This window comes from Molossus molossus, unplaced genomic scaffold (assembly GCF_014108415.1).
Source record: "Molossus molossus isolate mMolMol1 unplaced genomic scaffold, mMolMol1.p scaffold_m16_p_1, whole genome shotgun sequence".
NCBI classification, from domain to species: Eukaryota; Metazoa; Chordata; class Mammalia; order Chiroptera; family Molossidae; genus Molossus; species Molossus molossus.
In genome coordinates, this window is record NW_023425344.1 from 184,002,458 (window position 1) to 184,146,636 (window position 144,179).

Here is a 144,179-nt window from a genome sequence, read left to right on the forward strand (position 1 = left end):
GGCATGTGCCTGGTTGCAGTGTGTCCCCGGCCCTGGTTGGGTTGTGCGGGTGGCAACTACTCGATGTGTCCCTTTCATGTCGATGTTTCTCTCTCTCTCTCCCTCCCACTCTATCTGAACAAAATATCAAAAAAATGTCCTCGGGTGAGGATACAAAAAAAAAAAAAAATTTGAGTACTCTCTTTTCTTTTATTTTTTTAATCTTCACCCAAAGATATTTTTCTATTGATTTTTTTTTTAGATAGAGTAGGAAGGAGAAAAGAAACATCTATGTGAGAGAGACACATTGATTGGTTGCCTCCCACACGACCCCAGCTGGGGCCAGGGATCAAATCTGAAACCAAGGTACGTGCCCTTGACCGGAATTGATCCCAAGACTCTTTGGTCTGTGGGCTGATGCCCTAACTGCTGAGCCAAATCATCTAGGGCTTGAGAACTTTTTTTATTAAAAATGTTTAACGTTCCCCAACCGGTATGGCTCAGTGGTTGAGTGTCAATCCATGCACCAAGAGGTCGCTGATTCAATTCCCAGTCAGGGCACATGCCAGGTTGTGGGCCAAATCCCCAGTGGAGAGCATGCAGGAGGTGACCAATCGATGTTCTCTCTCATTGATGTTTCTCTCTCTCTCCCTCTCCCTCTGAAAGAAAAAAAAAATCAATAAATAAAAATAAAAATTTTTAACATTGTTACTACAGCAGATGCCCCTCATCCCCCCCCCCTTTACCCACATCCACCGGACCCTTCTTCCCCCTCCCTTGACCTTCACTACACTATTGTCCATGTCCACAGGGTATGCATTTTTAGCTAATCCTTTCATCTTCTTTATCCAGTTACTCTACCCCCTCCCCTCTGACACCTGCCAGTCTGTTCCATGTATCCATGTACTTTTTAAGATCAATCCACTCTTTTAAAAAACAAAAGCACTCCACTGTTTTCTAAGCCTAGGAAGTCCTGCAGCAGCAACCACAAGGAGGATAATAATGACTCTTTATATTCTTCTCAGACACATCCTGGTACTACATTCATTCACCACTTCCTCCTTCTCATGCCAGGCACATCTCTTATAATCCACTGAGGGACAAGAAGCCTTTGAAAATTTGACACTGGGTAATGGCAGGTGTACAGCCATGTTGTCTTGCTGGGCACATTCCAAAGTTATTCTGTGTGACTATTGGTGCAGAGCAAAGCTTGCCTAGATAAATATAAAGTAAACATCCCCGGGAGAAAAAGTTATTTGAACAAGTGTGACTTGTATAATGCATACTCTGGCTAAGGTTGGACAAAGTCCAAATGATCAGGGTACATTTCATTTTCCAAGAGATAGTTAGGAGCGATTTACACTTCCTTTATAACCCTGCTAAATGAGTTAACAATAATTTACCAAGTTGTCTGCAAGATAAAAAAACAAAAACAAAACACAAACACGCTGTTTTTTAACAATGTTGTAGAGATGTGGCTGCACTCCTAGAAACTTTGTAGCCTTTCAGAGCCTAAAACCTTTCAGTAGGCTTGCCAAATGGATTTCAAGTACAGTCTTTGGAAGGCTAGGAAATCTTAATAGAAATCAGCCGCAAACATATTACATTAACTTTGATCGATTTTTGTATTTCATAAAAGGTCCTTTATCAAGGGCTTTATGAAAAAAGACAAAAGCAAAACAAAAAGCACATAGTTGATGAAAGTATTCATTATGTTTTGCAGAATTAAAAAGCCATATAGATTTTTTAAATTGTGCTTCCTGACAACTATGTTTCACACTCCCATAAAGTTTCTCTAGCATTTATATCTTCTATCTTCCCACGTATCTTTTTTTTTTTAATCCTCACTCGAAAATATTTTTCCATTGATTTTCTAGATAGAGTGGAAGGAATGGAGAGGAGAGAGAGAGAAACATCAGTGTGAGAGAGACATATCCATTGGTTGGCTCCCTCGACCCTGACAAAGGCTGGGAATTGAACCTGCAACCCAGATACATGCACTTGACCAGGAATCAAACCCTGTGACCCTTTGGTCTTCAGGTCGACTTTCTAACCATTGAGCAAAACTGGCAAGGGCTTTCCACATATCTTATGCTCTAATTGCATATAAACAGTTTACTACATTGTTTTATCTTTCACTGTTCTCAAACTGATTAATGTATCTGTGTCATTTCCCTCTAATTAGAAGGTAAGGCCTTGCCCCCCGGGGTCATGCATACCTTAGATTTGCTTTCCTCTCCCTCAGTACTTAGTTTTTAGTATGTGGTATAAAGCAGAAATATCCAGACAAATAAATGAAATCAATACTGCTAATGCTACTACTATCTACAACCATTATATCCCCAATGTACTTTTGTAATGTAATTAGCAAACTGGATCCATACAACTATAATGAGTTACAGTTTTGTCCATTAAAATACTTCACATGTAAACTTTTACCTTCATATTTAATTGTGTTAGGTAGATAACAAACTTCTTAATATCTTCATTTTACAGAGGCTTCGAAATTTGTGGAATTTTGCACAAGGTCAGACAGCTGATTAACTGACACTAGTTATCAAGCTTTATCAAATACCTAATTCAATCCCATACTCCTGATTTCAGCTTGGTTCACGTCCCACAATCCCATGAAATTACAAAGTTATAAATCAAGTGACAAAAAAACTCAAAATAATGGCTGAGAGTTCTGAGATCACATGGTATAAATGTCAATAATTTTATTTTATGTTTACCAAGTGTCTGTAAGACAAAGCAAAACACTGTTTTTAATAATGTTGTAGAGATGTGGCTACATTCCTAGAAACTATGTAGTCTTTCAGAACCTAAAATCCTCACCTAGTGATATTTTTTCCATTGAATTTTAGACAGAATGGAAGTGAGGGAGAGGGGAAAAGAGAGAGAGAGAGAGAAAGAGAGATGTGTGTGTGAGAGAGAGAGAGAGAGATGTGAGAGAGAGACATCGATAACTTGCCTCCCAAACACGCCCCCAGGTATGTGCCCTTGACCTATAATCAAACCTACAACCTGTCAGTGCACAGGCTGACTCTCTAACCATTGAGATCACTGTCCAGGGCAAAAAGTCAATAATTTTAAAGACAAGTAGAAGGATAAACTATTGCCTGAAACTGAAATTTAATTTTTCCTAATAAAAATGGTTAGGGGATGGGACATCTTTCCAAGAAAAGACTTTAAAAAGATCATGCCTTTTAAAACATGTGGATGACATTTAAATTAATCTGTTCATCAAATTTCAAATATCAGCCCTGGCTGATGTGGCTCAGTTGGTTGCGTGTTGTCCCATGGACCAAAAGGTTGCCTGTTCAATTCCCAGTCAGTGCAGGAGGCAGTCAATCGATGTTTTGTGTTCTCTCTCTCTCTCTCTCTTTCTCTCTCTCTCTCTGTGTGTGTGTGTGTGTGTGTGTGTCATGTTCTCCCCTTCATTCTGTCTAAAAATAAATACAAACAGTTTCAACTATCAGAACCAAAGGTAGTTTCAGAACAATAAGAAGTTATTACTTTTTCTATTACTCTGTCTTTAGGACTAACTCAAGAGTCATTTTCTTCTTGAAGGCTTCCCAACTACTCAGCATCTGGTCATTGCTTTTCCTTAGCTCTTCTGGCCCTTCAGTTCAACTGCTTTGCCAGTTGGTTGGCATAAGATACTTAGTATTAGTCTTTGTTTCTATGTGAACACAGTATCTCTTCAAACACTAAGTTATTTTCTGCTCATACCCCCGGAGCCCTGGTACAATGTAGGCAACATTTCTAATGATGATGACAATGATATAAAATAACTTACTTTCTCAATCCACATTACAAATACAAATATAAATATTCAGGAAGAATTTACGTACATTAAAAATATATTTGTAACCCACTACTAATGAAGTTTAGGCTGTGTCCACAATGTTGATGGCACTCCCCCAGATATGGGACTCTTATGCAGTATACAACCTGAACACCAAACTACAGAGGCCCTGGCCATAGAATATTACAGACGAAGAACACTGGGAGTTGTTAAAAAGGGAGATATTACTTGTTACAGGGAAATCCTGTAAGGCTTTGAGGAAGATGCCACCAGAGCTAGGAGATAGTAAGAGGGGGGTAGGTTTAAACTGCAGACAAGGGGGTGCTGGAAGAAGGGTGGAAGAGACCTAGGTGGGAGCAAAGGCATGAGGCTTGTTTGGGGGATAGTGAGTAGTCTGGTTTGGCAGCTTATATGGTTATCTTTAAAAGGCTGCTGAAACTCAGGGTGGAACATTACAGATGAGAGAGACCCAACAGAAATGCACACCTGCTGACCTGCCATACTAACATATCTCTAAGACATGTGAGTGAAACGGGGAACCCTGGAAAGGCAGACAAGAGCCACATTGTGAAGGATCTTGAATACCATAAGGACTTTATCCTAAGCAAAGAAGTAGAAAATACAGGAGTGATGCGTAAGAGCAGGATGAGTAACATGATTGAATTTTGTTTTTTGTTTTTTTAAAAAAAACCACTCTGATAGAAGCTGGACGGTGGTTTGGAGAGAAGAGCAAATGAGAAAGACCAGTTAGGAGTTAACTGCAGTAGTCCAGGCAGTGGATGACAGTCTGACCTAAGGCAGAGGGATGGAGGCAAGATTTGTTTTGACAAAAGGCTTGTTGGATCTTGGACGATGTGACTGAAATAGAAATCAAAGATGATTCTTTGGTGTTTTCGCTTGAGTAAATAGGAATGCCAAAAACTGAAAGGAAAAAAATGAAGGGTCCAGTTTAGCAGAGTGACTGGCGGTTGAATTCAAGATCTGCCACGTTTGAGGTCCTGTGGCAACATCCAGTAAGGAGTTGAACATGTTGATCAGGACAGAGTTCAGGAGAGAAATTTGGACCAGAGTGGAGGTAGGATCTGAAGCTGTGAGGACATCTCAGAGAAGAGGGCCAAAAGGGAAATGCTGTTCAACCCCAACACTACAGACAGTGAAGGAAGATGTGAGGAATAGTTAAAGAACTAACATCCCCAGAAAGGAGTCTCTCAGAACCCAAAGGAGGGCGTCATCATTTGTGTAAATGATGTATTTGGGTAAATAGTGTTAAATACTGCAGAGATGCCCATTAAGAGGATTCAAAATCAACCCTGGATTTGGGGCCCTGGAATAAGTGAAAGCAGTTAGAGAGAAGGGTGGGAGCAGAAGCCAGACAGCAGGTGAGTGACCCCACTTCAGACATGTGGACACCCTTGCTTTACCTTCACCTCCGCAGTGAATGGTGGAACACAGGCGTTTTCTGCTCTGCCCACTATCACTTCCTCTAAGGGGTCCCATTCGTTGTAAGAGGAGACCGGGCAGTCCTTGGGCAGAGGATCAGTGGCCTTGTCGTCAGCTGCACAGGAATTCCGGGAGGAAGCTGTAGCTGCCTGGGTGCTCTGGAAAGTTCGCTGCACCCATCCTGTTAAGGTTCTTCCAAGCTTCCAGAACAAAGAAAAGATTATTGTGTAGTCCTGTACAGTACTTGGGGGGAGGGGAAGTAGAGGTGGAATGAAAACCCAGGATAACAGAGAGAGACATTTAAAATCCTTTTGGAAAGTGTAAACCAAGATCGTTTACACGTGGGTGTGGTTACAGGTGAGTTTTACCTTCCTACTTATTTATACATCATCTTCTTATCTGTTATGTTAATTGGCATAACTTTTTAAAACCCCTCAGAAGATTTTGTCCCTAGTGACCCCATTGATATCTCAGAATGGTTTTCTGCAAGCAAGCTTTAATCAAACTAAGCAACTCCTCTGCAGATGATGGGTCACCCTTTTCCCAGAAAATCGCAGAAAGCTGCTTGGTCTCCCTGCCAAGACAGCTGGGGGAGGGAGCCTCCTTTCCTCTTCAGTATCAAAGTTACAATATTAGACTATCTTTTCCTCAAGTGAAAATATGCAAAGGTCCTTCAAAACAATCCGCTTCAAACTAAAATTGTTTCATTGCTGACACACATTTCACATTCTTTGGCACTTCAATTCTAAGAATGATCAAATACCATCTACTCTATTTTACAGATGGTCCACGTCCCCTAGCCAAGATAAGGATTCACCCAGGCACAAACTTAAACAACTAGAGAGGAGATCTAAGAACTTCAAAAAAAGCCTTTTAAAAATGCAGGGCCTATAAAAATCAAGAGCAGGGAGAGTCCCTCATCCACAGGGCAAATCTCAAGTCACCAAATCTCTATTCTACTCTGTTAAAGCCTTAGTTAGGAAGGAGGCAGGGGTGGGGACCAAAGCAAGGAGAGTGACAGCTGTTCTAGAACCAGTTGCTGGGGTGCCGGGGTGGCCAAACTGCCTCGATATTCCGGTTTTAGGAGCTAGGGAAGGTCTGCAGGCGCGCGCTCACACACCGGGGAAGCGGAGGGCGCGGGCCCGGCAGAAACTCTTGGGTACAGACCGAACTCGCTCCAACTTCTCATCGCGACTCAGGACTTGGAGTGGGCCTGCTCGCCCCCTCTCCGTCTCAATCCCCACTTCGCCTCTTCTCCCACACGCATGCCCAGCTCTATGCACACGGAAGACAATGAACCCCAATAACATCCTTTTACTAAGAGGCGTTACTTGTCGCCCTCATCCCTTCACTTCGGGCCGCAAGCTCTGTGGAGCCCAAGAGAGATGGCTGAGGAGGGCGGCGTCCCCTGCACTGCCGCGACCGCGGCTGGAGACGCGCAGAGACCCACTGTATCCACGGGGGTCGCCCCGATGACTGCCCCCTTTTCCCGGGGACATCGCTGAGCTCCCGGCAGCTACAAAGGCTCTTGAAACCGCACTTCCAAGGGGGACCAGAAGGGACCAGGTCGCGCAGTGCTGTCTGGGGAAAAGCGAGGGAACGAGGCAGGCGGCTCACGTACCTGAGACCCGATGTAGTGCACCGCCTCGGCGCCGCGGCTCCCGCCGCGCAGACACCGCACCCGCAGCATCGCGCCTCGCCCGCCTGGTCCACGAGCCGAAAGGTCCGCGCGCGTCCGCAGTCCCGGCCGGAGAGCGCCCGCAGCGGGGTGTCTGGGTGCGCGCCCGCCTCCTTTTGTAGCCTCGCCCCGCCCCGGCCGCCCCTCTCGCACCCATTGGCTGCCGGGAACAGGTGGCGGGGTCGCCTCGAATTAGGAATGGTAAGGAACTGGGGCAGACGCAGAGTCAAGTGCTTCGGCCTGCCCTTTTTCAGCCAGTGGATGCACCCTGAGAAGCCCAGCCTGGGTCCTTTGAAGGAGGCTCACGGGGGTTTTAAGGAAGAGGAACAGAACGCGAGCTTCTGACCAAGTAAACTTAATAGTATATACATCTAATGTTTTAAATTTACATCTATGGATTTAAGTATGCAAAGCGTGGGTACAACACATGTTTAAATTCATCTGTGCACTGACCCAGTGCCCTCATATTACTGTGAACAAAACCATCTAAAGTTTCGATGGGTGTTTAGGGGAACACCGGAAAGAGACGGGAGTGGACTCAGGCTGGAATTCAGGTCATTCTGCTCCCCCGAGTGCTGCGCTTTCCACCCACTAGACTGTTAGGTGTTCTTTGGAATATTTGCCTTTCCAAATGGTTTTTGGCCATCTGCCCTTGGCTTGAGAAATTCAATCATGAAAATAGAGACAAATGTAAACCAGAAGTAAGGGGGGACTACAGACAGTTTCTTCCCTTCCATTTCATGTATTTAATTTTTTTTTTTTTAATCCTCACCCGAGGACACTTTCCCATTTTTTTGTTCAGGTAGAGTGGGAGGGAGAGAGAGGAACAGAGAGAGAGAGAAAAAAACATCGACGTGAAAGGAACACATCGAGTGGCTGCCACCTGCACGACCGACCGACCGGGGCCGGCGACAAACTGCAACCGAGGTACGGGCCCTCACCGGGAACCGAACCCAGGTCTCTCAGGACCGCAGGCCGACGCTCTAACCGCTGAGCAAAACCGGCCAGGGCCATGTATTTAAATTTTTGTTTGAATTTGATTAGGATACGTTTGTTAGGAAAGTAGCTCCCTACCAGTGAAGTCTTAATTGCTGTGGATTTGTGCAAAAGTAAAGAACTCAGTTTAACGTTAAATTCCTAGCAGGAGAGGAGGCAGAGAGATTTGAGTGTTTCATTTTTCTACCTACAAAACATGTAATTATTTTTAATGAGCTGTCTTTTTAATTATAGTGTTTCAAACTTGTTTTCCACAGTTCATTGATGGAAGCACCAACCAGGATAGCATGGTGGAAAAATCCATGCAGAGGGAACTGGGAAAACTGAGTTCTAACCTTGACTACTATGTGTCTTCTTGAGTTGCAATCTTCTTATCCTGGAAGGGAGAACAATTGCATTTACTGTTCCTAGCACACAGTGTTGTTGAGGGGCCAAAAGGAGAGGCTGTACGTGCAGAACTTGGTGTGGCCCTAGATATGTGAATATGAGGTAATATTTTACCAGCTCTAACAATAAGGAGGCCTCCAAATGTGATAATAGGCTGAAAGGAGTCAGTAAGTCTAGGTTCATATATTAGCTCTACTACTAACTTGCTGTCTGACCTGGAACCAGTTTCCTTAATCTTCTAGTGAAGGCTTTGGGAACTTCTTAACATTTCTTAAAATTTACAAAATGTGTTCTCCCAACAAATAAACACAGCCACTTCTAAGGTCTAATTCTCTCCGAGTACTTTGGGTGGCCAGAGATGTGCTCCTCAATAAAGGAATTTCAGAGTACACTAAATACACATAACAAATGGTATTGACATTGCTTTATACCATTTTGTCTGAGCTCTGCACACTCCTAATGGCATGCATTAAAGACATATTTTTAATTTTGCAGATGTAATAATTGGGAGTGCTTAGATACCATGAGTCTAGGGTGTCATTAAGTTTTACAAAAGGAAAAATTTGTATTATAGCCATAGAACATACACTTACCTCCTAGAATCCAGGAAAAATTATGTGGCTAGAGCCACCCAGCCAGTTCTACTATTATAAAATCAAATCAAAGCACTTTCCTCACTCCCTCTTCCTTCCATCCTTCTTTCCTTTCTTCATTTCTTTCTTTTTAAAAAATATATTTTTATTGATTTTTAGAGAGAGAGAGGAAGGGAAAGGGAGATAGAAACATCGATAAGAGAGATACATCAATTGGCTACCTCTTGCACACCCCCCACAGGGGACTGAGCCCACAACCTGGGCATGTGCCCTGAGTGGGAATCAAACCCGTGACCTCTTGGTCTATGGGTGGATGCTCAACCACTGAACCACACCAGCTGGGTCATTTCTTTCTTTCTTATTTACATTTTGCTCTTGAAAAAATTCTGTAATAATTTTTTTAAAAAATCTTAACCCAATGACATTTTTTCCATTTTTTGTTCAGATAGAGTGAGAGGGAGAGAGAAAGAGAGAAAGAAACATCCATGTGAAAGGGACACATCGAGTGGCTGCCACCCGCACAACCAACCAGGGCAGGAGACAAACTGCAACCTAGGTACGTGCTCTCAGCGGGAAGCGAACCCGGGTCTCTCTGGACTGCAGGCTGATGCTCTAACCGCTGTCTGTAATAATTTTTAGATTGACCTCATCAATTGGAAGCAAAATGATTCCATGCTAGCCCTGGCCAGTTTGGCCCAGCGGTTAGAGCATTGGCCCTTGGACCAAAGAGTCTCAGGTTCCATTCTGGCCAAGGGCACATACCTCAGTTGCGGTTTGTCCCTGGCCCTGGTAGGGGTCCTGCGGGAGGCAACGAGTTGATGTGGCCCTATCACATCAATGTTTTTCTCTGTTTCTCTCTGTCGCTCTCTGTCTCTCTCTCTCTCCCCCCCCCCTTCTTTCCACTCTATCTGAAGATAAATAGAAAACATATCCTTGGGTGAGGATTAAAAAAAAAAAGTATTCCATGCTGGCTTGTTTGTCTGATACTGGACCAACTCTGTAATATCAATGGTGATACCTGGGAAGTCCCTGGTCTTTTTTTTTTTTTTTTTTTTATTCTCACCCGAGGACATTTTTTTCTTTTGCATTTATCTTCAGATAGAGTCGAAGGGAGAGAGAGGGAAGAGAGAATAACATCAATGCGAGAGAGAGACAGATCAACTGGTTGCTACCCACACAACCCCAACTGGGGCCAAGGACAGACTGCAACCAAAGTACAAGCCCTTAGCAGAAACCAAACCCGGAACTCTCTGGTCCACAGGCCAACACTCCAACCGCTCTGTCAAACTGGCCAGGGCATAGTCCCTGGTCATTAATTGCTGCTTTTGTTAGCCCACAGATGAAGTGGCATAGACTGTGAACTCTTGCATTCTTCTCCCTCTTTGGCAATAGATTTTGTGTGGGTGTATGTTTTCATTTCTCATTGATATATACCTAGGACTGGAATTGCTGCATCATATGGTAACTCCATGTTTAACATTCTGAGGAATTGGCAAGCTGTTTTCCTAAGTAGCTGCACCAGTTTTACATGCCCACAAGCAATGAGTGAGGATTCCAATTTTTTTTTTTTTTCCTCACCTGAGGACAGTTTTGCATTTATCTTTAGATAGAGCAGGAGGGAGAGGGAGGAAGAGAGAGAGAAGCATCGATGTGAGAGAGACACATTGAGTGGTTGCCACCCACACAACCCCAACTGGGCTGGGGACAAACTGCAACTGAGGTACGTGCCCTTAGCAGGAACCAAACCCGGGACTCTGGTCCGTGGGCCCACGCTCCAACCACTGAGTCAAACTGGCCAGGGCATAATCCCTGGTCTTTAATTGCTGCTTTTGTTCCCCCGCTGATGAAGTGGCATAGTTTGTGAACTCTTGCATTCTTCTCTCTCTTTGGCGATAGGTTAGATTTTGTGTGGGTGTATGTTTTCATGTCTCATTGATATATACCTAGGACTGGAATTGCTGCATTATATGGTAACTTCATGTTTAACATCCTGAGGAATTGGCAAGCTGTTTTCCTAAGTAGCTGCACCAGTTTTACATGCCCACAAGCAACGAGCAAGGATTCCAGTTTTTCCACATCCTCACCAACTTGCACATTCATCTTTTTTATTATATCCATCCTAGTGGAGGGGACATGGTATAACATTGTGGTTTTAATTTGATTTCTCTAATGACTAATGATGCTGATAATCTGTTCATATGCTTATTGGCCAATTATACATCTTCTTTGGGTCACCTCAGTCTTAGGAGAGGTACAAATTGAAATACCTTTATTTAGGAAGGAACTGATGCCCATTTACAGGAACTAACATCCTTCTTTCATGCAAGAAGAAATTAATAGTTGTTTAAAAATACAAAGTGAGAATACTTCTTTTTTTTTTCTTTTTAATCCTCGCCCGAGGACATTTTTCCATTTTTTTTTGTTGTTGTTCAGGTAGAGTGTGAAGGAGAGGCGGGGGGGGGGGGGGGACATCGACATGAAAGGGACACATCGAGTGGCTGCCACCCGCATGACCAACCAGGGCCAGGGCCAAACCACAACCAAAGTACGTGCCCTTAGTGGGAACCGAACCCAGGACTCTCCGGTCCAAGGGCCAATGCTCTAACAGCTGAGCCAAACCAGCCAGGGCAAATTTTCCTAGTGAGTATTTCTTAACTAAATGAATAAATTTAGGATTTACAATAATTTCATCGAAGGATAAAACATGCAGCCACTACTAAAAATGTTTACAAAAAGTTTTAATAACCTAGGACAATTCTTATGCTGTTAAGAACAGAATATGAAATTGTACATATATGGTAGTCTCTCAACCATGTTGAATATATATATGCATATAAAATCCTGTAAAGAAAATCACTAAAAATTTAATAGTGACTGCTTGGATAAAGATAGAATGGGTATTCTTTATATTCTTCTTTCTGCTTTTATGCAACTTGTATAGTTTTCTCTATGAGCCATTATTACAATTACAATCAGAAAAAGAAACATAAATGTCATTTTTTTAAAAAAGAAGCAAAGGGTTCTGTGTGTACCTACAAAGAACTCTCTTATTGTCACAGATGTTTTCCCTCGCATCTTTGCCCCAAGAAAACTGCAGACACTGTTCTGGGAGAAAACCTCCTAAAGCCACCTGGCTCCTCTCATGTCTACGCACGCAGGGATCTGGCAGGATGGAGAGATTAGTGTGGGAACGCACTTCTGTCTACCCTGCACTCTGCCCGGTTCTCTCAGGTGTGTTTCCCTTCTGCCTATCCCACTTGTTGCTGCTGAGCAAGTTTCCAGAATTATCACTCTCAGCAAAAGGCCCTTCTCTAGTTGGGCCCTGGGAAAAGGAGAAGTAACATCTGCCAGTTTTCCGTACCCCTCTCCAGTATTCCTTCTTCACTTGGGCAACATCCCAGGGGAAAACACTAACCACCCCCCACCCCAAGATCATTTAAGCAGCACCCTGCCGCCACCACCAGTCATGTTCTCCTCACTGAAGAAAGGTCTGCCCGAATAGAATTATTTAGAATTTGCAAGCTTAGGATCAAAGGTGGAGTCGATTTTGAACTTTTGCTTAGGAATCCTAAATTTCTATTTCTACCATGCTGTTCAGAATTTAAAAGCAAAACTACATACTAAGATGAGATTGCGAGATCTAAGCCACAAATATTGTGTCGTAAGATGGAAATGGGATGACTGGAGAGGCATGAGTATTTTTGTGAAGGCTTGATTTAGAAAGGACAGAATATAACAGCCAACACACCGCCTTTTCTAGCATGTTGTTCATGAGGCAACAATTAAATCACCTCAGGAGACAGATTTTATGCATATTTACATTCCCAAAGAGTGAATCTGCAACATGAGACACCTGTGCTTTTCTGGCCCAGCTCCGTAGCAACCTTGTTTCTGCCTCAGCAGCTAATTCATAGATGGGAAAAGCCAGTAATCCCAGAGTTTCAAATATAGCCAGTTGTAATAAATATTTGACTATAGGGTTGACTTCTCACTGACTCTATTTAGATCAAATAGTCATATTTCAAGGTCATAGGTCCAAAGCCTTCCCTGGCCTCCACAGGCAGAGGGAAGCAATTCCTCCCTGTGCACCAGCGCACCTTGTAAACACCTCTTTTATGGCACTTGCCACCTGCCTGTAACAGCTTGTATACAGAGGTCTCTTTCACCAGACTAAGCCTCTGGAGGGCAAGCACTTGTACCTAACAAAGTGATGGCTGCTTAATAAATGTTTGTGGAATTTATAAAAATAAAATGTTATAAAAAAATAATAAAAATGTTAATATTTTCTCAGAATTGATACAACATTTTAAAACAATGTTTAAAATATCTGAGAAAGGAATATTTATAGAATTTTAGGACTGGGAGGGATCTCATTTTGTAGATGGGATAACTGTGACTCAGAAAGGCCAAACACCCCATCGAAAATTCATCACACATTGCTGAGATCGCTTCTCAGTGAAATTCTGTTTTCAAGAGTTCAGTGCATTTTAGAAAAGTGGACTTGTCTCTGGGAATTCAAATCTGTAAACCTTTAACCTCCAGGTTTAGCAAAATGGTGCTCTGGGCCCCAAGAAGAGACGTAAGTGTGGATATGCTAGGTAGGCATTTCACACAAATCTGTCCTCTAAACTTGTGAAATCTGTGTGTCAAGAGAATCTTTAATATGTTAAAACTACTTACATGAGTTTGCGGGAAGTTTTATTTTATTTTCCATTGTGGGTTTTAGATTTATAGGAAAGTTACAAAGACAGTACAGAGTTCCTGTACATCTGTCACCCAATTTCAGTGTCCTGCAATGTTGTCATCCTACATTACCATGGTACATTTGTCCAAACTAAGGAACCAACAGTGTGCATTACTACTATTAACTAAACATATTATCAGACTTTATTCAGATTTCACCAGTTTTTCCACTAATGTTCTTCTATTCCAGGATCCCATGGTGCATCTAGTTGTCATGTCTTCTCTGGTCTCCCCTGGTTGGTGACAGTTTCTTAGTCTTTGTTTTTAATGATCATAACAGTTGTGAGGAGTACTGGTCAGGTATTTTGTAGGTTGTCCCTCGAAATGGGTTTGCCTTATGTTTTCCTTGTGATTAGACTGGGGTTATGGGTGTAATGGGAAGAGTACCACAGATACCAAGTGCCCTCCTCATTATATGATAGCGGGAGGTAAGTGACATCCCCAAATATCACTGGTGGTGTCAGTTTAACCCCGATCATTTGGTCAGCTGGTATTTGTCAGGCTTCTCCACTGTCAGGTTTGTATTTTTCCTTTCCATTCTCTGTTTTTTGGAAGTGAGTCACTCAGACCAGTCTGGAAGGGGAGAGAGTTTATCTTTATATATTATTTAGAATTCTTATGTAAGGGGGATTTAACTCTTCTCTTCCTTTTATTTATAAAAATTTTAGTTTAATAGATAAAAGCAGTTGCTTGAAGTTATGGGAAGTTAAACTAAAAGTATAACTGTTTTAAGACAGTGAGTTTGGGTAGATATAAGTAGCATATAGTGTTAGAATATGGTTTTAAAAGATAAACACTTCTTTGGGGACACCACCATGGCTGAAACATTTCATATTAATAAACTTTCCAGATAAATTTGAAGTTTATTCCTTTAATCACTAAATGTTTTTTAATATATAAATTTATCCCATTCTTATGGTTGCCTTTCTAAGATATACCTATGCTTTTACCTGCTTGAACAGAATGTGCTGAACATAATTTAACCTTTTTACAAAAATTGATCATTATACTGAAATTCACAGCAATGATGATAGTTGAGCTTGATGACCTCTAAAGTTTCTTCTGATCCAAATTCAATTACTATCAGGCAAAATTAGTGAAACTATGTCCCCAAATAACCAAAGCCTTCTTGTTGTCAGTCTATGGTTTTTACCTTGGGGCTAGGGGTACAGTCGTCTCAGCCGTACTCTGGACCAGAGGGAAGCAATAGGTGTCCACACAAAAGCATCCAGGACAGCACATACAGATCACGTGGGGAGGTTGTTACCAGGCAGATTCTGAATCACGCCCAGTATTCTGAATTTCTAACTATTTCCCAGGTGATGCCAGTGCTGCTGATCCATACATCACACCCTTTGAGTAGCAAGGACCTAGGGAATCCCACACACCAAACTTTATGTAGTCTGGTTGTTTACAGGGCTTTCTGAGGCAAGGATGTTCCTGGGACAGGGCAGAGCTTTTCTCTCATGCTGCAAAGAGCTTTAAATAGATATGGATGATTCACAAAATACAGCCAAAGTTTAGAGAAAGGAGCTAGGTGGGAAAAAAAATAGCTCATTCTTCTAATATAAGGCAAAGGAAGGAAAGAGAACTACTTTTGGTTCCTTTGAAGTTGAAAAGAAGTAACCAGACCACATCAAAAAGACAATAAGCTAGTTTTATGTAAAGATCAGTTTTGTGGAGAGAAGATCCACTTCTAGAACTTGAGGCTTCTTATCCTAAAAGTACACTTGAGAATTTTAGGACTGCAATAAAATACATTTTATTGCTTCTACTGCTATTTTCTTTTTCTTTTCTTTTTTAAAAAAATCTTTATTGTTGAATGTATTACAGATGTTCCTTATTTTTCCCCCATTGACCCCCTCCTCCCCACTCTTGGCCCCCTCCCGCCTTTTCCCACACTATTGTCTGTGTCCATTGGTTATGCATATAAGTTCTTTGGTTCATTTCTCCCCCCCCCCCCAACCCCTTTCCCTTTGAGGTTTGTCAGTCTAGCAATGAATTTGTACTTCTTAATCCCTTCATCTTTTTCACCCATTCCCCCAAACCCCTTCCCATCTGGCAACCAACAAAATGTTCTCTGTATCTATGAGAATGTTTCTGTTCTGCCTGTTCATTTTGTTTATAGATCCCATTGTCGATAGATATGTATTCATTGCCATTTTGTTTGTTCATATATTTCATCTTTTTCTTCAAAAAGATCCTTCATCATTTCATATAATAAGGGTTTGGTAGTGATGAACTCCTTTAACTTTTTCTTGTCTGGGAAACTCTTTATATGGCCATCGATTCTAAATGACAGCTTTGCAGGATAGAGTAATCTTGGTTGTAGGCTCTTGCTTTTCATCACTCTGAATATTTCTTGCCACTCCCTTGTGGCCTGCAAAGTTTCTTTTGAGAAATCAGCTGACAGCCTTATGGGAACTCCCTTGTAGGTAACTAACTGCTTTTCTCTTGCTGCTTTTAAGATTCTCTCTTTGTCTTGAACCTTTTGCATTTTGATGATGATGTGTCTTGGTGTGGGCCTCTTGGGGTTCATCTTGTTTGGGACTCTCTGTGCTTCCTGGACTTTCATGTCTGTTTCCTTCACCAAGTTAGGAAAGTTTTCTGCCATTGTTTCAAACAGGTTTTCAATTTCTTGTTCTCTCTCTTCTCCTTCTGGCACCCCCAAGATGCGAATGTTGGCATGCTTGAAGTTGTCCCAGAGGCTCCTTACACTATCCTCATTTTTTTTGGATTCTTTTTTCTTTTTGCTGTTCTGATTGGGCATTTTTTTGCTTCCTTATATTCCAAATCAATGGTTTGCTTCTTGGATTTATCTACTCTATTATTGAATCTGTGTAAATTATTCTTTATTTCAGTTAATGCCTCCTTCATTTCTGACTGTGCATCCATCATTTCTGACTGGTCCTTTTTTATGCTCTTGAGGCCCTCACTAAGTTCACTGAGGTTCTCACTAAGTTCATTGAGCATCCTTATAAGCAGTATTTTGAACTCAGCATCTGTTAGGTTGCTTATCTCCATTTCACTTAGTTCTTTTCTTGGGGTTTTGTTCTGTTCTTTCATTTGAGACCTGTTTCTTTGTCTCCTCATTTTGGCTGCCTCCCTGTGTTTGTTTCTGTGTATTACTTAATGAGAAGTGTGGGGCTAGCTGAGACCAGATGCTGCTTGTTTGAAAGAATTTAGGAAAACCTGAAGCAGGATCCAAGACAGGCCAATCCTATGGTTAAGCAAGTGGCAACAGCTTGAGTGGGCCTGAAAGTTGGGTGGGGCGGGGCTACCGGTATGAGCCAGGTTGCTGGAATCCCAGGTATGGGGACTGTCTGCCACCCCAGGGAAGGGCTCACCAAAGGAACAAAGGCCTCTGACAGCACGTTTGTCACAGAGAAAGCCCCCTCTCCATCTCTTGCTCCAGTGCGAAACAGCTCAGTTCTTCCCTGTATGTCTCTGGTGCCCCTCGAGCTGCCTCCCCTCCAAGTTTAGAGGGAGAGAGTCCAATAAGTCCGTGTGCGGGCCCTTTAAGGAGCTGCCTGGGCCTCCAGCTGTGTCAGCCTCCCTGAGCCTCAGTTCCTGCTGTTTTTTCCAGCCAGAAGTTATGGGGATTCTCTTCCTGGCACTGGAACCCTGAGCAGGGCGTCTGGTGTGGGACGGGGATCCCTCAGTCCTCAGGGAGGGCCTTCCCAGCTGGGGTGTCCCTCCTGATTTTTATCTGCCACACGTGGGTGTGGGACCAGCCCCTCCGCCTCCACCCTCCTACCAGTCTTGATGTGGCTGCTTCTTTAATTCCGTAGTTGTAGGACTTCCATTCAGCTGGATTTCAGGTGGTTTTGAATGATGGTTGTTCTGTAGTTTAGTTGTAACTTTGATATGGTTGTGGGAGGACACGATACCACGTTTACCTACACCGCCATCTTGACTGGAAGTCCTACTGCTATTTTCTTAAAAACAGAATGTGGGCCTATCTGTCCTTCAAGTAAGCCACAGCAACCAAACTCTTAGCTGCATTCTAATTAAGCTAATAAGATATATGTAATCTACTTATTTAAATATACAATGAAATTATGATTCCTGAATGAAATATAGTCTTTTTTTTTATTTTTTATCCTCACCCAAGGACCTTTTTTTTTTTGATATTTTGTTCAGATAAGAGTGGGAGGGAGACGGGGAAACATCGATGTGAAAGGGACACATCGAGTGGTTGCCACCCACATGACCCAACCAGGACCAGGGACAAACTGCAACCAAGGTATGTGCCCTTAGCGGGAACCGAACTCGAGTCTCTCCAGACCGCAGGTCAATGCTCTAACTGCTGGGCCAGGGCTGAAATATAGTCTTTATTAGGGCAACTAATTAAGATTTTCTTGCCCTGGACAGTTTTCTCAGTGGTTAGAGCACTAGCCTGTGGACCAAAGAGACACGCGTTCTATTCCTGGTCAAGGGCATGTATCTGGATTGCTGGCCCCAGTTGGGGTTGTGTGGGGGGCAACCAATCAATGTGGTCTTTCTCACATCAATGTTTCTCTCTTTCTCTCTCCCTCCCACTCTATCTAAAAATCAATGGAAAAATATCCTTGGGTGAGGATTAACAACAGACTTTTTTAAAAAACGTTTCTTGACTGTGAGAAGTCTTTCACATCATTGTATGAACCTCAGATAGTTCTGGTCAGAAGTGCTGAAGAAAGAAAACTATGCATGCTGGCCGGGAGTCTAGTCCCTGCTTGATCAGTAGTAACCATTTGGATAACATTAATTACTTGAACAAGTCACTTAACCTCTCTAGGCCTAACTGTACAAACTAGTTCATGCCAAACTTTCTTCAAGTCCTAGTTTTTCACCACCCCATTCTGATAACTTAGAAAGATATGTTGTGTACATTTCAAAATGTTGCTTACCCCCATTTATAATGCCACTAAGAAAGCTGATGCTGCCAACTTTTTGCCTAACCCTTGAGCAAGTAGCAGCTTGAATGTCATTTCATATCCAGTATTTATCAGGAAAAACAGCTGGGATTTGACCTCATTTCTTGCATCGATTTGCTTGTGGCTGTAAGCTAGCAGAATTATTGCTATATTCTCCTTTTCCCCAGATAATGAATACAAACCAAAGTTTATAACACAAATTATTAACATTTGGTAAGATTCTAAATTTATCATAACAAATTATTATATTAGAGTTGACTTTAAAAGGCAAAAAGAAAAAATGCTGCCTGCTGCTTGGAAAATTTTAACTTGGTAAACGTGTTTATAGGACAGTGGCAGGCACTGGGCGGAGTGAGCTGAGCAGCATCGCGGTGGAGCGTGGGCTGTAGCTGCACTCCCAGGCTGGGAGCCTGACTTCCTCATTCACTAGCTGTGTGACCTTGTGGAGTTATTTCACCCTTCTGTAGCTCAGCTTTCTTGAATGGAATAGGGGTAATACTAGTAGATAACGCATAGAGCTATGATGATTAAATGAATAAAGCACATAAAACAACACTCACTACAAATTAGCTCTTACTACTACAACTAGGAACTGAAATGGGGAGAAGGGGAACTAGTCAAGACAGGAAGGCAAGCTTGGTCACATTAAGAAATAAGAAAATGCTGAGAACAAGTTCAGAACTGGGGAAAATAGTACTTCCTACATTAAGTGTTCTCTTTCCTACGTGACTACAACATTCCTGTATGAAAACTCTTCACTCTGTGTGTGTTTGTTTAGTATTTCAAAGGGACTTCAGATATAGCATCTTGTTTGATTATCAGCAATCTAGGGAAGTAAAAAAACAATCTCTTATGCAACCCAGTAAATACTGCTGACTCTCACAGAATCAGGAAAGGCAAGCATAGTAGGATGAATCCTGACAGCAATAAAGCACAGCACAGCAGGGTACAGCAGCCATCATATCTGTCTGGACTCTAAGAAGTGTTGATGGGTTTTTTATATGTCATCAAAGAAGTCATGTAGGAGAAGTCATGTGGGGCTATTTCATTTCCCAAGATGACCTCATCACACATTTCCTGAAATCATTGTATTTGATCTTCATATTTTCACATTCACCAAGCATACATCAGGTTTCTTGGTAGTAAGCATATTTTACATGCCTTAGCTATGTATTGGAAAGTAGCCATTTAAGGCATTTTCTCTGTTTAGCCCTGAGAGATACTTGTATTGCAAGGCAACATCCTATAGAACACTACCACCACTACCACCAAATGTTTCAAATAGAATTAGGGGACCAGTAGAAAATGGCTATATGCTAATGATAAAACAATCTCTAGCCAAGTAATAGAAAATATGTATCAAAGAAATTATTGGCTTATTATTATCAATTAAAATAATAATGATCATTGATCACTTACTATGTGCCTGGCAGTATACCAAGTGTTTTATGTGAATTTAATCATTATGGTATTGGAGTATAGCAAACATTAGGAGTTCAATAAATATCTGTTGAGTAAATGAATCTATGAAGTAGATTTCTGTCCTTTTTACAAAAGATGAAAATTAGATTTAGAATCTTATATTTTGCTCAAGATCACATCATTATGAAGTAACTAGTGAACATAGTTTGAAAACCCAGATTTGATTATAGCACAGCATATAGTGCAGTGGTTCAGAGTGGGAACTTTGCAGCCAGCCAGACCAGCTAGTTTTGAATCCTAGCTCTGCCACTTACTAGCTGTGTGACCTTGGGGGAGGTTAGTTAACCTTTCTGTGGCCTAATTCCTTCATCTGTAAATTAGAAATAATAATTTAAACCTCCCAAATTTTGGCAGATTAAATGAGATGATACATGTAAAGCACTTGGAACTGTGCCTGACATAGTATAGCTATCACTGTTTAGTAGAGCCTTATATTACATATCAATAGATCATCCTACTCTTCAAAAGAAATGTCCATAAATTATCTCATGATATCCTTGTAAGGCAGGCAATAATAATTACAATTAATATAATAGTATGTCACTTAATCCTCACAACGATCCATTTTATAGATTATAAGAATCAGGCTTAGAAAGGTTAAATGAATTGCTCAAGATCACACAGCAAGTATGTAAATAGCCCCTGTTGGGAGAAGGTAGAATGAAAGACTACAGATGACTAACACACAGTGTCAACTCTTAAAATCAGGAGGGAGTAGAAGGAAGACAGGAAAACAACTAGCTCATTCAAGGCAGAATGAAGCCATATGCTAAAAGAGGTGGTTACATGGTGAGGAAAGCCAGAAGAAGAATCAATGAATTCTGTCTGGAGGTAGTATGTTTGCCTAGACTCCATTCCAGGGGCACCAAAGCAGGTCAGATGCTGTTTCATTGTTATGAAACATACTGAGTTTACTTGAAGTCAGAAAAATTTGAAGGTCTGGGAGTACTAGAGCAACATGGAAAAAAGTTGCCAAAAAAACACAAACACTAAAAAATGCCTAGGCATTCATGGCCACTCCCACACATTTTTGGATGTAGGAGGGAAACAGTGATGTTCATTTCAGTGGACAAATGAAGTATTCAGTACCAAGGATAATGTGAACAATGTGATTATTCTAAAGAAAGTTCTCTATCTACTTGAGAGAATTCAGAATGTGTCTTCCTTTATCTTTAGGTTTGCTACTTTGGAACCCAGTATATCAATTTCTCCTAAAGTCAGTCCTCCCATTTTGAGGCTAAAGGGTTATGAGACCTCTCTCTCTATCCTGTCTTAGAATTTGTACTCTTCCAGCAAGATCTTGCCAGTGAGATATAATGGTACCTCAAAGATATTTTCGTCTCCTCTTCCTGATCTTGGTGCCTTGGAAAACAGAAATTAAAGACTGCATTCCATTCTTGGAAGGGGTATAGCAAAGGACTAGAGGAAATTTTGATGAAGCAAGTACCAGTGAATTACTGTGAATAAACCATTTTCATATGGTGTCTTCCTCATTTCTGTAGACTGGCCTTGTTTCTGGCTTACTCCCCAAGACCTGATCTTATATAATATGAGGTTACTCCTAGGCGAGTTTGAGAGCGTGAAAGCTCTAGGATTTGTTATGATAGACTAGAATTCTCAGATCTAGTATATCTCAAATATAATATTCAAACCAGATTTTCTGAGAGGCAAGCTCATTCTCCTAAATTCAAACCAAATCTCTAGTAATGGAGAGAATAGACATATTTGATTATTAAGCACTTAGAATTTTGCTCAATGTTGGGGGTGGGGAGAAAAAATTATTAAATATTAAAAAAGAGTGTTACAAATTCCCAAATCACTTAAAAATCTCATCGGAGAGATAAGATGGTCACATTAAATAATTGCCCAACAACAGAAATAGAATGCAACTAGATGTATAAATGTATAAATCTATGCTGGACTTCTTACTGGCTCAGTTTCTAGATAACATCTTATATAATATTGTGTTCACTATTAGACAAGTATGAGAGCTTGAAAGATCTAGGATTTATTAAGATAGATACAACCAGTCAAAGTACAGCATTTTCCTGGATGGATTAATATAGTAGTGATGTGAGGAGACACTGGGGAGATGGAATTTAGTTAGGAGGCTGCTGTAGTAATTCAATAAAAGTGATAAGAATTTCTATTGATAGTAGGAACAGAAAAGGAAAGATGAATGTTTAGATAAGTCAACAGCACATGGGTTTACAATCGCATGTTACATTCAACCTTAAGATGCAGTATTTGAGTATCAGCAATGATTATGGCAACAATACTGAATTTTAACAGACTTTTATAATGACTGATTTAACTGAATGAAATTTTTAAATGTTGAAAGAGGGACAAATAACAAGAGGCAGGAAGGGTGGTCTCTGTCAGGAGCAGGGACCTCCTCTTCCTTGAAGATTACCCTTGAGATCTGAGTCTGCCCTGAAGAGCATTTGATGCGTCTGGATAGAACAAGATTTAACCCACACAGCATGGGACACCAGACTTTAATCCCTAATTTCAATCCAACAAGTATTTATTGAGCACAACTATAATCCAGCACACTACTAGACACACACACACACACACACACACATCCTCACCCAAGGATATTTTACCACTGATTTTTTTAGATAGAGTAGGAGGAAGGGAGGGGGAGAGAAAAACATCGATGAGAGAGAGAGACACATCAATTGGTTGCCTCCTGCACAACCCCGACTGGGGCCAGGAATTGAATCTGCAACCGAGCTACATGCCCTTGATTGGGAATCGAATCCACGACTCCTTGGTCTGAGGGCCGACACTCTAACCACTTAGCCAAACCAGCCAGGGCCATAGATACATATTTTTAAAGTTAGTTTCTATCCTTAAACAACTAACTTATCTATGCAGAGTAACAAAATATCCATCTTGTTTAAATATGTAAAACAATTAGGAAAAAGTAGATTGTAAACTCCAAAGAAATGGTAAAGATAAAACTGGCCTTCTTTTAATTTCTTAAATACAGCAACCATATTCCACTGTTTCCCTCTGACTGGTATTCTGCCCCCTCCTTCTCCCCACTCCAATTCTTCTGCTTGGCTCCCTCCACATCCTTCAGGTCTGAGTTTAAATGTCACTTCCTCAGAAGCTTTCCCTGCTTCCTTGTGTAAAGTGGCCCTTTTCTGTTCATAGCAATTTTTATCACCTTTAATTATCTGGTTTATTCACTTTTTGAGTCCTTTAATGTCTGACTTCCTCACTAGACTACATACCTCATGAAGGCAAGAATTACATTTTTTTTTTTAACCATCATATATTCAGCCTCTGGTACAGTAAATAGCACAAAGTAGGTGTTCAATAAATATTTTTAAAGAAATACGTGACTATTATTACTTTTACTAGTTGAACAATTTGAACCAATATCATGGGGGATAATTATTTTAAAGACTTCACTTTTGAAAATAGATGAAACAAGAAGTTTCCTAAAAATCTGTAAGAACAGACTGCCAAAATAGTGTTTTGTGAAATATAGTCTGCTGGTCACTATTATTCAGCAAAGACTTCTGATGGTGTTAATCACCCACCTTCCCCTGACTCTATCTTGTAAAGAATAATTCTAGCCTTGATATACGAGGAAAACAAAAACTAGAAAAATTTAAAGAATAATTTTAACAATGCCCTATTAGAGGTTTTTTTTCTTATTTTAAATTTACTTTAAAATAAGAAAATTTGTTTGGCATATTAGGTATCTGTGGCACTAAGTCACTCAATATGTCTGTATGGACATATTGAGATAAAGCATTTGTAAATCATTCCTTTTCAGATGTGGTTACCTCTATACTCACCTATTACAACTCAGTCATTGCCACTGTTCAAATGTATTAGGGTTGAGCATAACATGAAAATGAAAGCATAAGAAAGATTAGCATTCATGGACCTATAGATGTCTCATGCTATTTGGCTTAACCATTTTCCTTAGATTTCCCCCCACAATTATGGCATATTTCACATATTGGAATATAATATTTAATATGTAATATTGATGAAGGTACACAAATAATGTACAATCATTATTCTAAAAAGAAACAGGTTCCAACTATTTCTTTTGAATTTTAGACTTACTGATAATTAAGAATGTTTATAGTAAATCTAATATTAGACAGATTGTAACCTTGAATGTACTAACTGAACTCAAGAGAAACTGTTAAATGCATCTCTTTAGGAAAATCTCACAAAAGATTGTTTAGCAAGGCTATTTGAGACCATTAAAGGCTATAATTATTTCTAGGCTATAGCAAGATAAATTCAGTTTGTTTGGATATTGATCTACCACTACATTTTGGATTGGGGAGTCTCATTTTGATATTCAATATAGCAATTAAATTATAACTTTAAAAGTCAGTTCTGCATGGCCTGAGACCTGTAGAAATTAATATGAAAATAAGTAACTATATATTTTTAAAAAAAATTTTTTTTCAGAGCCGGCTCGGGACGCCCGCCCCGGGCAGCCTCCCAAGCTAGATGCTGCCCAGGCCGAGGCCACCACCGAGCCCCACGGTGCCGCTGCCTCTGCCACCACCACCATCTTCAGCCCCCTTCCCCTCCCGCTGTCACTAACAGACCTTCGCCCCCGCCGTCCCTCGCCCCGCCGCAAAATAGTAACTAAATAGACAACAGATTATCTCATGCACCCGGGTGTAAATCTTGGGAAAATCTAATAGAAACCACAGTTGAGAACACTTCAAACTAAAAAATCCTATAGCCTTGGGGCTGATATGGTTCTGGACTCCCTCTAGTGGTCTAACCTTTTGGTGCTTTAATCGGTACTCTTCAGGTCATAGAATCACCAAATTTTGGGTTATATTAAAAACAAATTTAAAAAAAAAAACACCACACAATTTCTATTGGAATGGCTTGTCACAAGGAGAAGACTAAGTTAGTGAATGGTATGATAGATATGGATATTAAGATAGTTGAAATAATAGTGTTGCAAATGGTCTGACCGAAAGGAACACAGCAGATTTCACTAACTGACCAGAAAAGCCAGTTATAGTTCTGCTGAGAGTGTACAAGTAAGAGCTGAAGGCCCTGGAACAGGATTCTTGGTTGCTCTAAGGTGAGAACTGGACATATCAAGTTTTTTTAGGGAAAGGGTGAAGTGACTATTTTTTGGGTATATGTGTCCTACAAGATCAGAGAATTATAGTTTGACCTTGTATAAAGTCAACCTTTCAGACCGACCCAAAGCACCATGTTGTTTCTTCTGTATCATATCCCTAATATCGCAGACTTTATATCTGTTTAAAACAAATGCAGAAAACAAATTTTGGTTTAACTTTATTTGCCTCCTTGTGTTGGCTTTGGTTATGCTTTTGGCTGTGTCTTATAAAATGTCTCCTCCCTCCTCCATATGACCAGACTAAAAATATGAGGACTTTTATGTTCATGCCATTAAATTTTCACTTCCTGGCCAGTTCTGCACTATAGATATACATAAATATACATAACAGTCCTGTACATATTTAAGACAGTTATGTCTGCATTAAGTCTTCTTACCCTTTTTTTTTTTTTTGGATCCTCAAAGCTTCTTGGAACCAGAATAAAAGAACCTCTGTGAGCTACAGGCATCATTACAGAACAAGTTGGTGGGCATTTTATTCACATCTTCAGGAATCAGTCATATAGGTTTTTTATTTCAGAAAATATAAAACTGTTCTTGAAAAGTCTGAGTTTGGAGTCTTCGTTCTCCAAAGAGAACAGAAGCCAATAAGGTTAAGAGAAAGAATAAAATAGGATGTAATAGGTGAATTAGCTATTTCAGGACCTCTTCTTGGTATGTTATTTTCTGATTCCTTTTAAGTTGTTCTAGCACTGGAGCTGGAAACATACATCAGAGATAAGATAAGTGACTGTGGAATCCAGAAGTCAGTCATAGTGTCTGTCCCGACGTTTGGGTAGAGTGAGGCCAGGAAGTGGAATTAGTCTTGAGATCCCAGATCTGACTTACTTTTCACTGAGAAGACATAGCTATAGAGTCTGCAGTTGATTACAGTTGACCCTTAAACAACACCAGTATGAATTGCCCAGGTCCACGTATATGGAGATTAAAAAAAAAATATATATATATATATATATATATATATATATATATACAATACTGTAAATGTATTTCATCTTCCTTATTATTTTAATAACATTCTTTCCTTTTTTTTAAAAAAGCTTACTTTATTGTAAGAAAATAGCATAATCAAGTGTGCATGTTATCATTAAAACTTTCAGCCAATAGTAGGCTATTAGCAGTTAAGTTTTGGGGGAGTAAAAGTTATACACTGATTTTTGACTGTGTGTGTGTGTGTGTGTGTGTGTGTGTGTGTGTTGGCACCCTTAACTCTAGTGTTGTTCAAGGGTCAACTATTTGCATAAAAAGGGAAAAAAAACCCTCTTCCCCCAGCGACTTAAGCACTCGATCTGCAATCTCAATTTTGAAATCTCATAAATTGGGGTTGCAGTGAAGGTGGGAAAAATAGACATAGAAGGATATGAGTAGGATAAAAACAAGGTATTTTTAAATTTTGAACATTTGTAGCTCTTTTTTATCCTCACCCGAGGACATTTTTCCATTTTTTGTTCAGATAGAGCGGAAGGGAAAGAGAGGAAGAGAGAAACATCGACGTGAAAGGGACACATGGAGTGGCTGCCACCCACACGACCCAACCAGGGCCGGGGACAAACTGCAACGGAGGTACATGCCCTTAGCGGGAAGGAACCCGGGTCTCTCAGGACCGCAGGCCGATGCCCTAACGGCTGAGCCAAACCGGCCAGACTCTGTAGCTTTTTGATGAGCAGAATTTAAAAAGACAGGAAATGTATCCTAGCTGATAAGAGTAATTCCCTGTGGCTAGAGGAGAGGAAAGGTGGAAAGAGAATAGCAAGCGGTTTAATGTAGACAGCCATCGCCTCTAATACAGGACTTAGTACTGCTGTGCCCCAAACAGACAATAATCACTCATCACGTGAACAGAAGAGGTTATGCTATGATTCAGCTGTTGTCAAAAAAACACTGAAAGGAGTAAAATCAGGAATCTGACCAGAATGTATTGGTGTGCCCTAAATACATCTGATGGTCTGGTTTTCCTTCTTTCCCCTCTTCGAGGGATTTAAAATGCTACATTGTGCTTCTCTTGGTATGCTGGCGCTTTTCTACACGCAGGGCATGCCTGAACCGTCCCAACAGGCTGGAACCCGGGTTACCGGAGGCGCCAAGGCTGTACGTCTCAGCTGCTGCAAGCCGTCTAAGACATTAGCACCAGAGCACTCCAAAACACTGTGCCCACGGGGCAGTGGGGGTTTCTTCACAAACACACTGGTCTCTAGTGTGATGCTCCGGGCCGAGAGCCAGGGAAAACGTGTGCTATACCGGCGACTCTCCAAACCACCAAGTCATTAGACCTTAGACCCAGTGCAGTTAGCTTCCGCTGCCTCCCAGACGCCCGTAACGAAGGCTCTGTCGGAAAAGTTCTGGAATCGGCCAGTGCTTCATAATACCGACACCGCGACAAACCTTACCACAGGGCCGAGGCATCGTCTAACTTTCCGATTGGCTGTTGTGGCCTCCACGCAGAGGCCAGTGACTCCTTCCTGCGCATGCGCATCACCTGCTTCCGGCCGGGAAGTTTAGTGTACCAGCCTTTCCGGCTCGGGGGGAATTCCTACCCCACTTTCCTCGGCCTAGGTTCCTCCGTGTGCAATGGCTCCGGACTCAGGCTCCCTTCCCGAAGGACCTATCTTAAAGCTCCTACCCTTAGACACTAAGGACCGGGGCACCCAGCGCTGTCGCCTGGGCCCGGCAGCCTTCCGTGCCTTGGGCGCGCACTTGGGCTCGGCGGTGAAGATCTCGCTGCCTGACGGCGGCTCCTGCCTTTGCACCGCCTGGCCGCGGCGGGACGGAGCGGATGGGTTTGTGCAACTGGATACGCAGTGCGCGAGTCCCGGGTCGGCAGTCGGGGCGCCGGGGTCCCGGGGAAGCCTCAGCTTGAGCCGCCTCCGCCTGGTGCCCTGCCCACCCCTTCGGCGCCTCACTGTGTGGCCGGAGTTGCGGGAGCGGGCGGGCGCCCCCGCTGCCCCGAGTCCAGCCGCGGTGCTGGAGGCCGCGCAGGAGATGCTGAGGAACCGGCCCGTCTCCCGGGGCCACGTGGTGGCCGCTCCGTCGGGCGTCCCCGGCCCGGTAGCTGCCCTGCACATCGTCAGCGGGGTGCCCAGCCCGGATCCGGCTGGGCTGGTCACCCCTCACACCCGCATCGGTCTCGGCGCGGTGCCTCCGTCGGAAGCGCAGCCGCAGCCCGAGGTGCCCCTGGGGGGCCTTTCGGAGGCGGCCGACTCGCTGCGAGAGCTCCTCCGCCTGCCGCTCCGCTACCCCCGCACCTTGGCCGCGCTGGGGCTAGCAGTGCCCCGCGGGGTGCTCCTGGCGGGTCCCCCGGGAGTGGGCAAGACCCAGCTAGTGCGGGCCGTGGTCCGGGAGGCGGGCGCGGAGCTGCTGGCAGTGAGCGCTCCCGCGCTGCAGGGCGCCCGGCCCGGGGAGACCGAGGAGAACGTGCGGCGGGTCTTCCAGCGTGCCCAGGAGCTGGCCAGCCGCAGGCCCACCCTCCTCTTCCTGGACGAGGTGGACGCCCTGTGCCCCCGGCGGGGCGGCGCCCACCAAGCCCCCGAGGGCCGCGTGGTGGCCCAGGTGTTGACGCTGCTGGACGGCATCAGTGGAGACCGCGAGGTGGTTGTGGTGGGATCCACCAACCGGCCGGACGCGCTGGACCCCGCGCTGCGCAGACCCGGGAGATTTGACCGAGAGGTAAATAGGCCAGGCCAGTTACCCCAGGCCCCCGGAATCTCGTCCTCTTCTGGCCCTGGTTGGCTTCCCCGAGGCGTTTACCACTTAGGTTTGGAGGTTGGTGAGGCTTGAGTGGGGCTCTTTGTAATGCAAAGACCCTGTTCGTTCTCTGTCGGTGTAGGATCTGCAAGCCAGGCCGTGTTTTTCTTCAGAGTCAAATTGTTCTGACAGGATACTTTTACCCAATCTAGATAGACCTTACCCAAGGTGTCCATTAGGGGTTAGTTATAGTGCAGGTCCTGAAGGAGAATACGGTAATCAGTAACGTTAATTTTTAGGGGATGTAGGTTGGCCACAAGCGCAGTAAACTCTAATGAGCGTGGAATGAAAATTTAAAGTAGGACATCCTCTAAATATAAATGTGTTAAAATATAAAAGGGTAAATCTCTGGCGGGTTTGCTGGGTGGTCAGAGCATCGGATTGGGGACCAATGAGTCGTGAGTTCAATTCAGGTGCCAGGGTTTCAGTTTTTCGCTGGCTCTGGTCAGGCTCTGGTCAAGCTCTCTGGCCAGGGACGTGCGGGAAACAGCCAGTTGGTGTGTCTCTCACATGGATGTTTCTCTCTCCCTCCCTCCCACTCTATCTGACGATAAGTGGAAAAATATCCTTGGGCGAGGATTAATAAATAAATAAGTAAATAATAGGGTGAAGGCAGGGAAGAACTAAATCAGAACTGATATAAACTGATCTTTGCTTGTGGGGATGCCAGCGTCCTATCTCACAGTTGCTCCCTCAGTTGCCAGGAAGGTTGAGTATTCAAAGCTGTCCTGTTTTATGAGCTTCAGTCTATTGATTTCTATTAAATAGTTTGAATAATGTTTAGTTTAAGTGATGTTTGAACTTTGTGGTATGATTCTAAAGAGACAGATGATAATTGCATACTTTTAGCTTAATCTGTTCTGAACTTGAGTGTATTTCTTTCTTGCACCATCTAGTACCTCTCCCAAATCTGCGCTATAAGGACTAGTGCCTAGACTATCTGGTTTACTTTTGTATCCCTGGCTCCTAGAATTTAGTGAAGTCTCAAAAATAACAAATAAAAACGTATTAAATGACATATGTAATATTTATTATGCAACTTTTTAGGCCGTGTTACTGTTCTGGAAAATTAGGATTTTCATATGTTCAGAATCTAAGGTATGCTTAAGAGTACATAGTAATAATTACTGATTTGCTCACTAAATCATTGTACATGTTTGTGAGGATAAAAAATATTTTAGACCCACAGGGTGACTCAGTTAGTTGAGCATCGTCCCATACACCACAAAGGTTGTAGGTTTGATTACCAGTCAGGGCACGAACCTAGGTTTCTGGGTCCATCACCACCGGTGGAATAGCACACGCAAGAGGTATCTGATGATCTGTTTCTCCGGCACATCGATGTTTCTCTCTCTCTCTCTCTACCCCCCTTCCTCTCTCTCTAAAATCAATAAAAATATCTTCGAGTGAAGATTTAAAAAATAATATTTTAAACTGTAAACTTTATTATTTTTTGCTTTGCATATAGATTGTCATTGGGACTCCCACACTTAAACAAAGAAAGGCGATTCTACAGGTGATTACCTCAAAGATGCCCATCTCTGGTCAAGTCGATTTGAGCCTCCTTGCAGAAATGACAGTTGGCTACGTTGGTGCAGACCTGACCGCACTCTGTAGGGAGGCTGCCCTGCATGCTTTACTTCACAGTGAAAAGGTATGTTAAATTTTTTTATTAAGTTAACAAATTAATTTGAGGGATTAAAAAAAGTGGTAAGTACATTTTCTTGGAACTTTTGATACATTCCATATATGGATAAGTCATCCTTTCTTACATATATTTTTACATCTGAAACATTTGAGAATATACTACAGCCATGATGCCCCTTTAGCCTTGAAAACTTAAGTGTATATTTCCTAAAAACAAGGACTTTAACTGAAGTACAATTATCAAGATGAGGAAATTAACACTGACAGGATACTTTTACCTAATCTATATAGACCTTACCCCGATCTCACTATTTGTCCCACTAATTTTCTTTAGAGTAAACATTTAAAAAGGAAAAATGAAAATATTATTTTTAATCCAGGATTACACACTGCATTTAGTTGTCATGGTTTCTTATTCTTTTAAAATCTAGAACCATTCTTCAGTCTTTCTTTTATGACTTTAACTTTTTAAGAGTACAGGTTAGTTATTCTGTGAAATATTCCTTAGTTTACTTTGACTAATGTTTCCTCATAATTTGATTTAGGTTTTGTGTTTTGGGCAGGAATATCACAGAAATGTACTGTGTTCTCATTGTATCCATTAGGTAGCAAATGGTATCTCTTTGTCCTATTAACTTTGATTTCTTGGATAAGATGGTATCTCAGATTTTTCCATTGTCATGATACTATTTCTCTTTGTTATTAATACATATCTTATAGGGAAAATAACTTTATCTAACTCAGGAAAAGATTGGGCACCTGTAATTTTATTTAAATTTGACTTTGACATTAAATCTTTAATTCATGACTACCTTTCTTAAAAATATTTAAAATATTAGCTTAAATATAATAGTTTTCAACAATATGGGTTGGAATATCTGTTCACTTTGTATGTAATAAGTAATCCCGAATTCTTAAACCCCTTTAGAAAAAAATTAATTTCAGCATGAGGAGTTTGGGACAATGTTTTTAATCTCTGTTGTAATATTAACATTGTCCTTTGCTCTTATAATTTTTAAAACCCAATTTTGAGTTTGTTTAAACTATAAAAGGATGACTTATCCTAAATTTTGATACCTTCTTTACCTAGATAATTTGTATTCTTCCTTATTTCCTTTTCATTTAATTTTACTCTAATACTGACAGTGGGGAAGGAGTTATATAAACTTAAGTCCTCATCTTCTGGGTTTAAAACCAAAACTGCTTGAAGATTTAATGAAAAATCCCATGTATAAAGGTGTGAGAATATGTACCTTTTGAGGGGATGAAGAGAGTACCAAGGGATGGGAAACGAGATTTACAATTAGGATTCCCTCTGCTTTGAAGTTCCAGGTTTGACCTTAAGCACCTTGGCTTAGGTGTACCAGCCAGCTGCTGTCATCCTAGGGTGGAGCCCAGTGCTACTTGAGGAGGGGCCTGCCCAGGCATAGTTACCACAGGTGATGGCTGAGTTCATAAACAACCAGGGGAAGTGGAAGAGGAAAGGCAAAAAGGAAGAAGGGACAGAGGCATCTGGAGAGGTACTGGCTCCATCTTTTTCTTCTTTCCTCCTCCAGGCAGCTGAGGGGCTGCTACGCCTCTGTCTGTGCCAGCGCAGACAAGGGACACGTTAAAGTTTGTTCAGCTTTTTGTGAAGTTCCTATTGAAGGATGAGAAATTTAGTTTAACACATATACATATACACACAGAGGGAAAAGAATTTTATCTGCCTGAGAGGATTATGAGAATCAAGGGAAATAATGCACACACAAGTGATCTTGAAATATAGGTGGGATGTTCAAATGTTAGTAGGTGTAACCTAAAAATTAATTGGTATTCAGGTACCTAGCATCTAATACTGCCAGCCATTAAACAAACAAACAAACAACATTAATCATTTAATAGTGTTCTTTATAAGAAATTAAACAAGATAAAAAATGATAAAGAAAGTAAAAATTGTATGAAATCTCTCCCCAGAGATCGTAATTATTAACATTTTTTAGGCACGCTGTTCAGAATTGTTCTATACATATATATTCAGTTATATATTTTTATGTAAATGGGATACAATTGTTTGTTATTGAAAATGGGAGTTTTTGGACAAGTAAATGTGCAGAATTTGATATAAGAGGCCAATCCAATAGAGATATTACAAATAGTTATATGAGATTTTGGTGGGTTTTTTTTTGTTTTTTTTTGGTACGTGCCCCTAGCGGGAACCAAACCCAGGACTCTCTGGTCCACAGGATGACGCTCCCAACCACTGAGTCAGACCGGCCAGGGCAGAATATGAGTTTTTTACTCTAACAAAAAATCTGCTTCACTAGAGTGATTAAGGAAATTGTTAGAAGTCTTCTCCAAAATATAATTTTAGCATAAAGATGGCCTTTCTTAGCATAACATAAAACCTAATAGCCAAACAGTAAATGATTTACTAATGTGACCATTGTGGAATGGCAAAGCAATACTATAAGCAAAGGTAAGACATGAGACAGATTGGGAGAACAGCTTTTAGCCCATGACAAAAAGACCAATTACCTGGGTATATAAAGAACTCTCATATTTCAATAAGAAAAGACAAACAATCCAAGAGAAAAATGGGTAATAAGGTGTGAACAGGGTTACAAACAGCCAATAAACATGAAAAATTCTCTTTAAAAGATTAGTCTCTTTCAGTTCTTAACTTTCTATTTTGAAATAAGTAAAACTTTAAGGACAGTTGTAAGACAGGGAACTCCTGCTAAATCCTTTATCCAGATCCACCAGTTTTTAGCATTTTGCCCAATTAGCTTTATCATTCTCTCTCTCTCTCTCTTTCTCTCCTCTCTGTATGTATGTATATGTGTACACATTTTTTCAGAATCATTTGAGGAGGATGGGTTGCATACATAGTAACCCCATTACCCCTTACTATTTTAATGTTTATTTCCTAACAACAAGGATATTCTCATACATGACCACAGTATAGTTAATCATTATATTCAGGAAATTTAATATTGATACAAAATGTTATCAAATCCACAGTCCATATGCTGATTTTGGTAATAGTTACAATATTTTTAGCATTTTTTTCCCCTTCAGTTATAGAATCTAGTTTAGAATAATATATTACACTTAGCTTTTACTTTTAATCTTGAACACACCCATAACCTTTTTTTTGGTGAGATATTTGACATTGAAATTTTTTAAGGATTTCATAGACTGCCTCTCAGTTTGGGTTTGCCTTATGTTTCTTTCATAGATTCAGGTCATGCATGCCTGTTGAGAATACTACCTAAGTGATAGTGTGTCTTTCCTAGGGTATCACATGTGGAGGCACAAGGTGTCCGCTGTCCCTCATTGATGATGTCCCTAAGTGGTGACTGATGTGATTATCCAGTCAAGGTTCTGTCCAGTTTCTCACTATGTAGTTGCTGTCTCTCCCTTTGTAACTAATAGATCTGTGAGGAGACCCTTTGAGATCATGCAGATATCCGGCTCCTCATCAGACTTTCCCTCCCTTGGATCAGACTCCAATAATGATTCTTGCTCAAAGAGGCCTTTACTCTGATGGTTTCAAAAAAGGTGATTTTCTAATTCCTTCACTCCCTTTATCTCACTCTTGATTAAAGACATTAAATTACCACAGTAGTGAGCCCCATTTGCTGTGTCACATTGGGAGAAATTTAAAAGTTTGGTAATGCCCAGTGTTGGAGAGGTGTGGGGAGAGCAGTAGCTTTGTAGTCATTGGTGCAGCTTAGAGGACAGTTTGGTAGTAACTGTCACAACTGTAAATGTAATTCTCTTAAATCCTGTAATTCTGCTTCAAGGAAATGATATAAAATACTTGACATGTACACAAGGACTTCCAGTTGTTTCAGCTGTGTTTTTAATAACAAACAACTAGAAACGAATGTTCAACAGAAGGATGTAGTTAAATTGTTACACACATACAGTAGTGTGTCAGGCAATGGCCAAAAAGGGAGGTAGAGCTATATTAGTTGACATGAAAAGATTTCTAAGATAAGTGGGAAAAAGTACAAATTAATATGCATGGTATGGTCCATTTATGTTATCTGTTTGAAAGGATATACACATGCTTATTATAGAGCATATGGGGAGAAACTGCCCACAGCTTTAGAGATGAATGTTGGACAGGTTTAATTATTTTGTATGTATAAATACGTATAAATATTTTAATAATGATAAGAAAATAGATTTATAAATTCAGAAGAGGATAAAAAAAGTAATTATGCAAAAATGTCTCACCTCATTTTTGGTTTAATTTTGCTTTTTTGGTAAATTTCTTCAGAACCAGGACAATCCAATGATTTATGAAACAGACTTCCTTGAAGCTTTTAAAAAGATTCAACCTTCATCATTTCGAAGTGTCATTGGACTGATGGATATCAAGCCTGTTGGCTGGGAGCAGATTGGTGGCCTTGAAGATGTAAAACTGAAGTTAAAACAGGTAAGATAGAGAATCTGCTTAAGCCAGCAGACTATTAACAGTTTAAGTGTCATGTATGTATGATGAAAACAAGCTACGCTGAAATGCCTCTTGCTGCCTTCACTAATTCTACCCTAACATTTAAATCCAGTGATCACTCTTCAGTCCTTATTCAACTGGACTTCTGTAGGCAGCAAATACTATTTTTCATGCTTTCCTACCTCATCCTCTGTTTGTTTGTGGTTTTTTGCTTTAAAGAGTTTATAATCTAGAACAGGGGTTGGCAGACTTTTTCTGTAAAGGGCCAGGTAGTAAATATTTTAGGCTTTGTGGGCCATACTGCCTCTGTTGCCACCACTCAGGAGCCGAAGCACAAGAGCAGCCACAGGCAGTGCACAGTGAGTACCTGTGTTCTGTTGAAACTTTTTTTATAGACACTGAAATCATGTAATTTTCACATCATAAAAGTCTTGATTTTATTCCGATGATTAAAACAGGTAAAAATTATTTAGTTCATGGGCTATACAAATACTTCGGTTGTGGGCCTTACTTTGCCCCAGGACTGGTAAAAGCACAGCATTATAATAAACAGTCAGTGTGGCCTGGATCTCACAGTGGATGCTGAGGGACACAACTCTCTAGATCCTCTTGCTTGAATTTTGCAGTTTCAGAAATTGATTTTGCCAGCTTACCTTCCAGACATTCTGCCAGAAGGAACTAGGTTTCTCTAACCACACACACAAAAAGACTGATTTGTAAGTATCAATTATCATTTATTCATCTTAACTAGGAACTATATCTGCAGTGAACTCTGGCACATTTATAATATGCCCTGATTTTTTACACACATTGTCACATTTAATCTTCACAAAATGTGAGATTAGCCACATCTTCCTGTTGAAAACTCTTTAGCTTTGAGATGTTAAGCTTTCCTGCCTTCCTGAACATTCCTCTTTGTACCTTGATTGTTAGTGCTCCAAGGTCCCGGGAGTCCTCTCTTTGCATTCTTTTTTTTTTTATCCTCACCCAAGGACATTTTTTTCCATTTTTTGTTCAGGTAGAGTGGGAGGGAGAGAGAGGAACAGAGAGAGAGAGAGAAACATCGATGTGAAAGGAACACATCGAGTGGCTGCCACCCGCACAACCGACCAGGGCCGGGGACAAACTGCAACCGAGGTATGCGCCCTTAGCGGGAACCGAACCCGGGTCTCTCAGGACCGCAGGCCAATGCTCTAACCGCTGAGCCAAACCGGCCAGGGCTCTCTTTGCATTCTGTGAGTGTGTCCAAGGCTTCAGTTGTCCCCCGACAGCTGTTAACTCATCAACCTTTATATCCCGCACAGATAGTTCTTTCGACTGTCAAAACTTAGCTGCCTGCCTCTACGGAATAACTTCCAGGGATCTCAAACTCAGCTTGTTCAAAGTTCATCTGCTTAACGCCACCTCCACACCTGGATTCCCTACCTCAGTGAAGACAGCAGCCCCCCCATCCCCAAGTCAGAAACTTGTCTCCTGAATGCATAGGGTCACATCGTGTATGCACTTTCCTCTGGGTTTAGAACTCAGTTCCTTGCATTTTATGTTTCAAATCCATCCCTTCCCCACCCATCTCCACTGCCTGTGACACATCCGTCCAGCCTCATTATTTTTGTAGTCTGAATCATTGCAGGAGAATTTGAACTGGTCTCCCTGCCTCTAGTTTCATTTCCTTCCAGTCCATTGTCCATACTACTTCCTCAATGTTGCCTGAAACTTCATGGTCCATTGTGATCTGACTCCTCCTTCCATTTCAGCTCTATTGCTCCTGGCTTCCCCCATCCTCCCCTTTGTGTCTGCTTACTGTTGGCGGGCTGAGTTAGTTGGTTTCGTGTCTCTGTATGTATTATTTATTCTGCATGGAATGCCCTTCTCTGGCCCAGTTGTTAGTTTACAAGCCTGTCTCCCTAATTAAAATATGAGTTGCCCAGGTCTGAAGGTCTTGTTATCACTTTTTTGTAGACAGGCAATACAGCGGAATCTTGGTTCTCAAACTTAATTCATTCCAGAACGCTCTTCAAAAATGGAACCGTTTTTTAACATTAGAAATACAGTGATACCTCGGTTCTCGAACATAATTCGTTCCAGGAGGACGGTCGAGAACCGAATTGTTCGAGAACCGAAGCAATGAAACCCAATAGGAAAGCGTGACTCCACAAAGCGTGACACTCTCTCTGCACTCACACTGATGATGCAAGCAAGGCGCGCTGGGCCGAATGAACGCCATTCGGCTCAACTCGGCTCATCTCGGAAGTTCGAGTTCCAAATATTTGTTCGGATTCCGAGACAAAAGTTTCTCGAATCTCCTGGTTGAATACCGATTTGGTCGAAAACCGAGGCGTTCGAGAACCGAGGTATCACTGTAATGTAAATTGAATTAATCCATTCCAGACCCCCAAATGATTTCCTGTTTTAACCTTTCTTATATACAGTACATGCCTAATGTGCTGCTTAGTTTATAAACACTTTAAAAACAAAAAGAACATGAAATGTAAATGAAAATTTAATAAAAATAAAATGAAATGTACAGTAAAAAAATGAAAATTTAATAATCAGCAACAAAAGCAAAAAAAAGAGAAATCACAAAAATATTCATAGCACCATATCCTGAGATATTAACAGTGGTTAATTGACTCGTTCTCTCCTTTGTTTATTGCCTGAGAGACATGGGACTGATCATACAGGTATCAGCATGAAAAGGATGTCAGGTTGAGAGTGAATTGTTTGAGATGGGAGAGTTTGACTGTGTATCAGTAGTTAAATGCTTGTGCTCTTGATCTGCACTGCCTGGGATCATTCTCAGTTTTGCTGCTCACCTGCAATAAGCCCTGGGCCAGTTACTTAACTTTTCTACACCTGAGTTTCAGCATCTGTAAAATTATCTACCTAAGGGGTAGTGAAGATTCATTTACTATCCAGTTAACACGTATTGAGTGCCTACTTTGTGAAGGTGTCCTTCTAGTTGCTGGGGATTTTAGAGGTGAAATTGGCTTACATTCTAGCATAAGTAGAATGACAGACCCAACATGGAAAAATAATAATTTCAGATAATGTATGAATAAATGGGCCAAAAGTAAAAGAGGGCAGTAGTGTAGAGTGACTAGGAGGAGAAGGGTCTGCTATAACTAGAGTGGACATGACCTTTGAGCTCAGACCTGAGTGATGAGGGATAGCCACACAAAGATCTTGAGGGAGTGTTCAGGCAGAGAATAGCAGGTGAAGGCCCTGGGATGGGAATGAACTGGGGTGTTTGGGCAATAGTCAGGCTATGTAAGGCCTTGTAAGCAGTGGTAAGGAAGGAGTTTGAATTTGGAATTTATCCATTAAAGGATTTTAAGAAGGAAGTGATTTGTCCTGACTTAGGTTATAATGTTAACAGCTGCTGTGTGAGAATGGACCGCGTTCTAGCTCATAACGGGCACCTGAGAATTGTGGAACGAACAAATGAATTTACTGAATTATTTGATGTTTTACTGTTATACTAGAATGACTGTCTCTTTTTGTGTACTTACAGAGCATTGAATGGCCTCTGAAATTCCCTCGCGAATTTGTCAGGATGGGCTTGACCCAACCAAAGGGAGTTCTCCTATATGGCCCTCCTGGATGTGCTAAAACCACCCTGGTGAGGGCTCTGGCCACAAGCTGTCATTGCTCCTTTGTTTCAGTGAGTGGGGCTGATCTCTTTTCACCTTTTGTTGGAGATTCAGAAAAACTCTTGTCTCAGGTTTGTTTGTGTATTTTCCTCTATGTAGTTAAGTTTACTTTTGAATTCTCATGCCTTAAGGATAAGCCTTATTTTAAAAATTGTAACTTCCTATACATACTTGTTTATAGAAAATTTAGAAAGTACAGAAAAAATGTAAATAAGAAATCCTTCATAATCCCTCTACCTACATTAACGTTAGTGAATTTCTTTTGCCTTTGTTTCCTTAGGCAGGAGATATATACTTTACTGTGATTTTTAAAAAACTTAACATTATCACTTTTTAAATTTCATAATATCAAAAATATTTTGCAAATGTTTAACCCCTACATAATACTCCATTGTTCCCAGTTCTATTTGTTTCCCAATTCTTAGACATTTAGGACCTTTCTCTTCTTTTTACATTGTAAAAATAGTTATGTAGAAAACATACATTCACATGAATAAGGCATAATAGGTAGCTTTTTAATATTTTTATTTTCCTAACAAAAGGTGTTTCAGCAAGCAAGAGCAAACACTCCAGCAATTGTGTTTTTGGATGAAATTGATTCAATCGTGGGCTCTCGATCAGTCAGCAAAGCAGGATGTAATGTTCAAGAGCGTGTTCTTTCTGTTCTCCTGAACGAATTAGATGGTGTTGGACTGAAAACTATCGAGAGAAGAGGAAGTAAATCAGATCAACAGGGTAAATACAAGGAGCTGAAAAAAAATGAAGAGGTATTTATTAGCCAGATTCCACCAAAAATCCAGGCCAACATTAAAGAGAATGCGTCCACACCAGCTTTCCCTGAGCTGGGTCATCCCATTGAAAGAACCATATAATTTCAGCTGGACTCTGTTAGGATATTTACAAAGCTGGTAAAATTGTGATTTAGTTGGAAAAGGTGTGGTAAATTTGATAATTTAGCTATATAAAAATGTGAATTTTATTCTAAGATTTAGAAATATAACTTTACATATTGCTAATGGAGAAAGGGATTTCTCTTTATATACTGAAAAACCAGTGTCCATCCCTTGCCAAACTTATTTTTTTGGGAAATGAAACAGATTACTATTTTCAATAATCTTAGTAATTGAAAACTTCCAGCTTCCCTGAGGAAGGGGTTCCTTGGTTATAATGAAGTTAAAATGACCTTTGGAAGTCCTCTTCCTCCCTTCTGAGTATTCTCCAGATAAAGTTTGGTATCCTTAAATAGTCCAATAACCGCTGAGAGATAATTTTTCTTTTCTTGTTATTACTTATTTTGCATTTTAAAAACTGTCCCATAGAAGGAGAGTCTTACAGCTCCTTAGGAACATGTGCCACTAGAATTTGAAAGGACCCATGAAGTTTTCTAATCAACTGTCCTCATAATGCAGGAATTATTCTATAGCATCTTACTGGTGTTTATCCAGCCTCAGTTAAAATACTTGCAGATACAGGGAACTCACTACTTTGAGAGGTCACGTTACTAGAGAGCTACTCTGATTATTCAGTTCAACACACAATTTTGCATGCTCAGTGTAAGGCTCTGCCCTGGCTGCTTTTAGATATTTCTTATCTGCATCCAGGGTTTATATACCTGCAACTTAGATTGTCCTATTTCTGCCTCTGGAAGGAAGAATAAAAAGTAAAGTACATCTTTCTCTTTAAGGACAAGAGTGAAGACTTTTCATTGCCATACATCTCCATGTGTTTGTCATATGCTTCCGTCTTTTCAAGTCATCCATTTAAGGGTAAACATTCTCTGAGGCTCAGGTACCCTCAGATACCACTTAGATGTTTTCTGCTTGAATAAGACTTTCCATGGAGAGATGTTCCCTCATGAGTGACCGACTGCTCCCTTCATTGTGTGCACAAGTAGCTCTTTGATTAATTATTTGTTTCTGGAGTATCTTGATATTGAGCAGGTAGTCTCGATAGGAGGTATAAGAAGCACCCCATTCCCAAGAAAAAGGTATCCCTGTTTAAAAACAAATGGAACTTCTGATTTGTAATTTGAAAAAAATAAATTTAATAATTAATAATTTATTGACATTATTTTGTGTTGTGTGTTTTTCCTCAGTTAGAGTGTCAAGAAGTTTTTAATCAAAATGTCATGATTGTTGCGGCAACAAATAGACCAGATGTGTTAGATGATGCCTTGCTACGGCCTGGAAGATTAGATAAGATCATTTATATTCCACCTCCAGATGAAAAGGTAATCACTGTACACATTTACTCTGTGTGAAAGTTCTTAACAACATACCAGTGTCTGAACTCTGGGGAACCTGGCAGAATTGACTTCCAAACGGGATGTGGGTTAACATGGTATGTGTTGTACACTGGGTTCTGCATTCTTCCTTGCCTGGTGGCCCTTGATAAATCATCATTTTGATCTGCTTTTTCTGGGTACTTGGTCCCTATTTTCAGAGCAGCATAAGCCTAAAAAAAGTAAGGTACTTATTTCAGTGAGTGAGTCTACTCGCCACTGTTTTGCAACTAGAATGGAGGAATCCTAGTGTTAAAGGGTTTGGGGTCTTGTGTGGGTCATATGTATCCATAGCCAAAGAACCAGTGGATTCTTTGCCCTTACCATCCAGGGCCACTGGCAGGGAGTTCTGAAAGACACAGAGAATGAATTTTTTTCCTTCCTTGGACTTTTATCAAGTTTTGAAGGGATGAGAAAAAAATTTTAAATGTCTGTTATATTTTTAAATTGTGTTTGATAGTTCATGTATTTACTTTTAAACATGTCCGATGGCACTGTTTGTAACTGAGAGAGAAATTCATCATATCTCTTAAAGAGATATATCTATGATTGGCTATTTTAAGAATCAACTATAAAAATATTAAAATTTTATCATGATGTCATTATTTTTACCATTGTCATATGAGCCACTGATGAGATAGTTAATTTTCTCACCTTTTCATATATATATATATATATATGTATTTATATACAAAACTATAACTTGAAAATTTTTTTTAATATAGCATCTGTCAAACATAAATGTTATAAGGTTAAAAATATTATTGTATTTTGTTCCAGGGCAGGCTTTCTATTTTGAAAGTCTGTACAAAAAACATGCCAGTGGGGCCTAATGTTTCTTTAGAAAACCTGGCAGCAGAAACCTGTTTTTTCTCTGGAGCTGATCTTGGAAACCTCTGCAAAGAAGTAAGTTAATTAGTGAAGTAATCTGTGGTTCAAAACATTTCTTCCTTTATTCAGATCTTCATTTACTCGGCAGTATTTACTGAAAGACCTCCATGTGGCAGGCACCAGGCAGGGCGAGACAGCCAGATGCAGCCCCTTCCCTCGTAGAGCCGATAGGCTGGGGGCAGTGTGCAGAGGCAAATCATAACACTGAATGGCAGCTGACACGATGTAGTGAGTTGCGGAAGTTTAGGGTGCTGTGGAAGCAGCTAGGAAGAACACCATCCCAGACTTGGGCATCATCGAAGGCTTTCTGGGACTGGGTGTGTGTCTGAACTTGGGAGGATGGAGAAGGAGTTAGCAGACTAAGGAGGGAAGGGGGTTGTTTGAGTTAGAGGGAATGAAATATGCAGGTGATTGGAGATGAGAAATGACATGACATTGTTGAAGTGGACAGTGGCCAGATCACTCAGGTCCTTGTAAGCCACTTTAAGGCCTTTTGATTTTATCTTGAAGGCAACAGAAGCCATTGTCCAGTTTTCCTTTTCCATAAACTTTGTTTTTTTTAGTTTAAGTAAATTTATTATTATTTTATTTTTCAATTACAGTTTACATTCAGTATTATTTTGTATTAGTTTCATGTGTGCAGCATAGTGGTTAGACAGTCATACTTTACAAAGTATATTTTCAGGGCACACCTGGCACCATACAAAGTTATTACAATATTATTGACTATATTCCTTGTGCTGTACTTTGAATCTTTGTGACTTATTTGTAACTACCAATTTGTACTTCACTCTTTTTACCCAGTCCCCCAGCCCCCCTCTTCTTGGGCAACCATTAGTCTGTCCTCTGTATCTGTGAGTCTGTTTCAGTTTTGTTTGTTCATTAATTTTCTTTAGATTTCACATATAAGTGAAATCATATGGTATTTGTCTTTCTCTGACTGACTTATTTCACTTAGTATAATACCCTCCCTCTAGGTCTACCCACACTGTCACAAATGGTAAAATTTCATTCTTTTTTATGGTTGAGTGATATTCCATTCTGTATATGCACCACAGCTTTTTTTTCTTTTTTTTTAACCACAGCTTTTTTATCTACTCTTTGTTGATGGGCACTTGGGTTGCTTCCATATTTTGGCTATTGTAAATAATGCTACAAGGGACATAGGGGTACATATATTCTTTCTATAAACTTCTATAAAATATAACATTCAGAAAGATGCACAGATCATAAGAATACAGTTCATTGAATTAACATAAAGTGAACACCATTCAGGTTAAGAAAGAACATTATCAGAACCTCAGAAGCGTCCTTTGGGCCTTTCCATTCTCTATCCCTAAGGAAACCACTCCTGAACATTCAGGTTACTATTATTTTGCTATTATGAACTATGCTGCTATGCATAATCTTGTATATGGCTATTGGTATACATGTGTGTCTGTTTCACGTATGTATGTATGTACGAAGAGAATCACTGGGTCGTAAAGTATGTGTTTGCTCTGTTTCTTCATGGTCAGTGCTATGTCCTGTTTAGAAACTCCTAGTCTGAGGTCAGCAAGATAGTCTCCCATCTTTAAACATGTATATGGTTCTCTCTCTCTCTCTCTCCCTGGGGGGAAAAAGCCTTGGCTGGTTTGGCTCATGGTTAGAGCGTCAGCCTGTGGACTAAAGAGTTGTGGGTTTGATTCTGGTCAAGGGCACGGTACCTCCATTGCAGTTCAATCCCTGGCCCTAGTTGGGGTTGTGTAGGAAGCAGCCAGTTGATGTGTAGCTCTCATGTCAATGTTTCTCTCCTTCTCAGAAAAAAAGAATATATATGGGCTCATAATATATATATTATTCTGCAACTTGCTTTTTCATTTTTGCCCATTTAAGGCCAGAGTTTAATGTAGAAGAAAGGTTCTATAAATAAGACTTTTCATCAGTAATTTTTTTGCTTAATGTTTTTATTGTCATGAATATTGGAATTCTGTGAAGTGAGACTGAGATTTTTTGCATTCAGACTTTATTATAAAACAAAAACCAAGCAAACTGTGTCTTATTGTCTCTCACAGGCTGCCTTGCTGGCTCTGCAAGAAGATGGCCTAGAAGCAACCGCAGTGAAACAGGAGCACTTTCTAAAATCACTTAAGACTGTGAAACCATCCTTAAGTCACAAGGATTTGACTTTGTATAAAAACTTGTTTCAGAAACAAGGATTCTCTAACGTAGAGGATGTTTAAGAATCACATACCTGCTCAAGGGTCCGTTGAAATGTGCACTTGCACTGTCGTTTGCAGCTTCACTTTTAGAGTCTGTGTATATGTTATTTCCTGTAAATAAAGAAAACCAAACATGTGGCTGATAAGCCAAGATTCATCTTGTTTCTAAAAGGAATAATTTAGGAAGAAAGTATATGTATGTGTGTTGATTTAGTAGTTGGGGGAGGTGGTTTTTGCTTGGTTTCGATTGCTTGTTTTTTTACCTTTATTTTGAAATAATTTCATACTTACAGAAAAGTTGCAAGAATAATACAAAGAACTAATATATTCTTAACCCATAGTCACCATTTTTTAACATTTGCTACACGCTGAACACACATCTCGTTTCACTGTGCCCCGCTTTATTGCGCTTCACAGATGTTGCCTTTTCACAAATTGAAGGTAAGACCCTCCACCAGCATAAAGATTACAACTCGTTTTGTTTTATTGTGATGCTCACTTTATTGCAATGGTCTGGAATCGAACCTGAAGTATCTCCAAGGTACGCCTGTATTTAAGAATAGATATTATTACCTCATGCCCCTTCATCCCCTTAAATACTTCAATGTATATTTTTTACAAATACAGTAAGGTTTTTATATGACCACAGTGCATTTATCAAATTCAGGAAGTTGAACATTGATACAGTATATTAATCTATCATCCCATGACTTTCATCCATTGTGCCAATAGTCATTTTTTTCCATTACAGGATCCAGACTAGGATCCTGTTCCATTTAGTTGTCCTTTCTCTTTACTCTTTAGCCTCTTTTAATCTGAAACAGTTCCTCAGTCTTGCTTGACCTTGACATTTTTGAAGAGTACAGACTATTTTATAGAACGATTCTTGATCTGATACCACACGATGACAGATTCAGGTTGGGCATTGCCAGTGGAGCAAGTGCTGTTGTGTCCACAAAGGTCACAGCTTGAAGTGCGTGATATCGCCCTGGCCGGTTTGGCTCAGTGGTTAGAGTGTCGGCCCGCGGACCAGAGAGCCCTGGGTTTGGTTTCCCCTAAGAGCATGTACCTCGGTTGCAGTTTGTCCCCGGCCCTGATTGGGGTCGTATGGGTGGCAACCAGTCGATGTGTCTCTCTCACATCAGTGTTTCTCTCTCTCTCTCTCTCTCTTCCTCTCTCTCTCCTGCTCTAGCTGAAGATAAATGCAAAATGTCCTCAGGTGAGGATAAAAAAAAAAGTGCATGATGTCTGTATAGGTCATGTTAATTTTGATCACTTGTTTATGGACTTGTCCAGTTTCTCCACTGTATAGCTACTATTTTTCATTTTGTAATTATAAGTATTTTTAAGGAGATAGATTATATGTAAGTTTTATTTTCCATTATTACAAAAGTAATTAGAATGCTAGAAAATACAGATAAACCCAAAGAAAACCCTTGGGTATTTGACCTTCAAGCCCCTTATGCATGTATAGATAAGACATAGTACTATGTAACTTTTCTCACCTAACAGTAATCGGGTAAGCATCTCACTGAGTCTTCACTCACAAGTATAAGTGAAGGAGACAAACCTGGCACTAACAGACCAGCTGGGAGCGCAGGGCTCAGACAAATGCAGGAATGACATACAACCAAAAGAGTTAAGGGTATGATCAGAGCATAGTGCATGAAATATACGAAGTCATAAATGTTAAGTTGCTGGAAGTTTTCTATTTCTGACGAGCCAGGACTCATTAAGCAAAACCTTACTATTTGGGGAATAATTAACTTATTCATAGGTATAACATGTAATTCATCTAACATTATTCTAACAAACTGACCCCTTACTTTTGAGAAGTAGGGAAAATACCTAGAAAACTTCTTAGACTTCTGACAGTTTTCATTCATTCTCTATCAGTTCATTGATTTTCTAGGACAGGGCAGCTGTTCAGCCTTTGCCATCCGTTGGCCAGAGGCACCCTGGCTGGAACCCCTTCACTCAGACTTCGGCTGTAGGCCCCTTGTTTTTTCCTAGAATAAGTTTCTAGTGGTCAGGCTGGAAATCTAGTACCCACACTTCAGTTAGAGGCTGAATTTCAATTTGAAAATGTCTTTTAAAATTGTAAATAACTTCTCATCAGAACTTTGGAAGCCCCCTGAAGACAAAAGCCATAAGTTTTCTCTCATTGAAATACTTAATAAACGACAAACTCAGACCAAGGATCTCTTTGACTCCATTTTCTTTTCATTAACTTTTTAATTAAGTTTATTGGGGTAACATTGGTTAGTAACATACACTTCAGGTGTACAACTTCATCTGTACTGTGTGCTCACCACCGAAGCCTAGTCTGTCACCAGATATTTTATCCCCTTTACCCTCTTCATCCTCTCGCTACCTCACTCCCCTTTTGGGACCACCAGTCTGTTGGCTTGGACTGCGTTTTAATGTGTTTGAGGATCGCTCTGGGCAACTTCCAAAAGCTGTTCTTAATCGGCGATAAGATGAAAACTCCAGTTTCTAAGCCCCTGGGAAGTATGACTAGCTTCCCTGTACACGGAGTGCACACTCCTCTCTGAGCCACATTTACAGCTTCCAGCAGTAGGGCAGGACACCCCCAGACCAGCCAGAACTGAGCGAATCCAGTATTTGCTAAACCTGGTAACTAGGTAGTCACTGAAGGATGGGCAGAAAGAATTTCAACAAAAAGTATTTAATAAAACCGTATTTTTCTTATAAAGCCTGAGCTGGGCTGACTAAAATCTAAATGTAAATTCCTGGTGTGGGAACCAAGCAGTCATGGCTTCATGTCCCTGAAAGCCAGGGTTGGAGCAGCTAGAGAAGGTTCTAGAAGTTTCTGGCAATAGGGGTGGGGAGGGGAAGCTCCCCCGCGCGATTATGAGCTTGGGGCAGCCACAGGTGGTGAAGTGTCTTGAGTGGGTGCCTTTGGGGTTTGAAAGGTGGAAGCTGTGCCTGCTAGTCATCCTGGGAAAGACCAAATTTCATACTGACCTGCACCTCCTTCAAGTCCAGTAATCGGCATTCACTGAAGGGAAATGTGGCCTTCTGGGTGTGATTCACATTGCAGCAACAGAAATGAGAAGATCTTAAAGGTTATATGAGCACATTATATCTAAGTATATATGTCCAATATGTTAATTTTTAGAACATTTCTGAACATTTTCAAATGTACATATAAGTAGAACAGAATAACAAATTCTCATATACTTAACATCTAATTGAATAATACTTTGCTAACTTTGCTTCATTTGTTGTTGTTTTTTTTATCCTCACCCGAGGATATTTTTGCATTTATCTTCAGATAGAGTGGGAGGGAGAGAGGGAGGAAGAGAGAAAAACATTGATGTGAGAGAGATACTCTGAGTGGTTGCCACCCACACAACCCCAACCGGGACCAGGGACAAACTGCAACCAAGGTACATGCCCTTAGTGGGAACTGAACCAGGGTCTCTCTGGTGAGCGGGCCGATGCTCTAACCGCTGAGCAAAACTGGCCAGGGCACTTCATATGTTTTTTAATTAATGTGTTTTAAAGTAAATCCTAGACATCACGATATTTCTTTTTTAACTATTTCCATATATATAGTCTTAAAAAAGGATTGTGTGTGTGTGTGTGTGTGTGTGTGTGTTTGCATAACCACAATACCATTATCACACCTAACAAAATTAATAAAACTCCTTTAATAGTATTTCATATCTGGTATTTAAAGTTCTCCTAGCCCTGGCCGGTTTGGCTCAGCGGTTAGAGCATCGGCCTGCGGTCCGGAGAGACCCGGGTTCGGTTCCCGCTAAGGGCATGTACTTCGGTTGCAGTTTGTCCCCGGCCCTGGTTGGTCGTGCGGTGGCAGCCACTCGATGTGTCCCTTCACGTCGACGTTTCTCTCTCTCTGTCTCTTCCTCTCTCTCCCTCCCACTCTATCTGTACAAAAAATGGAAAAATGTCCTCGGGTGAGGATTAAATAAATAAATAAATAAATAAATAAAGTTCTCCTAATAGCCCAAGTTCCCCTAATTGCCCCCCATCCCACCTCAAATGTTACAATTGGTTTGTCTATTTGTTCAAGTAAATACCCTCGCCTTTAGTTAAGTTTTCTCAGACCCCCTTAGTCAGAATTAATCATCGTTTTTGGCACCAGATAATGGCCTGGGGTTAGAATTATTTTTCTTTTCTTTTTTCTATGCTTACCCGAGGACATTTTTTTTTTTTTTTTAATCCTCACTGGAGGACATTTCTGCATAGAGCAAGAGGGAGAGAGAGAGGAAGAGAGAGAGAGACATCAATGTGAGAGAGACACATCAGCTGTGTCTCCCACACAACCCCAACTGGGGCTGGGGACAAACTGCAACCGAGATATGTGCCCTTAGTGGGAACTGAACCTGGGCCTCTCTGGACTGTGAGCCAATGCTCTAACCACTGAGCAAACCGCCAGGGCCCGAGGACTTTTTTTGCATTTATCTTCAGATAGAGCAGGAGGGAGAGAGTGAGGAAGAGAGAGAGAAACATTGATGTGAGAGAGACACATCAACTGGTTGCTGGTGGGCCCCGGGGACGAACTGCAACCAAGTAGCTGGAACAGAACCCAGGACTCTCTGGTCCGTGGGCCAACACTAACGGCTGAGCCAAACTGGCCAGGGCTGGGGTTAGAGTTATTTATGGGCACTAAATTGTAAGAGCCTTGAAGTAAGAGACTATGTCTTGCTAATCTTCTGAATGTACTGTACCCCCATTCTCAGAATAATGCCTACTTACACTACTACAAAACTGGACTGCATTTTGAAAAGAAATGATAACAGCAAAGCAGGGCTCTGAGTTTAAGGTCATTACTAAGCTAGGACTACACATTTTTTTTTTTTAATCCTCACCCGAGGACATTTTTCCATTCTTTGTTCAGGTAGAGTGGGAGGGAGAGAGAGGAACAGAGAGAGAGAGAGAGAAACATCGATGTGAAAGGAACACATCGAGTGGCTGCCACCCACACAACCGACCAGGGCCGGGGACAAACTGCAACCGAGGTACGTGCCCTTAGCGGGAACCGAACCCGGGTCTCTCAGGACCGCAGGCCGACGCTCTAACTGCTGAACCAAACCGGCCAGGGCAAGGACTACACATTTTAATGTTAATTTGCAGTCCATGATATATCCAAAGATTTCTTCCTTCCTCTCTTCCTTCTACCCTTCATTCTTGGAAAAAATTACCTTTAACAAAATGAAGCTTTTTAAAGAACCTTCTGACAAAAGTAGCTTTACAAATCCTGCAGAAGGAGCACCAAAAGGCTTCTCTAATTCTATTTAGTACACCCTAGGGAGAATTAATGCTGAATTTTCTTAACTATCTGATGTGAATCTAACCAACTGGCAAATGTCTTCAGTTACAGCTCTGGGGTTACACAGTAAGAACCCTTGTCAGAATAAGTGGGTGAGAAGCTACATTTATAATCTGTCTTATATAAAACAACTCTTTGCAAATAATAGTTACTATTTAATTGAATGTCTACTATAGTCAAGGCAGAATGCCACATGCTTTGCATATATTCCAACATTTTTTCCCCAACTTCCTCCTGAGCTACGTTTATCCCCAGTGTACAGATATACAAACTGAGACTCATAAAGGTTAGGTGGTTTCCTTGAAGTCAGTCAGCTAATAAAGTAAGGCAGGGGTGGGCTCTGAATTCAGGTCTATTTGAATGCAAAGCCCATGTCTAGAAGTAAAATGAGGTTGAAAGAGAGCTGTGTCTGGCCCTTTCCGGGAATATTAAGATGTTTCCGTTTTAACCTTAACTATTAGCTTGAACTTTAAAATAATCGTTTTTAAGTAGCTGAGCTTGTGCGCTGGGCTTCATTGCAGTAGTTAAAAGCGGGGTGCGGAAGGAACAGCGGGTCGAGAGCCAGACAGACCTGGGTTCTGAGGACAACTCTGCCACTCACTGGCTATGTAACTTGAGCATCTCTGAGCCTAAATAATATACTTTGCAAAAATGTCGAGAAAACTCTGGCACAGGGTCTGGCCCACAGCTCCTGTTTCAATGGAAGTGTTAACATTGTTGGCCTGGCATCGCAGCTGCCCGCACGCTCTGTGCAGCGCGGGCTGCCAGGCGGGTGAGTTAACAAGGGACCTGGAGATGAGGCCGCAGACCGGGTCGTCTCAGAGATGGACTTTATTCTAGAAACCTTTCAGCTGATTCTTTCTGGTTGTTCTCCTTCACCCTTGACGTTTTTACTGGGAAAACAAACAAACAAAAACTAAACCGGACATGGAAATTATTCTGAAAGGAACCTTACAACTTAATCTTAATTATCTCCCTATGTGCGCTCTGTCACATTTTGGAGCTTTTAGTATGATTGGATTAATTCTAATGTAGCTTCCTGGACGTGGGAACTTCCCCTCGAGGGACGCTGGCTCTTTTTCCGGACCCCCTAGCGCTCCGGTGTTCTCGGTTCCACCGGTGCCTGGGGTGGCCGGAGCCACCCGGAGCGCCAACGCCCAGCCTGGGCTCGCGCCGGACGGCGGGTAAAAACCGTGACGAACGCCAGGGGGCGCCGGCGCCCGCATTCGACGGCGCGGCGTCTGCGGGCACGACGCCTGCAGGGGGCGCCCTGGCGCCGGGCGTCGAGTGGGGAAAACGAGTCAGGTTCTTACGTGCCCCTCGCGACCCGTGACCAGAACGCCCGGCCCCGCCCTTCCGGAGCGGCGGTGGTCAGTACATAAGGAGCGGAGGCCCGGCCTCGTCTGGTCGCGGCCGTTGGCATCCTCCGCGCGGCGCCCCGCCCGCCCCAGGTGAGCCGCCCAGGCCGCCTCCCGCGTCGGCCGTTTGGGTGCCCACCAGGTGGGGTCCTCGTGGGGGAAGTTTTGATGAATATCTTGGCCTTTTTCCCTCTAGATTTGGCATTCTACACTGAGGTCGTCATGAACTTTTTCAAACTCCTGATGAAAAAGAAGGAAGTGAGTATTTACAGCAATTGAAAATCTTGTCTAAAATTCTTGATTTAGAGATGAACCAGGTGGTGGGCAGCTATTCCGTTATATTTCAAATAGTTCACATTGAAACATCGGAATACTTACTCGTCCCCTGTTCTCTGTAGCTTATTCCTTTGGTGATGTTCATGACAGTGGCAGCGGGTGGAGCGTCGTCTTTTGCTGTATATTCCCTTAAAAAAGCCGATGTGATGTAAGTAGACATGATTTATAGAAAGGTTTTCAGCAATGTTAGGATGACTTTCAGCTTGTGAAATGTGTGCTATCGATTCCTAGGTCCCTCCCAAGGAAAAGAAGGTCAGATTCTGAAGGTGGAGTCAGGGCTAGAATGTATCTGAAATCAGAAGACTTAAATGATGGTATTCATGAAGTCAGTTTGTTCCCTCATTCTGAATATTCTTTCATCCATTGGACCCCTCTTCTCCGGCAGCAACATTCGATTTTTTTTTTTTTTTAACATAAGTTTTGACATGTAAAATTCTTATATGGTCCTTTGAGAGATACATCATTAAACAGATCATCATTTTTAATGAAATTTAAATATTTCAGTTTACTAGAAAGATCTTTCCTAATGTGGTAGAGTTTGTAGATTTAGTTGTTTGCAATAACTCTAATCTCAGCTGTGAGTATAATAAGGTAAAATACCATGTGTCCTGGAATATGAGAAAGAGAGACTTGAAACTGAGCTTGGCCCAGCGCAGGGCTGGAAAGGGCAACTGTGGCAGAGGGGCCCAGGGCCCTGCCCTTCACCACCCACAGAGCTCAAGCCCAGCTCCTCTGTTGGTCTTAAGGCAAGAACATTTTGACTTCCTCTTAGCCTGGACTTCCACCCCTGTTGCTATTCACTTGATGAGAACATTCTCCAATTAGCCCAATAAATGGAATGCAGACCTCCTACCCTGCAGAGGGATTAATCCCTAAGGTTTAAGCCAAATCGTGAATGAAGCTCCTTTAAGGAATCTTCCACAACTGCAGTTAACTAACAGATGAAAGTCATAGCATGAGGTCTGGATCTGCCCCTAGCATGCTTGTAGACCCAACTCAGATTTGGTTTAAATTCACCTACTTAACATTTAATTGGTTTTCTTTTATTTTTAGCATTGATCGAAAAAGAAATCCAGAACCTTGGGAAAATGTGGATCCTAGCGTACCTGGAAAGGTATTGCTGAATTAAAAAATGATTTACATGTAGCCCAAGCCTTAGCATCGTGGTCAGCAAAATAGATGTAACATCTTTCACTTTCAGGGTGCCATTTGGTGTAGTGTTAGAGAGAGTACTGTAGACTTGTAGAGATCTAGTTAAAGCCGGGCTCCATTTTTCACAGGTGATTTTAGACAACTTGGCTTCTCTGAGGTTCCCAGAATCTATAAAATGGGCACGATAACAGGGTTAAGAGGATTAAAGAAGATAAGATACATAGAGTCCTTTAGCACCATGCCTGGCCCATAGTAAGCATTCAAATATTAACTTTTATTATTATTGTAATAACATTATCTCATTTTTCCATTATTTATCTAAAGTTAATATAAGGTCTTTTATGACCCATTACAGGAGTTCCTGAAAACAGAAGTTGCATTCACTTTAAGCAAAAGTAGCTAATATTCACTTATCTTTTTGAGACTATTGCAAAGACTTTTTACATTTTAAATATTTTGGAAGTAAGAAACATTTAGTCTGTTAGATTTAGGTTTGTCAGGAAAGCTTTTTTTTAATCCTCACCCGAGAATATTTTTTTTTCTATTTATCATCAGATAGAGGTGGAGGAAGGGAGAGGGAGGAAGAGAGAGAAACGTTGACTGGTTGCCTCCCACATGACCCAACCAGGGCTGGGGATGAACCACAAGTGGAATCGAACCCAGGACTCACTGATCTGAGGGCCGATGCTCACAGGAAAGCTATTTTTTTAACAAAACTTTCAAATAACACTGTTTGACTTGGTGAGGACATTTAAGATCTTTTATTATTATTTTTTTTTTATTTCTCACCCGAGGATATTTTTCTATTTATCATTAGATAGAGTGGGAGGGAGGGAGAGAGCCAGACAGACAGAAACATCGATGTGATAGAGCCATCAACTGGTTTCCTCCACATCACATAACCTGACCAGGGCCAGGGATGAACCCCAGCTGAGGTATGAGCCCTTGACCAGAATCAAACCTGCAATTCTTTGGTCCACAGGCTGATGCTTTAACTGCTGAGCAAAACCAGCCAGGGCAGAAAAGCTTCTTTTTTTTTTTTTTTTTTTTAAAACAAAACTTTCAAATAACAGAGTTTGACCTGGTGAGGACATTTAGGATCTTTTAAAACTACCTACATCTCCTAGGTCCTGGGGTAATAGAAAACCTGTGAAGGTAAATAATTTCTAAATGTGAGTACTTTCACTGAGTAATTATAATGAGGAAACGTGTACCCTGTGCTAGGAACAGTATATGTCCACGCACAGAGAGCAGACTCACTTTTCTAAACTTACAGTTCACATAAAACAATGGGAAATTTTAAAATCTAGGTCCTGTTAAGTGAAAGTGGGGTAGATATATAAGACCTTTCTCTTTGATCCTGTAACACTCGGGAATGCAAAGCCTTTTTGGAGGGACAGAGGGATAGAAACCAGCCCATACTACTGTTTTGTCCATGTTTTAAAGATGGGAAGAGGAGGTGGCTATTTGATTACAAATGCTATGGTGATGCTTTTTCTAAAGAGGAGTGTGGACAAATCCCTAAAGGGGATGAAAGGATGAAGAACAGATCCTAACGAAAGATTTTATTTTGCTTTTTTTATTTAAGCTTGTAACAATCAACCAACAGTGGAAGCCCATCGAAGAGTTGCAGAAGGTCCGAAAGGCAACCAGATAACCAGTCCTGGCCTCTTTCTTCCAAAGTGCTCTATGAGTCTAGTGGAAACACTTCTGCACAAACTGGATTATGGACACCAGTGTGCAGAAATGCTTCTGCTACTTTACTAGGGCTTGCCTACATGACTGGACTCCGAATAAGGAATTATAAAGTTATTGCAGCAATAACCAGAGTCTAAAAATGAGTTTCTTGCTGTAAATTTGAATGTTGCATATTGAAATTTTTATGTTTACAATTCCTGACTGTTCTAAAGTGTATAAAGATTTGTAAATTAGATGATCTATAATAAAGTACCATTTGTGCAAGATTTCTTAAAGATTAGATATATATTTAAATGGAGGAGAAAGTCTTATGGGAGAAAAACATTTTAAAGCAAAGAGATTCATCTTTTCATTAATATTCAGTGCAAATTTCTGTGTGAACTTTTCTTCCAAGTTTATTCATCCACCAGAAATTTACCATTAGCTTGGCTCTGTTTGGGTACAGGTGAGATAAAGCAATGAACAAAACCCAAGTTTTGGAGGGAGAGGAATAAAGAGATGGTGAGTACAATGACGGTCAGTGAAGAAGAGCTGGGGCATGAGACGTACGTGAGGATTGTGTGGAATCCTGGCTGCAAACAGGAATGTGTGGGCGCTGACCCTGGCCCTACGTGCTCCTGTCAGTGCTGTGGAAGGGAGGTTGGACAGCACCCTACAGAGTGTGGGGCCCCTCTTTATCTGACAAGGGTGATGTGGAGACCAAAGGCACAGTCAAACCCAGCATGCCCCTGGGTTCCCCTTTGTTCACTTTTTTTGTTGTTAACTTTTTGTTTTTGTTAATGATTTTTTGCATACAATTGAGATATAATTCACATACCATAGTATTCATCTATTTAAAGTGCACAATTCAGTGGCTTGTAGTGTATTCTCTAAGTTTTACCACCATCTCTACCATCTAAATCCAGAACAGTTTTACCACCCCCAAAAGAACCCTGTGCCCATTAGCAATCATTCCACATTCCTGACCCCTCTGCCCCCAGCTCCGGGCAAACACGAATAAACGTCCATGCATTTACCTATTCCGGGCATTTTATATAAATGAAATTATACATTATGTGGCCTTTGTGTCTGGCTTCTTTAACTTAGCATGTTTTCACCCATGTTGTGTCATATATCAGTACTGAATTCCCCCTCGTGACTAATATCCTTCTGTTTATCCACGACCTTTGTACTGTTTTTGCTTTCTGGCTGTGAGCAGCCATGTTTTCATGGAGCCATGTACTTCCCGTTCGCTTGGGTATATTAGATTATAATAAAATAGGTTCATTAACTCTTTAAATAGAAATGATAAATGCTTTTTGTCTTAATTTCCCTCTGAATATAATAGAAATGTCAGAAAAGGGCTAAATTCTTATCCCCTTCACAGCAGTAAAATTACCTGGCTCTTGCTAGAGACTTGGCAATTCTGAAAGGATTGAAGCAAGACCACTTCCCAGAACCTTCCTTGCTTCCTTATCACTGCACATCTTACCAGATGAAATCTCCAATAGTTGATCTCAAGGAATGACATATACCAATTAGGAAGCACACTTTTATTTGCTTAAGCTTCTCGAGTGTGATATGATCCCATGTAGGCAAACAGAAACGAACAGGTGTGATGGTCAACTAGGAGAGCCAATTTGTGAGGGACAATTGTGCCTTTCAAATTTCAAAAGATTTATGATTTATTCTGGGTTGTGTTCTTAGCATTTCCCCCTGAATGTTTTATTTTGAAAATTTTCAAAGATGCAGAGTTCAAAAATTAGTACAAAGAATACATGGTTTATCAATGAACATTTTGCCATATTTGCTCTCTCTGTATGTTATGCTCTTTTAAAAGGAATTCCTTGAAAATAAGTTCCAAAGCTTTGGAAATAAAGCTTTTCCTGCCTAAGAGAAAGGACACGCTAGCTGACTACAGTGCCATTATCACCCCTGAGAAGCTGAGCATTATTTCAATAATATCACCTAACATGTAGCCCACTTCCATTTTCTCTAACTGTAATGACCTTTGTAACTGTACTCTTTAAGTCCATAATTCAATCAGAGGTTCGGTTGTTGCATTTGGTGGTTAGGTTGTTGTGCTGACTATTTGACAAATATATGGCCACAAAAATGACTCCAAAGAGGCTTGTGTTGGGCTGCTATCTCTTCAGGGTTTCATGTGGACAAGATTCTCTTGGATGTGGACTTTGAACTTGAAACATTTGAAATATAACCTTTTCATGTAATTTAAATATTTAGGAAGTTGTACAGTTACTGGGCGTTCACTGTGTGGCAGGCATTGTGCTGGCCTTGGACCTGGCGTAGGAAAGGGAGACACCTACACACAAGTCAAAGCCACACGGTGACCACAGAGCGAGGCCAGCGGTGAGCACACGGCACAGAGCGAAGTCCTCCAAAAGAAGGGACACTTAGGACTAATCAGTCCAGGTTCTTGAAAAACCAATCATTAGAAGTCAGCAAGGCAGCTGAAGTGGAGCAGAGAGGGCTAAAATAGCATATATTCTGCAAACTTGAAGTCGTTTAATGGTGGGATTTAATTTGGAGGGTAAAGCAGGATAGGTGGGACGTGTAGGCCTTGCAGGCTATTACCCTGCAGGCAGGAAGGAAACAAGTTTTAAGTTGGAGAAGGAGAGCCCCACTGCTGTGGCTCAGTGGCTGAGCATCCACCCGTGCACCAGGAGGTCACCAGTTCGATTCCCAGTCAGGGCACACGCCCAGGTTGTGGGCCCGATCCCCAGTGAGGGGCATGAAGGAGGGAGCCAGTCGATGTTCTCTCTCGCTGATGTTTCTATCTCTCCCTTCCTCTCTCTCTAAAATCAATAAAGAAAAAACATTAAAAAAAAAAAGTTGGAAGAGAGAAAACAGTTAACTGAATGGAGTGTTAGCTACAGCACCTAGTGGTGGGGTGCACACTGGGAGGGACTTTGGAGGCCAGAGACCACCTGCTGCCAATGGTCCCGGGTTCGGGTGGTAAGTGCCATAACTAACCAAGATGCTGGCAGAGGAAGAAGAAGAAAGGAGGATGCATTTGAGAGCAATCGATGAGAAGACCTCAAGACTTACTGGGTGTAGCTGGGGGAAGTCCAAAATGACTCCAAGACTTCTCACCTGGTTAGCTAGGCAGGTGGCGGTGCCAAGATAAAGAATACAGAAGGGAGCCCTGGCCAGTTTGGCTCAGCAGTTAGAGCGTTGGCCCATGGTCCAGAGAGACCCGGGTTCGGTTCCCGCTAAGGTCACGTACCTCGGTTGCAGTTTGTCCCCGGCCCTGGTTGGGGTTGTTCAGGAGGCGGCCACTCGATGTGTCCCTTTCATGTCGATGTTTCTCTCTCTCCCTCTCTCTCCCGCCCATTCTATCTAAACAAAAATGGAAAAATTTCCTCGGGTGAGGATAATAAAAAAGAATACAGGAGGGAGAAAAAATGGAATGTTCAAGGGACAGGTGCATAAGGAAGAAAATGAGTTAGACTTTGGAACGGTTGCGTTGGAGAGCTCAGTGAGCTATGTTGTAAATCACTTCTGGAGAACTGCAGAGGTGTGGGCTGCAGACAGCTGAAGGGGCGGTGAAGCCAAGGGCGTAGATAAGATCACCTGGACAGAGAGGAGCATTATCATGAAGGAAGTTTAAGTTGTTTCAGATTTTATTGAAGTGGCACCATCTACTTTTAAATGATTTTTAATCAAGGTATAGTTTACATGCTATGATAAAATGAACAGATCTTAATTTTTTAGTTAGAAGAGTTTTGATAATTACTATATGTTCCTATTAAACCATCATGCAAAAGAAGCTACTGAGTTTTCTGTCGTTCTAGAAGGTCCTTTCATTGGCACCATTTACTTTTTGAATAAAAACCACTGAATTATGTACTTAAGGTGGGGAGTGAGTCTTATGGTATGTGAATCATACTGCAAAAAGAAAAGAGAAAGAATCTGCTCTGTGTTTACTTGCCATTTTACCTCAAGAAGTAACTTGCCCAGCTGGTGTGGCTCAGTGGTTGAGCGTCGACCCATGGGAGGTTGCCGGTTCGATTCCCGGTACACATGCCCAGGACACATGCCCAGGTTGTGGGCCAAATCCCCAGTGCGGGGCATGCAGGAGGTGGCCAATTAATGTTCTCTTTCATTGATGATGTTTCTATTTCTCTCTCCCTCTCCCTTCCTCTGTCTCTAAAGTCAATAAAGAATAAAAAATAAAATAAAAAAGAAGTAACAGGCTGGCATGATTTTTCTCCACCATGTGAAGTAACTCCCTATGCTATATTTTACATTTGATTATTTTTGAAAAATAGGAAATTGGAAGTTGCTGAAGATGGTAAGAAACACACCAAGAACTGGGCCAGGGCTGGCAGTTCAGTCTGTCCGTGGCGACACAAGTAGGTTTGTTGTGAAGAGAACAAAGTGCAGAGTCCAGACACTGGGTTTACCTAGGATCTAAGTGGTAAAACTGTTGTCACCCACAGAGGAAGGCAGAGTCCAGAGTTACCATAGCAACAGGATTATCCCTGCAATGAATCCTCTCCAGGCCCCGGGAAATGCCTCTCCTGGCCAGGCTGCCGGGCTGCCTGTTCAGTCACACCGACCGGCTCCCTCACCTGAGGAGCAGTGGCTGTATCAGGTAGGGGGGAGATCACATGCACTGCGACCTTCTTCATGTCTCTGCAGAGAAGACACTGTCTCCACCCAGGCCAGGAGGGATGGCGGTGGTTCTGCCAGTAACAATCACCTGTGACATTCATTCAGCTTCCCAGTTGACACAGTGGGTCGGGAGCAAGAGGCCAGGTCAGCACCTGACTCCAGTGGAGTGCTGGGGGACCCGGCAAGTCTCCTAACTTCTCAGACCTTGTTTTGCAAAGGAGGTGGGGGGGTCATCTCAGGGGTAAACCTGTGAGGTTAATATTTAGAAATATTTTCACAGAGAGAATTCATTCCTGCATTGTTTTCCTCAGTGCTCTTCTCTCCAGCTTTAAGCTGGGAGCAGCCCTGGCCGCGGATGAGGGCCGAGGGGCCTGCTCCCAGCACAGGTGGGCCGACTGGCAGCAGCAGCAGCACCTGGGAGTGATGCAAACTCTGGACCACACCCCAGGCCTACTGAATCTAAATCGGGGGAGGGGGGGCAGGATTTTTTGTTGTCGTTGTTATTGTTTTATAAAACATAACCTCTTCAGGTATTCTACATGGCTAAAGTTTGAGGGCGTCTAGAACAAAGAAGTTTCAGTGTCGAGGCTTCAGCTCCCCAGCCGAGACCACAGCCTGAAAGCCAGGTGCGTGTGTGTGTGCCTTGTGCTGGGAGAGAAAGGGCTTTTCCTTGGAGAACAGCTTGGGAAAGTGAACAGCTTGGGAAAGCTTAGGGCTGATGTTCTAAGCTGTGGAGCTGGGAAGAATCTGTGGTGATGCAGCAGGTAGCCATCTGTACACCCAAAAGGAGAAAGCATTTGCCCAATAGGAAGGAGAGAGGATGAGAAGGGATGACCTTAGGCCTAGGAGGACCTGCAGTGTGCTCAGCCCGCTTCTCAAAGACCCCACAGGGCCCCGCTTGGGTCGGTCACTCTCAGGAGCTTGAGGTGACAGGCAGGGTACAGTCAGAGGCACACACCTGAGAAGAGTCAGGACTGAGAGGCAGTCATGGGGCCACTGGCACCCCAAGTTACTAAGGGAGTAGAGATGGAAAGAACCCAGTTAGGAGAGAAGAGCGGAAGAAGCCGAGGCGAGGTGGCACATGTCCAGGGGCCAGAGGGTTTTTATGAGCTGACAGCCCTGAAGAGGGGTGAGGGCAGCTGAGAGGCACAGTCAGAGGGGCCAGGCAGCTTTGTGTGCCTGCCGCTTGGGCTGATCTGAGGGTCCCTCCTACAGGTGTGCCCTTGACCTTGCCCTGCACTGACCTGAGGGAAGGTTCTGTGGAGGGTTGTTCTCTGTGGACCTTTGACCACAGAGGAGCTGGCACGGAGGAGGGCATTCCCTCGGGCCCAGGTCAGGGAAGGAAGAGGCCTGTGTGGGGCCTGGGCTGCAGGGCCCTGCAGGGTTGGGCAATCTAGGTGTGTCCTCCCTGCAGTTCCTGGAGAGCTGCCTCATTCCCTCCCTCCCTGAAAACCAGTCAGACCCAGGGTGAGGTCAGTTTCAGTTTAAGCTGCTTTGCATAAAAAAACAAAACTTCTCTTTCCTATTGACTAGAAAACCTATACCTAAAAGTTTGTTGAGCTTGGCATTCAGGACGGGGCACTCAGGAGATGTGGGTTTTCTTCTTGCTCTGTAGGACCTTAAATTACTCAAGCAGCCCGGGTGCGCTGGGCTCCTTGCTGAGCAAACTCCGGAACGGGGTCCCTAAGGGACAGGTGGGTGGGTAGGTGGGTGGGTGGGCAAACGTCCCCTCCCCCCTCTGCGGCCTCACCCTCCTCTGAGCCTTGTTGCAGTGATTTCCTCTCCCACCAGCTGCAGCTCCTCGGCAGCTCTTCTCCTTGGATCGCTGGCAGCTGGGCTCTGCCTGGTCTGTGGTAGGCACTCATCATATATGTATTTGTCGAATTAATGAAAACCTAGAAACCGTGAGATTAAGTATGCCAGCAGCCAATTATGGCATGAGTCTTTGCAAAAGGACCCGTCACTAGGTTTAATCATTCAGCAAACATTTAAGGAGCATCTGCCACGTGCCATGTAGGTCATAAGGGGAAGGGCTCCGGCGAAGGTAAAGCAAACAGGGTCTCTGCCCTTGAAAATAAGTACAGGCTGGGCGCGAGCCCCACCCTCCGCGGGGCCAGCTCTGGAGTCTCGCCCCCTGGTTCCACCTGTAAAGGAAGCCGCTCCTCACATGGTCTCGGTGTGATGAGACCATGGGGCACATCCTAGTCCCCAAGAGGAACAGGCAAGGCCGCCCTCAGTGACGACGCGCGTGGGGAGATGTTTGTGAGCTGTCTGGTCTGAGGTCCCGAGGGGCAGGAAGCCGGCTCGGGAGAGATCTCGGAGATGGCCGTGCACGTGCGTGCACTGTGGACACCCCGCTCTGCTCCCGGGGGGCTGTGCTCTGGGGAAGCCCGTGCCCTCTGCATCTGAAAAGCCGGGGAGGGTTCAGTGAAATGATACACCTCTGCGAGGAGCAGGAAACGCAGGGCATCGGCGGAGGGCACAAGCCCACTGCAGGCCGACCTCCCTCCCACGGCCGGGCGCTCCTGAGAGGCTGCCCCCCCCCCCCCCCCCAGCGGGCCAGGGGCTGCGCTCACTGACTGCTTTCAGCACCGTCCCCGAGTCACTGAGTCACTGGCTGGGCCTAAGGGGAAACCCAGCCTTGCTGGCTGCAGCCACAGAGTGTGGCTCCCGGGGCTCGAGACTCTCTGTCCCTCGGAGCCTGCGAGCGCGTGGGGTCAGGGCAGCAGCCAGACGGTGAAGCCAGGAGCCCCCTCCCGCTCCGTGGCTCTGCCCCCGAGCCCGCCCACTGGGATCTGCGGGGGTGCGGTTTTTCCAGCCCCTCCGGCTCTCCTCAGGTCCGCAGCCCACAAGCTGCCCACCCAGGGTCCTCACATCAGCTGCTTCACTGTGACCCACAGGGCCTGGCTCCTTCATACTGAAAGCTGGGTGGCGTCCCGGAGAACCCACGCCCCCTTTTGGAACACCGTGGAATTTCCCCAGGAAGGTGTCTTTGGCAACTGCAAGGCCACAGGAAGGTCACAGCTGGAGAGAATTAGAGGAAATGCAGCCCCGCCCACACTGTCTGGAGCCCCTCCTGAGCGGACAGGAAAGCTCGGAGTCTCTACAAACAGGACGCCCCCAACCCCAGAGCGGCAGGTGGGTCCCAACTTACGCACTTGACACAGGACTGCCGGTTTCAAGCAGGGTTCTCAGCCCTGGCTGCACACTAGGACCCCTGGTGCTCAGGCTGCACCCAGGCCAATTGCACCAGAATCTTTGGGTGGGGCTAGGGTGGGCATCAGGGAGCGTTAAGCTCTCCAGGTGTTTGCAGACAATGTTGAGGGCCACTCATTAAGAAAATAAAATGCTTACACAGGCATACCTCGTATTGTGGGTTTGGTTCTAGACCACCACAATAAAGCGAGAATCACAATAAAGCAAACCCTAATCTTTTTGCTGGTGGAGGGTCTTCAGTTTGTAAAAAATTGTGAAACTCAGTAAAACAAGGTATGGGTGTAGCAGGTTTGGATGTGTGGGGCCAGGGGCAGCCTGGGCTCAGCCTGTAACAGATTGTTTCATTGCAAGTCTTCTTAAAGCATCAGTCTCCTTATCTGTAAAGTGGGACAATAATCAAAGTGGCTACTTTGTAGGGTCCAGGTAGGATTAAAGACAATGGTCTGCTTATAACAGCTGGCCACTCCTTCACGACTTGCATTCATCACGCCTTGTCTGTGCCTCAGAACACAGCCCCTTGGGCCTGCTCCAGCTCCGAGCCCCCGGATGGTGTACGCAGTGCCTGGCAGCAGCACTCAGTATCTGTTGAATACAAGAATTGGAAGGGATCCTTGTGTAATGTGAAGACTTGCTTCTAAGAACAAATCCAGAGTTCATCTATGGATTTCATTTACCAATTTGTTTCTCTTTAATTTTTTTTTTTTAATCCCCACCCGAGGACATTTTTCCATTTTTTGTTCAGACAGAGTGGGAGGGAGAGAGAGGAAGAGAGAGAGAAACATCAATGTGAAAGGGACACATGGAGTGGTTGCCTCCCACACGACCCAACCAGGGCCAGGGACAAACTGCAACCAAGGTACGTGCCCTTAGCGGGAACCGAACCTGGGTCTCTCTGGACCACAGTTCGATGCTCTAACCACTGAGCAAAAGCGGCCAGGGCTAGGGCTCTCTTTAATTTTTGAGTGTGTATGATGTGCTGGGCTCTAAGAATGTGAAGATAAAGACACAACTGCTGCCATAGAGGACTTGGGGGTCTAGTGAGGACGCAGATCCATGACCTTGTATTTTCTGTATTGTGCTATAAAGTTGGCACAGAAGCATGTCAGGCACACTGAGGACGAGAAGGGGAAGAAGGGAAGGAAACGTTCGCACAGAGGATGGAAGAGGACCTTCGGGATTGGTCTTAACAATGAGGAGGAGCCTCCTACGGAGGGGCAGGAAGCCATTTGAGGCACAGGAAAGAGCAGAGCACCTCCAGAGCTGAAGAGGCCCGAGGGTGCGGTGCAGTCTGAGGATGGAGCGATGTGGTGGGAAACAACATGGGGTCCGGAGTGGTGGGACATGTGGCTGGGCAGCCAAGCTGTGGCCAGAATGGGAGGGGCTTGAGGGCTGGGCTGAAAGGTTGGGGCTTTGTCCTGTCAGCCAGGAGAGCCCGGACGTGTTTGTGAGCCAGGAAGGTCAACAGAGCTCACCTGTGCTGTGTTTCCTTCTTCAAGGCTGGCCTGGCAGACCCTCCTCACCCAGGTGTGTCCTGACGGCTGTCACTGTGCTGTCCTGGTCCCTGCCTGGGAGAGGCCTGTCAGGCTGGGTCCAGCTTTGTCTCCACTCTTGGGTCAGAAGGGCAGGTGCCCGGGAGTATGTGTGAGGAGGGCGGAGGTGAGGTCGGCGATGATTCCTGTGAATTTCATTTGTTGGAGGCGAAACTTTCTGGTTTAAACCAGCTGGAAACGTTGGGGCAGCCTAGAAAAAACAGGTGGGCAGAGGGCTTAGCAGAAGGGCCCTGGCTGGCTGAGAGTCAGGAGACCTGCCTTCACTGTTTGCTTTCAAGCACGACTGGAACATGGGCACTTAATTCCCTCTCTGGATCCCAGTTTCATCAGCTGTAACAGGAAGGGGTGGACCAGGGGATCCTCCAACTCTGTGAGTCCGAGGAATGAGGAAGCTCAGGGCAGTGGATGAGCTGCCGAGGGTGGGTCTCCCAGACAGAACCAAGCCTCTTCTAGACGGGACAGGCTTTTCAGAGGAGGTGGGTGAGAGGGCTGCCTCCCTACCTGACCTCTGCTGCTCCTAAACCTGGCCTCGGCCGGTGGCTGCCCGGGCCTGTGGGAGGTGGGGAAATGGAGTTCCCCCAGACCCAGCGGAGAGAATCCCTAGGACGCAGCTAGGGTCCAGCACCTCTCTTCCCCAGCAATGTGTAGCCCTCAGGAGCCAAGTCCAGGGGCAGATACCGGGCTCCAGAGGGCGAGTGGTTGATGATAGTGGGAGGTCAGCCGGGGCTTCTGGGTCGAGAGCCCGGAGGAAAGATGGCAGCCTCAGCAAAGACATGGGGGCAGCCGGGTGCACCTCCCCTCGGCAGCCACCCCGTACCCCAGCCACCTGGAGACCAGCCCCTTCCACACACTCTGGTCACAGTCACCTGACAGCCCTCACAATCATCCTTGTTTGAAAACGTATTTGTCAGCTCCATCCTTTTCTGAGTATGTGAAATTGATATAAATAATTTTATAGTTAATATGTTAAAAATGCAAATACTCACGCCTGGATTAAGAGGACGGGGCAGTCATTCACATAACAGACCCCGAGGGTTTACAGTGCCGAGTCCTGTGCTGGGCCTGGGGGACATGGCCTGTGGGAGCCAGATCCCAAAGAGTCACCCCGGAGAGAACCTGGGGGCGCCTGGGAGAGGAAGCAGTCCAGGCAGGGCCAGAAGGCAGGTGCTGGGAGGATTAGATCATGGTCAAAGCAGGGAGTTGACGAGGAAGTGTTCCTTTCGCACTCAACAAACAATCATTTGCATAGGTATCATTTAATATATATCTCCGTCCGGGAGAGGGGACGCTGTGCATTATGTTCCCTGCAGGACTCTGGTGCCCGCGCGATGCCTAGTGAGTGTTCAGTTAAATTGGTGTTAAGCTTCGTACAAGCGAGAAATAATTCCTGTGTTGATGTGAGTTGCATCAGAAAGGGCTGTGAAGCGTGCTAACAAGTTTGGTTGTCATCCTCAGGACGCTCGGGAACCGCTAGGTCCGTTTTGTGCTCTGGGAACCCCTTTTTGGCTTTGGTGTAGAGAATGGCTGGAGATAGAGTCCAGGTCGCAGAGGTTGGTGACCTGAACTCCAGCCGTGGCTGTGAAGGGGAAGGGACTGCACAGACTTGAGCGTCTAAGGAGATGTGCTCCTGGGGTCCAGGGAGTGAGGGGACAGATGCACAAGGTGGGGGCCGAGTTTCTGGTTTGGGAATTTTGCCATCAAGGTCCTGTGTGCACATTCCACTTGGCCCTTACCTTGGGGCATGTTATGATTCATGGTCTGTGTGACTGTCCTGCAGTAGGCGCGAGCTTGAGGGTGGGGCCCAGCCTAGTCGCCTTGGCGTCCCTCCTGCCTCGCAGTGCCCAGCCCCTGGCAACCGCTCAGAATGTGTTTAATGGATGAAATTCTGACTGGAAATTTTATATAAACTTTAAGGGTGGGTAATATCATTTAATAAATGTCGTGTCATAGGCGTCTTTCAAAACATGGGTCACATAAAAAAGGAATTATTTAAGTTTGAGAAGCAGTGGTCAGAGGCCTGGGAGGTGGGGTGTGGGGGCAGGAGGGAGGTGGGGGGTGAGCAGGGGCTCCCCTAAGTTGTGGGGGCTTCTGCACAAAGGGGCTCAGTGCTGCATCTCCCTGAGATGGGAGCCTGTGAGGAGGGCAGGTTTGGAGGGCTAGGGGATAAGTCAGGGTACCTGTGGGACATCAAGCTCGAGAAAGAAAGGGGTGTGTCACCAGCAGTAGAAGATTCTGGAAACCTTCGGGGTGAGCTAGAAGACGCAGGGTGAGTGTGCGGCAGGTTGTGGAGAGGAGGGCGAGATGCCCCAGAGAAAAGAGCTTTTCAGGAGGGGGCAGAAGAGTGTCAGGGAGGCTGGAGCTCCCTGGAGACGGTGAGGCCTGCGGCTTCCTCTCCGGTCCCCCACCCTGCTTGTCACCCCGTCGCTGTCATCGGGAGGGGCACCAGCTTCAGAGGGTCATCTGCTGCCCCGGGCTCACTTCCCTTCTGTGGTCACACGAGTGCAACGTCCTGTGGTTTCCCGTGTCTTCGCGAGGCCGGCCTCCTGCACTGCAGCACTTTCTCCTCAGCTCAGTCACTTATTTCCTCTGCGTATTGCCCTGGCTGCCCTCCATGCCCTGGCTGCTCTCCCCCAACTCCTCCAGATAGCTCTGCCCACCCACAAGGTAGCCAGGCTCCTCCTGCTGGGCCCTGGGGCGGCGTGGGGGGTGTCAAGAGTGTTGGCAAGTTTCCTCCTGATTCCTCCCTGCTTCCCTGGCCTCTCACCTTCTGGGCTGGCCGAGAATAAGTCCTGGGCTGGCAGCAGTGGGCAGAACACCTGTCTTCGCAGCCAGGGCACATCAGGTCCCATCGACTCCACACCCCAAGTTCAGGGGACAACATTTACACTGGTGAGCGCGCTCAGCGGCATCCTTCTTCCACCCAGGCTTGGGCACTGTCAGTCGGGGTGACTGTGAGGGGCCACACGCCTCTGCATCCCCACTTGTAGTGAGACCCAGGAGAAGCAGAGCCTGGCCCTGGGCGCCCCCTCCCACCCTGCAGACCTGCACTGCCCTGTGCCTGCCCCACCTGCCCAGGGCCAGGAAGTTTTAGTGGTGCAATGTCTTCCGCCTTCTGAAGGTGTGACATGGTGAGGGATGGAACTTCCACATTGCTCAGAAAGCGGATTGACCCACTCATCCCCAGTGGAGAAAATGAGAGCAAAGCCCCTTTCTGAGCCTTAGCTTCCCTGGGCTGCAAGGGATGGTGGTGGGGGGGGGGTGGTAGGTGGGTCTGAACACCTTGGGACAGAAGAGAGCTTCAGGGGTGCAACTTAACCTGGGATCACTTCTGAACAGTGAGAATGAAAAGCACCAAAAAGTTCATTTGGCACATTCTACACGAGCCAGTCTTTGTGCTAGGTCTTGAGGACATCAGAGGTGGTGACCCACAGCAGTGAAGCTCTGGCTTAGTGCTCCTGCGATGATCATGGTGAAGGTCACCTTTCCTCCACTTCCCAAATATGCCTTGGGCCTTGGTGTATGTCTTTCCTTCAACCAACAGGGGTGGGGAATGTCCAGCCTGAGGGCCGGCTGTGTAAGGCCCGAGAAATCAATACCAGCTCACATCACACGCCTCACCAAATTAGCCTGACTGAATATAGCCGGCCAGTTTTTTAAGTTGATAATTTTGTATGGCCCATGAATGATGTTATAAATATCCAAATGCCCTTGGTAGAAACAAGGTTCCCCACCCCTGAGCCTTCGCCTTGCTCATAATCACAGCTGATCACAAGCTAACCCAACACACCGGCTCCCTCTTGCTACCTCTACCTATTGTACCTCTGAATTATCCCTTTGGGTCTTCTTTTGAGTGTGAGGTTTACGTGCTCTGATTTCTAAGCTCAGAAAGGCTAGGACCTTGTCTCTCATTCATTCATTCATTCATTCATTCATTCACTCACTCATTCAGTGGGGAGAGGGGCTGGGGAGGAGGCAGCATCTTAGTGGGGTCCAGCTTAGAGGAGCACCCACCTTGAGTCTGTTACAGAACAGAGAGAGTGTGTCTACCCAGTGCTAGCAGAGCCAAACACCAGACACCGAGAACCATGGAGAAATATTGGCTATTTTATTATGGATGGCACCACCCAGGAGAATGGGAAGCTGATGCTCAAAGCCCAAACTCCCCCAAGGTGTATAGATTACAGATTATAAGGACAAAATCACTAGACACCATGGGCGAGGGATTGGGTTGTGCTGAGAGCTTATTGGCTGGAGGTGGGGTGAGGGTAATCATTTCTTGAGGTCTTGAAGACAGCTCTGAGGTCTGTTCCAGGTCCCTGTGTCTGGTCTCATGGGAAAGTAGTCAGAGGGTTATTGCACCTCGGGACTCGTGAACTGATACGTAGTTTAGGTCAAGATGTTATCTTTAGCCTGCCAGAGGTTCAGCCCATGGGACCATTAGTCACGTCCAGGCTACTGATGCCTCAGGGTTGATGATTATCCAAGGTAAAGGATAATTCCATACACACACACACACACACATCGAAAGAGAGAGAGAGAGAGAGAGAGAGAGAGAGAGAGAGAGAGAGAGAGAGAGAGAGGGAGAGGTGATTTCTAGAGCTAGGATTTAAAACTGAATTTAATCAGTGGCATCAGGACCCTTGGTTTCAATTCCTCCCTTTCTTTTGATCATTCCTCAGCCTGGAGAGGGAAGGGGCAAGGGGCAGAGACCACTTTGGCTGCTTACTGCTGAAAAGGAGTGGAGTATGGGATTGCAGTGGTTCTCAACCTGTGGGTCGCAACCCCTTTGGAGGCTGAGCGACCCTTTCACAAAGGTCACCTAAGACCATGGGAAAACACGTATTTCCAATGGTCTTAGGAACTGAGACACTGCATCTCTATCCATCTTCAGGAAGGTCCGCCCACATGCAGATACGCCCACATACAACATGAGGAACTGTATTAAAGGGTCACAGCATTAGGAATGTTGAGAACCACTGGATTAGAGGAATGAAACTGTTTTACATTCAACTGAAAAGATCTTTAGTTCCCAGTTTACCGTGAATACTCTGCACTACCGTAATGTTTGCTTTCTCCTGGGATCCCTGAGTTTAGACCTAGAGATGAGATATTTAGTCAAAAACATACAGCCTCGCCCTGGCCGGTTTGGTTCAGCGGTTAGAGCGTCGGCCTGCGGTCCTGAGAGACCCAGGTTCAGTTCCCGCTAAGGGCACGTACCTCGGTTGCAGTTTGTCCCCGGCCCTGGTCGGTCGTGCAGGTGGCAGCCACTCGATGTGTTCCTTTCACGTCGATGTTTCTCTCTCTCTCTCTGTTCCTCTCTCTCCCTCCCACTCTACCTGAACAAAAAATGGAAGAAAATAAAATAAAATAAAGATTGTAAATTAAAAATAAAAAAATAAAAAGTTAAAAAAAAACAGCCCTGGCCAGTTTGGCTCAGCGGTTGGAGCATCGGCCTGCGGTCTAGAGACCCAGGTTCGGTTCCCGCTAAGGGCATGTACCTCGGTTGCAGTTTGTCCCCGGCCCTGGTTGGTCGTGCGGGTGGCAGCCACTCGATGTGTCCCTTTCGCGTCGATGTTTCTCTCTCTCTCTCTCTCTCTCTCTCTCTCTCTCTCTCTCTCTCTCTCCCTCTCTCTCCCTCCCACTCTATCTGTACAAAAAGTGGAAAAATGTCCTCAGGTGAGGATAAAAAAAAAACAAACAAAAACATACAGCCTCTAACAGTTAGAATGCATAATATAGTAAGGATTATCAATATAATGCATCCTGGCAATAACCCACAAATTGGACCTTCCATTCCAGAAGGAGCCAGGAAGAGAGATCGTCCAAGGGTCTTGCGCACCACCTGTAGCTAAGTAGCCTTCTGCATGATTCTGCTTATCTGAGTCTCAACCTCCCCAGAGACATCAGTGTAGGTGTAGCAAGTTCTAGAGGCTACCGCCTAGACGTTTCCCGCTTCGCCAGCTGGTAGTCTAAGGCAGTTCTGTTTAAGGACCCACGTGCCTCGGGCTCTAAAGTGGTCTGTTGGAATCTTAGCGCTTGAGCAGTAGAATGGGTCAGACGGCTGACTGTCCAGGTTAAATTACATAATATCAGGTATTTAATGAGAGAGATGTATGTGAAAACAAAAGAAAAATAAAGGTTAACGATCAGAGTAAATAACCCAACTTCTGAGTCTGGGAGGCTGTCAGCTGAGAAATTTAGATGTACTGCCAGAAGCAGTTTTTGTAGTCTGAAATGTCTCTGATGATGTCATCAGGTGCTCAGGGGAACTCTCTGTGGGATTAACACTGAGATGGTCTAAGCATGAGCTGTTGCGGCACATTGCTGAAGCTTATACCACGTTGTCCATCTTTAGCTTGCGTGGCTTTGGGAGGAAGCAGTTTTGGTTCTTGATGATTCCTAGTCAAAGGATGAGAGAAAACTTGGCAGCGTGTGGAGACTCATAGCAGAGAGTGGAGGAAACTAGAAGAAATCAGGATCCGCTCCAGTTTACAAGCAGGAAAAAAAAAAATTCAAACGCCAACAACACTAGACTCTAATATGAACAAAGATATGTTATAGAGTCTATTGAAACATAATTTTTCTCTCTACCATCAGCTCTATTTTTACCAAAGATAGCTGAATTAAGACTAATTTATTTGCAAAATAAGTCTAGTTTCAATAAACTTGACCTGATTATCTGTGTAAGTCCAGCAAGGATGGTAATTAATATCGCCACTTTTAACTCTGCTTTGCTGGAACATTTCATAAGGAATCTTCAGGTTGAACTTAAAAGGCCTCTCAAGGCCAGAAAAGCCAAGGTAAGAATTTGCCATTAGATGTTGCCTGAAAATCCTATAGGTTTTGGGTGAGTTTCTCTCTTCTTGAAGTCCCCAAATACCTTGAGGTTCCTGCACATGCCAAAACGTGACATTCTTTTTATAATTTATTTTATTATGGTCATTTTATAATTTTTTTCTTTATTGATTTTTACAGAGAGAGGAAGGGAGAGGGAGAGAGTGGTAGAAACATCCATAGAGAGAACATTGATTGGCTGCCTCCTGCATGCCCCCCATTGGGGATTGGCCCACAACCTGGGACTGTTCCCTGATGGGGAATCAAACCGGTAACCTCTTGGTGCATGGGTCAACGCTCGACCACTGAGCCACATAGGCCAGGCAAAAGTGACATTCTTTACTCACATGGTAAGGCTGCTGGGAACCATGTAAGCAAGGCACCTGGCCAATATTTCCAAGAGTTTTTTATTGGCACTCATAAGTCGATCTTAATTCCTTAAAGCTGCGTGGTGATATCCGAGCCTATGCTTTCCTCCCAGACATGACATTCCAGTTAAAGTTTTGATAATAACCCGTTTCCAATTATATCCTGTTATAAAGAGAATATATTCTTATTGAACCTACACAGATAATATTTTCATGAAAGTAAAACTACTTATTAAGAGTTTCTGAATTCTGCTTACATGTGGAATTTAAATAAAACAAATGAACAAACAAAATAGAAACAGACTTATAGATACAGAGAACAGACTGATAGATGTCAGAGGGGAGGGAGTTGAGGAACAGGGTGAAACAATGTGGAGGGATTAAGAGGTACTCATCAGTGGTTACAAATGAAGAGGGTGAGGTACGGTAAAGCATAGGGAATACAGTCAATAACATCATAATAACCCTCTGTGGTACCAGGTAGGCAGTTGATTATCAAAGGGAACACTTTGTAAAGTACATGAGTGTCCATCCACTGTGCTGTACACCTGAAATTAATACAAAATAGTGTTGAATGCAAACTGTAATTGAAAAAAAAAAAAGTTTCTGAATTCTGAAGGGATCAAGTAGGAAGATAAAAAAACATTTCAATTCTGTCTACAAAGGTATAACTTACCAAATTGCTAAGTCATAGTAGTTTAAGAGAAATAAATTTCCTTTTATCTGAAAAACAAAAGATTAAAAAAGTCAGCAAGCCCTGGCTGCTGTGGCTCAGCTGGTTGAGTGTTGTCTTGTGCACTGAAAGGTCCCAGTTGGATTCTGTCACAGCACATGCCCAGGTTTCAGGCTCAATCCCAGGTCAGGGTGCGATTGGGAGGCAGCCCACTGAGGTTTTTCTCTCACATTGATGTTTCTCTCTCTCTCTCTCCCCCCTTCTCCCTCCCTCCCTCTCTAAAATTATTGAAAACACATTTAAAAAATAAATAAAAAATCAGCAATATTTTAAACAAAAAATTATAAAAATTATAACCATACTCAGTCCACTCAGTGCCATATAATGCAATCTTGTTCATTTTGATCACTTGCGAGCATTGCGTGAATACAGTTATTCCTTGGAGATCTATACATCTTTACCCACTTCAAAGGTATGGGCCGAAAGCTTACACTCAGAGCCCTGTAGTTGGAATAAGTCAGAATCCTCTCTACCTTTCTGAAGATGAGACATATTTGCAAAAGTTTCAGAGTAAAATAATGACTGTCTGTCAATGACAAAAACTTAAAATAATAAGGTTATAGATCTGATTATAATACAACTGACAAATTTGTTTTTCTCTGCAACATATTTTAAGAAACCAACTAGAATTACAAATGAAAATATTGTATCCGGATATTGCAGATGCTTAGAGATTACAATCTCTTAAAAATTCATTTTTAGTAATAAGAATATATGCATACAAATACAACATAATTATTTCTCTACTTGATAAGACTTTCCATGAAATTTTAGTATATCAAGTAGACCTAATCAGTTTAAATTTTCTTATTTATAAAGCGAGAGAGACCAAATCTTTGAGGCATTCCAGGGCCCACTGCAATAACCCAAAGCCATTTCCAGGTTAAAATAAGTCTCTTTTACATTCTGAACCCTGGGAAATTTGTCAAACATGTTCGACCAAATGGATTATATATCATTATAAAATAATATCAAATTATCTGTTTACTCGAAGTGAAAGTAAAAGATGTCAGACATAAATCCAGGTTACCTACTATTATCAAAATCTTAGTTCTTAGGATTGAGAAGATTCTTTTCTTGAGTAATCAAGTGCCTGATTAAGACAACATAAGACATAAAACTATCTTAATAAAATATAGAAACCTTGCTTTCTAGGTAGAAAACACCTCGAACTATCTTATCTGGAGCAGTACAGGAAAATTTTATTCTTTTGACAGTCTGAAAGAGAACCAAACTCTAATTTTGTAGAAGTTTACTTTAGGTACTTAAATGAACTCACTCTATTAAATTAATGTTAAGCTTTACCATACAGAAAACTACTTTCTCAGAATTCTTTTTCCACAAACCTTCTACGACTTTCCTAGGCCCTTTTAGTTTCTTCTTACTCATTCAGAAATAACCAACCTTATTTTAGGACAAACCATTTTCTCTCAATTCCTTCAAAAATGTATTTCCATACCTTATGCCTTCCTTCACTGAGAACATACATCATTTCCTTCTGTATTAGTTATAATTCATAACTCTTAGACCTTAATTTTTACTGACAACTAAAATGTAAATAATCAGCATTCTTTAGATTAGCACATTTATGAATCTATTTCAAAACCTTTAGAAACACACGTTCTTTTACTAGCAAAGCACAAGTTTTTTGTTAACAGATATAAATTTATCTTTTAGTTTCCCTGTAATAAGAGGTCAAAAGTAGATAAACTTAGGCTTATCTAGCAATTAATATTTCAGTATTTCAGGTTATTTGGAAATATCTAGATAGTCAATGATTTTTATCCTTTAATTCAGTAAAATTCTAAAGTTTCAAGTTACCAAAGAGATTTAGAAAACCATTTAAGTACACACACATACAATATAATTATTGCTAAAGAGTTAACCTAAAAATGTTTTAATCCAACTTACATGTATTTAATTTACTTGCTTCTAACAATTAAGTTGAGATTACTTATGAAAATTTTACCATACCAAGTTATTTTTCTTGCTGACAAATTTTGCAAGAGTTAACATGAACTTATTTTACTAATAAACCCAGGTATAATAAAAGTATCATTTGGTGCTGATGATTTAAAAAACATGCCCATTTAACCAAACCAAATTCAGAACCAGCTTTAATATAAAATATTTCCCCAAATTATGTTTCTGAAAAGCATTTGGATTAGTCTTTTCTATTTTTTTTTTTTAAAGCCTCACCCGAGGATTAAATTTTTCCATTTATCTTCAGACAGAGTGGGAGGGGGAGAGAGAAACATGGATGTGAGAGAGACACATCATTGGTTGCCTCCCACACAACCCCACCCAGGGCTGAGGACAAAACGGCAACTGAGGTTTGTGTCCTTGACTGGCAACTCTTTGGTCCCCAGACTGACACTCTAATGGCTGAGCCAAACTGGCCAGGGCTTGTCTGTTCTATTTTTGAGAATTCTCATATAAATGCTTGTTTGTTTAAGCCATTTAATATCACAAATTAGCAATACCATTCAGCGGTAGAAATATGCTCTATCTGGAACATATATACACAGGCATACATAAACATACAAATAAGCATAAAGCGAGATCTCATAGCTTTCATTTTAAATCGCTGCCTTTTGTGTCCCAGCTATGATTCAAAACCCAGAGGAAAAACGATCCAGATTATGTGTCTGGTAGATGCACTAATTTAAAATTTTGCTCAAATGACCAAAGCTTTGCATGCTGTAAAACAAATAACATTGACAAACAACAAATCTCACTCACTCACATTCATTTGTTCCCCACAAAATACAGTATTTTCAGATTTAACTTGCCATATATAGGTCAAATTCAAAACTGACTTCAAGGTAAAAACAAAATTTCACCGCTGGGCTGAGACACACTCAACAAGGAACAGATCCAGTTCCAGTAATCCTAGTGGCTGATTGTAACCTCTCAGGGTCCTTTCCCAATACAGCCAATAGGGGAAGCCCCCAAACAAAGTCAGATGAATCCCTCAAGGACCCAACCAAAAGTATTACAGGGTGTCCCTGGGGTTATCACCCAGGAGGCTCCGAAACTAAGTACCCCGTTTCTCTCACTGAAAAACCGGGGCACTGTTGATGAGCCACATGAGGTGGGCGGAGAGCACTGAAGGTCTGTCCCTGGAACCATCAGTCCAGGCTGCTGCTTGGACAGAACCTGGAGAGACCCACCGGCCAGGGGTCGCTGAGTCATGGACTGGAAAGTCCACTGGGGGCTGAATCCCTTTGTAGTTGCTATTTTTGTCACAGAACATAAAGAGTTTGTACACCCAGCCCTAGCAGAGCCAAACACTACACTGAGAAATGCAGTGGAGAAATACTGATTATTTTATTCCAAATAGTACCATCCAGGAGAACAGGAAGCTGATGCTCAAAGCCAGAACTCCTGGATGATGTGTAGGTTACAGATTTTAAGGTCAAAATCACAAGACACCAAAGGTGAGGGGTGAGGGGTCCTGCTGGGAGATGATTGGTCGGGGGTGAGGAAGGGTAATGAATCATTTCTTCAGGTCTTGAGGACAGCTCGGAGGTCTGTCCCGATGTCATGGGGAAGTAGCCAGGGGATGTTCTACTTTAGGGCTCAGAAACAGAAACATAATTTAGGTCAAGGACCCCCGGTTTCAAGCAGAGGCAAAGGGAGAAGCAGAGAGATGCAGGCTGCTGGTCACCTTCCAGGCCTCAGGATTCAAACATGTTCACCTAAAACACCACGTTTCCATCCCAGCGAGTGAGGCTGGTTTCCCACTAGGATTCGGAGGCTTGCCAAGTCAGTGTTAAGCAATCACAAAATATAATCAATAAAAACAAAACCGAAAAGAGGAATAAGGAAAAGGAGGTGGAAAAATACTTATGACCGAACCCGTTTGGCTCTCCTTGCAGACCCTGTGCTAATGGGCACCTACCTTTGTCCAAATGTATGGTAGTTACTCTCTTCTTCAATTGGCCTGCAGATTACTCCGAGGGAGTTTCCAAGGATTGCGCTGGTGCCCCACCCTCCTGCCCGCAGCTTCCTCTGACTTTCCTGCCTTGAGGTAAAGACCTTTTCATTCCTTCATTCTGAGCAAAAAAGATTAATGTGTTGTCCCCACCAAGAAACTCAGTTCTATCTGTATCCCATCTAGCTGTACAATGGTTTAAAGTTTGAGTTCTCTTTAACACTGCCTATTTGCAAAATATTTTGGGAGATTAGGTGAAATTATGGCACAACGGAAGTTACGGCTCAGGAGCAAGGCTGGGGTGCCACCTGCTGGTCACTTCTGAGTATGACAAAATTGAATTTACATTGAGCCTGTTTGTACAAATGAAAATGAATTGATATTAAAGTTAAAGGTGGAAAAGGTGTGTGTAACAACACATGTGACTATCAAAAGGTTTGCGTGAAAATCTAAAGAACTTTTACAAGTTAATATAAAAATTCAGTAGAGCCCGGCTGATGTGGCTCAGTGGTTGAGCGTCCACCCATGCACCAAAAGGTTGCAGGTTTCATTCCCAGTCAGGGCACATGCCCAGGTTGTGGGCCTGATCCCCACTGGGGGGCATTCAGGAGGCGGCCAATTGATGTTCGCACTCATCAATGTTTCTATCTCTCTCTCCCTCTCTCTTCCTCTCTCTAAAATCAATCAATCAATAAATAAAATTCAATAGAAAAACGAGCAAGGAGACTTAAAGGGCACTAAGTAATAGAGGATATACAGTGGACAATGACTTTATGAAAGATGGTCAACTTTTTATTCTTAGAAACTCAGGGGAGGAAAAGAGAAGGACAGTCTCAGGTAATTCAGATTTTACCACTAGGGAGATTCTTTCACTTCACTTAAATTTTCATCAGGGAATTGCAGATTTAAACCACAACGAGCCACCACCACATACTACTGTCCTGAGTGGTTAAAATTAAAAACTGACAATGCCAAGGTGGCAAAAGTGGGGGTGGGGGGACAGGTACTCTCATATACTGCTGGGGAGAGCGCAAATTGATACAACACTGAACAACCGTTCATCATTATCTGAGGCAGAGATGGGACCTGACACGAGAAGGCCTTATGGCGCTGGAAATGTTATATTTCTTGACCTGGGTGGTTATGTTTATGTTATATTAACTTATATTTTATTTGGGCCCTTAAAAAACATACTTAACACTTCAGTTGTAAAGCAAAAAATAAAAAAGTTAAAAGAAAGATAAAGTGGGTTTCCTAACCAGGAGAATACAGGCAAGAGTGTAGAAAGAAGACAAACTCAGAAAAGGAGAAAAGCAGGTGTGGGCTGCAAAATATTTCAGATTCTCCCCCCAAGGAGTCTGCCTCCCTTTCTTCGCCCTGAGAATTCTTGCCCTGTGCACACATTCTGTGGAGACGTTTTCCCGCTTTGAATGATCTCCACAGGGAATAACGAATTACAGGGCTGACACATGTTCGGGGGCTTTTAGAAGAGCACCAGGGACCTTAGGGGAGATAGTTTGGCTAGAAGGTGGTAGTGAAATCCAGAGTACTATTCTGGTGCCTCAATTAAAAAACAGTAAACTTTTGCTACTTTTTCACCAAGCATGCATGTAATTATATAAAGTCGAATGCTCCTAAACTATTATACTTCCATTACTTTGACACATCTGTTATCTAAAGCTTGGTTGTGATTTTAACTACATTACTCTACACTGAATCCCTTTTGTATTAACATGTTTACTAGTTTTACTAGCTATATTTAAGAGTTGTCTGTATTCCTGTGATACGACTTGACCTGTATGACCTTGGACAAGCCACTCAGCTTCTGGTCTGTTCCTTCATTTGCAAAATGAAGATTATAATATTCTTCAAAGTACCATCATGAGATTAAATAATACATATAAAGTGCACATCACATTGTCTAAAATACAGTAAGGGGTCAATATATGTTAAAATTATTTCCCCTATAAACCAAAAGTTGACCGTTGTTTGGTATGGCTGATACATGGGAGGCAGGATGAATTTTATCCTATAGCTCCAGTTTCTCAAGCGACTCCTAATGGGAGTGTGATCTTCTGTCTGCAGGGGTGAGGGTATAGCCCAAGATGTCCCCAAAACATAATATTGTTTCATTCCGTTTAATTTTAAAAAGACATAGGAATTTTGTGTTTTATTCCATAACATGTTCAGTGGAAGGGAGGTGGCCTTCAAAGATCAATTACTGGTTGAATAAAATGGATGGCATTTGGAAGTAGTCTCAATCTGCTTTAGAGAAAATCATTTCCAATCATTGAACCAAGTTTTTGAGATGTCCCAATTTCAGTATCATGGTGTCTTAAAGATGAGAGTGATTCTAAAATCTATCTATCTATATCTATATCTATATCTATATCTATATCTATATATCTATATCTATATCTATAAAAACAATGGCTAAACATTATAAATTCTATAATATTTTTTTCTGAGGAGTTTAAAAATGACCTGGACTTTGGAAAATATTCTTACATAAAAAAGCAAAGAGAGGATGGGATAGGCTGTGTTCTGATTAGAAACTCCAGTCAAGCTGTAATTGATTAAGAGCCTGTAGAACTAGGCTTTGCCCTGTAGCTTTCATGGATGAACACGACAGATTAATGAATGGAGGGCCAGGAAGCTCTTGTCTTCACTACGCTTCTTCATGCCTTGGCTGAGGTCAAACGTTCACTGTAATCACTGTTTAGAGGCAAATGTCCCTGTAACCATTTACTATTAGCAGGTTTCCCTGGAAAGGAAGTAGGGCAAAGATGAAAGAGGAAGGTGGGGTCAGATATTCAGTCCCAGACAGAGGTGTCTGTCTTGTTCTAGGACTGGCCTTGCTTTCATGAGGTCTCTAAAAAAATTCCTACTTAAAGAAAAAAAAATCCGACTTTCCTACTAAGAAACTGCTCGATATATTTTGGGAGAAAAACCAAACACATTTTTCCCATAGTAGTGTCAGCATTTTGTTAAAGTGAACAAAAGTTTTTAAAAACCACCACCACCCACAAACCAATATGTAGAAATTGGCAAGTGAAACACAGACAATAGGAATTTGAGTCTAACCAGCATGTGTTTTTGGAAAGTTGAGGACAGGAGACATAAAGATCTTGGATAACTTACAGAGTGTGATCTTTGTGTTTATTGGGTAACACTCATAGGCCAAACTTTATGTTCTTTAAAAGTCACATGAGAGCCTTAAACCAGAATGCTGCTTGAAAATGATGAGATCTTTGGTGATATTTCATTGAGCTGGATTTTTAAGCCTCCTAATCTTAAACACATGATTAATGTAGAGATTATCATCTCTACATTTAGTCATAAGGCGTCATACTTCCTGTTTAAATGTAGCCTAGTCTATTGTACAGCTTATAGCATTATAATAGATCATAGTTGCAACTGCATTATAACAAAAAACACAATTCTACTAATATATTAAATAAAGCTGAAAGTTTAGTATAAACAAGAGCTTGCAAGTCTGTTACCCCGAATTAGAATTGATTTGAGCATCTGGCATGGACCAAAAAAAAAAAAAAAAAAAATGATGCATCAAAATAGAAATATAGCTAGGTATATAAACAATATATAACACCTCTTTATTTACTATATAACTTATCTAAAATTTTATTTTATTATTTAAAAAAAAACAATTAAGTCTTTTCCTAGGTAAATGGAAAACTTTAAAAAACATTATTTTACTTATTTTTATTTTTTATCCTCACCCGAGGACATTTTTCCTTTTTTGCTCAGAGTGGGAGGGAGAGAGAAACATCGACATGAAAGGGACACATCCAGTGGCTGCCTCCCGTAAAACCCCAACCCCGGGGCCAGGGACAAACTGCAACCGAGGACGTGCCCTTAGCGGGAATCAAACCCGGGTCTCTCAGGACCGTGGGCCAACGCTCTAACTGCTGAGCCAAATTGGCCAGGGCTAAATAACATTATTTTAACAACCTCACAACCAACTTCCATCTTATTTAGCAGATATGTTACTTTTCATTTGTGAGCTTTCAGGTGGCGCAAACTACATAAAGTCCTCAGCATACACACATTTTTATTTCCTTTATTTTTGTCATAACGTCAGTGAAAAAAAATCAAGTGAATAAAGCTAAAGTATTTTAAATGATTCTTGTAATCATTTTGTTCTGGGTAGAAAACTGCTTTGCTAGTGCACGTTAGATACAGCATATGGTACGAAGGTAATATCTGAAACTGCTGCTCGTTTTATTTCTGCCCCGTACTCCAAGGGGGATGGAGACAAGAAAATAGGTCAAGGGAAGAAAAGAACCTTTGGTAAGTCAGGTAGCCTCGGATCCAGTGTCAGCAACTTCTAAGTGGGCACTAGAAGGACTCACTGCATCCACCAGTGCTGCCCTAACCTTAAATGGTACAACAGGGAGCACCAGGGGTAGGCAAACTTTTCCTGTGAAGGGACAGATGGGACATGTTTTATAGTTGTTGTAACTTCTCAACTTCAGAATGAAAGCAGCTAGACAATATACATACTTGAATGAGTGTGGCTGTTTAAGTAACACCTGATTTACAGACACTGAAATTTAAAGTTCATAGATTTTTAACATCATTAAAGATTATTATTCTGAGTTTTAAAAACCATTCTGTTCTTTGGGCCACACAAGCAGGCTTCAGGCCAGGCCTGGCCAGTGAGGCGTGGTTTGCTGACCCCCCTCCACACTCCTGGACAGTCACTAGGTCTTTACTCTCCCACTTCCCAAAGGGCCTCACCAGTCTAACTTTCTCAGGGGCTTCTTTCTTTCTTTCCTTTCTGACATTGTTTTTGGGGCTGGAGGGACACGTTAAACATGACTGATATACAAAGATGGAGGTTCTTTTGATATCTCTTTTTATCCTATCTGGAAGATTTTTTTCAGGCTTCTTTCTTTCTTTTTTTTTTTTTTTTATCCTCACCCGAGGACATTTTTCCATTTTTTGTTCAGGTAGAGTGGGAGGGAGAGAGAGGAACACAGAGAGAGAGAGAAACATTGACGTGAAATGAACACATCGAGTGGCTGCCACCCGCGCAACCGACCAGGGCCGGAGACAAACTGCAACCGAGGTACATGCCCTTAGCGGGAACCGAACCCGGGTCTCTCAGGACCACAGGCCGACGCTCTAACCGCTGAACCAAACCAGCCAGGGCCAGGCTTATTTCTTAAACAGCTAAAAAATCATTACAATCTGAGATGATAAAACTACATAGGTTATAATCTATTTTCCAATGCCTTTTTTAAAAAAAATTAAATTTATTGGGGTGACATTGGTTAATATGATCGTATGTTTCAGGTGTGTTTCTGTTACAAGATCCGTATACTGCACTGTGTGTCCACCACGCAAAGTCCAATCATTTTCCATCACCGTGTATTAGGCCCCCTTCACCCCCACCCCTCCCCCTCCCTCTGGCAATCACCACACTGCTGTTTGTGTTCACGAGGTTCAGTTTATCTTTTTACAAAGATCGTTTTAAGGCTTACTACTATTACTTAATCAACAAAAAAACCCCAAAATTTAAGGAACTGTACATTTTCATTTTTTAATAAACACATGGCAAAACAATACTTTATTTAATAAATGTATAGGAAATCACAATTTAAAAATTGCAAATACAGTACATATACTATACTTTGATTTTAAATTACATGGACAAACACCAGCTTCAAAATCTTTCTAAAATCAATCATATGCAAAATACTGGTTTCTGAAGGGGTATTTGGAAAAGTATATACAATTTCTTGAACTGTGATATGGCTTACTTAATATTTATTTAGAGAAGCGCAAGCTTTCCAGGTGCAAAGCGGACACACTGGCACATTCCAAATTTCTGTCACAGTTATTTCAGAAAATATGTAATTGCAGTATTAAATTGACACTGTCAGAGAAAGTCTCCATAAATGTTCTCAATCTTACCAAAAATCAGAAACTATTTGTTGGTCCTCACAATATGATTAGAGCAGGTGGACCCACTGTCAGCCGGGATCCAGTGACAAGCTGGCCTGGGTGCACACACACATTCAGTGCTGGGGAGCCCCCACAAGTTCTTCTCTCCAACTCCTGTGCTCCTACCAACCCCACAAATATTTCCCCTGATTGGTGACATGTAAAACCAATCTGAAGCCCTGCTCGGTGGGATTCACATCTGTAGTTAGGGTTTGCAAATGGCATTTTGGTTAGAAAGATATTAAGCTTAATCAGTTACTTGGAGATCAGATCTGCCTCCCCTCAACACAGCATACACATTTGTGACTAATACCCAGATGGCTCATGAACTAAGTGTGGTTCAAAGACAAACAGAAGCAAACGAACTAATCCCTACTAACATATTCTGTAACTTTAAATTTACTGTTATATCGGGTATAGTCAACAGAAAAATTGCCTAGAACCTTACATTAAAGAGGCTCAGATTCTGTAAGAATGCCTTATTCCTTATGATGAACCAGTTAATATAAATGCATAAAAAGAAAATAAATTCAGCTAGTGTGCTAGTTTCAGAAGTGAATGATTCTCTCTTGCAAAGTAGTGGATGTGGTTACTCGAGAAGCACAGCCCAGCCTGTTAGCAATGACCTTCACTTGTGGCTGCAGTGGTCAGTGTGCAGAGAATCTGAATCAGGACAATCTGCTGTTGAAAAAAGGTTTTTCCTACCTAGAGACACCTTTAAAGTGGAGCTTTGTCTCTGAAAGATGTTTTTTCCTTACATTAAAATGAAAGGGAAGCTCATATCTATGTCTATTCTGGGAAAATTCTACCAAAGATAAACACTGTCAGGGAGGACCTCTGGGTTCAAGAGACAGAACCAGAACACTGAGACTCCTAAGAGTAGGAAACTTCATTTCAGAAAATGGAAATATAGCATCCAGAGTTGAAAAAGAAACAGAAAAATAAGAGATTTAGGGAGTTGGCAAATAATACTGATGGGAGCCGCCAGTTGCGAAAACCTGGGCTCGCATTCCACAGCCAATGGAAAATGTATGTGGGAATTATAGTCACTCCGGTTCTGCATTTCAAAGCTCTCTAAAATATGCCTTATCCAACTACATTCCCCACATTCTATTTCTAAGGCAGCACGGTCATTAATGAAACAATAGGCCTTTTCCTAAAATAAATCAAAAGGCCAGTCCGGCCAGACTTATGAAACACAGGTTTATGTACACAACTGACTTTGATTATTTGCTAACATTAATTAAAACATACGGCACTGAAGAATGGCCCAGTTTTTATGTTATGACGTGTTTTCCCAGTGCAAAGTGAACAATGGTAAGTGCTCAGCCTTGTTTTCCGCAGGACACCGGACGCTCCCTGAGAGCTGGCCATGCAGCAGTGCTGTCGCCTGTACCCGGGGCGAAGCACAGACCAAACTGTGTCAGAAGCTGTGCAGTCCCTGCTCACATCTGCCAAGTTCACATCCTTCTCCATGGTTTTGTCAAGTTACAAAGAGTTAAACCTATAAATTATCAAATCTCACAGACCCAGTAAAGTACAAGTACAAAATCTGTAGTTCTTGACATACACACACACACACACACACACACACACACACACACCCTCACAAAGCACAGAAAACTTCATGTGTACCTAATTTTAAACATAATAAAGATTAATAAAAGTTTACAGTGTTTCTGCATTTTACAAAAGGATCCTTGTCAATCCTCAAATGGATTTTAGATTGTTTTACCCAATAACTTGTCAAGGAACAGTTCGATGTGAAAAGTTAGATACACCTATTTAAGATAAAAGTAAGTTTACAAGAAACAAGCTCAGTAGATGTGGAAAACAACAGCAAATATGGGAAAATCCATTAGGTACATAATGTTTATATATTCTCTTCCTTTCTCTTGCTAGGTACACAAAGTGCATAAATGCCCAGGTGTGCACTGACATGCTTCTCATTTATTCTTACTTGCCTTCTATATTTAAGAGTATTTTTTAAAAATACAGGATAATATACAATAAAAAGAATATTTTTTATTTAAACAGTTTATATGCTCCTGAAATTTTTGAAAAATTCAAATCATTATTTTAAATGGATTCATAATAAGAATCCCATAAAATTTTCAATTCAACAAATTCTGGGCTTTATTAGGTAGCCTTATTAATCTTTTTGTTGGAAACCATCAACTCTTAATACTCTTTTGGCTAAATCCAGTTTTTAGCTTAGGTTTACTTGTGGTGAAGTACTTGGTAGAAAGATGAAATTTGTTTCATATTCTTCACTTATATTTTAAGTCATCTGCCTGCCTATCTAGGATTTTATCTCACAGCCTGTCTGGTACATGTTAGTTTACTCTGATTCTCTGCTGAAAATGCACTCCTAACGTGTATAAAGATAATCTCAAAACCAATAGTTGACATGAATATTCACAATTGCCTTTTTAATACAACGGTTACCAATAAGGTTACCTTCTGTTTAGAAACTTTTATGCTTAACCTCCCTACCACACAGATTTAATGTCCACCCTCTTCCAGTGCTTACACACACACACACACACACACACACAGTAAAAAACCCTTAAAATGTTTGTTTTCTCAGAGTAATATTTTCCCCAATTCCTTTCAACATTTCAGGTATGGTATTATTAGAAAACCTCAAAATTGTATCTTAGGGTTTCTGGAGTCATGGAGAATTCCTAACCCATACCATCAAACAAATTCCCTTTGGAGAAATGTTAGTCTACATGTGTGAGGTGAGTATTCCAAATGGGACCGTGGCCCTCCAGAGTTCTACCTGAAAGGCACACACAGATTAACTGGTATGGAGGCAGGAAGCAAGATACCAAAACATAAGGCAGTTCTTAAAAGGACAGAGCATCATTGTTCACCTTTGCAGTCATTTGCTGTTGTTAAGGTAAATTCCATGAACAATAAAAGTGATTTCAGGAAGACTTACATCTGAAACTCTACATCTCATCCTTGCTCCTATGTTTTGTTTAAATGATCATACAGTAATACCAGTTTAACATAAACTTCTGCCATTCGGAATAATACTAAAAATATTTCCTAAGCAATTTAATGACAATGACCACAATATGTAAAGATTTGGTTCTGATATGATTACAAATAGCCAAAAGTGTTACCTTTGAGATGCAAAACCCTGTAACATCTGGCAAAAGTTGTTCATAAAGTATTAACAATAACATTAAGACTTATTTGTGAAATAAAACATTCCTGAAACACTTAGCAATACATGCTTATTCCACTCTGGATAATTACTAGTACTTTCTGAAATCTGTTGAGAAATAATTTCTGTAAAAAGAGAACTGGGTGTCAAATTCCGGAAGTTGGGTGTCAAGATTATATTTTAAAAAATCAGTTTTCCAGCACTAGCTTGATATAAAATGGGCTTTAAAAAGGACTTCTAAATGCAAACATAGAACTCTTGATGCTTCCTTTCTGACACATACTGTTGTGATCAGTGAATTACGGTCTTGGATTGTCTTCTGAGGTATCTGTAGAGTCACGTCTCGTTCTGTAAACACTGTTTGGGAAACATCTTCATCTGAAAACCATGAAGTCTCATTTTAGCACTCGACAGAAACTAGCCCTCTCAGACTGACTGCAAGACCAGTGTGAGATACAGACACAGCTGTCAGGAATTCCATTCTCTTGTTTAGATGTGCATTTATTGCTCTCAAGTCTGTAACTGCAGGGTAACTAAGGCAGTAGTCCCCCAAACATATAAAATTAGGAACTTGAACTCTGACAATTTGCACAAGTTCTGTCCACTTCTTGCCTGTAACTCTGAAGTTGAATAGTACATTTATACATGCCAAATGTGTTCAATAACAAATGCTTGGCTTTGGACTGTACGTCTTCCCACTTAGAGGAACTTCCAGGAACTGCAATGTCAAGAAAATATTATTACTCTTCATTGTGCATTACACATTAATGAATAAGACACAGGGAAAACACAACCTTAGTATACTGTGATCATATTTTCACTAGTTTGATTTCTACTCTCTTGAAGCTATTCTGTTAGAGAAGTGTGTCAGTTTGCAAAGCCAGACTGACTTCTCATTATCCCAATCTCTGTAGTCCACTCTCAGGTAGAGAAAGAAATCTAGACATCAATTACAAATTTCTCATCTTCTGTACTTTTATTTCTATAAACCTCATTCATATACTATTTTGATAAAAACTAAAAAAATTAAAAGCATCAATCCTTGAAATGATTTAAAGAAATAAAAACATAGGCTCTAGCTTTTCTTATATAGAAAAATCATAGTAAATATACTTATGCCTTTAATATGAAGGCAAAATTGTATAATATTTCATCTCAAAGAGATTTACTGCTCTGCTAAAAATATGGACCTGCAACTCACCTTCTGAAGAGCCCACACCTCCCTAAAAACAAATGTTTGCAGCACAAAAGTCCTCCTACTTAATTATAAGCACAAATGTTTAGTTATAATGACAGAAGTCCAGCAACCTCAGTGTTTACCATCAGCGTGACATACTTAGCTGTATGTGTGCAATGGCCATGGGTTTTCCTGAAGTGAGAGACCAGACATTTAAATCTTCCACTGAATGGACGTCTTCTATCTTCATCAAGGCTTCTTTGATATAGTCTACATTCAAATGCCTTGGTACACCTATTAGTTCAGAATATATCCTTTATAAGTAAAGTTTCTTTTGGGGAAAAAACTTATATATTACTGGTAGGACTTTTTTTTTCTTTCTTAAAAAACAAAACCAACTGGCTTTGCTAAATTCATTTTAAACGAACACTTTAAAATATATTAATACTTTAAGATAAACTATGCACACATATAGCAGCACATACCCAAAAAGTTAATAAATACTTTAAAAATGTTCATTCTCACTAAAAAGGAATGTTAATCAGCTCAATATACTTCATTTAACAAATAACCTAGGATAGACAAAGAAAAAAAAAGAATATCCAATGATGACTAATATACTATTGAGAACTTATATTTACAAGCTTATACGTAATATTAGGAAGGCAGGGATGCTGAAAATAAGAGTAGTAAGTTAAATTGAAATAAAAAAAATTAATAAATAAACCACTAAACACACTTGCATTAAGATTTGCCCTGGCCGATTTGGCTCAGTGGTTAGAGCCTCAGCCTGCGGTCCAGAGACACCTGGGTTTGGTTCCCGCTAAGGGCGCGTACCTCAGTTGCAGTTTGTCCCCGGCCCTGGTTGGTCATGTGGGTGGCAGCCACTCTATGTGTCCCTTTCACATCTATGTTTCTCTCTCTCTCTCTCTTCCTCTGTCTCCCTCCCACTCTATCTGAACAAAAAAATGGAAAAATGTCCTTGGGTGAGGATAAAAATAAATAATAATAAAAAAATTAAAATAAAAAAAGTTGCATTCTTGTCCCAGCTCCACAGTTTACTAGCAGCATGGCCTTAACAAGTTATGCTACCCCTCTGAACCTCAATTTTCTTGTTGGTAAAGGAGGATAATCATGTCTGCCTTACCTACTTTTCTTAGCTATTATAAGGATCAAATGGGTAACATATGGGAGAGTGCATGAATTCTTATATGTTACATACATGTAAGATGGTGTTACTACAGCCTAGTATCAGTGAAAAAAGACAAGACACTACTCCTATTGCAGAGTATCTCTCCGACCCCCAATCTGACTTAGGGAAGTGATACATCCAGAATGGGGATATCAGTGAGATCTTACCTTCTAGTATTATAACTACTGTGTCCCATATGATGCGAAATGTTGTAAAAGCCACAAGTAATGAAAACACATAGGTGCATATAGGATCAGCAATCTTGTATTCTGGCTGTGAGGTGACAGATCAAAATTGTGTGATTAAATACTGAGAGACATAAAACAGACTGTAAAGCAAAGTAAGGCATACTCTGTCCCCTGTTCTTTAGCAGGACTGCAGAATACCTTTAAAACTTGGACACTGCATTTGAGAAACTCTTTCCTGGGTTGTTTAAATGTCTTTCCTCATGGGATCTATTTTAAGAAATTTAATGGTTTGTTCTGTTATTTCCTCCATGCCTTCTCTAAGCCTTCCATCCAGAACCACAGAATATCAGGGTTAGGAGTTTTAGTAGTCATCAATCAGATTTAAGCTCTTCATGTTAAAGAGGAGGAAACTCAAATTTAGAGTTGAGGGACTTGCTCAAGGTCAAAGCATTAATTGCAGAGCCAACACTAGAACCCACATCTCTGGCTGTCACTGCATGCACACTCCAGAACCTGGCAGTGGGTAACAAGGCTTGAAATTGAGTTCTCCAGTGGGGGCACTACCAAAGCCAGCTACAGATAAGTTACCTCGTGATGGGATGCCATTGTGTGCAGTACCAACAAAAGAGCTATATAGACTGGTGGCTCAGTTAGACTTGCAGTAATGCAAAATGAACAGAAGTGGCACTGGAGTCCAGTATATTGATAAAACACAATCAGTTGTAATTTAATGTTGAAATTAAATGTATTTAAAATAGAAAAATTAGCAATCATAGTACCTTGAATCGTATGATGTAGGCAGCTATTAGCACACCAACACTTTGTACCAAATCTCCCAAAGCATGTACAAATGCAGCTCTCACTGCCAAGCTGTCCTGCCCATGGTTGTGTCCACATACAGAACCTGTGGTAGGAGAATTTGGAGGCAGGGAGTGGGAATGGGCATGATGGTGACCAGACTGGTTCAACAGAAACCCCATTCTGTTAAAAATAAAAGAAATCATTATTATTTTTCCTAATCAATGCTATTGATAAAAATATTTGTGACTAATCAGACATGAATGAGGCAACATGGAACTCATTTATTAAATATTTGAACACCTATTATGTATCAGGTACTATTTTAGTAGCTGGGATCAAAAGAGTGCCTACGACAGACAGATCCCTATCCCCAGAGAGCTTATGTTCTAGTAGGGAAGGCACAGAAGCAAACAAATAAATATCTAATATACTGCTAAGCAATGAGAAGGCTTCGAAGAAAAGTAAAACATTGCTGGGGGATGGGCAGTAATGAGAGAATGGTCAGAGAAGGCCTCTCTTCGATCTCATCAGAGCAGAGACTTAAATGAAATTAGAAGGCAAGTTGTGGTGGAAGAGTGTTCTAGGCAGAAGGAATAACAGGGCAAAGCCTCTGAGATGCAAATGTATTCTATGTGCTTAAAAAAAGCAAGGCAGCCACTGTGGTAGAATAAAGTGAGAATGAGTTCTAGAAGATGAGCTGGAGTGGTATATAGGATCTTATTAAAAAGGCCATGGTAAGAACTTGTGATTTTATTCTAAGTACAAAGAGAAATCACTAGACATGGACTGGCAAACCATGGTCTGTAGACCATATTTGGCCCATAGCCCATTTTTATAAATAAAGTTTTATAGGAACATAGTCATGCTCATTTGTTTACATATTGAATGTGGTTGCTTTTTTTCTATAACAGCAGGATAGCTGCAAAATAGACTGTATGGCTCTAAAAGCCTAAATATTTACTATCTAGCCCTTCACAGAAAGTCTGTTGACCCCTGATCCAAATGATTTATGTATATAACTTAAAATTTTCAGTTTTTAGGAAAAAAGTTGGTAGTTTAAAAAAAAAATTCAACATGAAAGAATTATAAAAATTAAAAAAAAAAAAAGTCCGGCTGGTGTGGCTCACTGGTTGAGCATCGACTCATGCACCAAGAGGATGCCGGTTCAATTCCCAGTTATGGCAGATGCCCAGGTTGTGGGCCCAATCCCCAGTGGGGGGCATGCAGGAGGTGGCTAACTGATATTCTCTCTTGTCGATGTTTCTCCCTCTCTCTCAAATCAATAAAGAAAAATGTTTTTTAAAAAAGGTTGTCCTACTTAAATTCCTGATTGTTAGTCAAACTTCAGTATACCTGAGCAAACTAATGAGAAATATACAAATCCAACAGTGTTTTATTAACATTTATAAGAAAAACTGATGTACTATAGAATTTATAAATATATTAAAATATCACTGCATATTAACGAATGCATGTATAATAGCCTCTAAGTTTACTGTATTTGAGAATATTAATGTGAAAACAATATAAAGTGTATGCTACTGTAATGGTGGATACATGTCATTATACATTTGTCTAAACCAAATAACATATTAACACCAAGAGTGAACCTTAATGTAAACTATGGGTGATTATGATGTATTCAGTGTAGGTTCATCAGCTATAACAATGTACCACTCTGGGGAGGGATGCTGATAATGGGAGAGGCTGTGCATGTGTGGGGCAGTGTGTATATGGGAAATTTCTAAACCTTCCCCTCAATTTTGCTGTGAACCTAAGAATTGCTCTCAAAAGTAAAGCTTATTAAAAAATGTTTAAAACAGAGCTTACATTACGTTAACTGCAACTCCAACTGCTGCGGTAATGAGCATTATGTCTCCATTTATTTCATATTTCATATGGATAGTTCTTTGGACAGCTTCATATAGGAGGAATCCCATAAGTATATACACCAACAGCACACTAATCATAGCTGACAAAACCTCTGGAGGGAAAAATATAAAAAACAAATGTATTAGCAACATGGTTATTACACCTCATACAAACTAAATACTGTACAATCTTTTACTTATTTAGATCTCCTTTCCTCTAAGAAGATAAAAGCACTATTTATCATGTTTTTCTTAAAAAAATTTTTTTAAATAGTTTGATGCAGAACATTTAAAAAAACTGAGGTATAACTGACATATTAGTTTCAGGTATACTCTCTCTCTCTCTCTCTCTCTCTCTCTCTCTCTCTGTGTGTGTGTGTGTGTGTGTGTGTGTGTATACATACACAATTATACTGTTGTTTTTTTAATAAGGGTTTGGTAGTTTGATCTGAATTCACTCCCACCACTCACTATCCTCCCCCTCATCCCTTTAGGGTCAAATATGTTTATTTATAGACCACACACATGATAAAAAAATGAAAAATAGAGAAAAAAATATTTGTAACACGCATGACCACAGACCAATTTCCTAGCAGACGAGTATATTTTCAAATCATAACAAAGTGAACAACTCATCAGAAAAATAGGTGAAGGACATAAATAGTAATATACAGAAAATAAACAGAAATGGCCAATTTATCAAAATCAAACATAATATAAGATATTCAAGTAAGAATAAAATTCCTTTTTGGCCCTTACTAAATTGGCAAAGATTAAAAAGTTTGATAATAGCCAGGAAAGATATAGTGGTGGATGGATCAAATGGAATATCTTTTTGGAGAGCAGTCAGCAAAACTAATCAAAATTTAAAATAAATGTATTCCTTGATTCTAGGAATCTGTCTGCTAGAAATACATTCATATGTATGCAAAGATATCTATAAGGGTTTTTACTGTAGCTTTATTGGTAGTATAAAAAAAGATCTGGAGATATGTTAAATGTTTACCGATAAGGAACTTAATGGATAAATGATGGTATATACATATAATGGGATACCATACAACCATTTATGTATACAAAAAGAAAAAAATAGACAAATTGATAACTACAAGAAAGGTAGACAAGAAAGTGTTACTTACATCTGGGAAGTGGGAGTAGGAGCTTAGAGAATTTATTTTTCACTTAATTCTTTTTGGTAATGTTTGGAATGTTTTAAGTTTTAAAGCACAAACATGTATTACCTTTAGACTAAATGAAAACAAACACATTTTCATGCATGCAAGTACTCATGAGTGTACTCTGACCCAGGAATTCCTTTCCTAGGAATGGCATACACTCATGCCAACCGAGTGGCACATATGCAAAATGAGGTTGTGTTATGAAGCTATGTATCATGCGCTGCATAGAATAGCAAATGATTGAAAACAATAAAAAAGTGACTAGTAGCCTGGCCAGTGTGGCTCAGTGGATTGAGCATCATCCTATGGACTGAGAGGTCCCAGTTTGATTCCCAATCAGGGCACATGCCCAGGTTGCAGGCTTGATCCCCAGTAGGGGGTGTGCTGGAGGCAGCCGATTGATGTTTCTCTGTCACACAGATGTTTCTATTTCTCTCTCCCTTCCTTTCCCTCTAAAAAAATCAATAAAAACATATATATATTTTTAAAAAGTGATTAGGAGAAGCCTTATAACATGGAATACTATGCAGGTATAAAAAATAAATAAGGTCTGGTTGGCGTGGCTCAGTGGTTGAGCGTCGACCCATACACCAAGAGGTCTCTGGTTCAATTCCTGGTCAGGACACATGCCCAAGTTGTGGGCCTGATCCCCAGTGTGGGGGCATGCTGGAGGTGGCCAACTGATGTTCTGTCTTGTCGATGTTTCTATCTCTCCCTCTCATTTCCTCTCTAAAATCAATAAAAGAAAATAAAAAAATAAAAATAAATAAATAAATAAGGCTCTTTATGTTCCGATAAGGAATAGTCTCTAAAATACAGAGTTATGTGATAAAAGCAAAGTACACAACTGTGTATGATGTTACCATTTGTGTGAAAAGAAAAAAGAATATATATTAATAATGATCTGTACATGCAATCTCTAGAAGAGTGTACAAAATACTAATAAAAAAAACTGGTTATGAAGAGAATGAGTGAGACAGGGATGACTTTGCACTATATTATTATTAACATTATTATATAAAACAAGTGCTGACACTCAAAATAAGAAAATACTTTTAAAGAAAAATTTTTTTTTAGAGATACCAGACATTAATCCTGGAACACTGTTATTTGGGTTGACTCATTGCTCAAAGGTTCCAGGCAGTTCAGTATATTGGGCTTTGATATACTTTTATTCCAACCTATAACTATAACACAGAAAAAGTATCTAGAAGTTATAAGCTATTTCCTGAAGACATCTCATTTAGATGAAATTCCAATAAAATTCTGTGCATTAATAGAACAAATGTTGGAATAAGACAAAAACAACAACAAAATTACTATTCAAAACCACGGTACACCTATTCTTCCTGACATACTAATAATCAATCGTACTTCAAAAGAGACACAAGGCTGAAGAAGACTGATAAAAGACCAACTGAAATATACAAAGCTGTGAGGAGACAACCATAGTCCAGACTTGAAGCTCCCTGAGGATACAACCAAGTTACATTCCATGTCATATTTACTACAGCACTCGGCAGACCATTCTGCTGAGGAAAAAAATGATAACAACATACTGGCAGGTAGCAGGTATTTAAATATTTGTGGATACATTTTTAGAATGAAGTGAGGTTGAGAAAGGTAAGATAAAAGGCTATACAATTAAGAAGGTTAGGCTAAATATGCATAATAGTCCCTCATTATCTGCAGTTTTACTTCCTGTGGTTTCAGTTATCTACAATCTTGGTACAGAAATATTAAATGAAAAATTCCAGGCATAAACAATGTATAAGTTTTAAGTTGTGTACTATTCTGAGCAGCATGATGAAATCTCACACTGCCCTAGTGCATCCCACCTAAGATGTGAATCATTCCCCAACCATTAGTCACTCAGTAGTTCTCTGTTATCAGATCAGTTATTGAGAGAAGTTGACCACATACATATAACTTTTATTATAGTACATTGTTATGATTTTCTATTTTATTATTCTTTATTGTTGTTAATCTCTTACTGTGCCTAATTTATAAATTAAACTTTATTATACGTATGTGTGTATAGGAAATAGCACCGTATATACAGGGTTAGATACTATCCACTGGGAGTCTTGGAATATATCTCCTGCAGATAAGGTGGAATACTGTATTTATTTAATAATCCCAAACAAAAAGTAAATAGGATAAAAGAGAAGAATTAAGCCGAATACAAAACAGAAAACACATGAATTTCTTAAGTTATAACTGCTGATGGTAAAATATATACATAAATGATATAAAGAAAGGAGAAATAATTTAAAAAATTTAAACTAAAATTTCATGTACTAGTGTTGGTGTCATTTTACTCACAAAAAAAGAACTTTCTCTTTAAAATGGGTATCTACAAATTTTTAAAATTAATCCTCACTGGAGGATATCTTTTGCATTGCTTTCTAGGGAAAGGAAAGAGGGGACTGGAGGGGAAGGAGAGGGAGGGAGGCAGGGAGGGAGAGGGAGGAAGGGAGAGAGAGAGAGAAATATTGATGTGAGAGAGACATATCAACTGGTTGCCCCCTGCATGTGTCCCAGCCTGGGCCAGGGATTGAACCTTCAACCCAGGTACATACCCTTGACTGGGAATCGAACCCACTCCCTTAGGTTCATGGGCCAATGCTCTAACCACTGAGCAAAACCGGCCAGGGCTCAATCAAAATTTTAAATATGATATTATAAAGCAATACTTTACATTTATATTAATGACATAGAAATGTGATTGCATATGAAAATCTATAATCAATAATTTAAAATATTTTCAAAACCCCCTATTATTGGGTTGACCATTCTTTCCAGTTTTCCCAAGATAGTCCCAATTTATGCTTTTGTCTTGGCATAATTATTAAAAGTGCCCCATTTCACTCTCAAAAGTGTCTTGGTTTGAATGTTAAGTTATATAGTTATGCTAGTAGGTCTGCCAGATAAAATAATGGATGCCCAGTTAAATGTGCTTTTAGATTAAAAAAACATATTTTAGTATAACTATGTCCCATGCAATATTTCAGACATAGTGGGCATCATATGATATTTCAGATGAATTGGGCATATGTGGCATGGATGTGCTAAATGTGGAAAGCCTACCTCCCAGTGAGAATTTACCTAAACACTTGTGAACTCCCAGATAATGGCAAAACCACCTTCAAAATAAAGTAAAATGAAAATCAAACTAAAGCATGAACAGAGTTCTTTGGCAAGGGGGATTCCCAGCCCACTAGGAGCTGAAAATGCAGTTTTCTTTTTTTTTTTTTTTTATCCTCACTCGAGGATATTTTTCCATTTTTTGTACAGATAGAGTGGGAGGGAGAGAGAGGAAGGGAGAGAGAGAGAGAGAGAAACATCGACGTGAAGGGACACATCGAGTGGCTGCCACCCACACGACCAACCAGGGCCAGGGACAAACTGCAACCGAAGTACATGCCCTTAGCGGGAACCGAACCCGGGTCTCTCTGGACCGCAGGCCGATGCTCTAACCGCTGAGCCAAACTGGCCAGGGCGAAAATGCAGTTTTCTACAACACAGTTTTCACCCAAGAGAGTAGCATAAAAAGGGATCCCAATTCTTGCCTACAATGAAGAGTAATGGAATTCAGCTGATTCCTATAAATTCCCCAATGCCATATTAAGATACTGCTATCAATGATATCCCTTTTCCAGCAATTCATAAGGAATGTACCTCACATTTAGTTTCCCTGGTGAAAAGCAGAGACATTCATTCATCTGCTATTTTTATTCCAATTACCTGAAAAAATGTCTTCTAGCCAGAAAACTGATAAATGCAAAAGAAAAAACCAAAATTTTAAGTAGATTTTTAGGACTGAGATTTATAATTGCGAAGTATAAGGCACATATAATACTACATAGTTAAAAATCCTAATTGTAGTAATATGACGATTTATTCTGATAAAATGAACAAAAAGCTCTTTCATTGTGAATAAATTAAACTTTGGTGAAATACGAACAGGACTAATTAGTGTTTAACATTTTTTCCCCCTAGTATTTTTAACATGATGGAATGCAGATAAACATAGGCAAGATAGCCCCTGGCCCCCCTACAACATTTAACAGGGAGGGAAACTTTCAATCAACAATGAAATTATGCCTTGCTCGAATCTTCTCATTTTTGCTCTGGGTTGGTCTCTGGCCACAAAACGTACAATAAAGTTTTTCAAGACAAAAGGAGTGCATAATATATACACATTTTTCATTTTCTAAAGGAGATCCAGGAACTTTCACAACTGAAACCCTAGATTTCTGTGAAAGTTACTACCACATTAACTTTAGGTAAACTTGACTACATGGAAATTTAGCAAAAATAAAAAACTTGGAAGAGATTTCTATGGAAATTCTAGAAAACTTATTATTATAGTAGTTCTAATATATTTTACTACTTTACACACAAATAATTAATTTACTCCAGTGTCTGAACTAGCACTGGAGGAGGAAGTAAGATAAGAGAATATGTGTTTTTTGTTATAACATCACTTGGGTCTGTTTATTCAGCTAAATATAAACAAATATTTATGGTCAGTGGTTTACTAAACCAAAATACACCGTGAATTTTGTACACAGTGTAAATCAACAGTTCTGGTTTGAATGGCCAATGAATGGTAAGAGATACAAATGGGAGAAAACATAGATAATTATCAAGTTTTGCTGGTACTATGAAATATAAAAAATATTTACTGTACATTTTTTTCTTTATTGATTTTAGAGAGAGAGGAAGGGAGAGGAGAAAGAGATAAAAACATGGATGAGCCCTGGCCGGTTTGGCTCAGCGGTTAGAGCGTCGGCCTGCGGTCTGGAGAGACCTGGGTTCGGTTCCCGCTAAGGGCACATACCTCGGTTGCAGTTTGTCCCCGGCCCTGGTTGGTCGTGCGGGTGGCAGCCACTCGATGTGTCCCTTTCACATCGATGTTTCTCTCTCTGCGTTCCTCTCTCTCCCTCCCACTCTATCTGAACAAAAGGTGGAAAAATGTCCTCAGGTGAGGATAAAAAAAAAAAAAAAAAACATGGATGAGAGAGAACATCGACTGGCCGCCTCCTGCATGCCCCCCACTGGGGATTTGGCCCACAACCTGGGTATGTGCCCTGACCGGGAATTGAACCAGTAACCTCTTGGTGCATAGGTCAATGCTCAACCACTTAGCTACACTGGCCGGGCTTTACTGTACATTTTAACACATCTATTAATTGCCAAGACTAGAGGTTTCAAAGTTCATATGAAAAATACTGAGTTCTTTTCTACCCTCCTTTGTTATTCTCCATTATAGTACCTTATTCTTTCTCTTGGTAGTATTTAATGCAATTTATGATTATGTTGTGGTTACGTACATATTTACTGCCTGTCTCTCCACACTATATTATTATTCATTCACTGAACAGGTAACTATTGAGTGCCTATTCTGTGAATGAGTAACAAGCTGCTTTAACTATCTGCTTTTTGTAAGTGCTGCCTAGATGTACCGACCTATCATAACCGTTAACTTTGCTAATGCTGTGATGCCAACACAGTGAACCCTTGATTTTACGGACTTTGACTTAATGGATCAGATCTAATGAATTTCAGTTATAATGGACAGAATTTCCGGTCCATATGTCATCTGTGAAAATTAACACCCTGTTATTAAAAAAATTTTTTTTTCTTTATTGATTTTAGAGAGAGAAGAAGGGAGAAGGAGAGAGAGAGAGATGGAAACATTGATGAGAGAGAACATCAATTGGCTGCCTCCTGCACGGCACCCACTGGGGATCTGGCCCACAACCTGGGCATGTGCCCTGACCAGGAATTGAACTGGTGACCTCTTGGTGCATGAGTGGACACTCAACCACTGAGCCACACCAGCTGGCCAATACCCTGTTATTTCTAAAGTGCTTCTAACCAAGATTTGCTTACAATTAAATTGACAGGTTATTTTTTTGCTATTAATTCACTCTTATTTTTTACAAATTTTAGCGAATAGGCTATACGTTGGATAAAACACTGCAGTAATTTTGCCAACATAAATAAATTCTATGTCCACAACTATAGTCTACATATTTAAATCCAAGAGTCACCGCTCATAAACAATGTTTGGTGAATGATTAGCATGTGATCACACCACAATGCAGGCAGTAACTGGTTCCATTGTCTCGTGTCAGGACTTTCTGCAGCAGTTTTAACTCGTTTTGGTGGTGTTACCACATGCGATAAGCCACACCCCAGGTGTGCATTTGTTTACTCATGGTGACTGGTGAATACACAAATTTACTAAACCTATTCAGTATAAATTTAAAATTACTGTAATATATATAGAAAACTTTTCTATGAAATTAAACTTTTCATACATACTTAATTTTAATTATACAACGTGTCTACATAAGTAAAAACAGGTAAACTAATTTGTCCATTTTTTAACATGCATTCAGAAAATCTATTATATAACAGACTTTCAGCTTTAACAGTTACCCCCTCACCCAAATTAGTTCATTATATCAAGGTTTTACTGTAATGAATACATTTCCCAGAAATTATATAACACTTGTCTTTCTATTGCCTCAAAGAACTATATAGAGTGCACATCTAATGACAGATTTCAGAGGTCTATAAAAATCAATAGAAAAGAAAAGTAGAGATAATTTTCTTCTCCACTTCCTTTTATTCTATTTCTCTTTTTGTACCTTCTTCCAATAGAAGATAAAAAGGAAACAGAAGAAAAATCAGTGAGCTGTACTGGATTTGCCTAGGACTTCCAAACTAATACTTGTATTTCAACTCAGCCACAGACAACCTGATGCCACTCAGGCTAACGACATAATACAGGACTTTCAGTGGACCCTCTTGCCACCAGAATGTCAAGCTAAACCGAAAAGTTTGTCTTTAATCTTCTCCCCTCCTATTCTAAGTGATCTCCTATTTTCTGCCTTCTCACAACTCTATCCATACCCAAGGTGCCCCCAGTACTCCAAGTTGACTTTTGGCTATCCACCATTGGCTACCTCACTCATGTCTTCTTCTGCCTCAATAAAAACTCTGAATTCTAGGAAGTACCTATTCTTTTCCTATAGATGTTTGTGTGATATGAATTAATTCTCACTGAGATGTGAATAATGAGTAGGCATAACTCATGCTGGGGGGGAGGGAAGTTGTTAAAATGAATCATTAACTAGAGAGAAGAGGTTGGTTTTTTTTTTTTTTTGGCTGCCTGTATGGGGGAAGAGATTTTTTTAGCTGAATACTTTCTCCTCTTTTAGCATCAGGGAATAAAATAACAAACTACGTAGAATTAGCATTATAATCATACACCTACCCCAGGACAATAATTACCAGCCAGATCTGCCAAGGCCTTTGTTCAGTAGAACTACACACTGCTATGAAAAACTCCTGCACTGTCACTTTGCCACTAAACTAGGCTGATGATCTGCATTACCAAAGTGTGTATCTTGCTTTTAATTTCAAACACAGACAACTCTGCTTTACAGTCTCTTTCACATGATCACTATCTTTATCTAATCTATCCAGCCTCTTCAGCCCAAGAACTAAAAGAAAAACCAATAAATAAAGTCAATTATGCTTGTAATCCACAGAGAAGGATAAAAGCAATCAAGCAAGCAAGGGAATGTTCTTTTTAAAACAGCGCATGCTAAAATAAATTTTGTTGTATTGCCAAAGATGTTACCAAAGACCCTAGTCAAAAGCACATCTTTTGCCCTGGCCGGAGTGTTGGCCCTGGAACTGAAGAGTCTTGGGTTCAATTCCTGGTCAAGGGCAAGTACCTCAGTTTCAGGTTCAATCCCAGCCCCTGCCGGGGTCGTGTGGGAGGTGACCAATCAATGTTTCTCTCACATTAATGTTTCTCTCCCACCCTCCCTCCCTCCCTCTCATTCTATCTGAAAAGAGCAATGGAAAAATATCCTTGGTGAGGATTAAAAAGAAGCACATCTTTTAAAATTGTTATTTAATCATTAGGTTGAATCATCTTACTTTTCTCCTACTACCTAGCTGTAAGAGTTATGCTGAGAGAATAAGAATTCTGATTATGGGGAGACGAGAAGGCAGGCAATTTAGGAGCATGGGTCATTTTGAGAGAGAGAAAAAAATCTCAGCAAGATTATATACTGGCAGGTAGAAGAGGGAAGAAAAAGATGACTGAAACTAACATTGGAAATTTACTCTGTGCCAGGTACCCTATTAGGTTTTTATACCTTACCACCTTACCTTGTGTAGTTTTTACAATTCTGTAATACAAATATTGTCATACTTATTTTACAGAAGAAACTCGCAATTAAAAAAACTTAAATGATTCTCTAAAAGGTCATATAACCAGTAAAACTGCATATCTCAGATTTGAGCCGAAGCTTTAACCACACAACTCTAAAAGTGGTAACTACCAAAATAAATAGGACCAGTCTTTGATTACTGATTACTTTCTCTTTTTCAAAAAATGATTTTTTAAAATTGATTTTTGAGAGAAAGAAGAGAAGAAGAGAAGGAGAAACATGGATCAGCTGCCTCCTGCACACTTCCTGAGCCTGCAACCCAGGCATGTGCCCTAACTGGGAATCAAACCAGCAACCTTTTGGTGCATGGGACATTGCCCAGCCAACTGAGCCACACTGGCCAGGCCTCTGACAAATTTCTTAATTAGTCTAAAGGACCTATAAGTCAGGCTGCTGTACCACCCAGCTATATTATAGATCAAATAAATTTGTATAGTCTAGTCTGTAAACATGACCACAGTTTCAAGTCCCCAATATTTTAATCCCGAATTTCAAAAATACACCTAATCCCAGTTTGGAAACTGGTTTAACTTAACCCAAACACAAATGATTTGAGGATCATGAGCTATACTAAATTATCTGTTTCAAAGTTTTCATATCCTTAATTACTTAGCCTGAATATGCAACAATTAGATTAATAGTCTTGTATACAGCCCTTATTAGTGTAAGACAAATAAATTTTAATATTATCTGTTCCTGTCCCTACTTAATTCATGGTCTAGAAGGAGACATGGTTGCATAAAAATAGCTATAAAAATGTGATAAATGCTATTAGGCATGTATAAAGTGTTATGAGAAAACAAAAAAGGAAATAAATTTAGGAATTGATACTACTAATATCAGACTACTACATAACTCCAGGTCTAGAACTGGGTACACAGTATGCTGCCTTTTGCATAAGAAAGGGTGGCAGTGAGCAGGATATGAACATACATAGTACATATTTTCTTATACTTTCAAAAAGAAATGCTGCAAGGATAGGCCAGAAACTAAAATGGCTACTAATAAGCAATGGGGTGGGAGACTGGGTTGGAGGGGACAGAATGAAAGGAAGACTTTTCTACAAATCTTTTCTTTTAAAAATACTGTTTTGCTTTTGCAAAAAATTTTACATATTTACAAAATAAATCAACAAACAGAAAAAAACAACTGGCCTTACCCCCTGTGCCATCAAAACAAAACAAAATTCAACAACAGTAACAAACCAGAAGCTTTTTAAGGAGATTCCTTCTGCAGTGTTCTTCAGGACCTGAGTCTCCAAGTCCTGGTACTGGAAGTCACAAGAGGCACATTATTTAAATGTGTCCAATGTAAACATACCTTCCCCCACAGAACTTCAAGATTACTCATGAAGCAGTAGTCTTCTGCAGAACACAGGGAGAGCCACTGCTTTGGTTTATAGCTTCATTCAATTCTACATATCTTTTGTGTCTTTTTCATCCTCCCCAAGTCACTGCAAGTTTTTCTTCTTACTTTCATCATTACTTCAAAGAACAGAATAAGTAAAATAAGTTCTGTATCTAGATATTGCTTCATAAGACTTTGGAATACAAAGAAGATCCCAAAAGGCCCTTCTAGTGTGAAGGCTTGAGTCTCTCCTTAGTTCTGGAAAATACCTATTCATCTATATCTTAACAATTCTCTTCCTTTTATTTTTTAAAATGACTTAAAAATTCAGATAAATTTCACCATTTTATCAATTTTAAAGTGTAAAATTCAGTGGCTTTTAGTATAAGCACAAGGTTGTACAACAATCATCACTAATTCCAGAACATGCTCATGACCGCAAAAAGAAACTCTATACCCATTAAGCAGTTACTCTCTTTTAAGTTCTCTTTTACTGAAGTGACGTTGAATCTTAATAGTGACTTTGAATTTCCTAGATTGTTCTTTTGTAGTTTGTAACTTTTTCTTCCTGTTTTTATCTTTTTGTGTTATATTCTGGGAGACTTTCTTGATTAAATTTTTTAGTCCTATTGAAAAAAATTTAAAATTTCAGTAACAGTTCAGTTTCAAAAAGCTTTTCTTAATATATTTCTGTTTCAAAATAGTTTACTGTTTCATTATTCTGAGTATATTAAAATAATCTCAAACATTTTCTTCTGTTCCTTAAATTCCCTTTTCTCTAGGACTAAGTTTTCTATTAATTCGTTCATTTTCTTTCATGCTGCTGGTTTTTCTCATTTGCTGAAAAGTCCTTGCTTGTCCATTCACATACAGTGCAGAAGAACAAGGGAAGTATCCTTTGTAAAAAGGAAATGCCAGAAGGATAAGCCATCAGCTAACTAAAATGATTACTAATAAGGGGTAGGGCAGGGCAGACTAGGGCAAGTGTTTTAGGGTGAGTAGAAGAAAAACCAAGCTAGAGGCTGCAGAACCCTGATTCTAGTATGAAAAAGACTTCTTTTGGAGAATCAACATCCATATTAGAAGCTCCTGCGTTCCCCAAACATTTTGTTCAATTTCTTTCTACAAGAACTATTTCACTTTCTAGAAGAACTACAGGGGGTGAAGTGCAGACTGCTTGAGTGGAGGTGGGGGTGGAAAGGAAGGTAGGAGTACAGTGAATTAGTGGAAACAGTTTCTTATTTAGTCATTCAATTAATTTTCCTTGTTTTCAGCCCCAGTTCTCACTTCTGATCATCTCTGTCCCAAGCCTTCTTTAGAAATCTGTTGAGCTGATCCAGTTCCTAGCTCACTGTACTAGGCTGCAGCTTCTTGGCTTGTTTTTTCCTTCAACCCACTCCCATCTACTTTCTAACTTCCAGAGGTTTCTGGAAGTTTCTTATTTGTTGGTGACCCAACATTGGTTTCTCTTTGGTACTTTTTATTTCAATGGACTCTCAAGAGAGATAGGATTCAAATGCTGATATCTACTCCACCATCTTGAACTTAGCACTTTCAAGGAAAGGGAAAGATCTGACTTTCTGTAGAAATTTTCAGACACGATAGGAGCAGTCAGTTATATTTTCACTCATCTTTTCAGAGTGCTGATCATCTATGAAGAAACAAAGTGACTATCTAGAGAAATACTAAGTACTTCTTTGATATTTAATCGACTTTTCATGATTATTGGTTTTTAACTTATTATATGTAGGATTTTCTATGTTCTGTTACTGCATGCTTTTGGGGTAGAATGCCACTGACTTCATTAGAGTTCCAAGGGCTCTATATCCTAAAAGAGGTCAAGATACCACAGAACTAAGGGAAATGTACTCTCTTAAATAGTGCTAGAGGGTAAAAATCCCCATTCCAGGATGCAATGTTTCAGATCTTAAATAGCAGGTGTTTAAATTACAGTAAAGTGTGAATAAATATATGTATTAGAGAAAGAGAGAGAGAGAGAGAGAGAGAGAGAGATGAGAGAGAAAGAGATGAGAGAGAAAGAGATGAGAGAGAAACAATGATCGCTGCCTCCTATTTGTGTGTGCACCAACCAGGGATCAAGCCCACAACCATTTGGTATACAGGTCAATGCTCCAACCAAGCCACCAGGCCAGGGCAAATTTGAAAGTAACTGTAAAGTTGTTAAAAAAACCCCAACTCAATCAATTAACAAATGAATGTATATATATATGCTCCAACCAAGCCACCAGGCCAGGGCAAGTTTGAAAGTAACTGTAAAGTTGTTAAAAAACCCCAACTCAATCAATTAACAAATGAATGTATAATATGTTGCAAAGTAGTGAGGTTTCTTTTAGGAATCCATCCAAATGCATTATGCAGTGGCTTAATAGAGAACAGAAAAACCTCACTTAGGGCTTTAGCTCTCAAGAGGTAGAGATGCCAGATAATTTCCCAACCTGCTGTTTGAATAGCTACTTGGACTATAGCTATTCAGCTACAATGTTCAGTTATATACTAGAAGATGCAGGGATTAAATTTTAGAAGACCTAGATGCTGAGTTAATATTGGGCCAAAAAGTAACAAAGAAGGGGAGGAACTGATGGATATATTAGCCAAGAGTGTCAGTGTCTCTACAAAAAGAAATGACAATAAGTTAATTCTTATTCTTTAAGACAGGTTTTGCTGAAGCTACCTACATGTCAACTTTTGGGTTCTGAGCAAATGACATGTGGTCATATGGCACTTTATATAATAGTTAAGGCAATTATTTCATAGGTATTTTAAAAATAAGCAAAAAGTTTAAAAACAGTAACACAGCAAGAATCATATACAGCTGTATATAATTATATATGATTTTAACCTCTCTTAATTATTAATATGTTAAAAATTGGAAAATAAAATTTTGTGTTCACTGTTGAAAAGAAAACATCAATGACACTTGTTAAAACATGGTAAAGAAGACTTTATTTAAGGGGGGAAGCTATTGAGATAGGTATGGGGATCACTGCAATGGAATTTTGCAGTGGGGGAGTGAGTTTGGGATCAACTCTGAATACTGCATGGACAAGTGGGAAATTATAGCCAAGAAGCAAGGTGGGAGTCTGTGGATGGAAAGTTACTAAGCAGAACACCAGAATAAGGGGGATTCTGGTTAAATTGACCTAACAATTCTTGTTGAAGACAGGCCAGAGTGATGAGACATCACCTGAAGGATAACTTGTAGGATATCTAGAGTGGGAAGTTCTCTTAAATTGGCTTAGGCAACATTCTTACTAAAACAAGAGTTTATAAGGAAGTGCACAGATGGGATTGGGAAAAGGTTCAGGAGACTAACTGAAGTGTGGTCAAGCAAAGAATCTTTGTCAGCATTTACAGAATTGTGTTGATACAATGGCCTCAATGGAGGTCAGCCACACAGTATATGTTATATGTATTATAGTAGTGCTTAAAATCTGAACTATACCATAGCCTTGGTTGAAATAATCTGAAGTGAAAGAAAGAAGCTAATGCTCATTAATGAATTAAACTCACACAGTTTTGCTTGATTCAATAAACTGAAGGTAAGCTTTTTTCTGATAACATCTTCAGGACAGGGAAACATTTTATTTATTTGTTTGTTTGTTTGTTTTTATTCCTCACCCAAAGATATTTTTCTACTTATTATCAGATAGAGTGGGAGAAAGAAAGAGAGAGAGACGGAGAGAAATATCGATATGATAGAGCCACATCAACTGGTTGCCTCCCACAGGACCTGACCAGGGCCGGAGATGAATCAAAACTGAGGTACCTGCCCTTGACCAGAATCAAACCAACAACTCATCGGTCCAAGGGCCAACACTCTAACTGCTGAGCCAAACTGGCCAGGGCCATAGGGAAACATTTAAAAATTAATGCTTACCATATAATTTTATATGTGTAAACTGTTTAGCTGACTGGGCTGAACTTCAGTACATGGGAAGATATGTATCTGAATAAACACTATTCACCTAATTTTATTTGCTCTGTTCATCTATTTCAACAGGCTTATCACCAGAAAGATTTCAGTTAATCAAAGGTTATAATTCATTGTTGTTTTACCATAAAATTTTATAAACTAAAAAAAAAACACAAAAAAACTCTCCCAATCACCTACCTAAGCGATGAAATCCAAAGGTGAATCTTTTGGTTGGTGATTTTGAAGACAGCCACAAAGCAAGCAGGGTCAATATGATAGCACTGAGGTCAGTTAACATATGAAGCGCATCGGTCATGATTGCTAGGCTATTTGCAATGTATCCACCTTTGGAAAGAAGGAATAAGTTAACTAAAGGAATAAGTTAACTAAAATAACAAATATAATAAAGCCCAAAATATGTAATATCCTACAAAACACGAGCTTCTAACTACATCTTTATCCTATTACAGTGAAATCAAGGTACCTGAAATCTTATGCAAAACATTAAATATGCATACATTAATTTAAAAATTAAAACATTAATTTTTCTAGTGAGAATGTCCATTTCTATGAAGAGATTCTCGGAGGAGTCAATGACCTTTAAAAAGTTAAGAACCACAAAACTGGGGGCTAACACATAAAGAGAAATTTTGTGTTTTAACAATGCAGCTTTTATTCAACCAACTAATTCTACTATTAGATAGTGAAATTAATAGCCACAAGATCTAAATATTACAATAAAACTAAATAAAAGGTAGATATTCACTTGTTTGGGAGGGTTTGAACCTGAAATTAAATAGAAAAAACTCATAAAATGTACCTTTAGTTCAAAACAAAAGACAAATATAACTTACTCATTTGAATACACACAGCAATGTCTCCTAATAGCGGGATAAAAGGTGGTATTTAGAATACATAATTTAAAATTTTATATTGATTTTTCCAGACATTTTATATATATGTATGTGTATATATACACTCACACATGTGTATGCATAATATATGTTGTTCCATTATGGTTATATAATTTTCCTAGCATCATTCATTAAATAAGCTTTTTATAATATAATACCGAGTATTCAAACTTTTCTGTGTATCAAAATCATTGGGAAGTTTTGTTAAATTGCAGATTGCTTGACCCCACTCTCAATTAAGTAGGTCTGGATGGGGCCTGAAAATTTACATTTCTAACATGTTACCAGGTGATGTTGATGCTTTGGTCTTGAACTACATTTTGAGAATCAGTTATAATGTATAATGGAACTTCATGATCAGGGTGTCCTGACATACTAATGCTCAAAAGCCACATATGTGCTGAGTTGCTGATCCCCCTATTTCTAGGATGGGTGTGCAGAGCTCAGAGCAGCAGAACTGGGGTTAGTGATCTTGTAGTCATATCCATTTACTCCAGTGTGCTCTATACAAGTATCATTTTTTATGTATTCCCTGACATGAAAAATATGGAAATAACTGAGAGAAAATAAAGCTTGGTAGTTAATAACATTGGGATTTGGAATCTCAGAGACTCTGAGTAAGTTACTTAACATTTTTGAGCCTTAGTTTACTAATCTATAAAATGAGGATAATAAAGCCACATTGTCCAACAGAACTTTCTGAGATGATAGAAATGTCCTATCTGCATTGTCCAATATAGTAGCCACTAGTCATATGTGGCTTTTGAGCATTTAAAATATGGCTAGTGCAACTGAGGAAGTGAATTTATTTTACTTGATTTTAATTAACCTAAATTTACAGAGCCACATGTTGGCCATCATCAGCAAAAATAGCAGAGTCAGGACCTCTGAAAATCATCTCCATGAAAGCAATAAGAACACGGGCAAAAATTATTCAAATCAGCTTATTTGGAACTCTGGAAATTAACCAAAGGCTATTACAGGAAGCATTGCTTCAAGGGAAATAGCTGAATCTTGGTAAGAATAGTGAGCTCGGTGGCATTTTAACTTGCCTTATATCCATTTCCCCCTCTCCAGCTTTTCAGTAACCTTGAAAACCAAAAAGCAGCAATCACAATGAAAACCTCAGTGTGAAAGCCACTGCAAGGGATAGAATGGGGCTGGAGCTCCTTAAAAGCCCCATTCCCAGAGCACTGTCTTTATTTGACCTGTCTGGTGGTTCCCTGGAAGACCAAACTTGCCAAGCTGTTTTTGTTTGACTTGACTTGGAGCTCTGCCCTGTGCAAAAACAATCAGAAGCAATAGATAACGATGTGTTCCCCATGTTCTGAAATTTCATAATGACGTACCCAATATGCTGGACTTCTGTTGACTCTTTTGAACTGGAAATGTATGCCCTTCAGTTCTGGGGACAGTCTCTCTCATTTTTTTAAATTGATTTCAGAGTGAGGAAGGGAGAGGGAGATAGAAACACTCACCTGCTGCCTCCTGCACAACCCCAACTGGGGATCAAGTCTGCAACCTGGGCATGTGCCCTGACTGGGAACTGAACCAGCAACCTCCTAGTGCATGGGACGAGGCTCAACCAACTGAGCAACACCAGCCGAGCCTGGGGACATTTCTTAAACTACGGCAATACTCCCTTGTCTGAAGGGGACACATTCTACATTCTATGACCCTCAGTGGATAGTAATGAACCTTATAATATACTATATTCCTATACATACATACCTATGATAAAGCATATCTGAATTGTTAGCATCACAACTCTTGCATTTTGGGGACATTTTTAAGTAAAGTAAGGGTTATTTGAACATAAACACTGTGATACCACAACAATCAAGGCTACTGACTATCAGGATAGGTAAGGTATAGAGTGTGGATATACTGGACAAAGGGATGATTAACATCTTGGGCAGGATAGAGGAGGACAGTGTGAGATTTCATCATGCTACTCAGAACATTGCATAATTGAAAACATATGAATTATTTTTGGAATTTTCCATTTAATATTTTTGGACTATGGTTGACCACGGGTAACTGAAACCGTGGAAAGTAAAACCGCAGATAAGCGGGGACTACTATATGTTGCTGAATTCTTTCCTTCTGCTTTCTCTGTTCTTCAAAGTCCTATTACTTGGAGTTTAGACTAATATACTAATTTTCTTGCCTATTTTCTCTATTATCCATATCTACTTTTTTGCTCTAGTCTGTCAAAGATCACCTTAGTTCATCTAACTTTCCTGTGGAGTTAAAAATTTTTAATGTTTTTATTGTTTAAAAGCTCTTTGTTTTTGTTTTATCCCGAGTTTCTTTTATAAAGCAGCCTGTTCTTGTTTCATGGATACATGATCTTCTCTCTCTGAATACTAATTATATTAGTATACTATTATATCTGACTCTGTCTTCAAACAGGTTTTAACTAAATTTCCTTATTTTAGCCTTCCTCTTTATCCACAATTCTAGGGGTATCTGGTGCAACCAATTCTGGGTCTACTTAGGATTCACTAGTATAGAGGTTCTCACTGGGGTCCCCAGACCAGCAGCATCAGCATCTGCTGTGGACTTGTTAGAAATGCAAATTCATGGGCCCGATCCCAGAACTACTTACATAGAAACTCTGGCCCAGTAATCTGTGTTTGAGTAAGTCCTCTATGTGTTTCTGATATATTAGGTTGATTTTTGGCTTTCCCTACTGCTTGCTTAGAAGTTGGCTTTGTTGGGTCTATTAAGTCAGTTACCTCCTATATCAGTTTCCTATCTAGTTTCTCAAATTTGTGTTGCTGTTGTCTCCTCTTCAGTTTTCCACATCTGTGTGGATATATAAATCCCTTTATTGTAGTTTAAGAGAGGCTTCAGGAGAGAGTACAGTTAGATGCATGAGTTCATTTGCCATCTTTACCTGGAGGTCTGGTTGCATTCACTTTTTTTTTTTTTTGGTACGTGCCCCTAGTGGGAACTGAACCCAGGACTCTCTGGACCACAGGCTGACGCTCCAACTGCTGAGCCAAACCAGCCAGGGCTGCATTCACTTTTTAATCTTTTTCACTTCCAATAAAAATGCAGCTGTTAAAGCAATCAATAACTCTGTTACTAAACCTCAAGGATATTTTAATTTTCATCTTATTATACTTCTTGCAGCTTCACCTTATTTACTGCCACTTTGAAATACTCTCTTTTCTTGGATTCTGGGATACCCGATGCCTTCTGCCTGATTTGTAAAGTTGGAGTTCCTCCAGACTTGGGCTCTCTAGGTGATTTTTTCCCATTCCCTTGGCATTACATACTATATCTGTACCTTGACCTCTCTTCTGAACTATAGACTCATATGCTCACTAGACATATTTACTTAGCTATTTCACATACATATGATAACATGTTTAAAACAACCATGTCTAAATCCAGCTCTGTATTTTCTACCTGCTGCACACATGATATACATTTCCATACACTTAGCTGCTCAGGTGAGAAACTCCAGAATCATTCCTAACTCTGTTCTTCCATCAACCTTCACATCCAAACCACTAGCCAAATTTGTGAACGTTACCTCTAGAATGTTTCTCAATTAGTAAGTACACTTTTCTCCATCCACTTTAGTCCAAGCCATAATCATCTCTTGTCTGGACCTCTGCAATAGTTTATTTGCTTCCATTCTTGCACCCTCCAATCCATTCTCCAAATAAGAGCCAGAGTAATCTTTTTAAAAAAGTAAATCCCATCATGCCACACTGCTTAAAAGCCTTCATTGCTAGAATAACTCCTACTATTCTTCCTTTTTTTTTTTTTTCCCAGTTTAACTGTACCTGGCTCATACTTAAACTATGTCTGTGGTTACTATGTCTTCTTATAGTTCCTTGTTCTTTTCCTTTGTAGCATTTAAGACCTTTTGAATTTTAAATTTACTTGTGTGTTTGGTTAATATCTGTCTTCCATTAAATGCTTCAGATAGTAGGGATCATAATAGTTTTGTTCTCCATTGTATATCCAGAACACACAGCACAGTGCCTGACATACAGTAAGTATTCAAAAAACACTTGGCTGAGTGGAAGGAAGAGTGGACCTTGTTTAAGGTCTCAGAGTAAGTTAGTGGCAAAGCCAAGATTCAAAATCATCTCCTCTTTCAGATCTTTAAGTTACTTCATTTTTAAAATCACTCTATGCTTACGCCCTGGCTGGTTTGGCTCAGCGGTTAGAACGTTGGCCTGCAGTCTGGAGAGACCCGGGTTTGGTCCCCGCTAAGGGCACGCACCTCAGTTGCAGTTTGTTCCTGGCCCTGGTTGGGTCATATGGGTGGCAACCACTCGATGTGTTCCTTTCACGTTGATGTTTCTCTCTCTCTCTCTCTCTCTCCCTCCTACTCTATCTGAACAAAAAACCCTCCTACTCTATCTGAACAAAATATATATATAAAAAAATGTCCTCGGGTGAGGATAAAAAAAATAAAAAAATAAAAAATTATGCTTATAAAAAATGCTTTATTTCTAAGTCCTTTTGACACACTTTAATAAGTGTTGTACTATATGCAATTTAATTCTATATAACATTCTAAACAATATTGTTAATGCCTATCCTAAGTACCAGCATCTCTGTGTTATTTAACCAAAAAATTTCGTATTTGAAAATAAAGTGAGTATATGAAAGGAAATGCTTATTGTGGCTTTCACAAAACATTTGCCAAATGAGAGATTTATAAAATGGTAAGTCAGGACAATTATATCTTAAGGCAAAATAAACTCTAAATTAATTTTATAGAGAAAAATTGTGACTAATGTGATTTTTAACTTCAAATACTAAATATTAACTTCAAAAATCACTAAGCCTGAATAACTCAATATTCAAGTTACATTATGTAAATTTGGGCAAGTCATCGAATCTTAGTCTGCTGACGCCATGCCTTATCTGACCACAGCTTCACTCTTGTCTTAATTTCTTTCTTCTTCTTTTTTTTTAATCCTCACTTGAGGACACTTTTCCATTTTTTGTTCAGATAAAGTGGGAGGGAGAGAGAAGAAGAGAGAAACATTGACATGAAAGGGACACATTGAGTGGCTGCCTCCCGCAGGGCCCTGACCCAACCAGGGCTGGGGACAAACTGCACCGAGACACGTGCCCTTAGTGGGAACCGAACCTGGGTCTCTCTGGACTACAGGCCGACGCTCACCGCTGAGCCAAACTGGCCAGGGCTTGTCTTTCAATTTCTTGACAGCTGAAGCACTTATAATTCTCTAACACAGTAAAACTTAATTCAACAAAAATTAAAGAGTGTCCACTCTGTGCCAATCATTATTCTAGGTGCTGGGAATTCAGTGGAGAAAGATAAGATATTAAACAAGTAAATATAAATATAAAACAAGGAAATATACAAAAAAGATAATCTCAGATATTGAGGGCTTTTTCTTTTATCCTTACCCGAGGACATTTTTGCATTTATCTTCAGATAGAGCGGGAGGGAGAGAGGGAGGAAGAAAGAGAGAAACACTGATGTGATGAACTGCAAACAAGGTACGTGCCCTTAGCGGGCACCAAACCCGAGACTCTCTGGTCCGTGGGCCAACGCTCTAACCGCTAAGCCAAATCAGCCAGGGCAGATGTTGAGGGCTTTTAAAGTTGTGGAGGGAACAGGGGAGAAGCAATGTTTACTTTAGTTAGAAAGGTCTTTCAGAGGTTATCTTTTGAGATGAGACATGAATAATAAGAAACCTGCCAAGAAAAGATTTGGGAAAAGGCAATCCATATAAAGCAGTGTTTTTCAAACTGCAGACCCTGCTCTACTTATGGATCATGACATCAATTAAGTGGGGTGTAACCATAATTTATAAAATTATTAGAAAACATCACATGACATAAAACTTGTTTCAGTTATACATATATTTATGTGTGTGTATGTGTATATATATATACACATATGTATGAAGCACACCTGCACAAGTCACAATATTAATTGTATTTCTTACTCTATTGATATAAAAATAAATTTGAGAGCCACTGAGATAGAGGGACCAGCCAGTACGAAGGCCATAAGGCAGGAAAGAGCTTTGTGAGTTGTAGGGAGAAAAATGGCCAGTTTTGCTGAAGTGAGCACTGGGGAGGAGTAGTATGAAATGAGGTAGGAAATGTATGTAATTTTCCTACATTTAATCTCCAACCAGCATGTTAAATTGGACTGCCACCTCTTTTCTCTTATCATGGTTCATCATTAAGAGACAACATGGGTGAACAAATGTTCCTGCTTTAATGTTACTTTGTAAACAGCCACTAAGCCAAGTTAGCAGTTACACCTATGTGACTGTGAAATTAGTCTCTAAACAAAGAATGTATTTTATAGTGAAAATGTATTACTTAAATAATTGAAAGATGAAAAATAAAACCAAGCCCTTGCTGGTTTAGCTCAATGGTTGGAACGCCGGCCTGAATACTGCGGGGTCGAGGGATTCCCAGTCAAGCACAGGTGCCTGGGTTGCAGGTTTGATCCCCCACCCTGGTCAAGTCGTGCAGGAGGCAACCAATCGATGTGTCTTTCTCACATCAATGTCTGTCTATCTGTCTGTCTGTCTATCTGTCTTCCCTTCCTTCCACTCTATCTAAGAATCAATGGGAAAATATCCTCGAGTTAGAATTTTAAAAAAACAAGAAAAGAGCCCTGGCCGGTTTGGCTCAGCGGTTAGAGCGTTGGCCCATGGACCAATGAGCCGCAGGTTTGATTCCAGTTAAGGGCATGTAACTTCGTTGCAGTTTGTCCCTGGCCCCAGTTGGGGTTGGGTGGGTGGCAACCACTCGATGTGTCTCTCTCAAGTTGATGTTTCTCTCTCTCTTCCTCCCCCTCTCCCTCCCGCTCTATCTGAAGATAAATGTAAAAATGTCCTCAGGTGAGGATAAAAAAAGAAAAATAAAACCAAATTCATTAACCCTGGGGGAACTATTTTCTAGTTCCTTTCAGATCCTCCTTATAATGAAAAACTTTCAGGTTAGTCAGTCATATTTAGTTTTGAAAATCTCTTGGATATAAATCAAATAGGAAACAGTATAAAGAGACCACATTAGTGAAAGGTATAGGGAAGAAAGTCGAGAGAGTGGGACTATAGATGTGACTTTTCCACTAAGCCACCCCATTTCCTCACAACTTATTTGAGCTCTCTGGTCCCTCAGATTCCCTTTGTGAGCACAAAGGAAGAGCCTGCAGGTGTTCGGGTCCCTTCATGCTGTAAAATGTTATGATTCTAAGTGACTTTACATTTACTATTACCAGGTTGCAAAAATTAACCTGGTATTTTATCACAATTCATTTTTTAAAAAAGAGAAAGTTACATGACATACAATGAAGATAAATAAAAAATTTATGTCCTGGCCAGTTTGGCTTAGCGGTTAGAGCCACGGCTGGTGGATCAGAGAGCCCCGGTTTGGTTGCCACTAAGGGCAGATACCTTGGTTGCAATTTGTCCCCGGCCGTTTGGGGTCGTGTGGGTGGCGACACTGGCTGTGTCACATCGATGTTTCTCTCTCTCTCTTACTCCCTCTGGCTCTGACTGAAGCTAAATGCAAAAATGTCCCCGGTGAGGATAAAAAAACAAAACAAAACAATAAATTTATGTTGTACTTAGAGGGATCTGCACTTTGGAACTGTGTGGATGGACTTTTCACATCACAAGAGATCAGGACTCTGATAAAGAGCAAGCTTCCTGAAAATAAAGTTTAAACCTCAAACCCCGCATAACTACAGCCTGACAAATGGAAATGGCAAGTGAGTTGGCAACACAACTCACCTACAAGTTCTCCAATCATGAAAAGCAAGTACAGAACGGCAGCAATGGTCAATCTGGTTTTCACCTTTCTCTGCTTCAGCAGCTCTCTCCGTCTGCTGCAGCTGTCACACGGGTCCACCTTCAGACTCAGCTGGCTGTTGGTCAAAGGCAAGTCCTGGTCCAGCAAGGAGTCGTCGTCGGCCTGGAGGGCCGGGTGCGCCCCGTTAACAGGCCTTTCCGGGGCTTCCGAGCCATCATCGGCCACCACAACTCGAAGTTTGTTAAACCGAGAAAGCCCCTCATCCCCCGCCTCGTCCGAGAAGTCAAAGGCGCTGGTGTCATTCAGAAACAGCGGCGCATCATCCTTCCTCAGCAGAGATTTGAGGCGCTTCCACGCGCCGGACCCGGCCATGGCAGAGGCTGCGCGGCCGCGCGCGGAACGGCTGGCTGCAGGCGGGCGGCCGGCGGCTCCGACTTCACTGGCGCGCCGGTTCCCGGTGGCACTGCCGCGCGTCCCTCCCCATCCTGTGGAAAACGAAACGTTAAATATTAAAGGCGCTCCATCAGAGCCCGCAAGTTCTGAAGCCCCGGGCAGCTGGCGGCGCAGGGCCAGCTCGGAGGCGCCGTGGCTCCGCGAGGGGGCGGCGCATGGATCTGGGGCGCCGCCGTGGGGCCGTCGCTCATCTCCCCGCCTCCGGTTGGCTCGGCGGGGCCAGCTCGCAAGGCTCGGCCCGGAGCCGTGGGGGAGCGGGCCGAGCTCTCCTGCAGCGCCCGCAGCTCCTGGCCGGCTCCGCGGGTCTGACAGGTTCGGGCGGCGCCCGTAACCACCGCCTCTCCCCGCCCTGCGCGAGACCGCGCGCGCGTGCGCCGCAGCGCCGCGGCCGAGGCGCGCGAGGGAGGGAGGGAGGGAGGGGGTCGACGCGGGGACACGCAGGCCGCAGCGCAGGGCTGAGGCGCCCCGAGGGGCAGGGCGGGGGAGGCCCCCGCCCCCGCATGGGTCCTGGCTGATGGACCCACATGCCCTGCACGGGGGTCACTCACAGTCCGGCACCGCCGCCGGTCTACTTCCCGTCGTTTGAGACAGATGTGGCCGGGGACTCGGGTCCGGGCTCGGTGGGCAGGGTCGAACGCCCCGCGCGGGGCTGGGAGTTCGCTCTACCCAGGGAGGGCCTCGGGAAATCTTCGGTCGGATCTTGGTTGCGGATCCTCGGCGGAAAACCAGCTTAGCCCTTTCTTGCGAAGTGGGAAGTCAGGCAGCTCTTCTCTCTAGAGTGGCTGCCTCTTTGAAAGTTGGCAAAATTTGCTGCACAGTCAGGTCCACTTAGAGAGGGCAAGCCTTATGATCGTCAGCAGTTCTGTGGCCTAATATATATTTATTAATTGTTTTTTCAGCAAATATGTGGTGTTCTCTGTGTGCTCACTCCATGTTCCTTGTGCCTCCAGGTATTCACAATATGGACTAAACCCAAGCACAGAAAATCTAGTAGCAGTATTTGTTCTGGCCTTTGGTTCTGTTTAACAAGTTAAAATTCATTAAGTTCTGAGACGAGGCTTCAAATTTAGGTCTAAGTTGTAATGGAACTCCATTCCCACCACCACGACCACCGTGATCCCCTGGATGAGTTTTAGGGATTTGGGAGGTCTTAAATTTTTGTGCAAAATTGTGTGGGTATATGTATTTTCTGGAGTAAATCCCATAGGCTTCATCATATTTTCAAATGGGGTTAAATCTTAAATAAGATTTAAAACAAGAAGAAGAAGACACTGTCGGGAGAAATCATTGTGTAGCTCAAGCCTCCTAACTTCTTGGAGTTGAATTATAGTGCAACTGCCTATTTATCCGGTGTTTATAAATGTTGTATTCTGACAACAGTCTGCATGGATCATCAAGTTTCAAGTTATAAAAAACTACAATAAAAAGTCATATGAAACATCATGTTCCTCCGAAGATTCAGATGACACTTTAGAATTTTGCATGTCTCAGGTGCAAGAGCACCAGCTGCTTTTGGATTACAGGACAGTCCCTCACTTTCGAAGGCCCGCAATGTTCTTGTTGAGCTGCAGTAATGGGAGTCAGGTTAGGAAGCCTGGATCAGAGATCCCATGGCTCCCAAGACCCAGAATAGTCCATAATCAGGACACTTAGGTCATTCTCAGCAGAAGGCAGAGAACTTACTGAAGATTGCTTTCCTAACAGTGGTTTGGGAGTAGGTTATTTGTTGTTTTTATTTATTATACTGCCTGAAATTCTACTAATGAGAGATACAAATGAATAAAGCAAATGTTCCAGGAGTGTGATAGCTCTCCTGTGTAAATTCTTCAAATGAGATTCCATTTAAAGAAAGGGGATAGATGTTTTGAAGAGAAGTTGAGGCAAGAGCATGGGTTTTGTTTTTGTTTTTAGTATTTAGAGTACTTTGTTGGGAAGTTCTGCAATCCAGTGTATTTGAACTATTTTGTATAACTGGGTACCTAAAGAAAGGGATGAGAGGATAACAAAAAACTCCATGGTGATTTTTTTTTTTTTTTTATCCTCACCCGAGGACATTTTTCAACATTTTGTTCAGATAGAGTGAGAGGGAGAGAGAGAGAGAGAGAAGCATCGACGCGAAAGCGACACATCGAGTGGTTGCCACCCACACGACCCAACCAAGGCTGGGGACAAACTGCAACCAAAGTACGTGCCCTTAGCAGGAACCTAACCCGGGTCTCTCCGGATCGCAGGCCGACGCTCTAACCGCTGAGCCAAACCGGCCAGGGCCTCCATGGTGATTTTAAGATACATTCAAAAGTTCTGTGGCCCTGGCCGGTTTGGCTCAGCGGTTAGAGCGCCCGCCTGCGGTCCGGAGAGACCCGGGTTCGGTTCCCGCTAAGGGCATGTACCTTGGTTGCAGTTTGTCCCCGGCCCTGGTTGGTCGTGCGGGTGGCAGCCACTCGATGTGTCCCTTTCACGTCGATGTTTCTCACTCTCTCTCTTCCTCTCTCTCCCTCCCACTCTGTCTGTACAAAAAATGGAAAAATGTCCTCAGGTGAGGATAAAAAAAAAAAAAAAAAAAAAGTTCCGTGATATGCTTCTCATCAAGAGGTGTAGCTTACTTCCCCCTCCCACTGAGTGTGGGCTGCTGTTAATGAATATCTTATAGGCCATAATGAATAGAATCTGGCAGGAGTGACAGTGTATGACTTACAAGACTAGGTCATAAAAGGGATTGCAGCTGCCTTCTTGTTCTTACTCTAGGATCACTTGTACTGAGGAAACCAGAGCTACCATGTCATGAAAAACTTGGGCAGCCCCATGGAAAGGCCCATGTGATGAAGAACTGAGGCCTCCTGCCAACAGCCATGTGAGTTAGCCATATTGAAGTCCCTAGTTAAGCCTTCAGATGACTGCATTCTGGGTGATGTTGACTGAAACGTCACCCTGAGCAGATTCTGAGCAGAACTGCCCCGGTCAGCCACTCCTAGATGACCCACAGAGATTGTGAGATAATAAATGTGTTTTTCAAAAAAATATGTCTTTATTGATATTTTTAGAGAGAGAAGAAGGGAAAGGGAGAGAGAAACATCAATGTGAGAAACATTGATTGGCTGCCTCCTGCATCCTCCCCACTGGGGATCATGCCCGAAAACCTGGAATATGCCCTGACTGGGAATAGAATGGGACCTCTCAATCCACTGAGCCACACTGTCTGGGCCAAATGTGTATCATTTTGATATGGTAAGTTTTGGGATATTTTTTTGCAATTATCTTCAGATAGAGCTGGAGGGGGAGAGAGGCAAAGAGAGAGAGAGAAACATCAATGTGAGAGAGACACATCGACTGGTTGCTACCAGCACAACCCCAACCGGGGCCGGAGACGAACTTCAACTGAGGTACTTCGTGGGAACCGAACCCAGGACTCTCTGGTCTGTGGGCCAATGCTCTAACCACTGAGCAAAATTGGCCAGGTCTGGGGTGATTTTTTACAGAGCAGTAGATAACTAATATACTGTATATCAACATTCCTTTGTACCAAAAAAGATATTTTTCTTACTCTTTAATCACATGGACTCTTGTTCCCGGGCCTGCCCTTGGGTAAGTTGCATGGTTTTCATCATTGAGCTTTAAAATAGGCTAAATAAATAGACTTCTGTGAATAGTCTTGGAATGTCACCACTATTTGCAACCTTATATCTATGTATTCAGAGTTTATAACAATAGACAAATGAACTTTTGAAATTATAACCATTTATAATCTGGATATGCCTGCAGTTCTGCTAGCTATTGCTCAGGACAACCTTCTTTCTGAAGAGACTTCATATTTCTTTCTAGTACGAAGAGCTTTTTTGCATGGGCAAATGAAAAAGGTTGCCAACCATTTAATCCATCTCTTAACCAAGTAACCTATAATATATAGATTGTTTAGGCAATAGCAGAGGCCTGTCAGTTCAATTGTAAGACACATACCCCAGGGCAATTAACTGTAATAAATGCAAAGTATCCTATGTCAAAACTTGTTTTCTAGCCCAGATATCTCTGGGAACAAATGACAGTGCTAAAAATTATGCTCCAGTTAACATTTACTTAAGGCTTGTTTATGTGCAAGCCTATGCAGAGACCCTGATTTATATTAGCTCATTGAATCATTACAACCTCACTATGAAGCATGGGTCTTAGAATCAGACCGCTTGTGTTTGAATCCTGATTTCAACATTTATAGCCATATTATCTCTGACAAACTATTTAACCTCTTTGTGCTTCAATTTTCTTACCTATTAAATGGTGACAATAGCACTCACTTTACAAGGGCCATGGTTAGGATTAAATGAGATAATGTATGTAAAGTGTGTAAAACTTAGCATACATAGTTCTTAGCAAATAGTATGGGCTCAATCAATGCCAGCTATTACTATTTTTTAAAGTAGATAAAGACACACGGTCTCAGGGATATTAAGTAATTTGGCCAGTGTTGTGCAGCTAGCAAACAGCAGGAACTCAATTTCAGATCAGTTTGGTTTTAGAACTAAAGCTCTTAACCATTACTTTATAACCTCCATACTGGTTTCTGTGGCTGCACCCATCTGCATTCCCACCGAAAGTGCATGAGAATTCCCCTTTCTCCCCATCTTCACCAACCCTTATTGTTTGTGGATATATTGATGATAGCCATTCTGATAGGTGTGGGGGTGATATCTCATTGTGGTTTTAATTTGCATCTCTGTGATGATTAGTGAGGTTGAGCATCTTTTCATATGTCTATTGGCCATCTTTGGCAAAGTGTCCTCTTTGGAGAAGTGTCTATTCAGGTCCTCTGCCCATTTTTAATTGAATTGTTGTGCATTTTGGTGTTGAGCAGTATGAGTTTTTTAGATAAATTTTGGATAGTAACCTCTTATTAGATGTACCATTGGCTAATATCTTCTTCCATTCAGTAGGTTGTCATTTTATTTTGTTGATGGTTTCCTTTGCTGTGCAAAAACTTTTTAGTTTGATGTAGTCCCATTTATTTATTTTCTTTTATTTCCCTTGCCCAAGGAGATATATCAGAAAAAGTATTGCTAAGAAAGATGTCATAGGTTTTACTGCCTATGTTTTCTTCTAGGAGTTTTATGGTTTCAATTCTTACATTTAAGTCTTTAATCCATTTTGAGTTTATTATTATTTTTTAACTTTATTGTTGAGAATACTACAGATGTCCTCCCTCTTTTCTCCTTCATTGCCCCCCCCACCCAGTTCCCACCCCACCCCAGGTGAGTTTATTCTTGTATATGGTGTAAGAAAGTGGTCTAATTTCATTTTTTTGCATGTTCTGTCCAATTTTCCCAACACCATTTATTGAATGGATGTTCTTTTTTAAAAAAATTTTTTTTTTCTTTATTGATTTTAGAGAGGAAGGGGGGGGAGGGGAGAGACAGAGAGAGAGAGAGAGAGAAAGAAACATCCAGAAAACATCCAGGGGAGAGAATATCGATTGAATGCCTCCTGCATGCCCTCCATTGGGGATTTGGCCCACAACCTGGGCATGTGCGACCTCTTGGTGCATGGGTCAATGCTCAACTAGTGAGCCATACTGGCTGGGCTGAATAGACTTTCTTTACTCCATTGTATGTTCTTGCCTCCTTCAGCAATTACACTTTTGGGTGTATATCAGAAGAAACCCAAAACACTAATTTGAAAGAATATGTGAATTCTTATGTTCATTGCAGCATTATTAAGATAGTTAAGATATGGAAGCAACCCTAGATGCCCATCAGTAGACGAATGAATAAAAAAGGTGTAGTACATATGGACTATTGCTCAGTCATAAAAAGAATGACATCTTACCATTTGTGACAGCATGGGTGGACCTATAGGGTATTATGCTAAGTGAAATAAGTTAGAGAAAGGCAAATACTATATAATTTCACTTACATGTGGAATCTAAAGAACAAAACAAACAAAATTGAACAGACTCAATAGATGCAGAGAACAGACTGATAGTTACCAGAGGGGTGGGGGTGGGGGTGGGGGTGGGGAGGTTGGAGGATGGGTGAAAAAGTGAAGGGATTAAGAAGTACAAATTAGTAGTTACAAAACAGTCATGGTGATGTAAAGCACAGCATAGAGAAAATAGTCGATAATATTGTAATAAGTATGTATGGTGCCAGGTGGGTACTTGAAATATCAGGGGGAACACTTTGTAAAGTATATGATTGTCTCGCCACTAGGCTGTCCACCTGAGACCAATACAAAATAATATTGAAAACTATAACTGAAAAAAAAAAGATAAAAAACAAAACAAACAAACAAAGAATAAATGTTTCTCTGAATTTCTCTAACCATATCTAACTAAAAAGAGAGGGAATAGGAGGTCCCAGGTGGATGGATTTAAGGACAAAGCACACAGTAGCCGTGGAGTCTGAAGATGGTAACTGGACTGGGGGAACTTGAGGATGAAGAGGGAAGGCCTACTTTGGCAGTGCTTTGGGAATTCTTCTTCCTAGACAAGAGCACTGTGTGAGAATGTGGAGAACTTGGTTCAGCTGCTAATGTTGCCATCCAGTCCCTGTGATTTACCTAGTAGCATACTATTGCTGAGCTCATTTTCTTACCTGTAAAAAGTGGAAAATAATATTTGACTTACCTATTTCAGAGGGACACTATTCAAATGAGATTTTATATGTGAAAGCATTCCCTTACCTACTTTACTAGAGAGAGAACCAAATTGCAAAGCAAGTGTATGAGCAAATGCTGGTCTTCAAGAATCCTCCGCTTGCATCTGTCCCTTCTTAGAATTGCTAAACTCCAGTCCTTGGTTTATTAACAACATGTCTATTTATTTCGATCTCTAGACCACCACCACCACCACCACCACACATTACTATTGTGATTACTTCATTTCTATCCTAAGCTGTTTTTGTGTCCAGAGTACCTACCATTGTACTCTTAGCAGGAGCCCTGTAAATACCCATGGATTAATATATGAAAATATTTTACTCATGAAGAGTTAAACCATAATTTAAAATTTCCCTCTAACAAACATTTCTGTTTCTTTAAACTGGTATGTAAGGTCATTTCTAAGAAATTCTTAGTGGTGAGATCACTCTGTCTTGTAGTAATTGGAGATTATTAATATACTAATAGTTTATATTTATACTAGACTTATTTCAAAGAACACTGTAACATTTATGAATTAAGCCAGGACAGAGAAGCAACTACAGACAAAGTGACTCTTTTGTGGTCTCTGACAACTGGTGGCTTTACACAATGAAAGCCATTGTGTTAGAATTCCTCCCGAGGTTATTGTGAGGATTAACCTGATTAAAATCTGCAGTGTTTTGAGTTTTTCTCAGAATTCATAAATAAAGATGGCAATCTATTTTTTTAAGTATCTTTGTATTGGTCTTCCCAGAACCAAATATAACAAGTTTACCTGCTATTTATTTTCTTTTTTCCCTGAAGCAAAAATCCCAAGACTAGGCCAACCTAAATTACCTTTAATGGTTTTAAACCTACTACTGGAACACACATGACTAATATTTAGTCCCTTAATCACAAAGATGATGTTGTGTGATTTACATGACACAGTAATGCCTCAAAATCACTGTGTGTCATGGTAGTTAAATATAAATTACTGTCATTATTACAGTTGTTTTTTTTTCTAACCAACAAAGTTTTACTTTCTGTTATTTATATTTTAATAACTCACCTTATACTCACTTGCAAATAGGGTTTAAGACAGCTTTCCCTTTAGTAGTTCTTCATTTTCTCCAAACATTGTAAATGTTGAAAGTTTTACCTGATACCAGCTTCTGTCTAATCCTCATTGTATGCACAGAAGCACATGGGATAAAAGACAGGAGACTTTGATCCAGACCTCTAACAGCCGAGTTTCCTTAGGAGCTCTTTCTCCTCAGTCTCTGATCTCTTCTGATCCTAACCCTGCCCCGAGAGACTCCCCCATCCCATGCTGTCCCCTTCCCCGACCCAGAAGGAGCCGCTCTGAATATTCTGAGTGGTGGGCACAGGGCAGCAGAAACTCTGGAGCAGACCCAGGTGAGGTCTGGGCAACAGTAGGATAAGAGGCCCATTGTCAATAAGGAACCCACCTGGCAAGTGACCAACTGTCCTGGTTTGCTTGGGACAGAGGGGTTTCCAGGACCTGGGAGTTTCAGTTTACTAGGATGAGTTTACCTCTCAGCAAGAATAGATTCTAGAACCTGAATACTGGCTGAGTCTTCGCTGGGCAGGGAGAGAATCTTTCCTGGGAGAGACATCTTTTTTTATTTTTTATTTTTTTATTTTTTTTTTATCCTCACCCGAGGACATTTTTCCAATTTTTGTACAGATAGAGTGGAAGGGAGAGAGAGAGAGAGAAACATCGATGTGAAAGGGACACATCGAGTGGCTGCCACCCGCACGACCAACCAGGGCCGGGGAAAAACTGCAACCGAAGTACGCGCCCTTAGCGGGAACCGAACCCGGGTCTCTCTGGACCGCAGGCCGACGCTCTAACCGCTGAGCCAAACTGGCCAGGGCGGGAGAGACATCTTGTTCCTCCTGGGTCCTGCAGCAAACTGGGCTGGGTGTTCTCAGGGAATTCTCTGCATGGGACAACTCCTATTACATGGACATGGAAGAGGTCAGAGGTGTCCAAGAGGGAGGCCAGCCACACCCAGTTACGGCCCAAAGGCCACAACCCCTTTAGAGTCCCAGAGGTCCCAGATGAGTTCTGCAGCTTTGCAGGTACACAAACTACACACGAGGATCAGGCTGAGGAAATCAGTTATGCCAACTGGCCTGAGAGACTGAATAAATTACTGTGTGGTTCATTTGTTAATTATCCTGGGGAATACACCTTTCCTGTTGCCCTGGATGCCTCCTTCACAGACAAGTAATACGTGAAACCAAGTTACCTTAGAACTAGAGCAAAGGTGACTGGAAGTTTTAAATGACATTGTTCCAGGCCTTATGGTCTCTCCTAGCCTTTTGTGCTTCTTTTTCTTTTTCTTTTTTATTCCTCACCCTGAGGATATTTTTTATTTATTATCAGATAGAATGGGAGGGAGGGAGGGAGAAAGAGAGACAGAGAGAAACATTGACGTGATAGAGTCACATTGGCTGGTTGCCTCCCGCACAACCCGACCAGGGCCAGGGCCGGGGATGAACCGAAACCAAGGTATGTGCTCTTGACTGGAATCGAACCCGTGACTCATTGGTCATCGGGCTGATGCTCTAACTGCTGAGCCAAACTGGCCTGGGCCATGTTTCTCTTTCTCTGCTGAGGTGCTCTTCCTTATCCTCAGCACCTGGTTAACTCCTGTTAAGCCTTCAAACCCTGCAGATTCTTCCCAACTTCCTCCTTCCCTCCTGCTTTCTCCTCTTCCTCCCTTCTTCCTTTTTTCTTCCCTCTCCTCCCCTATGCCCATTTCTTCTTTCTTCAACAAGTATTATTTTAATGCTTTTCATATTCAGTCATGAAACTAGGCACTGGATCTACAGTTTTGGATAAGACAAAGTCCTATGGTATCCCATCCCTTAGTAGTCCTGTATACACATCCCAAATTCTAAATCTTTTTTTTTTATCCTCACTCAAGGATATTTTTCTGTTTATTTTCAGACAGAGTGGGAGAGGGGGAGAGAGAGAGAGAAACATCTATGTGAGAGAGACATATCGACCAGGGCTGGGACCAAACCACAACCGAGGTATGTGCCCTTGACCGGACTTGAATCCTTGACTCTTTGGTCCTTGGGCTGCTGCTCTAACCACTGAGGAAACTGGCCAGGGCACAAATTCTAAATCTTTATTACTAATTTTCCCCTGGATTACATGCAGACTGTTAAGATCTATGTCTGTATATAGTTTTTAAGTGAAAGGGCAAAATAATATAGTCTTTCTTCTCAGTTGTATTTTTGCTTACTCTTCCTGAAATCATTCCCTAGGCTCCATCAGGTGAAGTCTGCAAATAACTAACTTTATCCATGTGTACTAATTTTTATAATCTAGGGCAGGAAATTCACTTACTATTACTCTAGCTCCCTTTAGTCCTCTGAGTTGTGCTTAGTTCTTAGTTGTGACCTCACAGCTCAGAGCTCTGTCTTCATTTTATAAATAGTTTGGATATTTTTATCCCAAAGTGCATTGCTTTGCACTTGCTCCCACTAAAGCTCATTTGTCAGTTGTCTGACCACATGGTCAGATTTATAGGCTCTTCTGACTAACTCAGCCAACTTTTTCTATAAAGGGCCAGATAACAGTGTCAGTTTTACAGCAATATCCTGGCGTCAGTCAGTTACTCTACTGTTGTGTTGTGAAAGCAACCACAGACAATAGTAAATAATGGGTATGGCTGTGTCCCATAAAACTTTTTTTATGGACCCTGAAATGTGAATTTCATATCATTTCCAGGTGTCACAAGTATTAGTCTCCTTTAGATTTTTTCTCCAAACATTAAAAAGTGTTAAAAACCACTCTTAGCTGTGGCCTGCACAAAAACAGGCACAGGCTGGATTTGGCTCGAGGGCTGTTGTTTGCTGACCCTGATCTAGGCCTGTCCATTAGTTTGCTGCACTGTTCAGATTTGACTTCATACTCCCTCCTCCAGGTCAGGAGCACACGTCTTTGTGAGCCCCATCCTAGCACAGATGCTTGAGGCTCTTTACTGGGTTCCGTGAATCCCTGCTTCCCAACATACTATTAAAGCAGCTACAGTATCACCAACTGTTCCCATAAAGGTAGGGATTGCTGGAATCCATAACCCACCAGAAGGCTCTGCTTGTGACTGCCCATGCCTCCCAGTGGCCCCTGTTAAAATGCTTTGGACTTTTCAGGATGAAAATCTCACTGTCTTCACCCTCTCCCACACCTGAGCGGTAGCCACTCTGAACTTGCATTGTTTGACCACAACCATTGTATGTGCAGTTGCCTCATTTGAAATGCTTTTCTTCGCCACTCCTTTACCTAGTTAATTTTAGGTAAATTCTAGAGCCACTTCCCCATGGCACCCATCATGCCCCACGTCCATTTGTTACATGCACTGATGTCTCACTTTGTAATTTTATCTTAATTAGTGACATTATTTGACTAATGGCTGCCTCTACCTCCCTTGTTAGACCCCATGTTCCAGGAGAATAGGGGACTCTGTCTTTGTTTACCACTGTGTCTCCTGCACCTGACCCTGTGCCTGACACATAATAGATGCTCAATAGGCATTTATTGAATGGATAAACCAGAACTACTAGACCTCAGCCTATTGGCTGGGGCATAACTATTTATGATAGCAGAGTGAACTTGAACGAATTACATGATGTCTTTGAGCTTCATTTTTCCTCTGTAGAATGGAGGTAATACCTACTATATTGTAATTGGGTTGTGTGATTTAAATGAGATAAGGTGCCTTGCACATGGCTTGCCCCAGTCACAGTAACACTAATGTTAATTCCTTTCCCTTTCCTCTGATGTTAACTCCATGGCCACCTACCATTTGCCCAGATTCCTCAAGTGCAGGACTCCACCTTCCAGAGAACTGCAGTTTCCTCAGAGAAATCCAGAATTAGCAATGTGACTACCACCCCTTCATACATCAGCTGCCCTCCCTGGAGCTGTCACTTGGGTCCTCTAGTTCTCGACCGCGACTGGAATCAACAGGCACCACCTACTGTGTTTCCTTTTCAGCCAGTTCCTTATTGCCTTACAAAGCATTCCAACCTCAAGCAACTTTTATTTCAGCCTTTCTTTGGAAACTCCTCAAAGGTTTTCTTAAGATCTCAAGGTGGATAATATTAACCATTGTCTTTTTATTTACATGCTATTTACTTCCTCAAAATTTATATTAGTCAAGTTTTTCTCATTAAAGATACCATTTTGCCGTCCTTCTCTGAAGTTGATTTTAAGTGTTTAGCCTGCCCATTTCACAAGTAAACATAACTTCTCAGGGTCCTCCAGAGATTTCTTTTTTTTTTAATCCTCACCTGAGGACTTTTTTCATTGATTTTGAGAGAGAGAGAGGGAGAGAGAGAGAGGTGAGACAGAGCCACATGGGCCAGGGCCCTCCAGAGATTTCTTTTTTTTTTCTTTTTAATCCTCACCTGAGGTTATTTTTCTATTTATCTTCAGATAGAGTGGGAGGAAGAGAAAGGGAGAGAGAGAGAAACATTGATGTGAGAGGGACACATTGACTGGCTACCTCCCGCACAACCCTGACCAGGGCCAGGGATGAACTGCAACCCGTGCCCTTGACCTGAATCAAACCCGAGACTCATTGGTTCATGGGCTAACACTCTACTGCTGAGCCAAACTAGCCAGGGTGAGATTTCTTAATGATAATAGATATTGTTGTGTAATAAAATTACAATATGTTGAGCTCAGTCTGTGTCAAGCACTGTACTAGAAACTTCACATGCATTATTTAATTTAATCCTTATAACAACCCTGCATAGTTATCCCCATTTTGTACATGGGATAAATGAAATTTTAAAAGCAATTGTTCAAATTCACACAATTAGAAACTGGGGAGTAAAGATGTGCATTCAGGTTTGTCCCAGCCAAGTGCCCTTGATTATCCCACTCTGACATTTTCCTCATTCTTATGCTTGGTGTTTGGTGATGGTATTGGGGAGGGCATATGTGTCATGTCCTTTTCTAATCTGGGTGGACATCTGGTTGTTATTACTGGTTACACATTTTGGCAAATGAGCCTTCAATGTTATATTAGAGTTCCATCAGAACTCAGGTAGGTCTTGAAATATTACTTTTTCACTTAAACCACTCATCCATCCATCCATCCATCCATCCATATCCATCCATCCATCCAGTTACTATTTTCTTAATAGTCTGTCTTAGTCTGTTTAGGCTGCTACAACAAAGTACCACAGACTTGATGGCACATAAACAACAGAACTTTATTTCTCACAATTCAGGAGGCTTAGAAGTTCAAGATCAAGCATCGTCATGTTCTGGTAAGAACCCTCTTCCTTATTCATCACCAGCACCTTCTCACTGTGTCCTTACATGGTGGAAGAGACTAAGGAGCATTCTGTTTTTTTTCCATAAGGTACTAATCCCATTTATGATGGCTCCACTCTCATGACCTAATCACTTCCCACCACTCTACCTTCAAACACCATCATATTGGGCATTAGGATTCCTTTTTTTTTAACTCCTTACTCGATATTTTTCCATTGCTTTTTAGATAGAGTAGAAGGGATAGAAGGAGAGAGAAATATTGATGTGAAAGACATACATTGATTGGTTGCCTCCTACAAACCCTTATTGGAGCCGGGAATTAAACCTGCAACCCAGGTATGTACTCTTGATTGGGTATCGAACCCATGGCCCCCAGGTCCATCGGCTGACACTCTAACCACTGAGCAAAACCAGCCAGGGCTCTCTCTTTTTTTAAATCATTACATTGTATGTTTTATTTTATTTATTTTAAAGTAAAACTAAACATAGTTAACTTTATATTTTATACTTTCAGAGTCTTTTATTTCTTCTCCAAACCAATGTTTTAATTTTATTTTTTAATACTTGATTTATTAATTTTTTTTTATTAAAGAGGTACCTCCTTTTTTCCCCTTTGACACCCTCCTTCTCACTCCCAACTCCCCTCCCGCCTTCACCATACCTTTGTCTGTGTCCATTGGTTGTGCATATATCCATATAAGTTCTTTGGTTTATCTCTTCCTGCCACCCCCCCTTCCACCTTCCCTCTGAGGTTTGTCAGTCTGTTCCCTACTCCATGTCTCAGAATCTATTTTGTTTATCATCTTATTTTGTTCATTATATTCCACAATAAATGAGATAATGTGATACTTGTCTTTCTCTAATTGGTTTATTTCACTTAGCATAACCCTCTCTAGGTCTCTCCATGTCGTCTCAAAGGATAAGAGCTCTTTCTTCCTTACAGCTGCATGGTATTCCATTGTGTAAATGCACCAAAGCTTTTTTATCCACTCATCTATTGATGGACACTTGGGCTGTTTCCAGATCTTAGCTATTGTAAATACACTGCTATAAACATAGGGGTGCATATGTTCTTTCTGACTGGTGTTTCAGGCTTCTTAGGATATATTTCTAGAAGTGGAATCACTGGGTCAAATGACAATTCCATTTTTTAATTTTTTGAGGAAGGATTATATTTTTTCCACAGTGGCTGCACCAGTCTGCATTCCCACTGGTAGTGTACTCTAGAGTACTCTTTTCTCCACATCCTCGCCAGTACTTGTTTAATGATTTATTGATGGCAGCCATTCTGGCAGGAATGATGTAATACCTCATAGTCATTTTAATTTGCATCTCTCTGATGATTAGTGATGTTGAGCATTTTTTCATGTGTCTCTTGGACATTTGTATGTCCTTATTTGAAGAAGTGTCTACTCAGGTCCTCTGCCTATTTTTATTTTATTAAAAAATTTTTTTTTTCTTTATTGATTTTAAAGAGAGAAGGGAGAGGGAGAAACATCATTGAGAAAGAACATTGATTGGACACCTCCTGCATGCCCCCACTGGGGATTGGGCCCACAACTTGGGCATGTGCCCTGACTGGGAATCAAACTGGCAACCTCTTAGTGCATAGGTCAATGCTCAACCACTGAGCCACACCGGCTGGGCTCCTCTGCCTATTTTTAAAATTGGATTGTTTGTCTTCCTTTTGTTGAATTGTATGAGTACTTTATATATTTTGGGAATTAACCCCTTGTCTGATGTATCATTGGCAAATATGTTCTCCCATACAGTGGGTTCCCTTTTCATTTTAATGCTGGTTTCTTTTGCTGTGCAGAAACCTTTTAGTTTGATGTAGTCCCTTTTATGAGTTTTTTTTTCCTTTGTTTTTCTTGCCCTAGGTTATATATTGGTGAAAATTCTGCTATGTATGATGTCTGAGATTTTTCTGCCAACATTTTCTTCTAAGATTTTTATGGATTCACAAGTGACATTTAAGTCTTATCCATTTTCAGTTTATTCTTGTGTGTGGTATAAGTTGGCGGTCTAGTTTCATTTTTTTTGCATGTTCCTGTTCCGTTTCCCCAGTACCATTTATTGAAGAGACTATCTTTACTTCACTGTATGTTCTTGTCTCCTTTGTCAAATATTAATTGAGCATAATGTCTTGGGTCTATTTCTGGGTTCTCTGTTCTGTTCCATTGATCTATATGCCTGTTCTTGTGCCAGCACCCGGCTGTTTTGATTATAGTGGCTTTGTAGTATGACCCAAAATCTGGAATTGTGATCCTTCCTATGTTGTTCTTTTTCAAGATTGCTGTGGCTATTTGGGGTCTCTTTTGGTTTCATATAAACTTTTGGAGTATTTGTTCTAGATCTGTGAAGTATGCTGTTGGTATTTTAATAGGAATTGCATTGAAGCTATAGATTGCTTTGGGTATTATGGACATTTTATTATTTATTTATTTATTTTTTAAGTATTTTTTTTAATTGATTTTTTTTCTTTTTTTTTTTTAGAGAGAAAGGAAGAAGGAGAGAGAAATAGAAACATCAATGAGAAAGAACATTGATTGGCCACCTCCTGCATGCCCCAACCAGGGATTTGGCCCACAACTTGGGCATGTGCCCTGACCAGGAATCAAACCTGCTAACTCTTGGTGCATGGGTCAACGCTCAACCACTGAACCATACTGACCCGGTGGTAGTATGGATGTTTTAATGATGTTGATTCTTCCAATCCATGAACATGGTATATGCTTCTACTTTTTTATATCTTCCATCTATTTCTTTTTTTCAGTGTCTTGTAGTTTTCTGAGAATAGGTCTTTTACCTTGTTGGTTAAGTTTATTCCTAGTTATCTTAATTTTTTGTTGTTCCAGTGGTAAATGGGAGTTTTTTTAGTTTCTCTATTTGTGTGTTTATTATTGGTATGTAAAAATGCCAATGATTTCTGGATGTTGATTTTGTATCCTGCTACTTTGCCAATTTCATTTATTAAATCTAGTAGTTTTTTGGTGGAGTCCTTAGGGTTTTCTACATACAAGATCATGTCATCTACGAATAATGGCAGTTTCACCCCCTCCTTCCCAATTTGGATGCCTTTTATTTTTTCTTCTTCTTCTTTTTTTTAATCTTTACCCAAGGATATTTTTTCATTGATTTTCAGATAGAGTGGGTGGGAGGGGCGAAGGGAGGGAGGAAGGAAGGCATATATATAGAGGGGGGGACATCAATATGAGAGAGACACATCAGTTGGTTGCCACCTGCATGACCCCATCCAGGGCTGGGGATCTAATCACAACTGGTACATGCCCTTGACTGAAACTGAACCTTTGACTCTTTGGTCTGCAGGCTAGTCTTTGGTCTGCAAGCCGATGCTCTAACCGCTGAGCCAAACCGGCCAGAGCTTTTCTTCTTGTCTGATTGCTCTGGCTAAGACTTCCAGTACTATGTGGAATATGAATGGTGAAAGTGGACATCACTGTCTTGTTCCTGTCTTAAGGGAAATGCTTTAGTTTTTGCCCATTGAGTATGATGTTGGCTGTAGGTTTGTCAAATATGGCCTTTATTATATTGAGGTATGATCCTTCAATTTCCACTTTGCTGAGTTTTTATAAAAGATGGGTGCTAGATTTTGTCAAATGCTTTTTCAGCATCTATTGATATGATCATATACTTTTTATCTTTCATTTTGTTTATGTGGTGTATCACATTTATTGATTTGAGAATATTGTACCAGCCTACATCCCTGGGATAAATCCCACTTGGTTGTGGTGTATAATTTTTAAATATATTGCTACATCTGATTTTCTAAGATTTTTTTGAGGATTTTGGCATCCATGTTCACCATGGATATTGGCCTGTAATTTTCTTTTTTTTGTAGTGTCTTTATCTAGTGTTGGGATTAGGATTATGCTGGCCTCATAAAAAGAGCTTGGAAATTTCCCTTCCTCTTGAATTTTTTCAAATAGTTGGAGGAGAATAGGTGTTAGTTCTTCTTTGAATGTTTAGTAAAACTCCCGTGAAACCATCCAGACCAAGGCTTTTGTTTGCTGGGAGTTTATTGATTATTGCTTCTATTTCCTTAATTGTTATTGATCTGTTTGGGTTTTCTGACTCTTCCCAGTTGAGTTTTGAAAGACTGTATGATTCTAGGAATTTGTCCATTTTGCCTATGTTGTCAAATTTGTTGGCATATAATTGTTCATAATATTTTCTTACAACCCTTTGTATTTCTGTGGTGTCAGTTGTTACTTCACCTCTTTCATTTCTGATTTTATTAATTTGCGTCCTCTCTCTTTGTTTCTTGGTGTTTTTGGCTAAAGGTTGATCAATCTTATCTTTTCAAAGAACCAGTTCTTGGTTTCATTGATCTTTTGTATTGTTTTTTTAGTCTCTATGCTATTTATTTCTGCTCTGATCTTTATTATTTTATTCCTTCTATTAATGCTGGGTTTTTATTTTTGTTCTTCTAAATCTTTAAGTTGTAGGGTTAGATAGTTTGTTAGAAATTTTTCTTGTTTCTTGAGGTAGGCCTGTAATGCTATGAATTTCCCTCTCAGGATTGCTTTCTCTTTACCCTGTAGATTTTGTGTTGTTATGTGTTCATTTTCATATGTTTCCAGGAAGTATTTTTATTTCTTTATTGGTAACCATTCATTGTTTAATAACATGCTATTTAGCCTCCATGTGTTTGAATTTTTTTGAATGTTTTTATTGTAATTGATTTCTAGTTTCATGCTATTGTGATCTGAGAAGATGCTTGATATGATTTCAATCTTCTTGAACTTTTAGAGACATAGATTGTGTCCCAACATGTGGTCTATCTTTGAGAATGTCCATGTGCACTTGAGAAGAATATATATTCTGCAGCTTTGGGGTAAAATGTTCTGTAAATATCAGTTAAATCCAGCTGATCTAGTGCATCATTTAGGGTCTCTGTTTCCTTGTTAATATTTTGTCTAGAAGATCTATTCAGTCATGTCAGTAGGGTGTTAAAGTCCCCTAGTATGATTGTATTGCTAGCAGTCAATCTCTCCCTTGAAGTCCTCAAGAATTTTTTTTTTTTTTATCCTCACCCGAGGACATTTTTCCATTTTTTGTTCAGGTAGAGTGGGAGGAAGAGAGAGGAACAGAGAGAGAGAGAGAGAGAGAAACATCGATGTGAAGGGATACATCGAGTGGCTGCCACCCGCACGACCGACCAGGGCCGGGGACAAACTGCAACCGAGGTACGCGCCCTTAGCAGGAACCGAACCCGGGTCTCTCAGGACTGCAGGCCGACGCTCTAACCGCTGAACCAAACCGGCCAGGGCAAGAATTTTTTAAATATATTTTTGTGCTCCTATATTCAGTGCATATATGTTTACCAGAGTTATATCCTTTTGTTGGATTGATCCTTTTAATATTATGTAGTGACCTTCTTTGTCTCTTATTCCTTCATTTTGAACTCTATCTTATCAGATATGAGTATTGCTACAACAGATTTTTTTGGTTTCCATTTGCATGCAAACATTTTTTCCATCCCTTCACCTACCTGTGTGTGTTTTGTTCTGAGGTGGGTCTCTTATAGATAGCATATATATAGGTCATGTTTTCTTATCTAATCAGTGACCCTATGTCTTTTGATTGGAACATTTAAGCCATTTATATTTAAGGTTATTATTGATAGGTACCTATTTGTTGCCACTTTAATTCTTTATGCCTGTGTTTCTCTCTTTCTCTCTCTCTTCTTCTTCTTCTTCTTCTTCTTCTTCTTCTTCTTCTTCTCCTTCTTTTTCTTCTTATTCCTCCTCCTCCTCCTCCTCCTCCTCCTCCTCCTCCTCCTCCTCCTCCTCCTCCTCCTCCTCCAGCAGTCCCTTTAGCATTTCTTGCAATGTTGGTTTGGGGGTAGTTCCTTTAGCCTTTATTTGTTGCAAAGCTCTTTATTTCGCCTTCAATTTTGAATGCTAGCCTTGCTGGATAGAGTAGTTTTGGTTTCAGACCCTTGCTTTTCTCTACTTCATGCCACTGCCTGTAGCCCGCAATGTTTCTATTGAGAAATCAGCTGACAGTCTAATGGGAGCTCCCTTGCAGGTAACTTTCTGATTCTGTCTTGTTGCCTTTAAGATTCTATCTTTGTCTTTAATGTTTGCCATTTTAATTATGATGTGTCTTTTTGGGTTCATCTTTATTGGGAATTTCTGTGTTTCTGGACTTGTGTGACTTTTTCCTTCACCAGGTTAGGGAAGTTTTTGTCATTATTTCTTCAAACAGTCTCTCTATTCCTTTCTCAATTCTTCTCCTCTGGTACCCCTATGATGCAAATGTTGTTATGTTTCATATTATCCCAAAGCTCCCTTAAACTCTCCTCCTGTTTAAAAATTGTTTTTTCCCATTTGATGCTCTAATTGGGTGTGTGTGTGTGTTTTTCCACCTAGTTTTCTAGCTCACTGATGTGGTCTCTAGCTTCTTCTAATCTACTGTTGAGTCCTTTCAAGATATATATATTTTGATCCTCACTTGAGGATATTTTTCCACTGATTTTGTGGGAAGGAGGAAGAGAAAGAGAGAAACATCAATGTGAGAGAGACTCATTGATTGGTTGCCTTCTGCATGACCCCAACCAGGGCCAAGGATCGAACCACAACCAAGGTACATGCCATTGACTGGAATTGAACTTGCAAGCCTTTGGTCTGTAGGCTGATGCGCTAACCATTGAACCAAACCAACCAGGGCCTTCCAAAATATTTTTTATATGAGCTATATCATTCTTCATTTCCACTTGATTTTTATTCATAGCTCCTACCTCTTTTTTTATGCTGGTGTAGTTCTCATTAAATTGCTTATAGTTCTCATTAAGTTGTTTGAGCACTCTTAAAATCATTGCTTTGAATTCTTTTTTTTTTTTTTGTACATGCTTTTTTTTTTTTTTTTTTCATTGTGTTTCAATTTACATTTATTTGGATATTACAGATTTTGAAATTTATTTATTTATTTATTTATGTGACAAACTGCTTCCCTCCATTTCATATTGTTCCTTTTCTGGTGATTCCTCCTTTTCTTTCATTTGAGGATTGTTTCTATGTCTCACCGTTTTAGCAATCTGGTAGATTGGAGCCAGCTGAGTTTATGTTGAGTCATGTAGGCAGGTTGTTATGTATCAGATAAGATTGCTATGCTGCCCAGTCTGTTCTGGTTCTTGGCCCTTGGGCTGGTGCCTCTCATGTGCTTTGGGTCCAGGAGAATTGATGGGGGTAGTTCGTATTCCTCTGTTGCTGTAGGTGCTTCTGGGGTGTATGGGTCTAGCTGGTGTGCTGCTGGGGCGCACCGGTCCCCAGACTGCCTGGTGGGTCTCAGCCCCTGATCTTCCACTGCTGCTGGGGTGGGGTGTGGCTCCTGATCTGTGCTGTTGCTGCTGCTGGGGGATAGGTCTCAGTTCCCTAGTCTCTGCTGCTGCTGGGGTGGGTCTCCACTCCCAGATTGCTGCTGCTTCTGTCTTGGGCAGGTCTTGGCTCCTGAGACTAGTTGCTTCTGAGGCTGAGACTCCACTCCTGATCAGCTGCTGCTGCTGCCTTTAGTAATGACAGCTCAGAACTCCTCTAAGTTAAACATCTAGTTCTCCAAAGGCATTGGCATGCTACAAAATGGGTTGTTTTCAATGGATGTTTCCTAGTCCTCAACTCTTAAAACAGTGTTCTTGGGCATTAGGATTCTAACATGAATTTGAGGGGGCAGAAACCTTGAGATCATAGCAGAGGCTATATACCTGAACTATGCTATGTACTATATACTCATTAGGCCAAATAAATGTGTCCCTAGTTTTAAAAAGTAAGACATTGTGGAGTAGGAGGCATTTGGAGAGAGAGTGTGTAGATAAGGAAGATGGAGAGAAAGGAAGGAAAAGAGAAAGACTTCCTATGAAGTTTCTGCCCTGGGCCCTTGGATCAGGAGGAGGACATTGGGCATGATGTGAAAGGAAGTCGGGAAGATTAAGGAGATTCTTTCGTAACGAAATAGAAGTGATCATGTGGAACCAGCTGAATTTTGCCTTATGGTTTTCAGTTTCCTCCCCAAAAAGCTTTCCGATGTTCTCATTTTATTCATTCTAGCTTTCTGAGGTTCTAGCTTTCTGATATTCTCATTTTATTTTTTTCCAAGTCAGTGTAGATATTTCCTATGCATTTTGTTTCTTTTTGTAGGTAGCATCCCCATTTACCTTGATAGCCTACCAGAATTGCTACTGTGACCGACTGTTTTAGTGTGCAGGAGGGGTTTGCTTCATTTAGTTTGTGTGTGTGTGTGTGTGTGTGTGTGTGTGTATGTGTGTGTATGTGTACACAAGTGTATGTGTGCATGTGTACACAAGTGTGTGTAGACTTATGCACTGGAGAAGTGAGAGGATCTGGATCGCTGTAGTTCAGTTATTAAAGTCATATTCAGACAAAGGGATCTTGGTGACCAGAAGAGTCCTCACAGTGGCATTTATCTCAGAAGGTTCCCTGTGCAGCAAGAGTCAGAAACTTGATTTTGTTGGTACTCTGAGAATGCATTCATCTCCTATTAACCTGGCTCACAGAAACTAATAAATTCAGAGCAGAATATTGTGGGTATGTAAGAAAGTACAGTAGGGATGAAATGACTTGGGTCTAGCACTTGCTTTAAAATACTTTAGTTTTTAGTGAGGTAAAATCTTTAGTGTGAGAAAATCTTGATAATGATTGAATCTGGTTAATGGGTATTTTATACTATTCATTATACATTATATGTGTTATACATTAATTATACTATTTTCTCTACTTCTATGTGTTTGAAATTTTTCATAATATAAAATTTAAAATATAAAGACAATGACAATGATTTATAGAGAGAACTAAAATAGGTAGTCTGGATATTTAAGTGACCTTACTCAGGAATACAACATGGAAAGCTAATTTGATTTAAGACTACTGGGTGCACCTGGAATCCTAGCGAGAGAAGTTAGCTATAGGTTCCAGGCTTAATGGCTCCATGCTCTGTGGTCATTTCCACCAAGGAGACCCACTTCTGTGGGACTTGGCAGGGCTCCAATTTCTCAGACTTGTTTGGAAAGACATTGACTTTCTCTGAGCTCCCCTAGGCTGAATGGAAGCTCAATACTCTGGATCCTAGTCCAGTACTCTTGTAGGACTTTATCTGTCTAAATCCAGAGCATCCCCTCACTATTATATTGCTGTGATTACTATTATTTTTGTAACATACCAATGTGTAACACAAAAGATGACTGTTCTATTAACAATACAAAATGATGGCATCCATTTCTCTCTCTACATCCTTCTCCAAAAACAATTGATCTCTACTGACTAAATGACAACTTCAATAAAGTCCCACTTCGCTAAGAATAGATTCCCAGAGTATCTTTGAGCTCCCCCAAACTCTTTGTTTACTCACAAGTTTTCTACTTCTCATTAAGTTGTTTGAGCACTCTTAAAATCATTGCTCCTTTCTTTGCATTTAACTTTTGCTGGAATTACTCTCAGAGGATGACTTATTCTCTCATTCAAATCTCAAGAGGACCTCACACTTATTTCCTTCCGGTCCAGCCATGTCTCAGATGGAACTGTCCATTATCCAGCACATAGCATAGTGAAAGCCTCATCAGCCCAAGACCTCCATAACAAGCCTGTAGTCTGATAAGATCAGATTCCTTTCTACTTACTCACAGTGAGGGGTGCACTCCAGAACTGTGAAGTGCCATCCTTTACAGGAGATGTTAGCAGCTGTATTCTTAGGGACATGTTTAGATTAATCACAGAATGATCTCCTCACGTGTCTGCTGATGAGTTAGTGAAGAGAGATACCTTTTAGAGAATGAAAGGTCACTTCAAAAGAGCAGAGGGAGAGCTCCAGCGGCTGCTGGTCTGAGCACTCCATATGACTCATGCAATCCTGGACTGTAATAGTCACTCAGGCCAATGACACAGTCCCATCTGTAGCCAGGAGTGCCTCTCTCCCTTCTGCTCTAGGATCCAGTTCCAGGGACTATGTCAAAGACTTAGACAGCTGATGCCTACATCCGTGGGCTTCTCCCATCGCACTCCCTGTCCCCAAGTCAGGCACTTAAATCCTTCCCCAGGCGGGGGCAGGGAGGGTGGTGATAGTATCTAGCTGCCACCAATGGCAACAGGCATCTGTTTCTCCTGCTTCCAGTTTCTGGTTTTGCTTTAAGTCCTGTGAACTGTTGCTTCAGCTGACACTCCTGCTAACATCCACATTCTATCAGATCTCTTACGGGTTGAAACCTGAGAAACAGTAGGTACTGTGAGGATTCCTGACTTTGAGTTTGACCTGTCTGTCCAATTCTCTGTTTGGCCAGTGCCAGCTCCAGGAATGACAGAGAAGGCTAAAGGGAAGGGCACTAATGATACCTCTGTGGTTTACGAATTGTGCTCAAAGGTATGATTTAATTCAATCCTCTTTCAGGTCTGTGAGGTAGTTATTATTCCTGTTTGAAGAGATAAGAAACTAGGGCACCATGAGGCTAAGTAATCTGTTTACAGTCACAAAGTTAATTGGCAGCAGGACCATGATATGAACTCAGGTATTCTGTCTTCTGGAGGAATTTATCTGTGTTTAAATCCAAGTTATTACTAAACTACATTTCTTTTTTTAAAAAATTTTGTTATCCTCACCTGAGGGTATGTTTACTGATGGGGGGGGGGGGGAGGTGAGAGAGAAACATCAATCATTTGCCTCCTGTATGCACCTTGATCAGGGATAGAACCTGGTTCCTGCAACCTAGGTATGTGCCCAACCAGGAATCAAACTAGCAATCTTTTGGTGTAGGGGATGACGCTCCAACCAACTGAGCCACCCAGCCAGGGCTAAGCTATATTTCTCTAAATAAAATCTTATTTATAACAACCACAAAAGATGACTCATTATTGGTAGCTGATTGAGATTGATCAATGGCCAAATGCCATATTTCATTTGCATCCATTTGTTGAATTTATTAATTGAAACCAGATATTCCAAATTTTTTACCACGAGGAGTCAAAATATAGCATCTATAGTTGATCAATCAAGAAAAAGGGGTGTGAATATATTGCATACAATATCAGTGGCAATCAACATTAGACTTTAAATCAGAAACTTAATAAAACCTCTGAATAGTGGGAATGGGTGGTAGAAGTTTTTCCCCTCATTTTAGACATTTTCGTACAGTCTGAATTTTAAATACATGCAAGTATTACTTCTATAAATTAAAGACATCTCAGAGGTTGAGCACTGACCCATGCACCAAGAGGTCGCCAGTTCTATGCCCAGTCAGGGCACATGCCCAGGCTGTGGACCCAACCCCCAGTGGGGGCATGCTGAAGATGGCCAATTGATGTTCTCTCTCATCAATGTTTCTATTTCTCTCTCCCTCTCCTGTCCCCTCTCTCTCAAAGCAATAAAAAAATGTTTAAAAAATGCCCTGGCTGGTTTGGCTCAGCGGTTAGAGCATTGGCCTGTGGTCCAGAGAGACCTGGGTTTGGTTCCCGCTAAGGGCATGTACCTCAGTTGTGGTTTGTCCCCGGTCCTGGTTGGGTTGTGTGGGTGGCAGCCACTCAATGTGTCCCTTTCAACGTTGATGTTTCTCTCTCTCTCTCTCTCTCTCTCTCTCTCTCTCTCTCCCCCTCCCACTCTATCTGAACAAAAAATGGAAAAATGTCCTTAGGTGAGGATAAAAAAAAAAGTTAAAAAATATATAAATTAAAAAAGTTTTAAAATTTAAAAAAGAAATAAAATAAAAAGTATTTATCAATGAGTGATTGCTTAAATAGCCTATGAAATACTATGCAGGCCATAGAAAAAATAAGGTACAGATATACAAATTTTAAGAAAAACAAATTTTAGAATGATAGGATATGGTTAGGATAATACCATTTATTTTAAGTGTGTGTGTGTGTGTGTGTGTGTGTGTGTGTGTGTGTAAGTTGGTCCGTATATGTGTATGCCGAGTTGGGAGAATACATAGCAAAGTGATATCAAAATGGAGAGGAGAGAGACTTCTATTATTTATTATATATTTTTATGCCTCTCTATAATGTTTGATTTTTCCAAGGAGCATGCATTGGATGTGAATGTGTATGAAATATTATGCAGGTTCAAAGCTGAAGTGATTTTGGGTGTTTTCGTGTTTTTTTTTTGTCACAGAAGAGCTGAGTGTGATTATATTGTTTATGTACAGAAGTCAGGATCTTACACTGATTTGCAGTGAACGGCTCCTTATTATTGTTACAAAAGGGAAGTTTGTGAATTGAATCGCTCCACTTTCATGACTAGATGTCACCACAGAGCTGACCGAAAGTCTGACTCACATTTCTTGTTATGTTGTTGGATCTCCTTCCTCTGCTTGGTTTTGAGCAAATGTCACCACGTTGTATGTGGGATTCAAATCCCCAAATCCAGTATCTGCTTGTAACAAGGTATCTGTCCCCCTTTACTAACCCTGATGCTTGTTAGAATCCTTTTAGCAGTTCAATTATTTTTGTGTTTTATTTTAAGTGTAAATACAGTATTGTTGACTATAGGTACAATGTTGTACACCAGGCCTCTAGAACTTACCTATCCTTATTTTAATTAAAAAAGTTAAATTTATAAATACCTTCATATAAGTTGTGAAATTTTTAGTAAAAAGAATAAATTCCACAAATTACAGAGATTTTGCTAATATTGCAAACTGCCAGTCCATTTAAATTTGATGTATTCAGTTACTTAATTGATTTGTTTAAGTGGTCATTTTTTCTTTTTTATTTATTAATTTTTTTTAGTTTTTAAATTTTATTTTTGTTACAGATGTTTCTCCTTTGTTACCCCATTGACACCCTCCTCCCCATCCCCCTCCACCCCATCCCTGGCTTTGTTGTTCATGTCCATTGGTTATGTGTACATTCATATAAGTTCTGTGGTTTATCTCTTCCCTCCCCCCACCACCCCCTCTTCTGAGGGTTGTCAGTCTGTATCCTACTTCCCCGTCTCTGGGTCTACCCTATTCCTCAGACTGTTATGTTCATTATATTCCACAAATAAGTGAGATCATGTGGTATTTGTCTTTTTCTGCTTGGCTTGTTTTGCTTAGGATAATACTTTCCAGGTCCCTCCATGTCGTCTCAAAGGATAAGAGATCTTTCTTTCTTACAGCTGCATAGTACTCCATTGTGTATATGTACCACTGCTTTTTTATCCATTTGTCTACTGATGGACACTTGGGCTGTTTCCAGATCTTAGCTATTGTAAATAGTGCTGCTGTGAACATGGAGGTGCATATATTCTTTCTGATTGGTGTTTCAGGCTTCTTAGGGTATATTCCCAGCAGTGGGATCACTGGGTCAAATGGCAGTTCAATTTTTAATTTTTTGAGGTCACACCATGTTGTTTTCCATAGTGGCTGCACCAGTCTGCATTCCCACCAGCAGTATACCAGAGTCCCCTTTTCTCTACACCCTGGCCAACACTTGTTTGATGATTTGTTGATGGCGGCCATTCTGACAGGCGTGAGGTGATACCTCATTGTTGCATCTTTCTGATGATTGGTGATGTAGAGTATTTCTTCATATGTCTCTTGGCCATTTATATGTCCTGTTTGGAGAGGTGTCTATTCAGCTCCTCTGCCCATTTTTTAATTGGGTTCTTTGTCTTCCTTTGTTGAGTTGTATGAGTACTCTATATATATTGGAAATTAACCCCTTATCTGATGTATCATTGGCAATGATGCTCTCCCATACAGTGGGTTCCCTTTCCATTTTGATGGTTGTTTCTTTTGCTGTACAGAAGCTTTTTAGTTTGATGTAGTCCCATGTGTTCATTTTTTTCCTTTGTTGCCTTAGGTGATGTATCAGTGAAAATTCTGCTGCGTATGATGTCCGAAATTTTGTTGCTTACATTTTCTTCTAGAATTTTTATGGAATCACGGGTCACATTTAAGTCTTTTATCCACTTTGAGTTTATTTTTGTGTATTGTGTAAGTTGATGGTTTAGTTTCATTTTTTGCATGTAGCTGTCCAATTTTTCCAACACCATTTATTAAAGAGTCTGTCTTTACTCCATTGTATGGACATTTTAATGATGTTAATTCTTCCAATCTATGAACAAGGTATGTGCTTCCACTTTTTTATGTCTTCTTCTATTTCTTTTTTCAATGTCCTGTAGTTTTCTGCAAATAGGTCCTTTACTTCTTTGGTTATGTTTATTCCTAGGTATCTTAATTTTTTTGCCACGATGGTAAATGGGATTGTTTTTTGTTTCTCTTTCTGTGAGTTCATCATTGGTGTATAAGAATGCCATCAATTTCTTGACGTTAATTTTGTATCTTGCTACTTTGCCAAATTCATTTATTAATTCTAGTAGATTTTTGATGGAGTCTTTGGGGTTCTCTACTTATAATATCATGTCATCTGCAAATAACGACAGTTTCACTTCCTCCTTTCCAATTTGGATCCCTTTTATTTTTTCTCCATGTCTGATTGCTGTAGCTAAGACTTCCAGTACTATGTAAGAGTGGTGAAAGTGGGCATCCCTGTCTTGTTCTTGTTCTTAAGGGAAATGCTTTTAGATTCTGCCCATTGAGTATGATGTTGGCTGCAGGTCTTTCATATATGGCCTTTATTATGTCGAGATATGATCCCTCTATTCCCACATTGCTGAGCATTTTTACCAGAAGTAGATGCTGGATTTTGTCAAATGCTTTTTCAGCATCCATTGATATGATCATGTGTTTTTTATTCTTCATTTTATTTATGTGGTGTATCACATTTATTGATTTGCGAATATAGTACCAGACTTGCATCTCTGGGATGAATCTAAGTGGTAATTTTTTCTAACAAAATTCAGTCAGAGAGTGATATAGTTATGCCCTTGACAAAAATGAAAAGTGTGATATTGTGACCAAGAACATAGAATATGGTTCCTGATTATCTTCGTGTTTTGGCTTATCAAAGTTCACAGAATATAGGAGGTTCTGCTCCGTCCAGTGAGCTTAGGCAGATGTAATAGAAGGTACACCGGGTTGACACATATTTTCATCATAAAAGTCTTCTGGTTGTTCCTCTTCATCTCTATCAGGAAAAACATATAGAGAATAGTAAATTTTCACAGAAGTCCTTATATGCAGGCAGTTTAGAATCTCTGATCATCAATGAACATTAATTCTTTAAATGTTCCGTAGAATTCACCAGTGTACCCATCTGATCCTGGAGTTTTCTTTCTTGGGAGAGTTTTGATTACTGATTCAATATTTGTCCTAGTTATAGATCTGTTCAGACTTTTTATTTCTTCATGATTTAGTCTTGGTAGGTTGTATGTTTCTAGGAATTTGTTTATTTTTTCTAATTTATGCAGTTTGTTGGTGTGTAAGTATTCATGGAAGCCTTTTATGATCTTTTCTATTTCTGTGGCATCAGTTGTAAAATTTCTTCTATTTTTTGTTTTATTTGAGTATTCTCTTTTTACTTTACTTAGTATAATTTAGGGCTTTTCTATATTATTTATCTTTTTAAAATATTTACTTTTAGCCCTGGCCAGTTTGGTTCAGTGGTTAGAGCATCAGCCTGTGGACTGGAGAGTCCTGGGTTTGGTTCCCGCTAAGGGCATGTACCTTGGTTGTAGTTTGTCCCCAGCCTGGTTGGGGTTGTGTGGGTGGCAACCAGTTGATGTGTCTCTCTCACATCAATGTTTCTCTTTCTTCCCCCTTCTCTCCCTCCTGCTCTATCTGAAGATAAATGCAAAAAATGTCCTCGTGTGAGGATAAAAAAAAATTTACTTTTAGATCTCTTACATTGATGTTTCTCTCTCCCTCATGCTCTCTGTCTCTCTTCCTCTTTCTCTAAAATCAATAAAAACATATCCTTGGGTGAGGATAAAAATTAATTTATTCAATGGCTTTATTATTTCTGTTTCATTTATTTCAGCTTTAAGTTTTGTTATTTTCATCCTTTTGCTAACTTTGGGCTGAGTTTGTTCTTTTCCTAGCTTTGAGGTTAGGTTATTTATTTAGGTTATTTATTTGAGATCCTTCCTTTTTTGTAATGTAGGCATTTATTGCCCTCAAGTACTTATTGACTGCAGAGTAAGTGTTGGAATGTTGTGTTTTCATTTTTGTTGAGGTACTTTCTAATTTCCTTTCTGATTTTTTTTTAAATGTGTTTTTATTGATTTTTTTTAGAGAGAGAGGAAGGGAGAGAGAGAGAGAAAAATCGATGTGAGAGAAAAACATCCATCGGCTGCCTCCTGCATGCCCCCCACTGAGGATCAAGCCTGTGATCCTGACCAGGAATGGCACCCAGACCTCTCAGTCCGTGGGAGGATGCTCAATCCAGAGAGCCACACTGGCCGGGCCTCACAGCATACATTCTTTAGTGTAGGTGTCTTTTACTTACAACAATGGTTTTGAGATTTATCCATGTTATTGTGTGTATTAGTAGTTTCTTCCTTTCAGAAGAAATTTTTACTGCAAAGATTTTCTAATTTATTTCAACTTTTTATTGTAATTTCTATGTGAAAAATTCCAGTTTGCTAGTTTATTTTTTACTTTTCTCATCCAATTGCTGATTCCTTTAATTTAAGGTACAATATGAAATCTGCCCAATTTTGGATCTGTAACTTTTTACTTATTCCTGGTTGTATCAAGTTCATGTAGTTGCCTTCTTAGAGTCATCAAGGGTCATTTTCTTCTTTCTTTCAAAGCTCATGTACATTATCTGTCATCTTTTTACTAACTTGCTTATTTATTTATCTAAACATCTTATTTTTTTCTACCTTAGATCATGTTCTTGCTGTTGAGTTATTCAAATACACAGTTTAGAATACATACTAGTTTTCAGAAAATTTGGGAGAATTATTCATGCATGATATTTGGCAAACACTCTAGATATATAAGGAAGCTAATTACTTCTCTGCTCTTTTTTCAGGTGCCTTTGACTTTGTGAGTGAGTCTGGAAGCATTAGTTGCAAAGGTATGCATTTGCCTCTCTGGTTGCATGAAAGAATAGAAATGCTCCTGGTTGCATGAAAGAATAGAAATGCTCCAAGAAGCCAAAGTGAGCTTGTCCTGTTCTGAGGAATAACTTCCATGCAGCCTGCAGATACTTGGTTCCATTAGAAAGTCAATACTCCCTCTGCACTCCCACTGCTGCCGATAACTAAAGCTGCTGATGAAGAGTGAGTTTGTGGTGCAGCCTCCCCACCATTTATGCATTTCTTTACTCTGCACTCTGTGTCCTCTGGCTCCTGTCTTCTCTGGCCTTTCTATTATTTTCCCAAACAAAGCTTGCCTTATGCAGACTTGTCAAATTAACTCCCCTGTCAGGACTCCTTTTGCTGACTGCTCCTCTTCCTTTCTTTCTTCATGCAAGCCTCTACTTGCCTAGCCCCCAACTCTTAGTTAGGGTTCAACCAGAGAAACAGAACCAGGAGGAGATATATATTAAGCAATTTATTGCACAGAATGGGCTTACTTGATTGTGGCAGTTGGCAAGCACACTGGTTGAGTAGGCCACCAGAAAGGGCAGATTGAGACTCTTGGGTGCCAGTTAACACTGTTATTCACAGAGGAATTTCTTCTTCAGAGAAGTCTTAGTTCTGCTCTTAAAACCTTTTAATGATTGAATCAGTCCCACCTAGATTATTTAGGGTAATCTCTCTTATTAAAGTCGATTGATTATGGATTTAATTCACATCTACAAAACACTATTACTGTAACACCTAAATGAGTGCTTGTTTTGAATAACTGGGGACTGTAGTCTAGCTGAGTTGACAGGTAAAATGAACCACTACACTCCTTTTTTTTTTTAAGCATGTGGTATTTACATATTGGATTAGTTGGTAACTAAAATGTTAATTGACTAAAGCTAAATGCTTCCCAGGGGTATTT

General features: G+C 40.9%; 4 protein-coding genes across 6 annotated transcripts in view; 2 read left to right on the top strand and 2 right to left on the bottom strand.

Annotated features, from left to right (window-relative positions):
• GATM (glycine amidinotransferase) overlaps window positions 1-7,166 on the bottom strand; it is a 17,182-nt gene extending 10,016 nt beyond the window's left edge. Inside the window, exons 1-2 of the mRNA XM_036270758.1 lie at window positions 6,849-7,166; window positions 5,209-5,427 (exon numbers count right to left, since the gene is read on the bottom strand). Coding sequence (XP_036126651.1) covers window positions 5,209-5,427; window positions 6,849-6,917 — 288 coding nt within the window. The 5' untranslated portion in view covers window positions 6,918-7,166. The remainder of the gene's footprint in view (window positions 1-5,208; window positions 5,428-6,848) is intronic.
• A 20,487-nt stretch (window positions 7,167-27,653) lies between these two features.
• Window positions 27,654-44,212, top strand: SPATA5L1 (spermatogenesis associated 5 like 1). Of its 3 annotated transcripts, none has more exons than XR_004959977.1 (8): window positions 27,654-28,840; window positions 30,387-30,572; window positions 34,836-34,994; window positions 38,524-38,733; window positions 39,205-39,429; window positions 40,762-40,892; window positions 41,724-41,849; window positions 43,889-44,212. XR_004959977.1 is itself a non-coding variant. In XM_036264978.1 (8 exons), the coding sequence occupies exons 1-8, from the start codon at window positions 27,746-27,748 to the stop codon at window positions 44,054-44,056; spliced, it is 2,268 nt and encodes a 755-aa protein (XP_036120871.1). In that variant the 5' UTR covers window positions 27,654-27,745; the 3' UTR covers window positions 44,057-44,169. The 3 variants fall into 3 exon arrangements, 2 of the variants coding, with proteins under 2 accessions (XP_036120871.1, XP_036120862.1); XM_036264978.1 differs by having other exon boundaries at window positions 39,205-39,397; window positions 43,889-44,169; XM_036264969.1 differs by having other exon boundaries at window positions 40,758-40,892; window positions 43,889-44,162.
• A 6,539-nt stretch (window positions 44,213-50,751) lies between these two features.
• Window positions 50,752-55,150, top strand: CUNH15orf48 (chromosome unknown C15orf48 homolog). Its single transcript, XM_036269462.1, has 5 exons — window positions 50,752-50,806; window positions 50,910-50,971; window positions 51,112-51,197; window positions 52,103-52,163; window positions 53,790-55,150. Exons 2-5 carry the CDS (start codon window positions 50,936-50,938, stop codon window positions 53,856-53,858), a joined length of 252 nt encoding a protein of 83 aa, XP_036125355.1. The 5' UTR covers window positions 50,752-50,806; window positions 50,910-50,935; the 3' UTR covers window positions 53,859-55,150.
• Window positions 55,151-80,837: 25,687 nt separating this feature from the next.
• SLC30A4 (solute carrier family 30 member 4) lies at window positions 80,838-113,539 on the bottom strand. The gene is made up of 7 exons (XM_036240763.1): window positions 112,929-113,539; window positions 104,453-104,599; window positions 89,491-89,644; window positions 87,639-87,840; window positions 86,839-86,944; window positions 85,639-85,773; window positions 80,838-85,020 (listed from the first exon to the last, which is right to left on the bottom strand). The coding sequence occupies exons 1-7, from the start codon at window positions 113,317-113,319 to the stop codon at window positions 84,866-84,868; spliced, it is 1,290 nt and encodes a 429-aa protein (XP_036096656.1). The 5' UTR covers window positions 113,320-113,539; the 3' UTR covers window positions 80,838-84,865.
• Between the last annotated feature and the right edge of the window lie 30,640 nt (window positions 113,540-144,179).

Coding starts and splice junctions, on each gene's coding strand:
- SPATA5L1 (XM_036264969.1), top strand. CDS start 27,746: ATGGCTCCGGACTCAGGCTCCCTTCCCGAAGGACCTATCTTAAAGCTC. Junction 30,573..34,835: donor CTTTACTTCACAGTGAAAAG/GTATGTTAAATT, acceptor AAATTTCTTCAG/AACCAGGACAATCCAATGAT. Junction 38,734..39,204: donor CAGAAAAACTCTTGTCTCAG/GTTTGTTTGTGT, acceptor TCCTAACAAAAG/GTGTTTCAGCAAGCAAGAGC.
- CUNH15orf48 (XM_036269462.1), top strand. CDS start 50,936: ATGAACTTTTTCAAACTCCTGATGAAAAAGAAGGAA. Junction 51,198..52,102: donor CTTAAAAAAGCCGATGTGAT/GTAAGTAGACAT, acceptor TTTTATTTTTAG/CATTGATCGAAAAAGAAATC. Junction 52,164..53,789: donor ATCCTAGCGTACCTGGAAAG/GTATTGCTGAAT, acceptor TTTTTATTTAAG/CTTGTAACAATCAACCAACA.
- SLC30A4 (XM_036240763.1), bottom strand. CDS start 113,319: ATGGCCGGGTCCGGCGCGTGGAAGCGCCTCAAATCTCTGCTGAGGAAG. Junction 87,841..89,490: donor GGAGTTGCAGTTAACGTAAT/GTAAGCTCTGTT, acceptor TATTTTTAACAG/AATGGGGTTTCTGTTGAACC. Junction 85,774..86,838: donor AGTAGTTATAATACTAGAAG/GTAAGATCTCAC, acceptor CTGAACTAATAG/GTGTACCAAGGCATTTGAAT.